Source organism: Carcharhinus amblyrhynchos, chromosome 9 (assembly GCF_965287045.1).
Source record: "Carcharhinus amblyrhynchos chromosome 9, sCarAmb.v2.hapA, whole genome shotgun sequence".
In the NCBI taxonomy this organism is placed as follows: domain Eukaryota; kingdom Metazoa; phylum Chordata; class Chondrichthyes; order Carcharhiniformes; family Carcharhinidae; genus Carcharhinus; species Carcharhinus amblyrhynchos.
In genome coordinates, this window is record NC_137332.1 from 93580183 (window position 1) to 93702078 (window position 121896).

A 121896-nucleotide genomic window follows, 5' to 3' on the forward strand; every position below is an offset into this window, starting at 1 on the left:
ACTTTTTGTGGTAGTGAATTTCACAGATTGACCACACTGGGATGTGACGCTACTATGCCTTTTATGATTATATTTTTAATCACGTTCTCTGTAGTTATAATCAGCTTTGTTTTCTTTTTCATTGTGCACTAGCTGCCTGCTTCGATAATCTTTTATTGCTGCTTAAATGGTTTTTTGCTTATTTTAATTTGGGCCTAATGGAATGTCCTGGAGTTTCATGAGTTTATGACCCTTTTTGAAGTGCTGTGGGAAGATTGATTGACAAGTCAAGGTCAGCTGGTTTCTTCACAGAGGAATGCACAATTCACTTTAAATTTTAGTTAGAAACTGATGGACTCCATTCTGAAAAGGAGCATTTCTGTGCCTTTTTCTGTTGTATTGCGAATTCTGCTGGCTGCTGTTTAGTTTGAAGCTGTTTAGACTGACAACTGGAAGCAGTCTTTCTTATCTCTGGAGGGAAAATTTTGCTGTTGATAATTGCTAGTTAGATGCCAGCAGTGGCATTATCTTTACCTCAAGCTGCTGGAAATTTCCAGAACACAGAAGCCAGAAATTTCAATTCTCTGGGTAATGTGCCGGGTCAGGCGGTTGAGGTTGCAATAGGTGAGCATGTGGCTAACAGTGACCACAACTCTGTCTACTTTAGGATATTAATGGAAAAAGATGAGTGCTGTCCTAAGGGGAAGGTGTTCAACTGGGGGAAGGCTAGATACAGCCGGATTAGGCAGGAACTTAGGGATACAGACTGGGGTAGGCTGTTTGAGGGCAAGTCCATGTTCGGCATGTGGGAGTCTTTCAAGGGAAAACTAAAATGGTTGCAGGAAAGACATGTGCCGCTTAAGAGGAAGGATGGGAAAGGTAGGATTAGAGAGCCGCGGATTACTAGAGATATTGAGGACTTGGTCAGGAAGAAACGAGAGGCATATGTTAGGTCTAAGCAACTGGGAATGGAGAGAGCATTGGAGGAATACAGAGAGTGTAGGAGGGATCTCAAAAGGGGAGTTAGAAGGGCAAAAAGGGGGCATGAAATGGCTTTGGCAGACAGGATTAAGGATAGTCCAAAGGCGTTTTACTCCTATGTTAGGAACAAAAGGGTGGTTAGAGGAAAAATGGAGGATATCGAGTTGGATCATCCACTTCGCACTTCTGGCTGAAGATTGCTGGGAATACTTCAGCCTTATCTTTTGCACTGATGGGCTTCTCCATCATTGAGGATGGAGATATTTGTGGAGCCTCCTTTTCCTCCAGTAAGTTATTTAATTGTCCACCACCATTCACAACTGGATGTGGATGGACTGCAGAGCTTAGATCTGATCCGCTAGTTGTGGTATCGCTTAATTTCATTTTTAGATACACCTGGTGCTGCTTCTAGCATGCCCTCCTGCACTCTCCATTGAACCAGGGTTGATCTCCTGGCTTGAAGGTAATGGTTGAGTGGAGGAAATCCAGGCCATGAGGTTGCAGATTGTGCTGGAGTACAATTCCGCTGCTATTGATTGACCACAACGTCTCATGGATGCCCAGTCTTGAGTTGCTAGATCAGTTCAAAGTCTGTCCCGTTTAGTACGGTGATAGTGCCACACAACATAATGGAGGTTATTCTCAATGTGAAGGGACTTCATCTCCACAGGGACTGTGCGGTGGTCACTCTCACCAATACTATCATGGAGAGTGCAGGAGGGCATGCCAGAAGCAGCACCAAGCGTATCTAAAAATGAAGTGTCAACCTGATGAAGATACAAAACAGGACTACTTGCATGACAAATGGCAAAAACAGCAAGTGATATACAGAGTTAAGCGATACCACAACTAGCGGATCAGATCTAAGCTCTGCAGTCCATCCACATCCAGTTGTGAATGGTGGTGGACAATTAAATAACTTACTGGAGGAAAAGGAGGCTCCACAAATATCTCCATCCTCAATGATGGAGAAGCCCATCTGTGCAAAAGATAAGGCTGAAGTATTCCCAGCAATCTTCAGCCAGAAGTGCGAAGTGGATGATCCAACTCGATATCCTCCAGTGATCCCCAGCATCTCAGATGCCAATCTCTAGCCAATTTGATTCACTCCACGTTGAATCAAATCAAGGCAATGGGCCCTGATAATATTCTGGCAATAGTACTGAAGACTTGTGCTCCAGAACTTGCCACTCCCCTAGCCAAGCTCTTCCAGTTACAACACAGGCATCTACGCAACAATGTGGAAAATGGCCCAGGTATGTCCTGTACACAAAAAGCAGGCCAAATCCACCCCAGTCAATTACCACCCAGTCTACTTTCAATCATCAGTAAAGTGATGGAAGGGGTCATCAAGCAGCACCTGCTCAGCAATAACCTGCTCAGTGATGCCCAGTTTGGGTTTCGTCAGTGTCACTCAGCTCCTGACCTCATTACAGCCTTAGTTCTAACATGGACAAAAGAGGTAAGAGTGACAGCACTTGACATCAAGGCCACACTTGACAGAGTGTGGCATCAAGGAACCCTAGCAAAACTGGACTCAATGGGTATCAGGGGGTAAACACTCTGCTGGTTGGAGTCATACTTGGTACATAGGAAGATGGTTGTAGGGGGTCAGTCACATCAGCTCTAGGACATCTCTGCAGGAGTCCCTCAGGATAATGTCCTGGGCCCAACAATCTTCAGCTGCTTCATCAATGATTCTCATCCATCATAAGGTCAGAAGTGGGGATGTCCGACGATAATTACATCAATGTTCAGTACCATTTGCCATTCCTCAGATACTGAAGCAGTCTATGTTCAAATGCAACAAGATCTGGACGATATCCAGGCTGGGGCTGACAAATGGCAAGTAACATTCATGCCACACAAATGCCAGGCAATGATCATCACCAATAAGAGACACTCTAACTACCACCCGTTGACATTCAACGGTGTTACCATCACTGAATCTCCCATTATCAACATCCTTGAGGTTTCCATTGACCAGAAACTCAACTGGACTCATAATCACATAAACATAGTGGCTACAAAAGCAGGTCAGAGGCTAGGAATACTGCGGTGAGTAATTCCCTCCTGACTCTCCAAAGCCTATCCACCATCTACATGCACAAGTCAGAAGTGTGATGGAATACTCCACACTTGTCTGGATGGGTGCAACTCCAACAATTCTCAAGAAGCTTGACACCATCCAGGACAAAACAGCCTGCTTGATTGGCACCACATTTACAAACATTCAATCCTTCCAACACCATGCTCAGCAACAGCGGTGTATACTATCTACAAGATGCACTGTAGCAATTCACCAAAGATCCTTAGACAGCCCTTCCAAACCTATGATCACTTCCATCTAGGACAAGGGCAGCAGATACATGGGAACACCACCACCTGCAAGTTCCCTGCAAGCCACTTACCTTCCTGACTTGGCAATATATTGCCGTTCCTTCACTGTCGCTTGGTCAAAATCCTGGAATTCCTTCCCTAACAGCATTGTGGGTCAACCTACAGAACATGGACTGCAGCGATTCAAGAAGTTGGCTCACCACCACCTTCTCAAGAGCAACTAGGAATGAGCAATAAATGCTGGCCAGCCAGTGACACCCATGTCCCATGCATGACTAAAAACTGTTTCACCTTTCCTCAAGACAATCCCTACACATTGGTGACCATCCCAGTGAACCTTCTCTGAACTGCCTCCAATGAAATCATATCTTTCCTTAAATAAGGTGACCAAAACTGCTCTAAACACTCCAGATGTGGTCTCACCAATACCTTGTACAGTTACAAGACTCCCAGCTCTTATACTCCAACCCCCTTGAAATATGGGCCAACATTCCATTAGTCTTCCTGACTATCTGCTGTACCTGTATGCTAGATTTCTGTGTTTTGTGCACAAGTATCCCCAAAGACCTTTGTGCTGCAGCCTTCTGCAATTTTTCTCTATTTAAATAATACTGTTCTTTTGTTCTCCCTTCCAAAATAAACTTCGCATTTTCCCACATTATACTCCATTTACCAACTTTTTGCCCACTACCTTAACTTATCAAGATTTCTTTGTAAACTGCTTGCATCCCTCTCAGAAATTGAATTAAGGGTTACACTTTTGGCTCCATTACAAACTTAAAGATGATCCTTTGTTGCTTACTGCTTTCACACTTCTACCTTAACCTTGTAAGATTAGCACAGTTTAGTTTTTTACTGTAATAAACTCCAAGCTTGTTTGAATCACATTTATATCAGAGTTATGACCAGTTTCTCAAACAGGTGACCTGATTTATATACAATGAAAATTTTAATTTCCAAAGCTAAATGTTATAGACAAATTATAAACTAGATTTTCACAAGTGCAGGTTACCACAAACAGCAGTGTGATAATGACTGAATGATCTGCCTTTGAGACATTAATTGTGTAACACACACTGGCCAAAGTATCAGGAATAATACCCTTCTTCTTCTACAACATAGTGTAATGGGATCTTCTAAGACTGACTCCAGACAGAAGAGTAGTCTGGGTGCAGCGTGACATTAGTCACTGGACTGGACAACTTTCCATAAAAGCACATTACTGCGGATGCTGGAATCTGAAACCAAAAGAGAAAATGCTGGAAAAACTCAGCAGGTCTGGCAGCGTCTGGCAGGAGAGAAAAGAGAATCTAGATGACCCTTTGTCAAAGCTAAAAGGCATAGGAAGTGGGAGATATTTATATTGCAGGGTGAGGGAATGAAAGATGAATCATAGCCACAGAAACCAGGTGAAAAGACTGCTAGTAGTTGTCCACAGACAGAATAAAAGGTGTGAATGGCCAAACAGCAGAGAAGCTAAAATGAAGGAGGAAAATGGATGGGACAGAGGTAAGATTTAGAAAAGGAGAAGCAATGGAGGAGAAAAGATAAGGCAAGGGGGATAAATTATGAGTAAAGAGTGGGGAAAAATGAAGAAAGACAATAAAGAAATAAAAGGCAGAGAACAGTAAAAATGAAATAAAATAGAATAAAAACAAAGAGATCAAGATGGGGTACTGTAAACCATCTGAAGTTGTTGAATTCAATGTTGAGACTGGAAGGCTGCAACGTGCCTAGCCGGAAGATGAGATGCTGTTCCTCCAGTTTGCATTGAGCTTCACTGGAACATTGCAGCAAGCCAAGAACAGACACGTGGGCATGGTAGTACTCCACTCTTCCCCCTAATTTATCCCCCTTCCCTTATCTTTCTCGACGGATTCTGCCGTCGGTGGTGGTGGAGGCGAACTCGCTGGGGTCTTTTAAAAGACTTCTGGATGAGTATATGGGATCTAATGGGATTGGGGGTTATAGATAGGTCTATGGCTTAGTAGGTATACAAGTGATTGGCGCAACTAGTGGGCCGAAGGGCCTGTTTGTGCTGTAGTGTTAGAAAAAAAAATTCAATGAGCAGGATTTTCTGGCTGCACCTGCTCCAAAGCCGGATATTCCCACCTAAGAGTCAATGGACGTTTGCATGGTGTACCCCCACCTGCTATGACTCTTTTGGTGGGTAGGATGGGAAAATTCTGCCCAATATCCTTGCTGGGTTGATGATTCCAGAGCATATAGTGCTGTTGCTTCTTGTTGAATCTGGAAGATTTCACACTCTGTCTCAGCATCACTTCTTTCAAAGAGAGTGCAGCTCTCCACAGCGTGTCAGTGATGCAGATCTGCTTCCCTTGCTTGTATTTTATTTTTAAATGATATTTCAACAAATGAAGTCACATCTTTGTAAATTCTTGGGAACAGACAGAAACAGTTTAAGAACAATGCTTTGAAGTGGCTTCTGGTCAGACTAGTAATTCAGACCCAGAGCATGATCTGGGGACCCAGATTCAAATCCCGCCAAGGCAGATGGTGAAATTTGAATTCAATAAAAAATCTGGAATTAAAAATATAACAATGGTCATGAAACCCATCTGATTCACTAACGTCCTTTAGGGACGGAAATCTGCCACCCTTACCTGGTCTGACCTATATATGACTCCAGATCCACAGTAATGTGGTCAACTCTCAAATGCTTATTGAATTGGAGGGCAGTTAGGGACGGGTAATAAGTGCTGTCCAGCCAGCAATGCTCACATCCTGTAAAATTAATTTTAAAAACATTGAGTGTTGATGCACCAGAAGATACAGAAGATGCAACGGTTTTGTCACACACCTCATAGCTGAATGGTTTATCAGTGACATTCTGCTCGCGTTTCAGGCCACTGAATGAGCGGATGAAAGTTATGTCACAAACGTGGTACTTGAAGAATTTGTTTCCTGTCTGAATCCACTGATGCCCCCGGAGTGTTAAAAGATGTCACAAAAGCTTCATCGCAACCTCACACTTGAAGGCTTATTTCACTGTGTGGATCCTCTGATGGAGCAGAAGTTTTGTTGACTGTGAGAATGATTTGTCACACACCTCACATCGGAATGGTTTCTCCCCTGTGTGGATCCTCTGGTGCTGCAGGAGGCTCGATGATTGTGAAAATGATTTTTCACACACTTCACATTTGAATGGTTTCTCTCCTGTGTGAATCCTCTGGTGCAGCAGGAGGCTGGATGATTGCGAGAATGGTTTTTCACACACCTTACACTTGAATGGCTTCTCTCCTGTGTGAATACGTTGGTGTGAGCGAAGGACTGATGATAAATAGAATGATTTGTCACACACCTCACAATGGAATGGTTTCTCCCCTGTGTGAATCTTCTGATGGTGCAGAAGGCTGGATGATTGTGAGAATGATTTGTCACACACCTCACAATGGAATGGTTTCTCTCCAGTGTGGATGCGCTGATGTTCATGGAGGGAGCCTAATCTAGCAAATGATTTGTCACACATGACACACGTGAATGGTTTCTCCCCTGTGTGAATACGTTGGTGTGAGCGAAGTACTGATAGCTGCGAAAATGATTTGTCACACACCTCGCACTTGAATGGTTTCTCTCCTGTGTGGATGCGCTGGTGTCTCAGAAGATGTGAGGACTCCACAAACGATTTGTCACAGAACTCACAACTGAATGGTTTCTCCCCTGTGTGAATCCTGTGATGGAGCAGGAGATGCCTGGGCTGTGTAAAAGATCTGTCACACATCTTACACTTGAATGGTTTCTCCCCTGTGTGGATGCGCTGGTGTGTGCGTAAGTACTGTGATGTGGCAAACGATTTGTCACACACAGTACATGTGAATGGTTTCTCCCCTGTGTGAATGATTTGGTGTCTGTGGAGACTGGACGACTGCGAGAATGATTTGTCACACACCTCACATCTGAATGGTTTCTCCCCTGTGTGAACACGTTGGTGTGAGCGGAGTTCTGATGTCTCCAAGAATGATTTGTCACACACCTCGCACTTAAAAGGTTTCTCTCCTGTGTGAATCCTCTGATGTCTCAGGCGATGTGATGACTCCGAAAATGATTTGTCACACACCTCACATTTGAATGGTTTCTCCCCCGTGTGAATCCTTTGATGCCGCTGGAGGCTGGCTGATGTTGAGAATGATTTGCCACACACAGTACATGTGAATGGTTTCTCTCCTGTGTGAATGCGTTTGTGTATGCGGAGACTGGATGAAGTTGAGAATGATTTATCACACACCATACACGTGAACGATTTCTCCCCTGTGTGGGTGCATTTATGTGAGCTAAATACTGATGATAACGAGAATGATTCGTCACACACGTCACACTTGAATAGTTTCTCTTCCATATTCCTTTGGTTGTTATCTAGGTGGGAGAATTGATGCACTTGTGTGTTCAGAGATCGTATAAGACGGTGCAGTCCTCCTCATACACCACACTTGAACAGCCTCTCACCTGTAGGAATGAGTCAATGGTTTATGAGGCACGATGAATGATTGAAGTTTGCACCACACTTGGAACACACACTTCTTCCTAGCCTCACCCTGACTGATGACCCACAGCTGAACCTTTGGAAAGGTTGGTTCTGATGGAAAGTTTCACAACACTGATGAGTTTCAGATCTGATGATCTGTCAAAGCTCCCCTGATCTGACTGATTTCCAGACAATGGTTTCACTGTCCAATCTTCTCTGTGTTGAGCAATGCTGTGAAGGAAATAGACGTCTTCCCACAGGTATGCAGTTGTTTCTTGGGTGATGGCTAGAATCTGTCTGAAGTGCCTATCCTCTGTGTATTCTCTGGTATAATATGGTGCAATACCTCTGTAAAACAAGAAATGGAAACATGATTTCCTCCAACTCTCTCTCCTCCTTTCCTGAAAGAGATAACACTCCAAATCCGAGTTCAGGCTTCTAGAAAAAGCTGAGGCCTTTTAAATTAGTTGTTTACAGACAGTAATTGCCTCTCTAGGTATTGGAGTTGAATTGCTATGGTGCTGGATTAACAATGCAGAGACTGAGAGTTCAAATCCAACCAGAGAAAGTTACATACATAGAATTACAGGCCATTTGGCCCAGTTGATCCATGCTAGTGCTTATTCTCCACATGAGCCTCCACTCACCCCTCTTCATCTCATCCTACCAGCAAATCCTCCCATAAAAGCAAAACACTGCAGATGCTGGAAATCTGAAACAAAAACAGAAAAACACTGGAAAAGCTCAGCAGGCCTGGAAACATCTGTGGAGACAAAAATACAATTAATGTTCTGAATTTATATGACTCTTATTCAGAGCTAAAGAGAGGAAGGAATGTGATGGATTTTATACTGTCTAAGGTGGAGCTTGTGGAGCAAAGAAAAAGATCAGTGATGGTGGGAGCTAGAAATGATTGCAATAAAGATCTGTAGGGCACAAGACAGAGGCAGTGTGAAGGGCTAGGGGAGTTGCTGATAGCGGCATTAAGATAAACAGCAGAATGTGGTCATGGGAGAAGAAAGATGAAAGCAAAGCTTATGAACAAGTGACAGATGGCCCAGTGAGGAGTGGGGGCTACGCTGAGAGAAAGAAAAAGATGCAATAAAAGGGGGTCAAAATGGCAGAGAAAGGTCACAGTCCAAATTGTTATATATTGAGTCCTCAGGGCTTTGACATGCCTAATTGGAAATTGAGGTGCAGCTTCTCCAGTTTGCGTTGAGCTTCACAGGAATATTGCAGCAGGCCAAGAACTCAAAACGTTAACTCTTTTTCTCTCTCCACAGACCTTGCCAGACCTGCTGAGATTTTCTGGTATTTCTGTGTTTTTATTTTAGCATTCCTTTCTCCTTTATGTGCTTATCTAGTTTCCCCTTAAAGGCATCTATGATATTTGCCTCAACTACTCTATGTTGTGAGAGTGTATTTAATAAAATTTTTAAATTCGTAGACTACTATCAAATTAAAAACCATTATATCTGCACCAGCATCACACCATCCAGTAACATTACTTCACAAGAATGTTCCTTCTCACTCAATATTTGTCCTGAACATTAGTGTGGATATTATGCAATGTAATTATTATAAATTCTGCTGCTTCATTCACCATCTCCTGACTTGGTTTTCAGTCCCTACAGGAAGTGAAACAGATGTGAAAGAGGAAGAGGAGAGAATGACCAGGGTGAAGTTAGGGCCAGTCAAGGATAGTAGTGGGAACTTGTGCATGGAGTCAGAAGAGATAGGTGAGGCATTGAATGAATACTTTTCTTCAGTGTTCACTAAGGAGAGGGGCCATGATTTTGAGGATAAGTGCGTGAGACAGGCTGATAGGATGGAGGAGGTAGATGTTCTCAGGGAAGATGTATTAGCAATTCTGAAAAACCCAAGGGTGGATAAGTCCCCTGGGCCAGATGGGATACATCCTAGGATTCTTTGGGAGGCAAGGGATGAGATTGCAGAGCCTTTAGCTTTGATCTTTAGGTCCTCACTGTCCATGGGGATTGTGCCAGAGGACTGGAGAGTGGCAAATGTTGTTCCTGTTTTCAAGAAAGGAAATAGGAATGACCCTGGTAATTACAAGCCAGTTAGACTTACTTCGGTGGTCGGTAAGTTAATGGAAAGGGTCCTGAGAGATAGGATTTATGACCATTTGGAAAGATTCAGTTTAATTTGGGATAGTTAGCACGGTTTCGTGAGGGGTAAATCCTGCCTCACAAATTTGATTGAATTTTTTGAGGTGGTAACTAAGTGTGTGGACAAAGGTAGAGCAGTTGATGTCGTATACATGGATTTTAGTAAGGCGTTTAATAAGGTTCCCCATGGTAGGCTCATGAAGAAGGTAAAGAGGTGTTGGATAGAAGGAAATTTGGCCGATTGGATAAGTAATTGGCTGTTTCATAGAAGACAGAGGGTTGTGGTGGAAGGAAAATTTTCAGACTGGAGGCCAGTTACCAGTGGTGTACCACAGGGGTCAGTGCTGGGACCTCTGCGATTTGTGATTTTTATCAATGACTTGGAAGGGGGAGCTGAAGGGTGGGTTCATAAATTTGCTGACCACACCACAATTGTTGGAGTAGTGGATGAGGTGGAGGGCTGTTGCAGGCTGCAAAGAGACATTGAAAGGATGCAGCATTGGGCCGAAAAGTGGCAGATGGAGTTTAACCCTGATAAGTGTGAGGTGATTCATTTTGGTAGGAAAAACTTGAATGCAGATTACAGGGTCAACAGCAGGGCTCTAAGGAATGTGGAGGAACAGAGAGATCTTGGGGTTCATACCTACAGATCTTTGAAGGTTGCCACTCAAGTGGATAGAGCCATGAAGGAGGCTCATAGTGTGTTAGCGTTTATTAACAGGGGGTTTGAGTTTAAGACCCGTGGGGTTATGCTGCAACTATACCGGACGTTGGTGAGACCACATTTGGAATATTGCGTTCAGTTCTGGTCACCTTACTATAAGAAGGATGTGGAAGCATTGGAAAGAATGCAGAGGAGATTTACCAGGATGCTGCCTGGTTTGGAGGGTAGGTCTTATGAGAAAAGGTTGAGGGAGCTACGGCTTTTCTCTTTGGAGTGGAGGAGGATGAGAGGCGACTTAATAGAGGTTTATAAGATGATGAGAGGGATTGATAGAGTGGGCATGCAGAAACTATTTCCTCGGGTGGATGTAGCTGTTACTAGGGGGCATAAATATAAGGTTCATGGTGGGAGATACAGGAGGGATGTCCGAGGTAGATTCTTCACCCAGGGAGTGGTTGGGTGTGGAATAGACTGCCTGCTGGGATAGTGGAGTCGGGACACTTTAGGAACTTTCAAGTGGTTATTGGATAGGCACATGGAGTACACCAGAATTATAGGGAGTGGGATAGCTTGATCTTGGGATTAGACATAGCTCGGCACAACATTGAGGGCCGAAGGGCCTGTACTGTGCTGAAGTGTTCTATGTTCTAGAATGCAGAGTGGGTGGGCTCTCTGATGGACAGGAAACAAAAAAAAGGAATAAATGGGTCTTTTTCTAAATGACAAGCAAATGAGGTGGCAAGCTGGCACAGTGGTTAGCACTGCTGCTCACAGCACCAGGGACCTAGGTTCAATTCTGGCCTTGGGTGACTGATTTTGCGGAGTTTGCAGATTCTCCTTATGTGTGCATGGGTTTCCTCTGGGTGCTCCAATTTCCTCCCATACTCAAGATGTACAGGTTAGGTTGATTATCCACGCTAAATTGCCTGTTAGTGTCAAAGGGGTTAGCAGGGTAAATATGTGGGGTACAGGGCTAAGGCATGAGTGGCATTGTTGTTGGCGCAGGCTCTTTGGACCAAATGGCCTCCCTCTGCACTGAGGGAATTCTATGATTCTAGGTAGTGACTAGTGGGGTATTGCAGGATCAATGATGGGACCCAACTATTCCTCAGATACATAAATGATTTAGATGAGGGAACTAAAGATATAATCACCAAATTTACAAATAACACAAAGCTAGGTGGTAGGGTGAACTGTTAGGAGGATGCAGAGATGCTTCAGTATGATTTGGACAGACTGAGTAAGTGAGCAAATGATACATGTGAAATTATCCACTTTGCAAAAATGGGAAGGCAGATTACTACCTGAATGGTTATAAATTAGGAGAGCAGATTGTGCAATGAGATCTGGGTGTCCTTGTGCACCAGTCACTGAAGGTAAGCATGCAGGTACAGCAGGCAGTAAAAAAAGGCAAATGGTATATTGGCTTTCATAGGGAGAGGATGAGAGTACAGGACCAGCGATGTCTTAATGCAATTATACAGGGTTTTGGTGAGGCCAAACCTGAAATACTGGGTGGGATTTTCCAGGTGCGCTTGCCCTGAACCAGAAAATCTCACCTGAGATCAATGGACCTTTCCATAGTCTGCCCATCAACTGCTATGAGTCCTGTGGTGGGCGGAACAAGAAAATTCACAGCACTGTATGCAATCTTGCTCTCCTTATCTGAGGAAGGATGTTCTTGCTCTAGTGGGAATGCAGAGAAGATTGACTGGATTGATTCCTGGGATGGTGGGACTGACATATGAATGGCGATTGAATTAGTTAGGATCGTATTCACTGAAGTGCAGAAGAATGGGGGTGGATCTCATAGAAACCGATAACATTTTAACAGGACTAGACAGGATAGATGCAAGGAGGATGTTCCCAAAGGTGGGGATGTCAAGAACCACGCATCACAGTCGGGGGATCCTGTGTAGACTGTTTAGGACAGTGATGAGGAGAATTTCTTTCACCCAGAGAATGGTCAGCCTATTGGATTCACCAGCACAGAAAGTAATTGAGGTAAAACACTGATTATTTTCAAGAAACAGTTAGATATAGCATTGGGGTGAAGGGGATCAAAGCGTATAGAGGAAGGTGGGATCAGGATATTGAGTTTGACCAGCTATGATCATACTGAATAGCAGAGCAGACTCAATGGGCTGAATGGCCTTCCTCCTGCTCCGTATTTTCTATGCTTCAATCTCTCATAGCCAATCTGGGACAGAAATGCACTGACAGCCAACCAATAGTTACATGGCAATCACTGCTCAGCCAATCATAGGGGTGGGTTTGAGAATTGAGCTTCAGCTTTGAAACTATTGGAAGATTTAATGCAAAGATTGTACCCACGATTAGAAGTAAAAGGAAGGAACAGGAGCTTTCACATACTCAGACCATTCCAAAACACTGACCAAATGGCCTCCGACAGTGCAGCACTCCCTCAGTGCCGACCCTCCGACAGTGCAGCACTCCCTCAGTGCCGACCCTCCGACAGTGCAGCGCTCCCTCAGTGCCGACCCTCCGACAGTGCAGCACTCCCTCAGTGCCGACCCTCCGACAGTGCAGCACTCCCTCAGTGCCGACCCTCCGACAGTGCAGCACTCCCTCAGTGCCGACCCTCCGACAGTGCAGCACTCCCTCAGTGCCGACCCTCTGACAGTGCAGCGCTCCCTCAGTGCCGACCCTCTGACAGTGTTGCACGCCCTCAATATGACTGTCAATCTATTGACAAAGAGCCACTGATAGCTTAAAATCAATGGGTAGTACTGTGCTAACTGGATTTCAAGGTTGGCACTTTGAACGTATCCATGATGTGCAAATGCTGGCATTGGACTAGGGTAAGCACAGTAAGATGTCTCACAACACCAGGTTAAAGTCCAACAGGTTTATTTGGTAGCACAAGCCACAAGCTTTTGGAGCACTGCCCCTTCATCAAGTGAGTGGTCAGATGAGTGATCCGAAAGCTTTGGTAGCTTGTGCTACTAAATAAACCTACTGGAATTTAACCTGGTATTGTGAGACTTCTTACTTTGAATGTACACAGAATAGAACAATGTATTTTATAAATGGTGGTTTAATTTAGAATCATAGACTCCATACAGTGTAGGAAGAGGCCATTTGGCTCATTGAGTCTGCAGTGACAACAATCCTACCCAGGCTCTATCTCTGTAACACCACATATTTACTCCACTAATCTCTCTAACCGATGCATCTCAGGACACTTCGGGGCAATTTAGCGTGGCCAATGCACCTAACCTTCACATCTTTAGACTGTGGGAGGAAACCGGAGCACCTGGAAGAAACCCACACAGACACAGTTTTTGATAAGAGAGGGGATTAAGGGTTATGGGGAGAGGGCGGGAAAGTGGAACTGAGCCACGACAGATCAGCCATGATCTTAGTGAATGGCGGGGCAGGCTCGAAGGGCCAGATGGCCTACTCCTGCTCCTATTTCTTATGTTCTTATGTTCTAACATGCAAACTCCACACAGACTGTGACCCAAGCTGGGAATCAAACCCGGACCCTAGCATTGTGAGGCAACAGTGCTAACCTCTATGCCACCATGCCACCCATAATCTCTGGACAAAAAGAATCCAAACAGGTAGAAAAAATGTTTCAGCCGTGGTTCAACCACACCTAGATTACTGGGAATAGTTCAGGTCCCTTGCAATAAGAAGGATAGATGAGAAGGCAGTGTAGATTAACTGGAATGATACCTGGACTGTAATAGTTAAATGATGAGGAGAGATTAAACAAGTGAGAGTTATATCCCCCAGATCTAGAAAACTAAGTGGGGTGACTCTAATTCATGTTTTCAGGTTATTAAGGGGAAAGAGTTCAGATGAATAGAGAGAAATTATTTTCACTGGTTGGGGGCGGGGTCTCAGACTAGGGAACATAGTCTAACAATTCGAAGAAGAGTTTTCAGGAGAGAAATCAGGAAACACTTTGACACACAAAGACTGGGAGAAGTTTGGAAGTCCACAAAGATAATCGATGATAAATTATTAATATTCAATCTGAGATTGATGGAATTTTGTTTATCAAAGTATTGAGGGATATGAGGAGAGGGCAGGGAAGGCACAGATACACCATGATCGCATTGAATGGTGGAACATGCTTGAGAAATGAAACATTTAAACTCATATGTCTATGGACTATCCCCACTAATGACGCAACACTACCAAACTACCAAACAGGCAACTATTCCTCAGTAACTGAGAGGAGTTATTCTCTCAGAGGAAATGTATAATCAGTCCACAGGATAATAACCAGCTCCCAACAAACACACAACTCAACAATAAGAAATCAGAAAGAATCCTTAGACCTCCCAGATAATTACACCTCACCTTCTCATATTCGGCAATGACCCATCAACAAAACTCAGCCTGTAAATCAGAAGGGAAATGCTTCCAATAAACACACTCAATATCCAACACACAGCTCCAATCAAACAGCTCAGCACAAAGCACCGAGTAAACAGGTCTCTCAGCAGGATCTTCTCACACAGCATAAGGGGCATTTCCACACCTGATTCCCCACAGGATAGTCAGACTGCCTGAACATTAGTGTGGATATGATGCAATGTAATTATTATAAATTCTGCTCCTTCACTCACCATCTCCTGACTTGGTTTTCAGTCCCTACAGGAAGTGAAGCAGCTGTGAAAGAGGAAGAGGAGAGAATGGGCACAGTGGGTGGGCTCTCTGATTGACGTCTCTCACAGCCAATCACAATATTTCTGGAGTAACAGGAGTTTCCTGAAGTTTGGGAAACTGACCAGGGAAACGGAGGAGACTTTGAGCAGCAGATCAGGTGGAGATTTAAACTTGTCATTGTCCCATCTGAATAAAACCTCACTTATTACAGCTGCTGTCTCAGTTCCTGGAATTTCTACAGTGCAGAAGGAGGCCATTTATTCATCGAGTGTGTACCGACTCTATGCCAGAGTATCTTACCTAGGCCAACAACCATGCCCCATGGCTAATCCACCTAACCTACACATCTTAAGAAACCACAGGGCAATTTAGCATGGTCAGTCCACCTAACCTGCACAGGGCAGCATGGTGGCATAGTGTTAGCACTGCTGCCTCACAGTGCCAGGGACTCGGGTTCAATTCCTGATTTGGGTCACTGTCTGTGTGCAGTTTGCACATTCTCCCTGTGTCTGCGTGGGTTTCCTCCAGGTGCTCCGGTTTCCTCCCTCAGTCCAAAGATGTGCAGGTTAGGTGAATTGGCCATACTAAACCCTCCCTTAGTGTACCTGTACAAGTGCTGGAATATGACGTCTGGGGGATTTTCACAATAACTTCATTGCAGTGTGAATGTAAGCCTACTTGTGACTAATAAATAAATTTCATCTTGGATTGTGGGAGGAAATTGGAATATCCAGAGGAAATCCATACAGACAGGGGGAGAATGTGCAAATTCCACACAGTCACCCAAGGCTGGAATTGAACCTGTGTCTCTGGCACTGTGAGGCAGCAGTGGTAATCATTGTGCTACCATGGCATCCTGATAAGTGTTTGACAGAGATTTTAATCCTTGGATGCTTTCAAATGACAACATCAATGTAAGATGTGTAGGCTTGGATGTGTTCGACAGCAGGTCAGAAGAGGAAGATCATAGCATCCAAGGCAACGTGCAGTTCTAGGTTCAGCAGAGAAAGAGAGCAGCACAGTAAGAGAGATTATGTTTGGTGGATCAAAGGAGAGACTCAAAGGAGACCTCTGCCTCCTATCTTCCTTCCTTTCACATATATCTCCCTCGCTCTGTCCTCTTTCTCCTTCCCCAATTCTCTCCTTCCTGATATCCATCTTCCTTTCTCCTCTCCAGCACTCAGTAGGAAACCAACAGGACTTTTACTGTGAATGAGTGTTTCAGTGAATAGGAACGTACCACGCTGACAAATCAGGTAGTTTAGATAAGCAAAAAAAATGCTGATTTGATTGTGAGTTATTAATTTATATAGAAGATTGAAAAAATATCAGGCAAACAAATAATTCCTTTAGCTTTGTGCATTTTACATTGATGGAAACAAGTGACAAAAAAAGGTAAACATCATCAAAACATACAGCTTACACCAACCTTTGAATCAACCAAAATAATAAAATATTTCAAAATGATTTGTAAGGAGAACGTATCACACTTATTACATGCAGGTATGATGAGCTGAGGGAACTCAGGTCTGTGGAGACTCACCCACACTCCCTCACCATAGTCAGGATAGTAGTCCTCCCAGACAGGAGAGTACAAACATTACCCATGGTTTTAATCAAACAACATCATCTGAACAGGATGTCTGTAATTCACATCACCAAATTAATCAGCTTATCATATCCAAAATTGTCCCTTGTTCCCAAAATTATTGTGCATTTGGTCCATAACTGATTCAGCCAAACATTGCCAGATCTGAATTTCCTCTGTCAAAACTGTTCATTACTCCAGGACTGTCCTGTAGAAAAAAAACCTACAAGTTCTCCCTAGAACCAACTGTGTTCTTGTGGAAATTATGTTCCAGCTGTACAGAGTTCTGTTTAGATACTGTCTGGAGAACTGTGTTCTGTTCTGCGCACCACATCTTAGGAAGGATATGTTGGCCTTGGAGGGGATACAGCAAAGACTCACCAGAATGTTACTGGGGCTGAAAGGGTTAAATTATGAGGCCAGGTGGTGTGCTTGCATTACTTTGAATGTAGAAAATCAATAGGTAATTTGATTTTTAAGACGATTAATCAAGATTATAGAGTACTTACAGAGTCACTATTCATCTACATCCCCCTCTGTAACATCACCGATTTACAAAACCCCCACGCACCCCACATTAGTCCATCCGCTATTGAAATCCTCATTCATGTTGTTGTTGCTTCTAGACCGGACTGGACCATTCCAATGTTGTCCTGTCCAGCTTCCCATCTTCCACCCTCCAGAAACTTCAGGTCACCTAAAACTCTGCATCTCTAATCTAACTCACATATCTATCACCCCTCTGCTCATTGACCTACACTGCCTCCCAGTCTCCCAGTGCCTCCAATTTAAAATTCTCATGCTCAAGTGCAGACTGTTCCATTGTCTCACCTCCTCCCTATCTCTGTCACCTCTAATCCCATCTCCCTCTGAGATGTCTGAATTCCTCCAATTCTGGGCTTTAGTACATCCCCCATTTCCTTCACCATTGAATTTTGCCATCCAGGCTCCATGTTCATGAATTCTGTCCTTAAGTCATTCTGCATCTTTATCTCTCTCCCCTCCTTTAGGAACGTCCTGAAATCCCACCACTTTGACCATATTTTTGGTCATTCTCCCCTATTATCTACTTTTTTATCTCGGTGATAATTTTTTTCTGATTCTGTCTCTATGAAACACTTTGGGATGTTTGACTATATAAAAGCTCTCTATAAATACAAGCTGTTGTCCTCTCACATTCCCTCTAATCCTCAAGGCACTTACCTGGAGTACAGACTGTGGACTTTGATTGGTCTCTACTGTTCTGTTCAGGTGGACATTTGGCTTAAGTGGACATTTGGCTTGTGTAGACCCAGACAGTGAATGTTGTGAGACTGTCACAGCCGAGACACATCCTGCCTTCCCCCTGACTTCTCAGCTGGTTCACTGATGAGGAATGGGATTCCTGGCTGAATCTCCCCCTCTATAAGAGGATGAGGAGGTGAAACAATCCTGGTGCCTGTCCCATTGGAATGGTTTGTTTCCCATGTTTAACCCTCCTCTTGGATCCCCTAATGTGTTAGGTGGTTTAGTGAGTCTGTGAAGGCTGTGTCGCACAGCACCTACTTCCATGGTTTCTCCCCTGTGTAAATTGTGGTGTATGTGAAAGTGAGATAAGTGTGAGAATGATTTGTTGTACTTGCATAGTTTCTCCTCAGTGTTCATGCCCATGTTAACATACCATGTGCAGATATAGGTGTTTGGCAAGTGAGGAGTAGGTGATACAATCCTGTTACACGACACACTATAAGGTTTTGTGTGTGCTCACTGATGTTCCAGGAGGTTCAACAACTATGTGAAAGCTTTATGATAGAACTTACACCGATAGGGTTTCACCCTGTGTAAGTGTGTTGATGGACCAGGCAATATGCTGACTATGTGAAAGTGTTGTCGCATCATACCTTTGAATGATCTCTTTCTAGTGTGGGATTTGTTGAGCCTTCAGAAAGTCAGAGGAGTGGGTGAAAGCCTTGTCACAAACATCACACCAATAGGCTTCTCTCCTGTGTGAACCCTCTGCCTTTCCAGGATGGTGCATATGTTATGAAAATTTTATCACAAATCTCATACTTGAAGGGTGAGTCACATGTGGATTCTCTGATAGACCAAGAATTCCAATGACCTTCGGAAATGTTTCACAGCATTGTTAACGTGTGGTGTCCCCAGTGATTCGGTAGAATCACAGTCTGCGGTAGACAGAGGGGAACCAGTGTTTTTAGATTTCCAAAAGGCATTTGATAAGGTGCCTCACAAAAGGTTGCTGCAGAAGGTTAGGGTGCACGGAGTTGGGGGTAAGGTGTTAGCGCGGATAGAGGATTGGCTGTCTAATAGGAAGTAGAGAGTTGGAATCAATGGGTGCTATTCTGCTTGGCAGTTGGTGACTAGTGGAGTGCCACAGGGATCGGTGCTGGGGCCGCAACTGTTTACCATTTACATAGATGATCTGGAGGAGGGGGCTGAGTGTAGGGTGACGAAATTTGCTGATGACACGAAGATGAGTGGGAAAGCAAATTGCGTGGAGGGTGTGGGAAGTCTGCAGAGAGATCTGGATAGGCTGAGCGAGTGGGCGAGGACCTGCCAGATGGAGTATAATGTTAGCAAGTGTGAGGTTATCCACTTTGGTAGAAATAATAGTAGGAGGGATTTTTATTTAAAAGGCAAAAAGCTGCAGCATGCTACGGTGCAGAGGGACCTGGAGGTCCTTGTGCACGAATTGCAAAAACCCAGTTTGCAGGTGATCAAGAAGGCGGATGGAATGTTGGCCTTGATAGCGAGGGGTATAGAATATATAAGTCGGAAGGTCTTGCTGCAACTGTACAGGCTACTGGTGTGGCCGCAGCTGGAGTACTGTGTGCAGTTTTGGTTGCCGCACTTGCGGAAGGATATATTGGCTTTGGAGAGAGTGCAGAGAAGGTTCTCTAGGCTGATACTGGAGATGGGGGGGTTAGCCTATGAAGAGAGACTGAATAGACTGGGTCTGTACTTGTTGGAGTTTAGAAAGCTGAGGGGGGATCTTATAGAGACGTATAAGATAATGAAGGGGATAGATAGGGTAGAGGTAGAGAGATTCTTCCCGCTTAGAAAGGAAAGCAGACCTAGAGGGCACAGCCTCAAGATAAGGGGGGGACACTTTAGATCAGAGTTGAAGAGGAACTTCTTCACTCAAAGGGTGGTGAATCTCTGGAATTCTCTGCCCGTTGAAGTGATGGAGGCTACCTTGCTGAATATATTTAAGTCATGGGTAGATAGGTTTCTGATAGACAAGGGAATTAAGGGTTATGGGGAGAAAGCGGGAAAGTGGAACTGATCCACTTCAGATCAGCCATGATCTTACTGAATGGCGGGGCAGGCTCGAAGGGCTAGATGGCCTACTCCTGCTCCTATTTCTTATGTTCTTATGATTTGATGGCTGAGTGAATGCTCGGTCGCACACCTTACATTTGAAGTGTTTCTGCCCTATGGTGTGTCAGGAGACTCGCGGACTTGGTGGAAGTCATCTCACAAAACTCAGACTTGAAGGGGTTCTCCCTGGTATGAACCCTCTGGTGCATCAAGAGGCTCGAAGATCTCACAAAATCTTTGTTACAAACTTCACACTTGAAGGGTTTCTCCTATGTGGATCCTCTGATGGGCCAAGAGGCTCAATGATCATGTGAAGGCTTTGTCACACACTCACATTTGAATGGTTTCTCCTCTGTGTGCACACATTGTTGTATATGAAGGTAAGATACTTGCAGAAATTATTTAGTACACACCTTGCACGTGAATCGTTTCTTCTAAATGTGACTGTATGACTGAGCACAGACGGTCGATGAGTGACAAAACTTCGATGAGTTACATAACTTACATGTGAATGGTTCTTCCCGGTGTGATTGCCATGGCGTGTGAGATTTGATGACTGCAAGAATGATTTCTTGTATATCTCATAAAGAACACAGGACAAAGAAAATTACAGCACAGGAACAGGCCCTTCGGCACTCCAAGCCTGCACCGACCATGCTGCTTTAATAAAACGCCCTACCCTTCGACGTTACATATCCCTCTATTCCCATCCTATTCTTGTATTTGTCAAGATGCCCCTTAAAAGTCACTACCGTATCCACTTCCACTGCGTCCAGTGGAAGTGGATACGGCAGTTCCAGGCACCCACCACCCTCTGTGTAAAAAATCTGCCCTGTACGTTTCCTTTAAACCTTGCCCCTTGCATCTTAAACCTGTGCCCCCTAGTAATTGACTCTTCCACCCTGGGAAAAAGCTTCTGACTATCCACTCTGTCCATGCCTCTTATAATCTTGTAGACTTCAATCAGGTTGCTCCTCAACCTCTGTCGCTCCAGTGAGAACAAACCAAGCTTCTCCAACCTCTCCTCCATACTAGATAACATCCTGGTAAATCTTTTCTGTACCCTCTCCAAAGCCTCTACATCCTTCTGCTCGTGTAGTGACCAGAATTGAACACTATATTCCAATTGCGGCTTAACTAAGGTTCTATAAAGCTGCAACATGACTTGCCAATTTTTAAACTCAATGTCCCAGCCGATGAAGGCAAGCATGCCATATGCCTCTTGACTACCTTCTCCATCTGCACTGCCACTTTCAGTGACCTGTGTACCTGTACAGCCAAATCCCTTTGCCTATCAATACCCTTAAGGGTTCTGCCACTTAATGTATATTTCCTATCTGTATTAGACCTTCCAAAATGCATTACCTCACATTCGCTTGAAGATTACAAGGTAGCTAGGAATGAGTTAAAGAAAGGGCATGGAAGAGCTAGGAGGGGGCATGAGAAGTCCTTGGCGGGTCAGATAAAGGAAAACCCCAAGCTTTTTTACTTTTATGTGAGAAATAAAAGAATGACCAGGGTGAGGTTAGGGCCAGTCAAGGAAAGTAGTGGAAACTTGTGCATGGAGTCAGGAGAGATAGGTGAGGTGTTGAATGAATACTTTTCTTCAGTGTTCACTAAGGAGAGGGGTCATGTTTTTGAGGATGAGTGTGTGATACAGGCTGATAGGATGGAGGAGGTAGATGTTCTGAGGGAAGACGTATTAGCAATTTTGAAAAACCTGAGTTTTTCAAGTCCCCTGGACCAGATGGGATACATCCATACTTTGGGAGGCAAGGGATGAGATTGCGGAGCCTTTAGCTTTGATCTTTAGGTCCTCACTGTCCACGGGCACTGTGCCAGAGGACTGGAGAGTGGGAAATGTTGTTCCTCTCTTCAAGAAAGGAAATAGGAATAAGCCTGGTAATTATAGGCCAGTTAGTCTTACTTCAGTGATCGGTAAGTTAATGGAAAGGGGGCAGAAAGATAGGATTTATGACCATTTGGAAAGATGCAGTTTAATCTGGGATAGTCAGCATGGTTTCGTGAGGGGTAAATCCTGCCTCACAAATTTGATTGAATTCTTTGAGGAGGTAATTAAGTGTGTAGATGAAGGTAGAGCAGTTGATGTCGTATACATGGATTTTAGTAAGGCGTTTAATAAGGTTCCCCATGGTAGGCTTGTGAAGAAAGTAAGGAGGTGTGGGATAGAAGGAAATTTGTCCGATTGGATAAGTAACTGGCTGTCTCATAGAAGACAGAGGGTGGTGGTGGAGGGAATATTACCAGTTACCAGCAGTGTACCACAGGGACCAGTGCTGGGTCCTCTGCTATTTGTGATTTTTATCAATGACTTGGAAGTCATTGGCTGAAGAGTAGGTTAGTAAATTTGCTGACGACACCAAGATTGGTGGAGTAGTGGATGAGATGGAGGGCTCTTATAGGCTGCGACGAGACATTGATTGGATGCAGAGCTGGGCAGAAAAGTGGCAGATGGAGTTTAACCCTGATAAGTGCGAAGTGATTCATTTTGGTAGGACAAACTTGAATGCAGATTACAGGATCAACGACAGGGTTCTAAGGAATGTGGAGGAACAGAGATCTTGGGGTTCATATCCCCAGATCTCTGAAGGTTGCCACTCAAGTGGATAGAGCCATGAAGAAGGCTTATAGTGTGTTAGCATTAATGAATGGGGGTTTGAGTTTAAGAGTCATGGGGTTATGCTGCAATTATACCGGACCTTGGTGAGGCCACATTTGGAATATTGTGTTCAGTTCTGGTCGCCTCATTATAAGGATGTGGAAGCATTGGCGAGAGTGCAGAGGAGATTTACCAGGTTGCTGCCTGGTTTGGAGGGTAGGACTTATGAGAAAAGGTTGAGGGAACTGGGGCTTTTTTCTTTAGAGCGGAGGAGGATGAGAGGTGATTTGATAGAAGTTTATAAGATGATGAGGGGGATAGATAGAGTGGACGTGCAGAGCTATTTCCTCGGGTGGATGTAGCTGTTACCAGGAGTCATAACTATAAGGTTTATGGTGGGAGTATAAGAGGGATGTCCAAGGTAGATTCTTTACTCAGAGAGTGGTTGGGGTGTGGGATGCACTGCTTGCTGTGATAGTGGAGTCAGAGACTTTAGGAACTTTCAAGCGGTTATTGGATAGGCACATGGAGCACACCAGAATGATAGGGAATGGGATAGCTTGATCTTGAGTTTGGACGTAGCTCGGCACAACATTGAGGACCGAGGGGCCTGTACTGTGCTGTACCATTCTATGTTTCTATTTGTCTGGATTAAACTCCATCTGCCATCTCTCTGCCCAAGTCTCCAACTGCTCCTTGACATCAGATTTTCTGCTTCCCACTTCTTGGTAGATGTTGCTGATTCGACTTCTCCCAGAATGCATCAGTTGAAAGGCTTCTCATCAGCACTTCGCAACTTTGACGACTGTGCAAATGTTCACTCACAAACTTCACACTTGAATGGCTTCTCCCTGAAGTGAATGCGTTGGTGTTCAAGAAGGAACAAAGACCAAGAGAATTTAGAATCATAGAATTCCTACAGTGCAGAAGGAGGCCATTCGGCACATTGAGTCTGCACCAACCACTATTCCTTCCATAACCCCACATATTTACCCTGCTAATCTCGTGGCATTAGGGTCAATTTAGCATGGCTGATCAACTTAACCCGCACATCTTTGGATTGTGGGAGGAAACTGGAGCACCTGGAGAAAACCTACGTAGACACAGGGAAAATATTTTATTCTATCAGGGAAAGAAATATCCACTTTTATTTGCTTAGAATCAAAGTTCATGTAACATATTAATCAGCCTATAAAATAATGCTTGCAGACTGCCTCCATATTGCCTTGTTTAGTTTAATTCCTTTAACCAATGCTCATTGTAACCGCTTCTTGCACTTTTTCAGATCTCAAAATACCAAAATGAGGGCCAAGTTTGTTCTTCTCCTCTGCCTGGCAGGCAAGGCACTGGCTGGTCCTGTAAGTATGTTTTGCATTTGTGAGTGAAATAAAACAAATGTGGGAGCTATTACACTTTGGTGTTTGACATATAGGATAAAGGATTGTGCAGTCTGAACAAAACATATCTATTATGCTTGCCCTAACCAGGTCACACTTACTGTCCAGACTTAGACTATTAACTGACTCTCACAGTTCATGTTAAAATCTTTTCTCTGCCATATGGCTGTTCAATAGATGCACCATGTCTGTTGGGATAACTTGACAGTCTCTGGATCCTTCCTCACACATCAATTTCCAACCTGTATGAATGAGTCATTGTTTCATGAGGCTCAATGAATGATTGAAGCTCTCACTACACTTGAAACCCACTCACACTTCTTCCCAGACTTACTCTGAATGCTCACCCACAGTTGAACCTTCAGAAAGGTTAGTTACGATGGAAAGCTCCATACCACTAACCCGTTTCAGATCTGATATGTCAAAGCTCCCCTGACCTGACTAATTTTCAGATGATGGTCTCACTCTGGCTTGGGTCACTGTCTGTGATCCAATATTTAAAAATGAAAGGAAGCAACTTTACTTTCTAGCTTACTATTTGTTTGAGTTCCAAATAAGAAACATACCCCTTGGACTTAAATGCCACTTTAAATACAGTTAGCAAGCATAAATATATTTGCTATAAATTGTATTAACAGTCTTGAAGCTTTGACAGAGATATTGTGGAGAGACAGTTCTCAGGAACTGCGTCAGGAAGTCCCAAGAGTGTGTACAGAATGCTTTTTCCCTTGCAAACTGGCAGCCTTAAAGTTTGATTTAGTGGTAACTAGTTCAGGTATCAGTGTTGGCTTTGTGGCTGGGTTCCTGAAGTGGTGAAAGGTGGTGAAGACTCTGGTGTTAGAAGTGAAACTGATGGAGAAAAGTGGGTAGAGTCCAGGAGTCAGGAACAACCTACCAAACCAGTACTGATAGAGGATCCCCACATTGAGCAAAAAACCCAAACATCCTGAATCCCACTGATCTAAACTCCAGAACAACAACTGACTGTGTGAAAATCCCTGTTATTCTCAGTGACACTGGTCAGCAGTGCTCCTCCACTAGATATGTTGTGTCTGGAGGACTCTCTCCTCCTTATTTCCCTAGGTCCTTCTCCCAAGCATGGCATCCAATGATATTAAGGACAGTAATACAGGAGTGTCTGAGTGACTTAAGTAGGTGAGTCTTGATCTTGATCCGGGTGTGTGACTGACTCGGGTTAATCCCACACTCCAGGAACAGTTTAGACAGAGTTTGACTCTGTATCTAACCCCTGTTTTACCTTCTCTGCAGTGTTTAATGAGACAATGTCAACATAGAGAAGTTATTTCATCCCCGTTTTAAACGTGGAGAAGTTATTTCTTCGATTTCCTATCCCAATAATTTTTTTAATTTGATGAGGGTTTCTGTCTCATACTTTCAGACAGTGAGTTCCAGATCCTCGCCACCCTCTGGGTGAAAAAAATTACTCAACTCCTCTCTAACCCTTCCATCACTAACTCATGACCTCTCTGCTCAGGAAAATAAGATTGAAACAATCCCATCAACTGCTTCTGCCACTTCCCTCCATTTCACCAGCCCACCTGGACAAACTTCCATTAATATTCCCCTTTGCCTGTGCCCTGAACTCACATCTTCTTTCCTGTCTCCCCTCCTGCCCTCTCTGAGCTCACCTTGTCCATGAGACCCACCTCCCGTTCCCCTAACCCTATTCTCACTGAACTGCTGATCACCCAACTTCCTCTCCTGCTCCCCATGTTTGCTGATATTGTTCACGGTTCTTTCTCTTCAGACATTGTCATCCATCTCCATTAAATCTGTTGCTTACACCCCTTTTCCTTAAAAGCAACATTGGACCTTTCTGTTCTTGCAAACTACTGTCCATTCAAACTCCCTTTCCTCTTTGAACCTTCCAAATCCTGGAAAGGGATATAGGTTTTAGTCCAACCGATTTATTTGATATTACTCACAAGCTTTTGAGGTTTCCCTCTTCGTCAGGTGGATGGAGAGTTCTGGCCTCAGACAGAGCATATAAAGCACAGACAGTTTAGAGATTACTGATTAGAATGCGAATCTTTACACCTAACCTGCTGTTCAAGACCTGAAGTGTACTGTCTGGAGACAATACACATCTCTGTAACCTGTGATCAGTGCTCCTTCCACTTACATTGTCAGCCACTTCAGGTCTTGAACAGCAGGTTAGGTGTAAGGATTTGCATTCTAATCAGTAATCTCTAAACTGTCTGTGCTTTATATGCTCTGTTTGAGGCCAGAACTCTCCATTCACCTGACGAAGAGGGAATCCTCGAAAGCTTGTGAGTAATATCAAATAAATCGGTTGGACTAAAACCTGGTGTTGTCAGACTTTTTACTGTGTTTACGTCAGTCCAACGCCGGCATACCCACATCAAGGGATATAGGGCCAGGTGAGGGACAGAGCGGGGGGTCATGCAAGGAAGGTCTTTTGAAGAGTGACATGTCACTCCCAGTGACACTCCTTCATTCAATGTCTGAGTCAGAGTCAAACTTTTCTCCTCTCCCCTCATTTTGCTTTCCACTGCCCTTCACTGCTCTAGCTCCCCTCCCCCAATCCTCTCCTCTTTCCTGTCCATGTGCTGATCCCACCACAGCACTTAATTGAATGCCTTGGATGCTGTGGGCCGTCCTCTTCTGATCTGCTGTCAAACACGTCTGATGCTACACATCCCATACTGATGATGTCAGTTTGAAAGCCTCTGAAGATGAAGAATGTTATTTCCACGCTAGAAATCTCTGTCAAACATTTACCAGGGGAACTGGGACAGCAGCTGTAATAAGTGAGGTTTTATTCAGATGGGACAATGACAAGTTTAAATCTCCACCTGATCTGCTGCTCAAAGTCGCCTCCGTTTCCCTGGTCAGTTTCCCAAACTTCAGGAAACTCCTGTTACTCCAGAAATATTTGGATTGGCTGTGAGAGACGTCAATCAGAGAGCCCACCCACTCTGCCCATTCTCTCCTCTTCCTCTTTCACAGCTGCTTCACTTCCTGTAGGGACTGAAAACCAAGTCAGGAGATGGTGAGTGAAGGAGCAGAATTTATAATAATTACATTGCATCATATCCACACTAATGTTCAGGCAGTCTGACTATCCTGTGGGGAATCAGGTGTGGAAATGCCCCTTATGCTGTGTGAGAAGATCCAGCTGAGAGACCTGTTTACTCGGTGCTTTGCGCTGAGCTGTTTGATTGGAGCTGTGTGTTGGATATTGAGTGTGTTTATTGGAAGCATTTCCCTTCTGATTTACAGGCTGAGTTTTGATGATGGGTCATTGCTGAATATGAGAAGATGAGGTGTAATTATCTGGGAGGGGCAGAGACACATTCATTGAAACATACTTTAATATCTTTAAAGATTTTACCTGAAGGCCTTGGCCTTTCCCAAAAGCCTGGGTTAGGATTTGATGAGTTTTGCCCAGTGCTGTATTTGATAGCTGAATTTGGGATGTGCAGTCTGAGTGAATGCAGTGTATCTAATTTCCCAGGATAAACCAGAACCCTTCAATCAGCTACACTGAAGCAATATTTTCCTTTAGCTTCTGGCACTTCTTGAAGTATGTTTTCTTCAAATACTTTGGGAAAACAAGGGGAGAAGTTTTTATGAATTACTATGAATTAAAATTGCTCTCAAATTTTGTATATTAAATGCATGTCCTGTGCATAAAACTGGCCTTCACCAGCACAACTTGAGCTCATAATGAATTGACAGCCTATTTTACACTCTGCCTGTTTCATTGCCCTTTTGAGCTCAGTTGACTGGACAGCTGGTTAGCAATACAGAGTGACACCAACAGAGTCAACACCTGTACCGCCAAAGTTTTTCATGAAGCTCCACTTTGTTCCTCGCCTGAGGTGAGATATCCTCAGATTAAATCAGCATTAGACAGCTCCCTGCAGCCTACAGTTATACAGGACTATGGTGACTTTACTTACAGTTCCTTGTTGTTTTAAGTGGTTAGTATTATAGCCTGTCGTGGGAGACTGGGGTTCAATTCTCAAACGGAGAGTTTCAAAGTTGATTGAAGGCATGCTTAGAGGGTGTCTTGTTTTAAATTGGTACATTGACTGCCGATTCACCTGCAGCACATTGTCCAAGCACTGCATTCACTAGGGCACAGAACAGGCATGGTGCCTGGGCAGATGGGGACTGAGTGGGGGAAAGAAAGTAGCCTCATTGTCTGCTGCTGGTTACTTTCCAGTGTCCCTGCTGGAAACAGAGGGTGTGTGAAAGCCAAGTGAGGAAAAAGAAAGGACTTGTATCTGATCCCCTGCAAAGGTGAATAGCAGATTGGCACTTACAATGGATCTGCCTCTAACTGAGGAGTAAGTCCCTTCAGCAAGGAGGATATGCAGTTGGAGAAAATAATATTTTTATTTCCTGTTTTACAGAAGGATTGCACCATATTACACCAGAGAAAACAGAGAGGATAGACATTGCAGATAGATCCTGACCATCACCCAAGAATCAACTGCACAACTGTGGGAAGACATCCAGTCCCTTCACAACATTGCTCAACACAGAGAAAGTTGGGCAGTGAAACCATCATCTGGAAATTGTTCAGGACAGGGCAGCTTTGACATATCATCAGATCAGAAACTGGTCAGTGGTGTGGAACCTTCCATCACAGCCAACCATTCTGAAGGTTCAGCTGTGGGTGATCAGTCACAGTGACGCTGGGAAGAAGTGAGTGGGCTCCAAATGTGGTCTGAGCTTCAATCATTTGTTCAGCCTCATGAACCACTGACTCTTTCTTACAGGCAAGAGGCTGTTCAAGTGTGAATTGTGGGAGGACAGCTCCACAGACTCATAAGATCTGTTAACAGACAAGGTGAATTAGCTGTACAACTGTTAACATTAGGATAGCCAAATGGCAGAGGAACCATTCAAGTATGAGCTATGTGACAAATCACTCTCATGCTTATCTGACTTTTGCCTCCATGAATGTAGTCACACAGGTGATAAACCATTTTCTTGTGAGGTGTGCGACAAATCATTCTTGTGCTTATCAAACCTCCATTCACACCAACGTATTCACACCAGAAAAAAACTATTTACATCTGAGATGTGTGACAAATCGTTCTCTCAGTCATCAATCCTTTGCAAACACCAATGCATTCGTGCAAGGGATAATCTGTATACCTGTGATGTGTGTGATCTAGCCTTCACACAGTCATCAAATTTCTTGATCCATCAGCCAATCCAAGCAGGAGAGAAACCCTTCAAGTGTGATGTTTGTGAGAAAGCTTTCACAACATCAACGAGACTCCTGACACACCAGATGATTCACACCGGGGACAAACCCTTTAGGTGCGAGTTTTGTGAGATGTCTTTCATTCAATCCTCTGATCTTCTGAGGCACCAGAGGATTCATACAGGGGAGAAACCCTTCATGTGTGAGGTTTGCAACCGAGCCTTCACACAGTCATCAACACTTGTACAACACCGACGTATTCACACTGGGGAGAAGCCATTCAAATGTGAGGTGTGCGAGAAGTCATTCTCACGTTCATCCAACTTTCGTGTACACCAACGCATTCACACAGGGCAGAAAACATTCATGTGCAAAGTATGCGACAAATCATTCTCGCGATCATCAGCCCTCCATGAACACCAACACCTTCACGCAGGGGAGAAACCTTGCACGTATTACCAGCCTATTGCATAATTATCAAACATGCTAAATCACTGGCATTCACACAGTGGAGGACCCATTCAAAAATGACGTGTGTGGGCTCATGAAACACTAACATGCCCACACGGAAGAAAAGTTGCTTCAACATGAAGTGTGTTAAAGTCTTCATGAGGTTCATGTCCTTCCTGATACACCAGACACAGGATAATCCACTCAATTGTGAGATATGTGGATGAGCCTTTGTACTGATAGTGACTCATTCACACTGGGAAGCTGTTTGTGTTGTTAGGTGTGTAATGAGGACTTGGCACAATCACCAGACATTGTAAATGTGCCGGTCATTCACAATGAAGACTGTTCATATGCGAGGTATAAGTCAAAGCCTTCACATCAAATTGGAAGAATGTTTCAAATTTCAGACTTAAGATAAAGTTCCCCTGAAGTTGTCAAACTTGGACCAGCAGTGTATATGAGAAACCATTCAGGTGAGAGGTGTGTGACAAGGCTTTCAGACTGTCACTGTATCTCCTGGTCCATTAACACACTCACACAAGGAGAAATTAAATCAGTGTGAGTTCTATAGTAGACAATTGTTGGACCTCTTGAAACAGCTCTCACCTATGTACCTCACAACTGAGTGGACCTCCTGGAACATCAGTGAACTCATGCAGGAGGCAAACCCTTCCAGTGTGACATGTGCCAGGATTGTTTCATCTATTCCTCCTTTCCATTCAAACACCGGCATCCCCACACGGGCTTGGAGCCTGGTCACCTGTTTCCTTTGTCATAAGACCATAAGAGATAGAAGCAGGACTGGCAATTCAGCCCATCAAGTCTGTTTCACCATTTGATCATGTCTCTCAACCCCATTCTCCCATCTTTTCTCTGTAACCTTTGATCCCCTTATCTATCTCTGCCTTAAATACACTCAATGAACTGGCCTCCACAGTCTCTGTGGCAATGAATTCCAAATTCCTCATCTTGGTTCTAAAGAGTTGTCCCTTTACTGTGAGGCTGTGCCCTCAGTTTCTAGTCTGTCCTACTAATGGCAACACCTCCACATCCATTTCTATCCAGGCCTTTCAGTATTCTATAATTTCAATGAGATTCCCTCCGCCCCCCACCCCCCTGTACTTTTAGACTCCACTGAGCACAGACCCAGAGTCCTTTTATGTCAAGCCTTTCATTCCTGGAATCATTCTTGTGAATCTCCTCTGGATCATCTACACAGAGTTGTCTGTGTTGTTTACCTTCCAGTGCTTACACATGGAAGCTGTCCTTCCCAAGCACTGTCTGTCTCAGCAGTGTCTGTCTCCAACCTCTTGCATCATCAATCCAATTATTTCAAAAAGGTCAATTTAACCTTTGACCAGATCACCAGGCATCACCAAAATGGACAGAAGCTGCTGCCTACTTACAGATGTCAGTATTTCTGGGAAGATTTCCTCATTCACAGGAAGTAGATGATTCTAAAAAATGGCAGCATTTTCCTTGTAGACAAGTCAGTAATCAGTCCTTGTTTCCTCATCCATAAACTAAATTTTGGGAACAAGGATACAGAAGGTGAATATGAGGGAATGGGTAAACCAGAAGCATTGTGGTAAATGGAGGGTCAAAGGGCAGGGAATTGAGAATTAGAGAGTGCTGTTTGGCTCACCTGGGGGCAAGAGTGTCTTCCAGGAGTGGAAACTGATTAGTCCATGGATCCATGAGACCACTGGATCTCTGTAACCATTGGTGGATTTGCATGATGGGAACGAACTCTATTCTGGGTCACTGAAGTTGTGTCATTTGATTTGATTTAATTTATTGTTGTCATATGCATTAGCATACAGTGAAAAGTATTGTTTCTTGTGTGCTACACAAAGCATACCATTCATACAGAAGGAAATGAGAGAGTGTGGTATGTATTGTTACACACATAGCTAGGGTGTAGAGAAAGAACATTCAGACATTGGAATTGGAAGACAAACTATAGCACAGGGATTTTTAAAAAACTTCTGTCTGTAGTATTCTGAGAGAGATTCCCCTGATGTGAATGTGTGTGATGGTATCTTGAGTATGATGAGGGAGTAGGGGTGTGTCTTTACAGACCCAAGTTCCCTCAACTGATTGTACCTCAATGAAATAACGGTGTGATATGTTCATCTTCCACTCTTCCAAGATTCATTTCATCTTCTGGGAAACAGCGTGAATCACTTTGAAATGTTTTGTCATTCTGTCTGATTCAAAGTTTTGTGTAAGCTGAATATTGTCCTCATTGTCAGCTCTTTATCAATCTTCTGTGTAGATTTATAACTCATAATAAATTTGTTTTTAACTGAATTCAAACTATCTGATTTGTCAGCCTTATTCACTGAAACATTCAGGAGCTACAGTAAAAGTCCTGTACACAATATATTGGTCAATGTCACTGTAAGTTGGTATACTTTCTCCATCAAAGGTTTTATCATTCCCAGTTCAGAGAAAGAATGTCTCCACAAGAAAGAATTTATATTTTTCTGTTTCGTGTTTTTTTGTAATATATGGCATGAGGGACCATATCAGAAACTCTAAGGTTTATTATGAGGTTAGACTAGATTCCAGCTATTCTTGATTTTGGCATTGATGTGAGCATAAGGTGTTTCATTCCAGGTGTGATTCTGTTGATCCACTAGGAAGCTTTTATTAAAACAGACTTTAACAGCACGGTTAAACTATAACAAAAAGAATTAGCAGAACCAATACCAACTGATTCTCTTAAACATAACAAGGTATAATTCTTAACTGCTAGCTATCTCTTAGTTCCAATTTAAGCAATATCCCCATAGCTATACTGTCCCCTTCAAGGTAAGTTAGCAAGACACCCAGGCTTATGTGAATTGCCAGTTCTCCAGCGTTTCATCATCTCTGGACTGAGATACAGACAGATACCTGCCTTCTGACTCTCAGAGAAAGATCTGTCATCACCAGTAGCAGAACTCAAGATAGAGACCTGAGTTCACACAGCAGAACTCTAGAGAGAGGGAGAAAACATCTCTTGTCATTTGAAGACCTGTGAAGAGAGATACCTCTCTTCTAGCAGGTGCCAGATTTTAACTTCCAGAGAGAGAAAGAGCTATTGAACTTTACGAATTCAAAACAGTAACTGCCTGCTTTTGTTCTCAATCCAGTGAGGTGCTGTCTACACCAAAGTAAAACTGCAACTGCCTTCTGTGCACAAACACCCAGGTAAATTAAACAAAATAAACTCCTACATAACTCTTTGATTCTGTAACCCATCTGAATTGTTAACAATGCTAATGGATGTGATTGCTCTCTCCAGACTCACTTGGTGGATGAAGAAACCTCAATGTTCACTAAATTGCTTTTGGCTGTTGTTAATCTGGAAACTATACACATAATTTAAATAATTTATGAAAGGGTAGTCCTTTTCACTCTATTACAAAATTAAAGTTGGCCTTCTATTATTTATGGCTTTCACACTGCTAGCCTTCACCCTGTAAGATAAGCATACGTTAGATTCTTATGGTAATAAATTCCAAGCTTGTTTGAATTGTATTTACATCAGTTTTTATCAGTTTCTCAAAGAGATGCTCCCATTTACATATAATTTGAAATTTAATTCCTAAAACTATAAGTTATATTCCAAAGCAGATGAATTATGAACTAGAATTTTACAAGAACAACAAGATCTCACAAACAGCAATGTGATAATGATGAATAATCTGTTGTTATGATATTGATTGTTGGATCCATATTGACCAGGACATTGGAAAAAAACTCCTCAATCTTCTCCAACATGGTGTCGTGGGATCTTTAATATCCAACTTCAGGTGGGTTATTCTAGGAATGGGTTAAAGTTGTCAAGGCCACACTAAGAATTATGGAGGTTTTGGGCTTTCTATACAACATCCCACCCACTCCCACCATCACCATTTATTGAAGCAGTTCAAATATTAGAAAATTAGTACAGATATTCTCCATGCTCACACACTGCCTGATCACGAAACCAGTCACAGAATACAGCATAGAAACAGGCCCTTCAGCCCAACCAGTCCATGCCATCCTTCCAGCTCATCTCAATTGCCCGTGTTTGGTCCATATCCTTCTAGTCCTTACCCATGCACGTACTTATCCAAATGCTTTTTAAATGTTGCTAAGTAATCTGCCTCAACCACTTTCTCTGGCAGCTCATTCCATATACAGACCAAGTTACTCCCTTTTAAATATTTAAATTGTCTTAGCAGTATAGAGGATCAGAAGAACCTTGGGGACCGGGTCCATAGGACTCTTAAATCGGCCTCGCAGGTGGAGGATATGTTCAAGAAGACGTATGGTGTACCAGCCTTCATTAATTGAGGGATTGAGTTTAGGAGTCGGGAGATAATGCTGCAACTTTATGAGACCCTTGTCAGACCCCACTTGGGAGTACTGTGCGCAGTTCTGGTCACCTCACTACAAGAAGGATGTGGAAGCTATTGAAAGGGTGCAGAGGAGATTTACAAGGATGTTGCCTGGATTGTGTGGCATGCCTTATGAGGATAGGTTGAGGGAGCTCAGTCTTTTCTCCCTGGAGAGACAAAGGATTGAAGTGAACTGATAGAGGTTTATAAGATGTTGAGAAGTATAGATAGGGTGGATTCTCGGAGGCTATTTCCCAGGGCTGAAATGGTCGCTACGAGAGGACACAGGTTTAAGGTGCTGAGGAGTAGGTACAGAGGAGATGTCAGGGGTAAGTTTTTCACTCAGAGGGTGGTGAGTGAGTTGAATCGGCTGCCGTCGGTGGTGGTGGAGGTGAACTTGTTGGGGTCTTTTAAGGGACTTCTGGATGAGTACATGAGATTTAATGGGATTGAGAGTTATAGATAGGCCTGGTAGGTAGGGATATGATTGGTGCTACTTGTGGGCCGAAGGGCCTGTTGGTGCTGTAGTGTTCTATGTTCTATTTTCCCTCTCACCGTAAACTTGTGTCCTCTAGTTTTCATTTCCCCTACCCTGGGAAAAAGGCCATCTACGGCCCTCATGATTTCATACACCTCAATAAGGTTACCCCTCATTCTCTATGTTTCAAAGAATAAAGCCCTAGCCTGGCCAATCACTCCCTATAACTTAGGCTCACTAGTCCTGGCAATATCCTCGTAAACCTTCTTTGCATTCTTGCCAGTTTATCAACGTCTTTCCTATAACATAGTGACCAAAACTGTGCACAATACTCCAAGTGCGGCCTCACTAATGACTTATACAACTGTAACATAATGTCCCAACTCCAATACTCAAGATCAATCAGATCACAGTCTTGAGATAAAATTGTTTCAATTGGTCACAACTTTTAAAAAAATTCTTTAGTAAAATACCTTGTTGCTTTAATGAGTGTAATCTGTCTTAATTTGACTAACAGGATTTTTAAATGTAAGTGACATTAATTGTGAACTTTTGTGCTGTTTAACACTGATTTATTAAACATCACCTAGGAAGCTGGTACCAACCACAGAAATGACCACGGCCCCAAATGGGAATAATGAGTGGTGAGTTTCTATTGATGTGCCTATTTGAGGCAGCTCTTCAAATTACACTCAGGGATTTTGGGTGTTCAGGCACCAACAGTCAGTCACATTCATGACTCCAGTTTACGTGCTGTGAGTCGCAATTATTTCAGCTAACTACAGGCCCACAGATAATAGATTTTTTCAGCTGAACAGGAGAAATAATGATAGTTGATTACAGTCATGGTTAGACTATCATGTTTCTCCTTTGTTTCATTTATAATAATTGAAAAAGAGAGGGGTAATAGTGACAGATAGGAGGGAGGCAAGAAGAGGAAAGCCAGGAGAAGATGTGAGAATTAAGGAGAGAGGTAGCAGAAAGGAAGTGAAAGGCTTGGACAATAGAAGAGAAGGAAAATTAAGGGATGGGGGAGAGAGAGAGAGAGAGACACAGGAATGAGTAGAAGAGAGGTGGGAAAGAGGATAAGAGGGGTGGTATGGAGCAGTGGAAGAAGAGATAGAATCTGATGGAGTAGGGGAGCGTAATTCATTGCATCCCTCCAGCACTTCTACCCCTGTTCTCTCCCTTCTGTGCCATGCTCTCCTGCCTCATCAGCTGTCTGCTGTGAAGGAGCAGCTTCTCCGGTTACATGTCAATCTCTGCGGCTGTGACAATAGATCTGGTCATTCACTTTCACTGTGCATGATCAACGCACCACACACTAACAGATCCCAAGTTGCCCACTGAGCTGATTTTTGTTGAGCTTGATGAATGTTTGCACACTGACCGAGTCTTCAACTCTCAGCTCTGGCAATGATGTGACAGTTTTGTCAAAGTGAAATTTGTCTCTCTGATGTTTCAGCTTGATCTTGTCACTCATCCCTGTTAAGTTTTCTGGCCATAAGTAGTTTTTCAGCTGTTGTAATAGTCTGGGTGCAGCATGACATTAATCACTGCACTAGACAACTTTCTATGCCTTCATCAGGGTTGTTTCTCCATTCCAACATTGCCTTTGTACACACCTATGCTGGGTCTAGTCAATTTTTGGATGATCCGTTTGACAATTTTCACTACTGCCTTAGCCTTTCCATTTGATTGGTGATAGTTGGGGATGATGTGTAGTGTTGAATCTCCCAATAATTCATCAAATGCCTGAATTCTTCATTCGTGAATCGAAGGCCATTGTAGCTCATCACAACGTCAGGAATACCCTGATGACTGAAGTGTGCTTTCAGGCAATCTACAATCTTATTGGTTAACTGTTGACATCAGCTGTTCTAACTCTCTGTGTTGTGAATTGCAGTCGACTGTGATGAGATAATCAGTTCCAGTGAGAGTGAAGAGGTCTCTTCCACGGTCTGCCTGGGATGTCATGAGTCATGGGCTGCTCTTTATCTTGCTTAACTTGATGTTCTGTACAAGCATTGCACTGGCTGATGTGGTCCTTAATTCATTGCTTATGTTTGAACACTGGAGAACTTCAACATCTCTTTCCTCATCTCTTTCAGGCTGGTTACTTTGTACAAGTTGCCATCTTGGCGATCACTTACTTCACCTTTGATTACCCAATACTTTCTTACAGCAACAGGTGTGTCCTTGATGGTTTCAGACCATCCTTTCATCACATTCCTGTAACATTTGAAGAGTTGTATCTCATTGTGTAGACTGCTTGATCTGAACAAGACACTTGTCGTGTCAGATTCGGTGTCCTTGCTGAGTTGATGATTCCAGTGCATGTTGTGCTGTTGCTTCTTCTTGAATCTGGAAAATTTCACACTCTGGACCAGCATCACTTCCTTCAAACTGAATGCAGTTCTCAACAGCAAGTTGGTGATGTACATCTGCTTCCCTTGCTGGTACTTCACTTCCAAGTGATATCTCTGCAAATAAAGTCATATCCTTTGTAAACACTTTGGAACAGATAGATGCAGTTTGAGATGCTTTGAAGTGTCTTGTGGCCTGACTCTACTATCATTTTCTCTCTCCCAAACAGCAAAGACAATATCCAGAAACTCTTTCTCAATCTAAGCACAGCATCATTCAGTTTGTGTTAATGCTCTGGATACAAACACAACTGGTTGTCCTTGCTGCATGAGGGTTGTTCCAAGTCTGTTTCACTGGCACCTCACTGCAAGGTGACTTCATCATTAACATCATAGTACCTCAGCACTGGCGCTGTCAGCACTTGTTTGATGCAAGTGAAAGCTTCTTGTTATGTGTCTCAATACCACTGAACATCCTTTGCTTGTAGAAATTCAGAATCTGATGAAAGGTCGGCAAGAACTTTGTTAGGTAGTCCCCAATTGGTTCAGTGATATTCCATAACGTCCAACAACTACATGAGCGTTTTATTATAGAACTCACACCAGTCGAGTTTCTCCTGTTTGAGTACATTGAAGAACCAATGAGATATAGTGTGTGAAAGCCTTGTCACACACCTCACACCTGAATAGTTACTTTCTTTTGTGAATCCACTGATGCTTCAGAAGAGTCAAAGTGTGAGTGAAAGATTGTCACAAACATTGCATCTGAAAATCTTCTCCTGTTTTAATTCCTCTGGTGTCACAGGAGGATCAAAAATGTCACAAAGACTTTATCGCAAACCTCCTCAGACTTGCAATTTTACTCCACGTATGGCTCCACTGCACTGCAGGAGACCCGATGACCTTGAGAATGATTTGATGTACACAATGCATGTGAATGGTTTCTACCCAATTTAAATGCATTAGTAGCCACAGGGATTTAATGAATTGGAGAATGATTTGTCACAAACCTTGCATGTGAATGGTTACTGCCTTGTGTGAATGCGTTGGTGTCTGCGGAGATTTCCTGACAATGAGAATGATCTGTCACACACCTCACATGTGAATGATTTCTCCCCTGTATGAATGCGTTGGTGTCTGCGCAGATTCCCTGACTGTAAAAATGATTTCTCACAAACTTCACATGTGAATGGTTTCTCTCCTGTATGAATTCGTTCATGTTTACGGAGATCAGAATGTGACGAGAATGATTTGTCACATACCTCGCACGGGAATGGTTTCTCCCCTGTGTGAATGCGCTGGTGTATGAGCAGAGTTGATGACTGCAAGAAGGATTTGTCGCACACATCGCAAGCGAATGGCTTGTCTCCTGTGTGAATTCGTTGGTGTCTACGAAAGGTCGTTAAATCCGAGAATGATTTATTGCACACGTTACAAGTGAATGGTTTCTCTCCTGTGTGAGTGCGTTGGTGTCTGCGGAGCTGTGATGAATCCGAAAATGATTTGTTACACATTTTGCACGTGAAAGGTTTCTCCCCGGTGTGAATACGTTGGTGCATGAGGAGAGCTGATGAGGATGAAAATGATTTGTCACACATGTCACATCTGAATGGTTTCTCACCTGTGTGAATGTTTTTGTGTCTGTAGAGGTTTGCTGACAGTGCAAATGATTTGTCACAAATCTCACACTTGAACGGTTTCTCTCCTGTATGTGTGCGTTGGTGTCTGCGGAGATTTGCTGACAGCGAAAAGGATTTATTGCACACCTCACAGGTGAACGGTTTCTGCTCTCTGTGAAGGCGCTGGTGTCTGTGGAAAATCAATAAATCTGAAAATGATTTGATGCACACCTTGCACATGAATGGTTTACCTGTATGAATACGTTGGTGCCTGCGGAGGGTTGATAAATCCGAGAATGATTTGACACACACCTTACATGTGAATGGCTTCTCCCCGGTATGAGTGCGTTGGTGCAGGAGGAGAGTCGATGATTGTAGAAATGATTTGTCACATGCATCACACTTAAATGGTTTCTCCCCAGTGTGAATGCGTCTGTGTCTGCGAAGGGATAGTGAGTTTGAGAATGATTTATCACACACCTCGCACGTGAAAGGTTTCTCTCCTGTGTGACTTGACTGGTGTGACAGGAGATGGGAGGATTGGGAAAAAGCTTTCTCACAAACCTCACACCTGAAAGGTTTCTCACCTGTGTGAATCCTCTGGTGTATGAGCAGCCTTGTAGACGTCACAAAACCTTTATTACAAACCTCACATTTAAAACGTTTCCCCTCCATGTTGCTGCCCTTTAGTAAACTGCACAACAAATGCACCTTCCTTGACTGGAGAGCTTTGAACTTGACAAGTCCTCCTCCTCCTCAGACTGCAGAACCACTTCTCATCTATAGGGATGAGCCAGTGGTTCATGAAGTTCGAAAAATCACAGAAGGTTCAACACCACTGACCAGTTTCAGATCTGATGATACGTCAAAGCTCCCCTGACCTGACCGATTTCCAGTTGATGATTTCACTACCCCAACCTTCTCTGTGTTGAGTAATGCTGTGAAGGGACTGGCTGTCTTCCCACAGTTGAGCAGTTATTTCTTGGGTGATGGTCAGGATCTATCTGCGGTGTCTATTCTCTTTGTATTCTCTGGTGTAGTATGGTGCAATCTTTCTGTAAAACAGGAAAAGGAAACATGATTTCCTCCAACTCCCTCTCTTGCAATGCTGAAGGTGTTGACTCCTCAGTTACAGACTGTTCCACAGTTATTAGATGGTTTGTCATACCCCTGGGAAATTAGGTACACAGAACTCACTCAGACTGCACATCCCAAATTCAGTGATCAGGCACAGCACTTGGTAAAACTATCCAATCCAAGCTCAGGCTTTTGGGAAAGGCCGGCACCTTCAGGTAAAATCTTTAATGAAGATATTAAAAGACGTTTCAATGAATGTGTCTCTGCCTGATAATTACACCTCATATTCAGTAATGACCCATCAACAAAACTCAGGCTGTAAATCAGAAGGGAAATGCTTCCAATAAACACACTCAATATCCAACACACAGCTCCAATCAAACAGCTCAGCACAAAGCACCGAGTAAACAGGTCTCTCAGCTGGATCTTCTCACACAGCATAAGGGGCATTTCCACACCTGATTCCCCACAGGATAGTCAGACTGCCTGAACATTAGTGTGGATATGATGCAATGTAATTATTATAAATTCTGCTCCTTCACTCACCATCTCCTGACTTGGTTTTCAGTCCCGACAGGAAGTGAAGCAGCTGTGAAAGAGGAAGAGGAGAGAATGGGCAGAGTGGGTGGGCTCTCTGATTGACGTCTCTCACAGCCAATCACAATATTTCTGGAGTAACAGGAGTTATTCTTCATTCTCAGAGACTTTCACACTGACAACATCAGCGTGGGGTGTGTAGCTTCAGCACATCAGAAAAGAAAGACCCACAGCATCCAAGGCAATGATGATGTGCAGTTGTGGGATCAGCACATGTATAGGAGAGAGAGACACAGGAGGGACAGAATAAAAGATCGATTTTGTTTGTAATTTCATCCGTCACTTCTCAGCAGACCTCACCTTTTGTCCCTCCCCTGACATTACACCCCTCTCCTAATCCCTCGCTTTGTCTCTCAACTCTTGCCTGACCCCACGTCCGTTCCCAAGATTTGGGAGGTTGAGATGGTAAGGTTTTTAAGGACAGGGTGAAAAGGGGCAATAGCAGCACATTTATAGGCGAGAAGGACAGCGTTTGGAGAGAGAAAACTATGAATAATATCAGTTAACATGGGGGACAGGCAGCTGGATGATCAGCAGTTCAGTGAGAACAGGGTCGAGGAAACACCAGATGTGTCTCATGGACGAGATGAGGTCAGAAAGGGCATGAAAGGAGATAGGAGAGAAACTAGAGAAAGATGAGAGTTCGGGGCTGGGGCTGGGGCTGGGGCTGGCTGGGGGGGGGGGGGGGGGGCGGGGCGGTAGCATTAATGGAAATTTGTCCAGGCGGGCCAGTGAATGAGGGAAGTGGCAGAAACAGCTGATGGGATTGTTTCAGTCTTCTTGAACAGAGGGTCAATAACCAGAGAGCAGAGTTTGAAAGTCATTGATGGAAGGATTAGTTGAAAAGTAAATCTTTCATTCAGAAAATGGTAAGGGCCTAGAACTCACTGAAAGGGTGATAGAGGCAGAAACCCTCATCACATTTAAAAAACACTGGGATATGAAAGTTGAAGGAATAACTTCTCCACATTTAAAATAGGGATGGAATAATTTCTTCACATTGACACTGTTCCATCAAACACTCTCAGTGAAGGTACAGCATGGGTCAGATACAGAATCAAGCTCCATCTAAACTGTCCCGAGGTGTCTACTGGTATGGTAAACCAGATGGATGGTAAACCAGTTGTCCAGAAGAACCTTTCAAAGCTGCATCTCTTGGTCTTAAAGGAGTGGATATGATGTTTGTACCTAGACAAAGGGCCAGGGTGAGAGAGGGGAATGGAGACTCAGACATCTCAGGTGGAGGTGAAGTTGAGGGTGATTAAATCAGTAGCTGCAGAAACGTTATAGTGAATGGAGACCCAAAGGATTTGGAGAGTGCAGTTGTTAGTGAATTAGAGCATAGTTTATTCCAGGGACAGATACAGAAGGAGGTGCAGCTGGAATGTTGGAGGGGGTGTGGGTGCTGAGTAATTCATGGAAGTGATCAGAGATGGTCTCCTCTACGGTTGATATGATGAGAATAGAGACAGGTAAGGCAGTGAGTTCAAGAAAGTGGCCGGAAATCTGTGCTGGGAAATCACTGAAATTTCAAGTCAGGACAGCAAGGAAACCTCTGGAAACTCAATTGCTTCTCATATGCAATCTATACTTTTCCAGCATTAATTACTGACAGACAGAAACCAAATCCTAACCCCATCAGTTCATTACTGGAATGTTCGGAATTGAACCAATCTGGTTGTTGATGGAAAGGGCTGGCCACAAAAATGGCATCAAATTTGGCAGCGATTACACTGAGACAAAGAGGCAAAGTTCCAATCACCAAACCATCTTGTATAGCCCAGATGGTTTGGTGATTGGATAAGACACTGGCCTCCTAAACCAGGACTGTGGGTTTAAGTCCATCTGAGATGGAGTAAAGTTTGATCCAGAAACAAATTTAAAAATATATATTTTCAATTATGGCTAGACCGACATTTATTGTCCATCCCTAACTCCCCTTGAGAAGGTGGTGATGAGCCGCCTTCCTGAATCGCTGAAGTCCCTGAGGTATAGGTACTCCCAGAATGCTGTTAGAGGGGAGATTCTGGATTTTGATCCAGTGACAGTGAATGAACTGCAATATATTAGAACATAAGAAATAGGAGCAGGAGTAGGCCATCTAGCCCTTCGAGCCTGCCCCACCATTCAATAAGATCATGGCTGATCTGAAGTGGCTCAGTTCCACTTTCCCACTTTCTCCCCATAACCCTTAATTCCCTTGCCTACCAAAAACCTATCTACCCGTGTCTTAAATATATTTAGCGAGGTAGCCACCACCACTTCAACGGGCAGAGAATTCCAGAGACTCAACACCCTTTGAGTGAAGAAGTTCCTCCTCAACTCCGTTCTAAACTGCTCCCCCCTTATCTTGGGGCTGTGCCCTCTAGTCCTGCTATCCTTTCTGAGCGGGAAGAATCTCTACCTCTACCCTATCCATCCCCTTCCTTATCTTATACGTCTCTATAAGATCCCCCCTCATCCTTCTAAACTCCAACGAGTACAGACCCAGTCTATTCAGCCTCTCTTCATAGTCCAACCCCCTCATCTCCGGTATCAGCCTAGTGAACCTCCTCTGCACTCCCTCCAAGGCCAAAATATCCTTGCGCAAGTGCGGCGACCAAAACTGCACACAGTACTCCAGCTGCGGCCTCACCAGTGTCTTGTACAGTTGCAGCAAGACCTCCCTGCTTTTATATTCTATGCCCCTCGCTATAAAGGCCAGCATCCCATTCGCCTACTTGATCACCTGCTGCACCTGCAGACTGGGTTTTTGCGACTCATGCACAAGGACCCCGAGGTCACTCTGCACCGTAGCATGCTGCAGCTTTTCTCCCTTTAAATAGTAATCCCTCCTACTATTATTCCTGCCAAAGTGGATAACCTCACACTTGCTAACTAACTATTTTCAAATCAAGATGGTGACTTAGAGATTAATCTCTAGTTTGTGATGGTCCCAAGTATTTGCTGTGCCTGCCCTTTCAAATGGTAGTGATCTTGGGTTTGGAAGGTGTGGCCTAAGCAACTTTGGAGAGTTCCTGCAGTATATCTTATAGATGGTACACACAGCAGCCATTGCTCTTCAGTGGTGCAGGGATTGAACGTTTGTGGAAGGGGTAGCAATGAAGCGGATTTATTTTTCCAGTGTTATGCTTCACGAGTGTTTGTTGCTGGATCTGCACTCATCCAGGCATGTGGTTAGCACTGCTGCCTCACAACCAGGGACTCAGGTTTGACTCTGGGTTTGGGTGACTGTGTCTGTGGAGTTTGCACGTTCTCCTCGTGTCTCCCTGAGTTTCCTCCAGGTGCTGCCTGGGCCTAGGTAAAGTGCTCTTTTGAGAGTTGGTGCAGACTTGATGGGCTGAATAGCCTCCTTTTGCACACTCCTGAATTGTGCCTTGTAGATAGTGGACAGTCATTGGAGAGTCAGGAGGTGGATTGCTTGCTGCAGGATTCCTAGCCTCTGGTAGTCACATATTTAAATGGCTAATCCAGTTCAGCTTCTGGTCAATGGTAACCCCCGGGAAGTTGGTTGATAGTGGAGGATTCAGTGATGGTACTGCCATGAATGTCAAAGGCGATAGTTAGATCTTCTCTTGTGGCCGTTGCTTGGCACTTGTGTGGTACGAACGTTACTTGCCCTTGGCATCCCAAGCCTGGATATTGGCTGGATCTTGCTGTATTTGAAAATGGACTGCTTCAGGAGTTGTGAATGATGATCAGTGAACATCCTCATTTCGGACTTAATGATGAACGAGCTGAAGATGGTTGGGCCCAGTGAATTCCTGAAGCTGAGATGATTAATCGTTAATCACCACAACCATCTTCCTTTGTGCGAATATGACTCCAATTAGAACAGGATTTCCCCTGAATCCCAATGACACCAGTTAGCTCGGGTTTCTTGATGCCATACTCAATCAAATGCTGCCTTGATGCCAGTGGCAGTCACCCTCACACCTAGTACTGGCTCTTTAATTTAATCTCATTATAAGCAATGAGGAAGTTTGACACAGAATGGAAACCGTAAGAGGGAAGTCAGACTAGTGCATTAAAATGTATTCCTTCATTCACACTCACCCACCACCCCCATCGTCTTCATCCAGTGACTGGTTGCTGACATTGAATTAAACTCAGAGCCTGGATTGACTGGAAGTCGGACTCCCAACATTTTCTGCACATCAAAGGTCCTTTATGGAAGGAAATCTGCCATCCTTACCGGGTCTCGACTACATGTGATTGCAGAGCCACAGCAACTGACTCTCAACTGCCCTCAGGCAACGAGGAATGGGCAATAAATGCTGTAGTAATAAGTCTTACAGCACCAGGTTAAAGTCCAATAGGCTTATTTGGTAGCATAAGCCACAAGCTTTCGGAGCACTGCCCTTTCATCACCTGATGAAGGGGCAGTGCTCTGAAAGCTTGTGCTACCAAATAAACTGTTGGACTCTAACCTGGCGTTGCTATGCTTATCCCAGTCCAACGCTGGCATCTCCACATCACAATAAATGCTGGCCAGCCAGTGACGCCATGTCCCACAAATGAATAAAGAAAAACTTTTTATTTAACCAAGAAAACTCACAAACAACGACAGTCAATAAAACTCGTTTACAGACAGACACTCCTAAAACAGAAACAGTTTACAGAAAAATCTCAGGGGAACAATAAAAACTGGAATTCTCCCACACATTTCTTCACCCTCTACCCCAGACATCTCTAAATGTCATTCATAATTTATTAAACAAATATTAAAGGGGAAGAAAGCCACTGGAAAGGATTTATGTTTTTTACTATTTGTTGTTAACTGGAAATCCAGGCCCAGGAGGAGAGATTTAGAAGAAAAACTAAAGGGTTTTTAATATAAAGAGAGTTTGGAAATCACATACATAAACTGTAATTGTGAAAGTGAGCACGACTGTTTGTTTGTCAGATCCTCTCTCCGTCTTGCTCTCTCGCCCTGAAGCCTCCTTTTCCACCCAATCACTCCACTTCTTCTCAGTCTCCTTCTCTCTCTACTTCTATTCCCTTCCTCCTACATTCCCTCTCTGAACCTTTGATGCCTCCCCGACCTTGCAAACTTTTGTGCCATCTTTAACCTCCCTTTCCTCCCCAAAATCCTGGTAATGTTGTTGCTTCCAAATCCTGGAAAGGGACACAGTTTCAGGCAAGTGGAGTGAAATCAGGTGGTGTGTGACCAACCAGCAATGAGATTTGCCAATGAATGTGAAGAAATCAATTTGCGAGTCACAGTGTCACATTCCAAGTCATAAAAAGAAAAACAAAATCCATGCACTGTCATTTACACATCAGTCCATAGTCATGCTCGATAAAGAAAATCACCACACCAATAACAAACTGTTTGTTCTTTCTAGTCTGTTCCAATTTCCCCACTCCCTACACATTGCAAAATAATTTTTAAAGCTCCTGCAATGACATGGCAGCTTTGACAAAGTGAAATTTGTCTTTCTGTCATTTCACTTTGGTCTCACTACTCACTCCTGTTACTACTTCTGGCCTCAGTAATTTTAGCTGTTGAATGAGTGGTCTGGGTGCAGACATTTGGACTTGAAAACTTCCCATGTCTTCAGTAACTGTGTTTCTCCACTTCAATATTACCTTGTACACATCTGTGCTGGATCTAGCTGATTTTTTGATAATATTTTTGACAATTTTCACTACTGCCTCAGTCTTTCCATTTGACTGGGCATAGTGTTGAGATGGTGCATGGCACTGATTTTCCCAATCACTCGTCAAGTGCCTGAATTCTTCACTCTGAATTGAGGCCCGTTGTCACTTGTCATAATGTTAAAAACGTCATGATGACTGAAGTATGCTTCCAGATGTTCTACAATCTCACTAGTCATCATTGACACCAGCTGCTTAACTCCCAGTAGTCTGTGACAAGAAAATCAATTCCAGTGAAAGTGAAGAGGTCTACTCCAATCTTCATCCAACACCTTTCTGGGATGTCATGAGTCATGAGCAACTCTTTCTCTTGCTTAGTTTGATGTTCATTACAAATGCTGCACTGGTTGATATGATCTTTCATCTCATTGCTCATGTTTGGCCACCAGAAGATGCACCGATGTCTGTGGAGTTCCAATATCTCCAATAATGATTTTCACACACCTCATAGTCCAGTAGTCTTGATTCCTTGATGTTTTATGTGGATCTGCTTCAGCATTTCCTTTTTCGTCTCTAGGGATAATAACCACAGTCCCTTGCACATGGTGCCACTGATTACTTTATGTTATGCTCTGGACACAAACACAACTGGTTGTCCTTGCTGCATGAGGGTTGCTCCAAGTCCTGTTTCACTGGCATCTCACAGCAGGGTGGCTTCATCATTGACATCATAGTACCTCAGCACTGGCGTTGTCGGCACTAATTGTTTGATGAGAGTGAAAGCTGCTTCTTGTTCTGTGTGCCAATAACACTGGACATCCTTTGCAGTCAGCTTGTGTGAAGATTCACACTCTGAATCTAACAAATTGACAGAAACTTGTGGGTTCAACAATTACATGAAAACTTATTACAGAATTCACATCTGACTAATTTCTCACCAGTGATTAAAAAATCAGAGGACTTGGTGACAACTGTAACATGAACAATGCACCTGAAGAGTATTTTTCCTGCGTATCTCTGATGTACCAAGAGAGTTGACAACATTATAGATGTGTTATCACAAATCTCACATTTAAATGGTTATTCTGCTGTGTGTAGCCTCTGATGACGAAGGAGGTTGGATGACATCGAGAATGATTTATTACATACCTCACATCTGAATGGTTTCTCTCCTGTGTGAATGCGTTGGTGTTTGCAGAATGTCGATGAAGCTGAGAATGTTTCATTGCACAACTCACATGTGAATGGTTTATCCCCTGTGTGGATCCTCTGATGCTGCCGGAGGTGTGCTGACTGCGAGAATGATTTGTAGCATGTCTCACACTTGAATGGTTTCTCTCCTGTGTGAATGTGTTCATGTTTGTGGAGATCTGAATGTGATGAGAATGATTTGTCGCACACCTCGCACGTGAATGGTTTCTCTCCTGTATGAATGCGTTGGTGTCTGAGGAGAGTTGATGACCGTGAGAATGATTTGTCACACATCTCACACGTGAATGGTTTCTCCCCAGTGTGAATGCGTTGATGTCTACGGAGAGTTGATGATGATGGGAATGAATTCTTGCACACCTCACATGTGAATGGTTTCTCCCCAGTGTGGCTGCGTCGGTGGACATCAATGGCCGATGATTGAGAGAAGGATTTGTTGCACATGTCACACTTGAACGGCTTCTCCCCAGTGTGAACTCGTCGGTGATTCACCAGGCCTGACAACTGTGAAAAGCCCTTATTGCACACTGCACATTCGAATGGCTTCTCACCAGTATGGCTGCGTTGATGATTCTCAAATGTTGATGGATGTGCGAAAGCTCGATCACACACCTCACACTTGAACGGTTTATCTTCCATGTAGGTGTCCTTGTGTTAAAGAACAAGTGATGCACTTTCTGTGTTATGACATCTTATGAGCCTTTGGAACCCTCCCTCACACACCTGACACTTGAACAGCCTCTCACCGTAGGAATGAGTTAGTGATTCATGAAGCTCAATTAACGATTGAAGCTCTCACTACACTTAGAGCTCACTCACATTTCTTCCCAGCCTCACCCTGACCAATAATCCAGTGTTGGAAAGGTTGGCTCTGATGGAAGGTTCCACACCACTGGCCAGTTTCAGGTCTGATGATATGTCAATGCACTCTTGACCCAACCTATTTCCAGATGATGATTCTACTGCCCAACCTTCTCTGTGTTGAGCGATGCTGTGAAGGAACTGGATGTCTTCCCACAGTTGTACAGTTGTTCCTTGGGTGATGATCAAAATCTAACTGTGGTGTCTATCCTCTCTGTATTCTCTGGTGTGGCAGAGTGCAATTCTTCTGTAAAACAAGAAAAGGAAACATGATTTCCTCTAACGTCCTCTCCTCCGTTGATGAAGGGATTGACTCCTCACTTTTTAAATTTATATTTTCACAGGATGAGGGTGTATCTGAATCTAAACCCATTTATTGCCCATCCTCAAATGCCCTCGAGAAGAAGATGGTAAGCTGTATTTTGGAAATGGTGCAGTGTGGGGAATAAGTTTTATGATGTTGGCCCAGTGACAGTGAGGAAGCACTGGTTATAGTTCCAGTTCAGGAAGGGGAGTGACATGGAGGGGAATTTCCAGGTGATGGTGTTGTGCCTACCCTTTCAGATGGTAGAGGTTGCGGGTTTGAACAGCGCTGTAGAAATAGCCTTGGTGAGTTCCTGTAGTGCATTTTGTACACAACACACACACTGCTATCACTGTGTAGGTGACGAGGGAATCAACAAGAGAGAGAAACATACATGATCTCGTCCTCACCAATCTACCTGTCGCAAATGTATTATCCACTTCAGTATTGGTAGTAATCACCATACAGTCTTTGTGGAAACAAATTCCTATTTTTACACTGAAGATACTCCCATTCTGTGCTAAATGGGATAGATTTCAAACAGATTCAACAACTCAAAACTGAAATTTTGGAAAACATTTCTGCAGCACACATCTTCATTTCTATTACTTGAATTTTGTCAGAGTTCACAGTCTTTGCAGTATCCAGTACCTTCAGCCATCTCTTGATATCATGGGTGTAAATCAAATTAACTGAAGACTGGCATTTGCGATGTTAGGGATCTCTGGAGGAGATCAAGAAGGATCATCCACTCAGCACTTCTGGCTCCAGATATTTGCAAATGATGAAGCCGTGCCTTTCGCAATGACGTGCTGGTCTCCTCCACTGAGAATGGGGATATTTATGGAGTCTCCGCCTTTTGCAGTTAGTTGTTTAATTGCCATCCACCATTCACAGTGGATGTGGCAAGACTATGATCTGATTCGTTGGTGATGGGATTGCTGAAAATTCCCAACTATCAATATCCTGGCACTTACCATTGACCAGAAACGGAACTGGACTTGCCAGATAAATACTGCAACTACAAGAACTAGCCATAGGCTGGGAATTCTATCGAGAGTAGCTTGCCTCCTGATTCTCCAAAATCTGTCTACTATTCACAGGGCACAAGCCTTGTGATAGAATTTTCTCCCTACGCCTGGATGAATTGAGCTCAAACAACACTCAAGAAGCTTTACAGCATCCAGGACAGAGATACCTGCTTGATTGGCATTCCCTCAGCTCCTTAAATATTCACTCCTTTCATTCACCCTGAGTCCTTTGGGACTCAGCCAGCTCAGTCAGTAATGGTGCTACCAAGCTCCCTCTTGCTGATGGGCACTGAAGCCCCAACCTAGATTACATTCTATGCCCTTGTCATCATCAGTGCATCCTTCAATAGGTCAATTGATGTTCACAGTGGCACAGTGGTTAGCACAGCTGCCTCACAGCACCAGAGACCTGGGTTCAATTCCAACCTTGGATGACTGCGTGGAGTTTGCACATTCTCCCCGTTTCTGTGTGTTTTCCTCCAGGTGCTTTGGTTTCCTCCTACAGTCCAAAAGACATGCAGATTAGGTGCACTAGCCATGCTAAATTCTCCCACAGTATACCCGAACAGACGCCAGAATGTGATGAGTAGGGGATTTTCACAGCAACTTCATTACAGTGTTAATGTAAGCCGATTTGTGATACTAATAAATAAATTTTAAACTTTAAAAAAAACAGTCCAAACATGTGCAGGCCAGATGGATTGGCCTTGTCAAATTTCCCCTTTGTGTCCAAATAAATGTGTGGGTTAGGTGGAGAAGCCATTGTAAATGTGTGGCGTAATGAGGATAGGGCAGGTGGGTGGACCCAGGTAAGATGCTCTTTCAGAGAGTTGTGCAAACTCAATAGGCCGAATGTCTTCTTGCACTGTAAGAATTCTATGGATTTTATGGATAAGCTGAGAAGTGGGGGGAGGGGCGGGGGGCAGAATGGTCATTGCAGCAGGCAGTGGCCAACAGATTTCCTTACCCATGATTTATTTGATGCCATGAAACTTAAGTGCAGAGACTGGGAGCTGAATGTCCAGGGATATCAAGTGTTTAGGAAAGATAGGCAGGAGGGAAAAGGGGGGGCGTAGTCCTGCTGATTAAGGATAGCATCAGGGTGGTAGCAAGGGATGATATTGGAGCCAAAGAGCAGAAAGTGGAATCGTTGTGGGTGGAGATTAGGAACAGCAAAGGGAGGAAGACGCTGGTGGGTGTTGTCTATAGGTCCCCGAATAATGATCTGGAGGTGGGGCGGGCTGTTAACGCGCAAATAAGTGTGGCGTGCAGGAATGGGACGGCCGTAATTATGGGGGATTTCAATCTGCATATTGATTGGACGACCCATGTTGGACGCGGTGGGCTCGAGGAGGAGTTCTTGGAATGCTGCCGGGATAGTTTCCTGGAACAGTGTGTGTTGGAGCCGATGAGGGAGCGAGCTACCTTGGATCTGGTGCTATGTAATGAGGCGGGTAGAATCAGGGACCTTGCGGTGAAGGATCCTCTTGGGGAGAGTGATCATTGTATGGTGGAGTTTCTGGTGCAGATGGAGGACGACAAAGTGGGTTCCCGGACACGCGTCCTTTGTTTGAACAGAGGGGAGTATGGTAGGATGAGAGAGGAATTGGCGAATGTGGACTGGGGGAGCGCGTTGGAAGGTAGGTCTGCTGAGGAGCAGTGGAGGATTTTTAAGGAGATCTTTCTTGGTGCTCAGCAGAAATTTATTTCGATGGTCAAAAAGGACTGTAGGAGGAGAGGTAATCAGCCGTGGATAACGAAGGAGGTGAAGGAAAGTGTTAAATTAAAAGCGGAGGCGTTTAGAGTAGCTAAGAGTAGTGGGCGAGAAGAGGATTGGGAGAGGTTTAAATGTCAACAGAGATTGACAAAGAAATTGAAAAAGAAGGGTAGGAGAAACTATGAAGCTGGGCTAGCGCTTAATATAAAAAAGGATAGCAAGAGTTTTTAGAAGTATATAAAAAGGAAGAGGCTGGCTAGGGTGAACGTTGGACCCTCAGAGGATGAGAAGGAGGACTTAGTGGTAGGGGATGGGGAAGTGGCTGAGGTCTTGAACAACTTTTTTGTTTCGGTCTTCACGGAGGAGGACGTGAATAATTTGCCAGGTGTTAGAGATGGAAAGGTGGTGGGACTGGAGGGTCTCGATAACATTACTGTTACTAGAGAGGTGGTGCTCGAGAGACTGGAGGGGCTGATTGTGGACAAGTCCCCAGGACCGGATGGAATGCATCCGAGGGTTCTGAAAGAAATGGCGGAGGTGATAGTGGATGCCTTGGTGGTTATTTTCCAGACGTCGCTGGATTCCGGGGAAGTGCCGGAAGATTGGAAAGCAGCTAATGTTACGCTGTTGTTTAAGAAGGGTGCAGGCAAAAGGCAGGGAATTATAGGCCGGTCAGTTTAACGTCTGTTGTTGGTAAAATGTTAGAATCCGTCATCAAGGAGGAAATAGCGAGGCATCTTGAGGGGAATTGCTTGATAGAGCAGACGCAGCACGGTTTCATTAAGGGGAAGTCGTGTCTGACAAATTTACTGGAGTTCTATGAGGATGTGTCTAGGGCGGTGGATAGAGGAGAGCCGGTGGATGTGGTCTTTCTGGATTTTCAGAAGGCGTTTGACAAGGTACCTCACAAGAGGTTACTGCAGAAGGTCAGGGGACATGGAGTTGGGGGTAGGGTGTTAGCGTGGATAGAGGACTGGTTGTCAAATAGGAGGCAGAGAGTGGGGGTCAATGGGTGCTATTCGGATTGGTGGTTGGTGACTAGTGGAGTGCCCCAGGGGTCGGTGCTGGGGCCTCAGCTATTTACCATTTATATAGACGATCTGGAGGAGGGAACCGAGTGTATGGTGTCGAAATTTGCTGATGACACCAAGATTGGTGGAAAGGCAAATTGCGTGGAGGGTGTGGAGAGTCTGCAGAAGGATCTAGATAGGCTGGGCGAATGGGCCAGGAACTGGCAAATGGAATTTAACGTTGGCAAGTGTGAGGTGGTCCGCTTTGGTAGGAATAATGGAAGGAAGGATTATTACTTACGTGGAGAAAAACTGCAGCAGGCGACGGTGCAGAGGGACCTCGGGGTCCTTGTGCATGAGTCGCAAAAACCCAGCCTGCAGGTGCAGCAGGTGGTCAGGAAGGCGAATGGGATGCTGGCCTTCATAGCGAAGGGGATTGAATATAAAAGTAGTGAGGTCTTGCTGCAACTGTACAGGGCACTGGTGAGGCCGCAACTGGAGTACTGTGTGCAGTTTTGGGCTCCGTACTTACGCAAGGATATTTTGGCCTTGGAGGGAGTGCAGAGGAGGTTTACTAGGCTGATGCCGGAGTTGAGGGGGTTGAGCTATGAGGAGAGGCTGAATAAACTAGGCTTGTACTCGTTGGAGTTTAGAAGAATGAGGGGAGATCTCATTGAGACGTATAAGATGATGAATGGGATGGATAGGATAGAGGTGGAGAGACTCTTCCCGCTCAGAAAGGACAGTAGGACTAGGGGGCACAGCCTCAAGATAAAGGGGGGACAGTTTCGAACAGAGTTGAGGAAGAACTTCTTCACTCAAAGGGTGGTGAATCTCTGGAATTCTCTGCCCGTTGAAGTGGTGGAAGCTACCTCGCTAAATATTTTTAAGACGCGGGTTGATGGGTTTTTGATAAGAGAGGGGATTAAGGGTTATGGGGAGAGGGCGGGAATGTGGAACTGAGCCACGACAGATCAGCCATGATCTTATTGAATGGCGGGGCAGGCTCGAAGGGCCAGATGGCCTACTCCTGCTCCTATTTCTTATGTTCTTAATGTTGAGGACTCCTCGAGTAATGGTTTACCACTGTTGCCATGAAATCTGGTGGGTCTGTCCTGCTGGTGGGACAGGACGTATGTAATAAGGATGAAGGCAGTGTGTGGGACATTGTCTGTAAAGGAAGATTCCACGTGTATGATTATGTTACGTCGTTGCTTGACTCGTCTGTCAGACAGCTCTTCCAATTTTGGCACAAGTTCTCAGATCTTAGCAAGGAGAAGTCTGCAGAGTCAACAGAACTGGGTTTGCCATTATTGTTTCCAGTGCCTAGGTTGATGCCAAGTGCTCCATCTGGTTTCATTGCTTTGTGACTCTGTCATTGTTGGATATAACCAAAGTAGCTTGCTAGGCCAAGAGTTAGTAACATTGCTGTGGATCTGAAGTCACATGAAGGCCAGACCAGGTATGGGCAACAGATTTCTTCACTGAAGGGCATTAACGAACCAGATGGGCTTTCAACGACAATCAACAATGGTTTCATGGTCACTATTACTGACACTAGCTTTTAAATATACAATATTAATTGAACTTAAATTCTATGAACTGCTGTCAGGTTATTTGAACGCAGGTTGCCAAAGAATTAGTCTAGATCCATTGTCTTACTGGTCCAGTGACTGCTACCTCCCAGTTAGCGACTGTTCCACAGTAAGTGCCGGTCTGCTATTCCCTTTCCTCACTTGATTGTCACATACCTTTTATTTCCAGCAGGGGCACTGGACAGTGACCAGGAGCACACAACATGCTTACTTTCTTTCCTCCACCCAGGCACCATGACGGCATCATTTAAATTGGGCTACCAATTTCCCAAAAACTTGTTTGTGCTGGGAAATACAAATTTTATCCTTCAAATATGCGTATAATATAACAACACTCAGAAAAAATATAATTCAATGGAGATATTGAAATTTCTCCCCTTGCTTTGCCAAATTATTTGAAGAAAATACACAGGGCAAGAACTGCTCGAAGGTGAAGAAAATACTGCTCCAGTGTAGCTGATTGAAGGGTTCAGGTTTATCCTGGGAAATTAGATACACTGCACTCACTGAGACTGCACATCCCAAATTGACCTATCAGACACAGCACTGGGCAAAATGATCAAATCCAAGCCCAGGCTTTTGGGAAAAATAAATTCTTTGACGACATTAAAATATGTTTCAATAAATGTGTCTCTGTCCCTCCCTGATAATTATACTTCATTTTCTCATATTCAGCAATGACCCATCAACAAAATTCAGCCTGTAAATCAGAAGGGAAATGCTTCCAATGAACACACTCAATATCCAACACACAGCTCCAATCAAACAGCTCAGCACAAAGCACCGAGTAAACAGGTCTCTCAGCTGGATCTTCTCACACAGCATAAGGGGCATTTCCACACCTGATTCCCCACAGGATAGTCAGACTGCCTGAACATTAGTGTGGATGTTATGCAATGTAATTATTATAAATTCTGCTCCTTCACTCACCATCTCCTCACTTTGTTTTCAGTCCCTACAGGAAGTAAAACAGCTGTGAAAGAGGAAGGGGAGAGAATGGGCAGAGTGGGCAGAGTGGGTGGGCTCTCTGATTGACGTCTCTCACAGCCAATCCAAATATTTCTGGAATAACATGAGTTTCTGGAAGCTTGGGGAACTGACGGGTGAAACAGAGGCGACTTTGAGCAGCAGATCAGGTGGGAGTTAAATTTGTCATTTGTCCCATCTGAATAAAACCTCACTTATTGCAGCTGCTGTCTCAGTTCCCCTGGTAAACGTTTGACAGAGATTTCTAGTGTGGGAATAGCCTCATCCTCATAGGCTTTCAAAATGATAACATCAGTGTTGGATGTGTAGCCTGGGATGTGTTTGACAGCAGATCAGAAGAGGAAGACCCATAGCATCCAAGGCAGCAATGTGGGATCAGCACGTGGACAGGAGAGTGGGAGGTCCAGAGAGGAAAGATTGACCCACCAGTGATCGGAGAGTATCTCTATTCTTCGGAGAGCGACTTGGTGAATCAGGGAATGTGCTGGGGATCATTGTGCGAGTAGATGGCTCATGGTTTGATACCTTACAGCCCAGCCTTTTCAGGGGTCGCCTGCTGTGGAGATTCATTTTCTCTCAGCTCCAGTTTCTGAGACGTATTCAACCCTTCTTGTTATTCTCCTGTGATGTCTGGATTCATAAACAACACTGACACCTGCAGCTCATACTAGTCATTACTTCAAATCAAATCAACCTTTCAGGCTGCCAGTTTACAGGAGGAAAAAAAGCATTCTGTACACAGCCCTAGACTTAACCCTTTAGAAACTGAATCTAATACAACAGAAATATTATACATCGACAAGAGTTTTAACGAAGCCATGACTGACATTGAGTCAGAAAGTCACACTGTGGAGACTTGACCACTGACACTCCAGTGAGTGCTGAGGGTGTGCTGCACTGTCGGAGATATAAAGTTCAGATCAGTTAAACAAAGGCTCTCTCAGATGAATATAAAAGGTCTGATGACACTACATTGTAGAAGAGCAGGGGAGTTGGTTACTGATGTCCCAGTCAGTATGGATCCCACAAACAATGTCACAAAAACAGATTAATTGATCATTATCCTATTTCTGTGGGAGCCTGCTGTGCAGAAATTGATTGCCATGTTTCCTGCATGACAACAATGACTGCAATTGAAAACACAATTCTTAGGCTTCAAAGTGCTTTTGGATGTTCTGAATTCATTAAAGTTGACATGAAAATGCAAGGCTTTCTTTCTCAGGGCATTGTTACGCTTCCTGTGAACTGGAAATTCTAAACCCATTGATGGAGAAAGTTTACCAATCCACAGTGACATTTATCAATATATTGTGTACTGGACTCTTCCTGTATGCTCCTGATGACTTCAGTGAACAGGAACACACCATACTGATAAATCAGGGATTTTGGGGTAAGTTAAAAAAGTAAATTTATTTTGAATTATGAATCTATACTGTTCTGCTTGCCGCGCAGTCTGTTTTTAACCATTATACGGTGAACAAAGAACTATGAGTTGACTTCTTGTTAGTACAGTAATATATATTCACATACACAATTGATATTAATCACCCATACAACCAATCTAAGTTACTTATGGGTTCATGAAGGGCACTAATTTGGTGGAACCTTTTGAGAACATTATCTGCACGGTGGACAATAGGCAACCTGTGGATGTGGTGTATCTGGATTTCCAGAAGCCATTTGACAAGGTGCTGCACCAAATGCTGCTGCATAAGATAAAGGTGCATGGTGTTATGGGTAATGTACTAGCATAGATAGAGGATTGGTTAACTAACAGAAAGCAAAGAGTGGGGGAAAATGGGTGTTTTTCTGGTTGGTGATCAGAGACTAATGGTGTGTCTCAGGGATCAGTGTTGCGACCACAATTGTTTATGATTTAAATAGATGATTTGGAGTTGGGGACCAAGTGCAATGTGTCACAATTCACAGAGACACTAAGATGAGTGGCAGAGCAAAGTGTACATAGGACGCTGAAAAGGGATATAGATAGTATAAGTGAGTGGGCAAGGGTCAATGTTGGTAAATGTGAGGTCATCCATTTTGATAGGAATGACAGCAAAATGGACTATTATTTAAATGGTAAAAAATTGCAGCGTGCTGCTGTGCAGAGAGACCTCGGTGTCCTGAACCACAAAAAGTTGGTATGCAGGTGCAGCAGGTCATTAAGAAGGCAAATGGAACTTTGTCCTTCATTGCAAGAGGGACGGAGTTTAAAAACAGCGAAGTTATGTTGCAACTGTATAAGGTGCTGGTGAGGTCACACCTGGAGTACTGTACAATAGGGAATGAGTTAATGAACTTTGTAATACTTGGAGATTGGTAAAAAGTATTGTAAGATTTGTATACGACTTGTTTTCATGTATCCCAGATAGATGCAAGCTCTGTTTTCATGTTCTGCAGACAAGGAGACTGCAGCCATCCTGCTGTTGTACACAAGTTTATGATAGTCCGTTCAGAAATGTAGCTGACCCAGCTCGTATCTATGTTTATGTCTTTAATATTATGGACTTCTGCCTAACATAGTGAAGCTTGCATGCCATACATATATTCATATATATTCGTTATATACTGCTTATGTGTCATGCACCAACATACTATATGCTATACAACTTATGAGCATAAAATTGTTTTGCCAGCCTTTATGTTAGCTAAAGGCTAATCATATCACCGACAATTGCGGCCTTGAGATAACCATGAAGAAACACCGAGGCAGCCATGTTCCCACGATGGAGGACAGCCCGCAGCCTGGGAATCTGCTGAGAATGAGAAGACACATACGTGGCTTGGGGGGGGGGGGGGGGGGCGGCGGCGGCGGGGGCGGGGAGTTGGTATAAATATGTGCTGTTAACTTGTGTTCGGAGAGAAGCCTGGGGAACCGCTGTTAGGTACCAGGTGTGTCTCCCAAAAGCTTTTGAAGAAACTTGCTCTACTTTGACTCACAACTGGTCTCAGAGGTATCTTTTACCTACAACAACTGTGTACAGTTTTGGACTCCTTCCTTGAGAAAGGATATCCTGGCACTGGAAGGGGTACAGACGGGATTCACTAAGTTGATTCTGGATTTGTGTGGGTTGGCTTATGAGGGGAGACTGAGTAGACTGGGGCTATACTCATTGGAATTCAGAAGAATGAGGGGCGATCACATAGAAACATATAAGATAGAAGCAGATAAGTTGTTTCCATTGGCAGGTGAAACTAGAACTAGGGGCATGGCCTCAAAGGGGGAGCAGATTTAGGACTGCGTTGAGGAGGAGCTTCTTCATCCAAAGGATTGCAAATCTGTGGAATTCCTTGCCCAGTGAAGTAGTTGAGGTTACCTCATTGAATCTTTTTAAGGCAACAATAGGTAAATTTTTGAAAAGTAAAGCAATTAAGAGTTATAGTGAGCGGGCAGGTAAGTGGAGCTGAGTCCACAAAAAGATCAGCCATGATGTTATTGAATGGCGGAGCAGGCTCAAAGGGCCAGATGGCCTACTCCTATCCTGCTCCTTATGTTTTTCTTTAAGGAATACTAAAGTTCAAGTTCAATATTGGACCTTAAGTTAATTTTTGTGTGACTGGAACTACCCAGGATATTGGCCTTTATCTGTGAGTTGTTCTCTGCAGACCTGTGAAGTCTGGTGAGAGAGAGAGAGAGAGAGACCAATCAGGTGCTGCCACACTGATTGGATTCAATCAATACCCAACAGCCATGCCTGTGGATGCTAGAACTGCATCGGTAACATATCTCCCTCCCAAATAAGGGGTTAAGGCACCTGTGTGTCTGGTAAACAAGTCTGTTTGATCAGAAAGTGTCCACTGTTTTGGAGATTGCCTATATCCTGTGTATTCAATAATCTGGAGCTGCACTCTGTTTATCTGTCATATAAGGCTGCAGTCTGTCTGTTTCTGTACTTGGCAAATTATCCTAGCGTGCTTTGTAAATCGCCATCTTAGGTGGCCCATTTGGCCACAATACAGAAAATTAATATAACAATAGACAAACAACAACACAATATTCGGCTTACACCAAACTTTGAATCAATCCTAATAACAAAACAGTTGAAAATGACTCAATATCTTTCCCAGAACTTGAAATGAATTTTGTGTCGGGAAATAGATAGCTAAATATTTAAGCTTAATTTGTTTTTCTGCAATTGCATGTTAAGACAGCTTCCATTTTAGTTTCACTTAAAAAAATGTCTGGACTTTAACAGGTTTTACTACTCTAAAATAAACATAACCTCCAGCATGTTGGTAGTAGGAGATTGAGCTATGATAACAGTATTAAATGTCAGGAGGAGATAGAGTATTGCTTGTTGGAGACGGTCATTGCCTGGCACTTTGTGGCACAAATGCTTCTTGCCATTTATCAGCCCAAGCCAGTCTTGCTGCATATGGACACAGATTGCTGTAGTATCTGAGCAGTTGCAAGTGATACTGAACAAATGAACATCCCCACTTCTGACCTTACGATAAGGGGAAGATGCAGATAAAGATGTTTGGGCCTAGGACACTGGATCTATGAAAGGGAAATCACGTTTGACAAATCTACTGGAATTCTTCAAGGATATAACGAGTAGAATTGATGAGGGGAAGATAGTCGATGTGGTTTATTTGGACTTTCAGAAGGCCTTCGACAAAGTTCTACATAAGTGATTAGCATGTAAAATTAAAGCACATGGGATTGGGGGTAGTGTATTGAGAAGGATAAAAAAAAGCTTGTGAGGTGAAACAAAGAGTACGAATGAATGGGTCTTTTTCAAATGGTAGGCAGTGACTACTGCGCTACTGCAGTGCTCAGTGCTGGGACCCCAGCTATTCACTATTACAGTAATGACTTAGAGGGAATTAAATGTAATATCTCCAAATTTGCAGATGACATAAAGCTGGGTGAGCTGTGAGGAGGATGCAGGGACACTTCACTGGACAAGTTGAGTGAGTGGGAAAATGATGGCAGATGCAGTATAATTTGGTAAAGGTGAGGTTATCCATTTTAGTAGCAAAAACAGGAAAGCAGATTACTATCTGAATAGCCATAAATTAGAAGATGGGAATGTGCAGTGAGACCTAGGTGTCCTTGTACACCAATCACTGAAGGTTAGCATCCAGGTGCAGCAGGCAGTAAAAAATGCAAATTATATGTTGGCCTTCATAGCGAGAGGATTCGAATACAGGAGCAGACATGTCTTGATGCAATTATACAGAGCCTAGGTGTGGCCATGCTTGGAATATTGTACGCAGTTTGAGTCTCCTTATCTGAGAAAGGATGTTCTTCCCCTAGAGGGAGTGCAGAGAAGGTTTAGAAACAGAAAACAGATGCAGGAATAGGCTATTCAGCCCTTTGAGATTGTTTTGCCATTCGATATGATTATGCCCTTCCAGTATCCATCCTGCTTTCCCTTCATAACCCCTTGATCCCTTAAACTGCAAGGGCCACGTTCAGTTCCCTCTTGTTCAAGATTTCCTTAAAGTCTACACTGTTGTACCTGTAATTCTCAGATACTTTCAACCAGTTTGCTTCCTCCAAGGTTTTACCCCGGTGCTTTTATTTGCAAGATGGACAAAGGACAAACACAAGTAAAGATTCAATAAGTTTATTAATAATATCACTATTAACCCTTAAATTACCCACATAAAACAAGAGGATACCCCAGATTCAAGTATGCTACCCACAAAGATGGTTTGGTTAAACAGCAGGCCCGATTATCTGAGTCCCTCTGGTCCATTGTCACGAATGAGAGTCTCAATGGCAACTTCTTCCTTCCTTCCTTCTCTGGTCAGTCTTCTGGATGGTCAAGGTTGCCTCCCTCTTCGAATCTTCGTTCCTGATGTGCCTGAGACGTGTATCTTTATCCGCCTGCCTGCCTTTCAGAAACTTCTCTGGTTTCGGGCCAATGAGGGGGTTACGATACCCAGTGGGTTTCTTGGTGTCTGCCTGACAGGACACTGGGGTCCACCCCGAGGTGTCCATCTCCATGGTGTTACTGACATGTAACCTGTTGCCAGATAAGGTCACTGCAGGAACTCTAGGTAACAGAAAGTCTGGCCCAATCTGGACTTCTAACAATAGGCCAGTACATTTCAATGGGGTGCGATGATCTCCTGCTGGGTCTCAGTAGTGTGCAATGATCTTTGATGGGCCAGGCCCAGACATGCTTGTGTATTTGTATAATTGGCCTGTCGGAGGTTTGACTGTTTGATTTTAATATGCCCAATTTTTTAATTTAGGATATCCAATTTAATCAGCCTTAAAACTAGGCCCTGATTATATTACCACATTCCCTTCTCTTGATCCAGTGAGTGTCAGCAAACCGGATCACACAATCTTTACCTAACCATCTCAACAAGCATGTACCCGAAATCTGTGGTTGATAGTATCATCCCTAACCCACAGAAGTACCAACAAATTTAAATAAAATAAAATAATTTAAAAAAAAAGAAACAATACATCACTAGGGTAAATACAAAACAAAGCAATAAACAGTACAAAATGACGAATGACTATACGTATTACAATATAGATGGGGGTATCAAGGTTCTTGATTGTAGAGCCTTTCTCCATGTCAGATGGCCATTGCTGAATCCAAGTAGCTGCATGCCAACCTTCAGCGACTGTTCCATCACGACACCTAATCACATTACACTTCTCCTTTTTCTAAGCTGCCATCATTCAGATAATAATCTTCTTTCCTTTTTTACGACCAAAATGGATAACTTCACATTTATCCACATTATATTGAATGTCCCAAGTATTTGCCCATTCAGCCAGCCTGTCCAAGTCACCCTGCAGTTTCTTAGCAATCCCCTCACAGCACACACTGGCAACCTGCTTAGTGCTGTCTGCAAATTTGGAGAATCACATTCAGTTCCAAATCATTAACATATATTGTGAACAGTTGGAGTCCCAACACTGTGGTACCCAATTAGTCACTGCCTGCCACTCTGAAAAGGACCCATTATTCCCACTCTCTGCCAACCAGTTCTCTATCCATGTCAATACATTACCCTGCAGTACCATGAGCTTTAATTTTGCTCTTGTGTGGGGCCTTGTCAAAAACCTTCTGAAATCCAGATACACAACATCCACAGGCTCACCTTTGTCTACTCTATTGATTACATCCTCAAAAAAAAAACAGCAGATTTGTCCTTCCGTGAATCCATGCTGACTTGGACCAATCCTACCATCGCTTTCCAAATGCTCAGTTATTTTCTCCAACAGCAACGTCAGGCTAACTGGTCTATAATTTCCTGTTTTCTCTCTCCCTTTTTTAAAAAATGGGGTTACGTTAGCTATCCTCCAATCCATTGGAACTCTATAGAATGCTGGAACATGATCACCAGTGTGTCCACTATTTCTAGGGCCAGTTCCTTAAGTATTCTGGGATGCAGAGCATCTGACCCTTGGACTTTTCAGGTTTTAATCACAGCAATTTCCCCAATACAATTTCCTGACAAATCGGGATTTCCTTCAGTTCCTCCTTCATGCTAGACCCTCTGCCCCCTAGTATTTCTGGAAGGTTATTTGTGTCCTTCCTAGGAAAACAGATCCAAAATATTTGTTCAGCTGTTCTTCTATCTCTTTGTTGCTCATTATGAATTCACTTATTCTAACTGTAAGCGACCTACATTTGTTGTCGCTAGTCTTTTTCTCTTTGCACATCCATAGAAGCTTTTGCAGTAAGTTCTTAGGTTTTCTACAAGCTTACTCTCATATTCTATTTTCCCCTTCTAAACTAAACCCTTTGTCCTTCTCGATTGAATTTTAAATTTCACCCAGCTTTCCAGTTTGTTGCTTTTTCTGGCCAATTTATATGCCTCCTCTTTGGCTTGAACACTATCCCTGATTTCCCTTATGAGCCATGACTGAGTCACCTACCCGCTTTACTCTTATGCCAGACAGGGGTGTATAGTTGTCGAAGTTCATCCATTTGTTCTTTAAACGTCTGCCATTGCTTATCCACTATCAAACCGTTAAGTATCCTTTGCAAGCTTATCCTAGCCAATGTATGTCTCATACCATCAAAGTTAGCTTCCCTTTAGTTCAGGACCCTAGTCTCAGACATAACTGTGTCACTTTCCATCTTAATGGAGAATTCTACAATGTTATGGTCACTTTTCCCCAAAGGATCTCTCACCACAAGGTTGCTAATTAATCCTCTCTCATTACCCAATACCCAGATTAGGATGGCCTGCTCTCTAATTGGTTCCTCAACGTATTGGTCGAGAAAACCATCCCTTATACATTCCAGGAAATCCTCTCAATTGCATTGATACCATTTTGGTGAGCCCAATCAATACGCAGAATGAAGTCACCCATAATGACTGCTGTATCCTTACTGCACACATCTTTAATTTTCTGCTTGATGGCAGGACTGACATATAAGGCAAGATTGAGTCAGTTAGGCTTATATTCGCTGGAGCTCTGAAGAATGAGGAGAAAATCTCAAAAACCTATAAAATTGTAACAGGACTAGGCAGGGTAGATGCAAGGAGGATGTTCCCAAAGGTGGGGGTGTCCAGAAACAAGGGTCACAGTCTGTGGATACAGGGTAAACCATTTAAGACAGGGATGAGGAGAAATTTCTTCACCCAGACAATAGTCGGCTTGTGGAATTCACTACCACCGAAAACAGCAATTAGATATAGCACTTGAGGCGAAGAGTATCAAAGGATATGGGAGGACGGCAGAATCAGGATATTGAGTTGGATGATCAGCTATGATCATCATGAATAGCAGAGCAGGCTCAAAGGGCTGAATGCCTCTTCATGCTCTTATTTTCTATGTTTCTACATCACTACCCCGAGAAACTCCTGCAGCTGAGATGAGAGACCTCCAACTACTACAACCAATTTTATTTGTGCTTGATATGACTCCAACCAATGGACAGCTCCCCCCCCCCTCCCATTCTCTTTAAATTACTTTTATTTTACTTGGGCTTCTTTATGCTATGCTCAGCTTGATTTGATTTTCTTTGCTTTGAAAAATTAAATGTTGACTTTCCTTAATTAAATCCATATTTGCCATAAATGTTTCTCCAGATTATTGGGTCCCAATGTTTTCCTAACCCCTGAGGTTAAACTCATTGAACTTATCCTTGCATTTTTTTTCAACAAGGCTGTTGCAATTCTCCAATTTTCAATTCTCTAGCACCATCTAAGGAAGTTTATGGCTAGCACCTCTGAGATTCCCACTCTATTCTTCCCTCGTGCTCAGGATGCACACAAGAAACCATTTGGTTCTTGTTGTTTAATGATTTTAAATACACCAGTGTTTCTAATATCGGCTCTTTATCCATTTTGACCACATCCAGTGTTTCAATTACCTCCTCCTTGACTATGATTTCAGCAGTATCTTCTCCCTGGGCAAGGACAAAGTTCTCTTGCCTCGCTAAATATTTTTAAGACGCGGGTTGATGGGTTTTTGATGAGAGAGGGGATTAAGGGTTATGGGGAGAGGGCGGGAATGTGGAACTGAGCCATGACAGATCAGCCATGATCTTATTGAATGGCGGGGCAGGCTCGAAGGGCTAGTTGGCCTACTCCTGCTCCTATTTCTTATGTTCTTATCTCTGAGTCTTCATCACCTTTCTGGTCTCTAATTCACCCACCCATAATCTTACTAATTTTGACTATTTATTCGTCTACCAAACATTTCCATAATTTAGTAGCCAGTCTCCATTCATCTCTCTTTACATCTTGACTATTATTTTAATTATTAAGGTGACATCCTGCTTTATCCTATAGTCTACCTGTTTTATCATCCAGGGAGTTCTGCCTTTTCCGGTCCTTCCTTTCCCGCTTGTTCAGATTCTCCATCACAATCCAGTCTCCTCTGGAAAGGCAGCAGCTGCTGCTGGGGTTTCCCACTCTCCCACACAGGGCAGGTACGGATCAGACAGACTCTCACCCGGTGGGAACTACATTACCTATGCTGCATTGTGGCCTCCGAGCCTGCGCAGTGAGGAGCTGCAGTATGGAATCAGGCGGCGAGTCGGCTCGCGGTGCCTGATGGGAGTTGTAGTTCTGCCGCACACAGCGGCGCTTAACTCCCAGCATTCGGGAGTTGGAATGTGAGGAAGCGCGAGCCCCGAGCGGCTGTTACGTGGGAAGGGCTGGAATTGGAGGTGCGCATCTGTAACTGCCAGCCGGTTAAAGCCCCTCACGCTATTCCCTGAACCTCACAGCCCCATCTTCACTTCCTTACTCCCCATGTCCCCGCTCAAACCCACCAAAACATTTACCAGGAGAACTGAGACAGCAGCTGTAATAATTGAGGTTTTATTCAGATGGGACAATGACAAGTTTAAATCTCCACCTGATCTGCTGCTCAAAGTCTCCTCCGTTTCCCTGGTCAGTTTCCCAAACTTCAGGAAACTCCTGTTACTCCAGAAATATTTGGATTGGCTGTGAGAGACGTCAATCAGAGAGCCCACCCACTCTGCCCATTCTCTCCTCTTCCTCTTTCACAGCTGCTTCACTTCCTGTAGGGACTGAAAACCAAGTCAGGAGATGGTGAGTGAAGGAGCAGAATTTATAATAATTACATTGCATCATATCCCCACTAATGTTCAGGCAGTCTGACTATCCTGTGGGGAATCAGGTGTGGAAATGCCCCTTATGCTGTGTGAGAAGATCCAGCTGAGAGACCTGTTTACTCGGTGCTTTGTGCTGAGCTGTTTGATTGGAGCTGTGTGTTGGATATTGAGTGTGTTTATTGGAAGCATTTCCCTTCTGATTTACAGGCTGAGTTTTGTTGATGGGTCATTGCTGAATATGAGAAGGTGAGGTGTAATTATCTGGGAGGGGCAGAGACACATTTATTAAAATGTCTTTTAAAGATTTTACCTGAAGGCCTTGGCCTTTCCCAAAAGTCTGGGCTTGGGTTTGATAGTTTTGCCCAGTGTAGTGTCTGATTAGCTGAATTCGGGATGTGCAGTCTGAGTGAGTTCTGTATATCTAATTTCCCAGGATAAACCAGAAACTTTCAATCAGCTACACTGAAGGAATATTTTCCTTAGCTTCTCACACTTCATATCCAGTGTGTTTTTTTTTTCAAATAATTTCAGAAAAATAAGGGGAGAAATTTCAAAATCCCATTGAATTAATATTTCTTAGTGTTTTTATATTAAACACATTCTAAGGGTGAAACTGGTCTTTGGCAGCATGACTCAAGCTCATAGTGAATTGATAGTTCATTTTACGCACCACCTGACTGTCTTTTCCATTGCTCTCATGGTGCCTGGGAAGATGGAGTTTGAGCAGAGGAAAGAAAGTAGCCATGTTCTCTGCTCCCATTCTGCATCCCTACTGGAAACAGGGTGTGTATCAGTGAAGTAGGAAAAACAAAGGACTTGTATCTGATCCCCACACAAGTGAAATCACAATGTTGGGAATGTACTGCAGACTTCCCAAAGCCTGCAGGAGACAGAGGAGCAGTTGTGTAGTCAGATACTAGAAAGAGGTGAAAAAAAAAAGGATAGTTTTAACTTCCCCCATATTGACTGGGACTCCCTTAGAGCCAGTGGTTCAGATGGAGAGCAATTTGTTAGATGTGTCCAGGAGAGCTTTTTGGTACAGTATGCTGAGAATCCATCCGGGGAGGGGGGGACTGTACTAAACTCTGTATTGGGAAATGAGCCAGGCCAAGTGATCGATGTTTCAGTGGGCAAGCATTTTGGGCTTAGCGACCATAATTCCATAGGATTTCGGGTGGTCATGGATCAGCATAAAAATGGCCCTCGGGTAATGTTGCTTAATTGGTTGCAAGCCAATTACATCTGAATTAAACAGGAACTGGGGAATGTCGATTGGAAGCTGCTATTTGAGGCAACTTAAAGGTCAGTTGATTGAAGTGCAGGATTTGTGCGTTCCCGCAAAAATGGAAGGATAAAAATGCAGGATTCGGAAACCATGGATGACGAGGGAAATTGTGAGCTTAATCAAAATGAAGGTCTAGGCAATTAGAAACTGACAAAGCCCTTGAGGAATATAGCAAAAATAGGAAGGAACTTAAATGTGGAATTAGGAGGGCTAAAAAAGGCCATGAAATGTTTTTAGCAAACAGAGTCAAGGAGAATCCCAAGGCTTTTTATGCGTATATTAGGAGCAAGAGGGTAACAAGAGAAAGAATAGGCCCACTCAAGGACAATGGAGGGAAGTTGTGTGTGGAGCCACAGGAAGTTGGTGAGATCCAAATGAGTACTTTGTATCGGTGTTCACCAAGCAGAAGAATATGTTAAGATGTCGAGGTCAGAGATAGGTATGTGAAGCTCTTAAGAGAATGTCAGTAAATCAAAGGAGGAAATGTTAGGTATCCTATATTCTATTAAGATAGACAAGTCCCAGGGGCTGGATAGTATCTATCCCAGGTTACTGTGGAAGGCAAAGGAAGAAATAGCTGGGGCTTTAAAAGATGTCTTCACATCCTCTTTGACCACAAGTGAGGTTCGAGATGACTGGAGAATAGCCAATGTTTGTTTGAGAAAGGAAGCAGGAATAACCCAGGAAATTCTAGACAGGCAAGCCTGACGTTAGTGGTGGGGAAGCTTTTGGTGAAGATACTCAGGGACAGAATATATGCACATTTGGAAGAAAATTGACTAGTTGGTGACAGGTTGCATGGTACAGAGAAGGTTATGTCTCATCAAATCGAATGAGTTCTTTGAAGAGGCGACAAAGATAATTGATGAAGGAAGGACTGTGGATGTAGTTTATATGGACTTTAGTAAGGTGTTTGACAAGGTCCCACATTGGCAGATTGGTACAAAAACTAAAATCATTTGGGATTTGGGGTGGGCTGGCTAGGTGGACACAGAATTGCCTTGGTTATAGAAAACCAAGAGTTGCGGTGGAAGGGTGTTTTTCAGATTGGAGATTTACGGTGTCCACAGTGATCAGTGCTGGAAGTCTGTTGTTTGCAGTATGTATAAATGATCTGGAGGAAAATGTGGGTAGTCTGATTAGTAAATTTGCAGATGACACAAAGATTGGTGGAGTTGTTGATAGTGCCAGGATTGTCAGAGGATACAACAGGATGTAGATAGATTGGAGACTTCAGCACAGCAATGGCAGATGAGATTAATTCAGACAAATACAAGTGATGCATTTTGGAGGATCAAATTTAGATGTGAGTTACATTGTAAATGGCAGAGCACTTAGAACATTAACATAGAGGGGTCTGAACATGCAGGTCCACAGTTCCCTAAAAGTGGCAACACAGGTGGCCAAGGTGATTAAGAAGGCTTGCCTTCATTGGCTGGAGCTTTTAGTACAAGAGTTGGGAAATCATGTTGCAGCTACTTAAAATCTTGGTTAGGCCGCATTTGGAGTATTTCATGCAGTTCTGGTTGCCACACGACCAGAATGACATGGAAGCTTTGGATAGAGTACAAAGAAAATTCATTAGGTCTTGAGGATATTGACTGTGAGAAGAGGTCGAAAAAAATTAGGATTGCTTTCACTGGGAAGACAGAGGCTGAGGGGAGACCTGATAGAGGTCTGCAAAATTATGATGCATAGAAAGGGTGGAAAGTCAGAGGCTTTTTCCCAGAATGAAAGTGTCAATTACAAGGGGCACAGGTTCAAGGTGAGAGGAGGAAAGTTTAAGGGAGACATTGAGGGAAGTTTTTCATGCAGAGAGTGATGGGTGCCTGAATGTGTTGCTAGAGGAGGTGGTGAAAACAGGCACATTAGCAACTTTTAAAAGGCGTCTGGGTATGTAAATAGGGAAGGAATAGAGGGATGTGGTCTGAGTAAAGGTAGATGTATTTTTTTTTTAGTTTAATTGCGGCATCACCATTGGAATGTGCTTGAAGGGCCAAAGGGTTGTTTCCTGTGCTGTACTTTTCTTTGTTCTTTGTTGTTCTCACTGTGGGACAGTCTCTGAGGAATCAGCCCCTTCAGCAAAGGAGGAGAGGGTGTTGGAGGAAATGATGTTTCCTTTTCCTGTTTTACAGAAGGATTGCACTGTATTGTGCCAGAAAATACAGAGAGGATAGACACCGCAGATAGACCCTGAACCTCATTCAAGCACAACTGTGGAAAGATGTCCAGTCCTTTCACAGCATTGGTCCATGCAGAGAAGGTTGGGCAATGAAACCATTGTCTTGAAATCGATCCGGTTAAGGACTTTTTGATATATCATCAGATCTCAAACTGGTCAGTGGTGCGGAACCTTCATTCAGAACGAGTGTTTCCAAAGGTTCTGCTGTGGGTGATTGGTCATGTTGAAGCTAGGAAGAAGTGCTAGTGGACTGCTAAGTGTGATGAGAGCTTCAATCATTCATCGAGTCTCATGAACCACTAACTCGTTCCTAAAGGGAAGAAGCTGTCCAAGTGGGAGGTGAGTGAGGAAGGCCCCACAGACACCATTGTACCAGTTGTAACCACAGGGACTGCTACATGGAAAAGAAACTGTTGCAGTGTGAGTTGTGTGACAAATCATTCTCACGCTCGACCCACTTTCGTAACCACCAACGCACTCACACTGGAGAGAAACCATTTACATGTGAGGTTTGCAACAAATCATTCTCAAAGTTGTGGCATCTCCACAGACACAAACGCATTCACACAGGGGAGAAGCCATTCCGCTGTGATGTGTGTGAGAAAGCTTTCAGACACTTATCGACTCTCCAGGTCCATCAGACAATCCACACAGGTGAGAAACCCTTCAAGTGTGAGTTTTGTGATAAAGCTTTCCCAACATCGACAGAATTCCTGATACACCAGAGCATTCACACAGGGGAGAATCCGTTCAGGTGTGAGATTTGTGAGCGAGCCTTTACACGTTCATCAGCGCTCGCACAACACCGACACATTCACACTGGGGAGAAACCATTTACCTGTGAAGTTTGTGACAAATCGTTCTCCCAGTCATCGAACCTCCGCGAACATCAACGCACTCACACTGGGGAGAAACCATTCTCCTGTGAAGTGTGTAAGAAATCATTCTCCCGACCATCACGCCTCCGTCAACACCAACGCATTCACACTGGGGATAAACCATTCAAGTGTGAGGTGTGTAATAAGGGCTTTGCACTGTTAACAGGCTTGGTGAAGCACCGGCGCATTCATGCAGGGAAGAAGAAAACATTCAGATGTGATGTGTGTAATAAGGAGTTTGGACAATTATGGGTGATGTTGGATCACCGTCGCATTCACACAGCGGGGAAGCCAAGTGAGGCCTGTGACTGAGTCTCATACAGTCAGCAATGCTCAAGAAACTGAGACATCCACACTGAGAAAAAGATGCCTGATGAGGACTTCACGCAGTCAACACAGATGAGAATTTCAACAGCAGAGACCAATGTGGATGTAGGTCGGGGTGTTGGAAATGGGAAATGGGTGATGTTACAGAGGGAGAAGTAGGTGATTTTTGTGGTGGAGAAGGTATGGGGTTGGAAGCTAACCTGGAGGTTGAAGAGGATAACACTCACTAATTGTTGGAGATGAGTGGAGAGAACAATTGAAGGAATGTAGGAACTGGTGGTGTCCCTTGAGTCTGTGACACCATTCAATTAGATCATGATTGATCCGTATCTTAACTCTACCTACCTGCCTTGGCTCTAACCTTTAATCCCCTTGTCTAACAATAAACTTATCAACCTCAGTATTCAAATTTTCAATTAACCCCCAGACTTGACAGATTTTTGTGAGGAGCGAGTTCCAGATTCCCAATCCCCTTTTTGTGAAGAAGTGTTTGCTGACATAACTCCTGAACAGTCTCACTCTAACTTTAATGCTCTGTCCCCATGTTCTGGACTCTCCCACCAGAGGAATAATTTCTCTCTAACTATCAATTCATTTAATTATCATAAACACCAGAATTAAATTACCCCTTAATTTTTTATCTTCAAGGAAATGCAAGCTCAGTCTGTTCAACCTGTCCTCATAATTTGACCCTTTTAGCCCCGGGAACATTCTGGTGAATCTATGCTGCACTCCCCCCAAGGGCAATATCTCCTTCCTGAGGTGCGGGGCCCAGAACTGAACACAGTTCTCCAAATTGGATCTAAACATAGCTCTGTAAAGCTGGTGTTATAACTTCCACAAAGACATAGTTGTTTTTAGGAAGGGAAGTTGTGTGTTTTCTCTTCAGGATGGTCCTGGAGTAACCCTCGTCCAACACTGACATCTCCACATCCTGGAGTAATGAGCAGTTTTGACAGAGGAAAGCAGGACCACTAGGGTGTGATCCAGTCAGATTTGGCAATGGATGGCTGAACCAGTTGTGTACCAGATACAGGCAAGTCTTCATCCCTTGGACCTGAGAAGCAGAGAGATTGACCAGGAAGGAAGAGAGTAAAGGTAATTTTGGGAACAAGGGTGTAGAAGATGATATGAGTGAATGTTTAAACCAGATTGATGGCTACAGAAGCATTGTGGTGAATGGAGGGTCAAAGGGCAGAGTTGGGAATTAGAAAGCACTGTCTAACTCACCTGGGGGAAGAGTGTCTTCCAGGAGTAGAAACTGGTCCATGGACCCACGTATTGTATGATGGAAACGAGCTCCATCCTGTGTCACTAAAGTTCAGTGCCATTTCTGACCATTGGAATTGAGAGCTAGACTAAGACACAGATTTTAAAGAAACATCTGTCAGTAGGATTCTGAGAGACTTTCTCCTGGGGTGTGTGTGTGTGTGTGTGTGTTAGTAAAATTAGCCAGTTCTCAGGAGTGGGTATGGGGTAGAATCAGACTCTGCTTTAGATGATGATGTGAATTATAAACAGATCTTCTTCAGGTGATGGGTGTTTGACTAACATCATGGGTAATGTTTGTACTCTCCTGTCTGGGAGGACTACAATCCTGAATATGGTGAGGGAGTGGGGGTGAGTCTCCATAGACTGAATTCCCTCAGCTCATCATACCTTGATGTAATGACAGTGTGGTATGTTCACCTTACACTCTTCTAAGATTTATTTCATCTTCTGGGAAAGATCTTGAGTTATTTAAAAATGTTTTGTTACTTTGGTTGATTAAACCTGTGTAAGCTGAAAATTGTGTCTCTTTGTCTGCTCTTTAATCAATCTGCTGTATAGGTTTATAAGTCTCATTTTTTTGTTTAACTCTAATTACCTGATTTATCAGCATGGCGTGTTCCTATTCACTGAAACTCTCAGAAGCCTACAGTTAGAGTCCTGTACACAATGTAATGGTCAGTGTCACGTTCTTCATCAATGAGTTTAAAATTTGCAGTTCACAGTAAATAGAATGTTTCCCTGAGAAAGAAAGCTTGCATTTATACATCAACTGCTCCTGTAAAAAGCAACATGACAGCTTCAGTGCTCAAGTCTGTGGAATGAAACTTCAACCCACAACCTTCTGACTCAGAGACGAGAGCACTAACTAAGTATTGGCTCACAATAATGTAAAATATTTCTGTTTGTAAGGAGTTAAGTCCCAAGGTTGTGTACAAAATGCATTTTCCCCCTGTAAACTGGTAGCTTGAAAGTTTGATTTCGTTTAAAGTGGCAACTAGTTGCAGCCGCAGGTGTCAGTGTTGTCTTCGTGTCTGGTTTCCTGAAGTTGTGAAAGTGGTCAAGTCCCTGATGTCAGGAGAAGTGAAATTGATGGCGAAAAGCAGGTAGCCTCCCAGAGTCAGGAAAAACTTGCAGGCTCAGTGTTGATAGAGGATCCCCATATCGAGCAAAAAAACCAAACATCCTAGATCCCATTAACTCAAATAGAACCATACTCCAGAACAACTATCGACTGTCTGAAAATGCTGGTATTCCTCAGTGATGCTAGTCTGTACCAGTTCATTAAGGAATACTAGATGTGCTGTTTCTGGAGAACACTCCTGTTGTGTCCAGCTCCAGCTCCTGCTCCCAAACATGGCATCCACTGACATTAAGAATGGTAATGTAGGAGTGGTTGAGTGATCCAGGTGTGTGAATGACCGGGGTTGATGCTACACTTCAGAAACCGTTTAGACAGAGCTTGACTTGATAGCTCATTTTACACTCCACCTGACTGTCTTCTCCATTGGCCTCACAGTACTTAGGAAGGTGGGGTCTGGGTGGAGGAAAGTAGCCATGGTGTCTGCTCTTGGTCATTAACCAGTGTCCCTGCCAGAAACAGAAGGTGTGTGACAGTCATCGTATAATCCCTACAGTGCAGAAGGAGGCCATTCAGCTCTGAGTCTGCACCAACTCTCTGAAAGAGCATCTTACCCAGGCCCTCCGTCCTATGCCCGTATCCCCCTGTCCAACATACCTTTGTGACACTCAGAAGTAATTTAGTATGGCCAATCCATGTAAGCTGCACATCTTTGGATTATGAGTGAAAATGGGGCACCTGGAAGAAACCAATGCAGACACAGGAAGAATGTACAAACTCCATGCAATCACCCAAAGCCGGAATCAGACCTAGGCTCCTGGTGCTGTGAAGCAGTCATGCTAAGCATGTGCCACTGAGCTGTGTCAAGTGAGGAATCTGATCCTCCATATGGGAATAGCAGACAAGCACTCAATGTGAACAATCCTTTGATTTATTATCACATGTATTAGTATGCAGTGAAAAGTATTGTTTCTTACGTGCTATACAGACAAAACGTACCATACATCAGGAAGGAGAGTGCAGAATGTAATGTTATAGCTAGGGTACAGAAAAAGATCAACTTAATACAAGATAGGTCCACTGAAAAGTCTGGCAGCAGAGAAGAAGCTGTTCTTGAGTTGGTTGAAATGTGACATTGATTTTTGTATCTTTATCCTGATGGAAGAAGGTGGAAGATTGTATGTCTAGGGTGCGTGGGGTCCTGATTGTGCTGGCTGTTTTCTGAGCCGGCGGGAAGTACAAACAGAGTCAATGGGTGGGAGGCTGGTTTGCATGATGGACTAGGCTTCATTCACATCCCTTTGTAGTTTTTTGCGGTTTTGGAAAGAGCAGAACCCCTACTAAACTATGATACTAGCAGAAAGAATGCTTTCTATGGTGCATCTGTAAAAGTTGGTGAAGCTTGTCACAGTCAAATTTCTTTCACCTCCTGAGAAAGTGGAGGCATTGGTGAGCTTTGTTAACTATAATGTCAGTGGGGACATTATAGGTTGTTGGTGATCTGGACACTAAGAAATTTGAAGGTCTCAACCACTTGCATTTCATGTAGATGGGCTTCCTGAAGTTGATGACTATTTCCTTCATTTCACTGACATTGAGGGAGCGATTATTGTTGTCGCACTTGTACACCAGATTCTCTATCTTTCCTGTACTCCGTCTTATCATTGTTTGAGATCTGAACCATTATGGTGGTGTCACCAGCAAATTTGAAAGTGGAGGTGGAGCGGAATTTGGCCACACAGTCATAGGTATGAAAGGAGTATAGTAAGGGGCTGAGGAAACAGCCTTGAGGGGCACCAGTGTTGAGGATTAACATGGAGATGTTATTGCCTATCATTACTGATTGTGATCTGTGGGTCAGGAAGTCCAGGACCCAGTCGCAGAGAGGAGCAGAGTTTGGGAATGAGTTTTGTCGGAATAATGGTGTTGAAGGCTGAGTTGTAGTCATTAATAGGGGTCTGACATAGGTGTCTTTGTTATCTAGGTGTTCCAGGGTTAAGTGTAAAGTCAGGCAGATTACATCTGATGTGGGCCTGTTGCAGTGATAGATGAACTGTACTGGAGCCAGGCAATCTGGTAATTGGAATTGATCCATGCCATGACTAACCTTTCGAAGCACTTCATGATGGTGGGGAGTCAGAGCCATTTAGATAATTATTTGCCTTCCTACTTTTGTTACTGAGGTGAATAACCTCACATGTATTCACATTATACAGCATCTGCCATGCAAATGCCCACTCACTCAGTATGTCTAAATCTCACAAACATTTCTGCAGCCTACATTATTCATGCCTTTCTTTGTGAAGTTAGCAAAGTATGGAATTAGTTCCTCAGCCATAAAGTACTGAAAGTTCTGAGAAATACAAGTTTTAGTGAGGAGCTTAAGGAAATCAGTAAAGAAATGGTTTTGGGGAAATTAATGAGATTGAAGGCAGATAAATCTCCAGGGCCTGATAATCTTCATTCCTGAGGCCTTAAGGAAGGAAGTGGTCCTAGAAATAGTAGATCTATTGGTGGTAATATAAAATTCTTTGGATTCTGGAATGGTTTCTACAGATTGGAGGGTAGCTAATGTAAGCTCGCTATTCAAATAGGGAGGTAGAGAGAAACAAGGATATATAGATCAGTGAGCCCAATTTTGACAGAGAAGTTGGTAAAGTTCAATATCAGCAATTTCACAGCACAACATTTGGAAAGCAGTGGTATAATCAGACAAATTCAGCATGGATTTATGAATGGGAAATCATGCTTGACTTAATGTATTAGAATTCTTTGAGGATGTAACGAGTAGCCTTGATAAAGAATTCTATTATGCCCAGCCATCTCCAAGGGTTTTCTCACAACTACATTGCCAACTACTCCTTTCTCATTGCATAATATCTTTCTGAAAATTCGGCTGTGGGTGATCAGTCAGGGTGAGGCTGTGAAGAAGTGAGAGTGGATTCCAAGTGTGGTGAGAGCTTCCTTCATTGAGCCTCATGAAGCACTGACTCATTCCTATAGATCAGACTCTTAAGATGGGAGCTGTATGAAGAGGGCACCACAGGTTCACATGATCAGACAGACGTGTATTTGTCTTCGACAGCCATAGGGAAGAGAAAGTATTCAAGTGTGAAGTGTGCAACCAAACCTTCACAAATGTATTGACATTTGTGCAACATTCACAATGGGGAAAAACACTTTGTGTGACAAATCAGTTGTCTTCATCTCATTTACATGTGCGTCAATACCTTCGAATGGGAGAAACCATTTGTGTGCAATGTATGCAAATAATCATTTCAGTCAGTGCACATGGGAGAAACCTTTTCTGTGTGAAGTATGAGACAAATAATTCTTGCATTTAACAAACATCTATGCACATTAACACATTCACACCAGAGAGAATCTGTTCACATGTGAGATGTGCAAAAAGCCTTTGTGCAATTATCAAACCTTCAGACAATCCACACAGGTAATAAAGAATTCAAGTGTGAGGTTTGCAATAAATCTTTTGCAAAATCGACAAAACTCCTGAGACCTCAGAGCATCCACACATCAAGGAGAAACCCTTTAGGTGTGAAATTTGTGAGATGTCTTTCATCCAATCTCTGATCTTCTGACACACCAGAGGATTCACATGGGAGAAACCCTTCAAATGTTAGGTGTGTGGCCAAACCTTCACACAGTCATCAACGCTTGTGTGTCACTGATGCATTCACACTGGGGAGAAACCATTCACATGCGAAGAGTGCAACAAAATCATTCTCTCAAACATTAACACACCAGGAACACCTCTGCCTTCACACAGGGGAGAAACCTTTTATGTGTGTAATAAGGGATTAAGGGGAATTAAGGGTTAGAGGGAGAAAGCAGGAAAGTGGAACTGACCCACTTCAGATCAGCCATGATCTTATTGAATGGAGAGGCAGGCTCAAGGGGCTAGATGGCCTACTCCTGCTCCTATTTCTTGTTATGTTCTTATTAGCACAGTTATCGGGCCTGTTAAATCACTGACACATTCACACAGTGGATCAGCCACTGAGACGTGAGGTATGTGACTGAGTCTCACACAGCAACACTCAAGAAATACACATATCCACACTGAGGAAAAACTGTTTAAGTGTGAAGCATGTGACAAAGACTCCACAAGGTTTACGTCCTGGAACAGAGAAAACATTCAAATGTGAGGTGTGTGACTGACCATTTGTCAGTGACATTCGTGAAATAGTGAACTGTTCACAGAGTTGGAGAACCTGTTCAAAACATGGGGTATATGATGTGTGTTTTGCATATTCATCAGGCCTGACGACCAGAACATTCACATCAATGATAAACACTTCACAAACTCATCAAATCTCCTGGATAATCAGCAGATTCACACAAGGGAATGACTCCACATATGAGATTTATGAATAAGATTCTCTTGAACTCTTTATACTTCGTGGAATACAAGCAGACTCACTCAGGTGCAGAAACTCATCTTGTGTGAGATGTGTGACAAGGCTTTCACAAAGTGAGCATATCTCCTGATCCATCCACAGACAGACACACAGACACTGATAGGGCTTCTCCCTCTGTGTAAGATCTGTAATAAAGCCTTCACACAGTTGTTGTAACTCCTGGAACATCAGTGAATCCACACAGAAGTCAAGCTCTTCCAGTGTGACATGTGTCAGGATTGTTTCACCTCCTCCTCCTCGCTTACCAAACACCAACATCTCCATACAGACTTGGAGCTGGCTCACCTGCTTCCCTTACACTGAGTTATCTGTGTTGTTTACCCTCCAGTACTCTCACAGGGGAGCTGTCCTTCCAAAGCACTGTCTCAACAGTGTATGTTTCCAACCTCTCTCACATCAGTTCTATCATTTCAAGAAGGTCAATTTAACTTTGACCAGGTCTCCAAATAGCAACAAAAGACATCGATATGTATAGAAGCTGCTGTATAAACTCAGCATCCTTTCAGTACAGCATCAGATACAAATCACCCACTCACTCTCTGACCAAGATGACAAATACTCAGTTGTTAAAAAGGCTTCAGCTTTGGATCTAATGTCCGTTAGGGAAGGAAATCTGCTTTCCTTACATAGACTGATCTCATGTGATTCTAGAGCCTCAGCAATCTGGTTGACTCAACTGCCCTCAGTCAACTTGGATGGGCAATAAATGCTAGCCAGCCAGTGATGCCCATGTCCCATGAATCAATATTTTAAAAAAACAATGCAACGGTGGGGGGGAGCCATTCCTGGGGTAGTAATGGAGCTACTTCAATTAGCCTCAGCATCTCCCATCAATGGAGGGCAGAATCAGCCAGGAATCCCGTTCCTCATCAATGAGCCTTGCTGGGAAGTCAGGGGGAGGGCAGGATGTGTCTCAGCTGTGACAATCTCCATCGTCTCACAACATTCACTGTGTGGGTCTACACATGCTAAATGACACTTGAACAGAACACTAGAGGCCAATCAATGTCCACAGTCTGTATTCCACGTCAGTACCTTGAGGCTTGGAGAGAATGTGAGAGGACAACGACTTGTATTTATAGAGCAATTTAACATAATCAAAAATCCTAAAGTGCTTCATAAAGACACAGAGAAAAATTAACACAAACAAATGTAGCTATTAGGCGGGGATGACCAAAAATATGGTCAAAGAGATGGGACTGAAGGAGTGTCCTAATGGAGGGGAAAGAGATAAAGATGCAGAGTGGTTTAAGGAGGAAATTCAGGAGCATGGAGCCTGGATTGCTGAAGACACAGCCGTCAATGGTGAAGTGAAAGAAGTGGGGGATATACTAAAGGCCTGAATTGGAGGAATGCAAAGATCTGAGAGAGAGAGATGGTGTTAGGAGGTGACAGAGATAGGGAGGAGGTGAGTCCATGGAACAATTTGTTCTGGCGCATGAGAATTTTTAAATTGGAAGCACCATGGGACTGAGAAGCAGTGTAGGTCAGTGAGCACAGGGCTGAAATATGTGAGAGTTAGGGTAGAGATTGCAGAGTTTTAGCTGACCTGATTGTTTCTGGAGGGTAGAAGATTGAAAGTTGAACAGGAGAGCATTGGAATAATCCAGGCTAGTCTAGAAGCAAATAGCATGGATGAGGATTTCATCAGCAGATAAATTAATGCAGAGGTGTTGGAAATGGGTGATGTTACAGAGGGGGGAGGGGGTATCTTTGTGAAGGGGAGGGTATGGGTACGGAATCTCAGCTGGAGGTTGAAGATGATGAAACTGAATGACTGTTCTTGCTGAGGGCAACTGAGAGGAATTTAGTGAAAGTAGAAAACTGGAACAATCCCATGACCTATTAACCTTAAGATACAGCAGGAACAGACAGTTCGGCCCCTTCAACCTGCTCCGCCATTCAATAGGATTATGACTGATTTGACATTCCTCACATTTATTTTCCTGCCCTTTACTTGTAACACTTGATCCCCTTAATGATCAAAAATCTATCTCAGCCTTAAATATACACAAGAGCTCTGCCCCACTGCTCTCTGTGGAAAGGAGTTCCAAAAACACAACTCTCTGTGAGAAGAAATTCCTTCTCATCTCAGTCTTAAATTGGCACCTCTTTATTCTGAGACTTTTCTGGTCCTAGACTTTCTCATGAGGGGAAAAATCCTCTCAGCATTTACCCTGTTAAGCCCATTAAGAATCCTTATGTTTCAATGAGATCACCTCTCTAAATTCCAACCAGTAAGCTCTCAACCTGTTTAACCTTTCTTCATCAGGCAATCCCTCCATACCACAGATCATCTGAGTGAACCTTCATCATCTAAACTGCTTCCAATCAAATACCTTTCCTTAAATAATAGGACCAAAACTGCTCACATTACTCCAGATGTGGTCTCACCAGTACCCAGTACAGTTGCAGCAAGACTTCCTATTCTAATCCCCTTGAAATAAGGGCCAACATGCTGTACTTGTGTGCCAGTTTTCTATGCCTTGTACTGTGCACAGTGCACAAGTACCCCAAATCTCTTTGTGAAATATGAACATCCCATGATCAACCACACCGTAAGATTATGTTTTTAAAAAAAACAAATGTTATTGCATATAAAAATTAAAACAAAGCAAGCACCATTCATTTAACATTACATTATTACTTCATCGTTCGTGCTACAAACTCAGTTCTACTTCTTACTCTCCCTCCACCCCCGCCCCCGCGACAACCCCTCCGAAAGTTCCTTGATACATCGTGAGATACATCAAAGGACCAGCCCACTGTGATCCTGCTATTTTCCATTAGCTTTGTAGCTGACTGACACTTTCATCTTTCCTTTAAAATCTCACAAATTTGGATGCCTCAGATTTTTGTTTATTTTGTTGACAGATAGCCTACTTGCCTGTGACAGCTGCCAAGGTAACTGATAAAAAGCACTATGAGGTCCACTGTAGATTTCTTCCACTAGCTTCAATCTAGGCAAATCTTCCAGCTGATTTTCCCTCACACTATCCAAACTGAGCTTGATCTACAGCCACATTCCTTGCAGTGCACAATAAAGTTAATATTTTCTCTGGTTAATGTGCATGCCTGATGAACAATCATCTCCTGTTGTTTCTCGTAATCAAGCAAGACGCAGTCTACATCAAGACCAAACTGCAGTTGTCTTCTGTGAGCAAGCAGCCAGCTAAACTGAACAAAATAACCTTCTACCCAAACCTATGCTTACTTAACATTACTGCATGTGATAGTCTTCTCTCTGGGCTCACTGGGCCGATGAACAAACCCCCATGTTCACTCAAATTCTTTTCACGTGGAAACCATACCCATAATTTCAATTTTTTATTAAATTAAGTGTCAAACTTTTGGCTCCATTACAAACTTAAAGATGATCCTCTGTTGCTTAATGTTTTCACACCTCTACCCCTGACCTTGGAAGATAAACACAGACTAGCTTTTTACTGTAATAAACTCCAAGTTTGTTTTCAATTACATTTATATCAGAGTTATTAACAGTTTCTCAAACAGGTGACCTGATTTATATACACTGAACATTTTAATTGCTAAAAATATAAGTTACAGAGAAATTATAAACTAGATTTTCACAACAAGAGCAAGTTTCCACGAACAGCAGATAATTACTGCTTTTGACAAGTAGATTGTGTAACACATACTGACCAAAACGTCAGGAATAACTTCCTTCCTCTTCTACAATGTAGTATGGGATCTTTTAAGACTAACTCCAGTTTATTCAATGAACATGGATCGAAGTTGTTTACAAGACCACGTTAAAAATTCCTGAGATTCTGTGCTGCCTGTACAAAAGCCCCCCCACCATCACCATTTATTGAAACAAAAATGTGTTGTACAATGAATGAAGAAATTATCCTGTCTACACACTATACCGATCATGAAATCAATCACATCACAATCCTTAAATACAACTGCTTCAATTAGTTGCCACAATTTTAAAAATATTTGTTTTAGTAATATTCCTTGTTGGTTTTATCAAGGTAATCTGACAATAATTCAAAGGATCAGAAATTTCAAATGGAAGTTTTGTAAAAAGTAAATTAAACTTTCGAAATATTAAACATCGATTTATTCAACATAAGAATTGGCAGCAGGAGTCAGCCCCTCAAGCCTGCTCCACCATTCAAGAGGAGGAGAGGCAGGAGGAAAGCAGGAGAGAATTGAGAAAAGGAAGAGAGAGGTAGCAAAAAAGGAAGATATGAAAAGATGGTGGAGATAAGCTAGAAGAGGGAGATAGAGGAATAGGGCAGTGAACGACACAGGAGAGAGGAGAACAAAGAGCCATGTTGTGGGGAAATTTCAAGGTGGCCAATTTTGTCTTAACTTGGACCATTCAAAACTCACAAGGCAAATATTTCTGTACGAAGATGTAACAAAATTTATTTAACATAGAACAGACATACAGCTGACCGGAGACTTCCAAAAGGGTTAATTAGCTTTGGGAACAGAGCTCTACAATCTCTCTGAAAGATCTGATGTACACAGTCAAATACAGATCAATTATAGTTTTTCCTAATTAATAACTCCACCTTTCATTAGCTTAAATCAATTTCATTTAACAGTCATGCATTAATACAAATCTCTGTCAAGTACTCAGCCAACCATATGATACTTAATAGCATGATATTTTATTTGTCCTTCCAAGTCTGGACATGGCCTCCCTATTTGACACTAACTACATCCCTGTTGCCTAGTAATGGCAGATGCTACCACAGGTCAAACTGAACGTTCCCACTGGCTCACTGCCAAGTTGTGTAGTCATGTTATTCCCAGAACCAGGGGCATTTCTATCCTTGTGTCTGGGCAGCGAATGCATCTATTCATTAATGTTGCAAAATACATATCCTCAGCAATCCACCTGATAAGACGACTGCTGACTAACCAGTTCCCCAACTTTTGGCTTTAAACTGTTGAAATTTAGCACCAAGCCTTTCAATACCTTTGCTTGACTAAGTGAACAATTACATTTAAAGTAGCAGCATATATGTTTTAAAATCATAATTACTTGTTTTGACTCTCTTATTGCATTCACATACGTGTAAAATTGTTTGTTCGCTTGTCTTAAAATCATTTACCTCCTACTGATCCCATGTTGTCTGAAAAACTTCATTCTGCCTATCAATTTTATCAGCAAGTAAGGAATCCCCTTCATGAGCCAGAGGACTGGAAGGAATGATAAAAACTGGAAAGGGAAGTGGGGAAAGAGAGTAATTTATATCCTCCTTCTTTGTAGAACTGTTTAAAGCATTTATTTATTGTATTTACTGCTTTAAGAATTCTGAGGGTGTGGTGAAAAGGCATTTGTGGACCAGCCTGCTTAATTATCAAGGGGCCACACGGTGAAGCCTTCCATTGTTTGCTGGAGCTGAGAGAGAGAGAGACAGAGCTAAGATTTTACCTGTTAAAAACCTGTTTAAAATAAGTTTAAAGCACTTTACTCTTTGTAGAACTGTTTAAAGCATTTATTTATTGTATTTACTGCTTTAAGAATTCTGAGGGTGTGGTGAAAAGGCATTTGTGGACCAGCCTGCTTTAAATCAGCGCCAGGTTTAAAAGGAGGCCTGGTGTAGACAGCGGGCAGCATCTGAGCGGGCAGCGGAGTGAGGGGAAGCAGAGTGAGTTAATAGGGCTTAATATCAAAAAGGGCTTGAGGGAAAAAAGGCCAGGTGAGTTTGTTTGAAAAAAAACAAGGAAAAAAAATTTTTTCAAAACTACTACAGCAAGAAACAAGGAAAAAAAATTTTTTCCCATAAAAAATTACAGTGAATAATGGAGGGGCATGTGATGTGTGGTTTCTGTATGATGTGGGAACTGGCAGACCCCAGGGTCCTTCCCAGTGACCATGTCTGCAGTAAGTGCAGGTTGCTGGAGGAGCTCCAGCTCAAGGTGGATGAGCTGGCCTCTGAGCTACAGACACTGAGGCTCATCAGGGGGAGAGAGGGTGCCCCTAGACTGGCTAAATCTAAGGGTCAGGGACAAAAGGGGGCTGCTGGGAGGAGGAGGAAGGGGGGTGAGGAGCGGAGGCCTCAGCCTCTTAATCTGCATAACAGGTTTGAGGTTCTTGCTTCCAGTCTGGAAGAGGACAAGGCAGGTGAGGTTGGTGAGCAAACTGCACACGGTACAGTGATGCAGCAGGACATAGGCAAAGAGAAGGGGAAAAGGAACGTAGTAGTGATTGGAGATAGTGGGGTGAAGAGTATTGACACTGTCCTTTGTCACAATGACAAAGTGCACAGAAGGGTGTGTTGTCTGCCTGGTGCTCGGGTACAGGATGTCACAGCTGGGCTGCAGAGGAACCTGGAGTGGGAGGGTGAGAACCCGGTCGTTGTAGTACATGTGGGTGCTGGCGACGTAGGCAAAGTGCGGACTGAGGATCTGCGGAGGGAGTATGAGAAGCTGGGAATGGAATTAAAAAGTAGAACCGACAAGGTGGTCGTCTCTGGGCTACTGCCTGAACTGAGTGCAGACGGGCGTAGGGTTGACAGGATAAAGGAAGTGAATGGGTGGCTCAGGGATTGGTGTGGGAGGAATGGGTTCGAATTTATGGGGCATTGGCACCAGTATTGGGGTAGGTGGGACTTGTTCGGGCAGGATGGGGTTGGTCTGAATCGTGCTGGGACCAGAGTGTTGGCGAATCGAGTAAAGAGGACTGTAGACAGGGCTTTAAACTAATTAGGGGGGGGGAGGGTGCGAGGGTAGGTGACGCTACGAGGTCTAAAGTTAAGGATAGGGTACAGGTAAGGGAAGAGGCCGAGGATGTCCCAATTGGTGGCGTTACGGCAAATAGGGTCCAGGTGAAGGCTGGGATGAAAGCGCTTTATCTGAATGCACGAAGCATTCGGAATAAAGTGGATGAGCTGGTGGCGCAGATCGACACAAATGGATACGATCTGGTGGCCATTACAGAGACGTGGCTGCAAGGTGACAGGGACTGGGAGATGAATGTACAGGGCTATCAAGTGTTTAGGAAGGATAGGCAGGAGGAAAGAGGGGGTGGCGTAGCTCTGCTGATTAAGGATAGTATCAAGGTGGTAGCAAGGGATGATATCGGAGCCAAAGAGCAGAAAGTGGAATCGTTGTGGGTGGAGATTAGGAACAGCAAAGGGAGGAAGACGCTGGTGGGTGTCGTCTATAGGCCCCCGAATAATGATCTGGAGGTGGGGCGGGCTGTTAACACGCAAATAAGTGCGGCGTGCAGAAATGGGACGGCAGTAGTTATGGGAGATTTCAATCTGCATATTGATTGGTCGACCCATGTTGGACGAGGTGGGCTCGAGGAGGAGTTCTTGGAATGCTGCCGGGATAATTTCCTTGAACAGTGTGTGTTGGAGCCGACGAGGGAGCAAGCTATCTTGGATCTGGTGCTATGTAATGAGGCGGGTAGAATTAGGGACCTTGCGGTGAAGGATCCTCTTGGAGAGAGTGATCATTGTATGGTGGAGTTTCTGGTGCAGATGGAGGAGGAGAAAGTGGGTTCCCGGACACGCGTCCTTTGTTTGAATAGAGGGGAGTATGGTAGGATGAGAGAAGAATTGGCGAATGTGGACTGGGGGAATGTGTTGGAAGGTAGGTCTGCTGAGGAGCAGTGGAGGATCTTTAAGGAGATCTTTCTTGGTGCTCAGCAGAAATTTATTCCGATGGTTAAAAAGGACAGTAGGAAGAGAGGTAATAAGCCGTGGATAACGAAGGAGGTGAAGGAAAGTGTTAAATTAAAAGCGGAGGAATTTAGAGTAGCTAAGAGCAGTGGGCGAGAAGAGGATTGGGAAAGGTTTAAATGTCAACAAAGATTGACAAAGAAGTTGATAAAGGAGGGTAGGAGAAGCTATGAGGCTGGGCTAGCACTTAATATAAAAAAGGATAGCAAGAGTTTTTATAAATATATAAAAAGGAAGAGGCTGGCTAGGGTGAACGTTGGTCCTTTAGAGGATGAGAAAGGGGAGCTAGTGGTAGGGGATGGGGATATGGCGAAGGTCTTGAATAACTTTTTTGTTTCTGTCTTCACGGAGGAGGACGTGAATAATTTGCCGGGTGTTAGCGATGGAAAGGTGGTAGGAATGGAGGGTCTTAATGACATTACTGTTACTAGAGAGGTGGTGCTCGACAGACTGGAGGGGCTGATTGTGGACAAGTCCCCAGGACCGGATGGAATGCATCCGAGGGTTCTGAAAGAAATGGCGGAGGTGATAGTGGATGCCTTGGTGGTTATTTTCCAGACGTCGCTGGATTCCGGGGAAGTGCCGGAAGATTGGAAAACGGCTAATGTTACGCCGTTGTTTAAGAAGGGTGCCAGGCAAAAGGCGGGGAATTATAGGCCGGTTAGTTTAACGTCTGTGGTAGGTAAAATGTTAGAATCCATCATTAAGCAGGAAATTGCGAGGCATCTTGAAGGGAATTGCTTGATAGGGCGGACGCAACACGGTTTCATTAAAGGGAAGTCGTGTCTGACAAATTTACTGGAGTTCTATGAGGATGTGTCTAGGGCAGTGGATAGAGGAGAGCAGGTGGATGTGGTCTTTCTGGATTTTCAGAAGGCGTTTGACAAGGTACCTCACAAGAGGTTATTGCAGAAGGTCAGGGGACATGGAGTTGGGGGTAGGGTGTTAGCGTGGATAGAGGATTGGTTGTCAAATAGGAGGCAGAGAGTGGGGGTCAATGGGTGCTATTCGGATTGGCGGATGGTGACTAGTGGGGTGCCCCAGGGGTCGGTGCTGGGGCCTCAGCTATTTACCATTTATATAGATGATCTGGAGGAGGGAACCGAGTGCAGGGTGTCGAAATTTGCTGATGACACCAAGATTGGGGGAACGGCAAATTGTGCGGAGGGTGTGGAGAGTCTGCAGAAGGATCTAGATAGGCTGGGCGAATGGGCCAGGAAATGGCAAATGGAATTTAATGTTGGCAAGTGTGAGGTGGTCCACTTTGGTAGGAAGAATGGTAGGAAGGACTATTACTTACGTGGCGAAAACCTGCAGCAGGCGACGGTGCAGAGGGACCTCGGGGTCCTTGTGCATGAATCGCAAAAACCCAGCTTGCAGGTGCAGCAGGTGGTCAGGAAGGCGAATGGGATGCTGGCCTTCATAGCGAGGGGGATTGAATATAAAAGTAGGGAGGTCTTGCTGCAGCTGTATAGGGCATTGGTGAGGCCGCAGCTGGAGTACTGTGTGCAGTTTTGGGCGCCGCACCTGCACAAGGATATTTTGGCCCTGGAGGGAGTGCAGAGGAGGTTTACTAGGCTGATACCGGAGTTGAGGGGATTGAGCTATGAGGAGAGGCTGAATAAACTAGGCTTGTACTCGTTAGAGTTTAGAAGAATGAGGGGAGATCTCATTGAGACGTATAAGATGATGAATGGGATGGATAGGATAGAGGTGGAGAGACTCTTCCCGCTCAAAAAAGACAGTAGGACTAGGGGGCACAGCCTCAAGATAAAGGGGAGGCGGTTTAGAACGGAGTTGAGGAGGAACTTCTTCACTCAAAGGGTGGTGAATCTCTGGAATTCTCTGCCCGTTGAAGTGGTGGAGGCTGCCTCGCTAGATATTTTTAAGAAGCGGGTTGATGGGTTTTTGATAAGAGAAGGGATTAAGGGTTATGGGGAGAGGGCGGGAAAGTGGAACTGAGCCACGACAGATCAGCCATGATCTTATTGAATGGCGGGGCAGGCTCGAAGGGCTAGATGGCCTACTCCTGCTCCTATTTCTTATGTTCTTATGTTCTTGTGTTTCTACTCTTGTTAGTCTCTGTCCTGTACTGCTCCTTTCTGTCCATCAGAATATATCTGCAGTTGTGGCAATAGATCTGATCTTTAAAGTGAGCTGATAATTGTAGAGTGTGTTGAATATTTGCACTCTGACCAACTCTCCAGTTCTCAGCTCTGGCAACCAATTAGCACTTTTATCAAAGTGAAATTTGTCTTCCTGACATTTCACTTTAGTCTTATTACTCACTCCTGTCACTACCAGCCTCAGTAGTGTTTTTAGCTGTTGGAAGGGTAGTCACTGTTTACCTTGTACACATCTGTACTGGATTGAATCAATATTTTGATGACTCTTTTAGAATTTTCACCGTTGCCTCAGCCTTTCCATTTGACTGGGGATAGCACGAAGATGATGATTGGTGCTGAATTTCCAAATCATTCATCAAGTGTCAGACTTTTTCACTCATGAATTAAAAGCCATTGTCGTTCATCATAACGTCAGGGATGCCAGAACATCTGAAGTGTGTTTTAAGGTGTTTTATGATCTCATGTGTCGTCACTGACATCAGCTGGTCTAACTCGCAATTGTCTGAATAATAGTCAACTGTGAAGAGATGATCAGTTCCACTAAGAGTAAAGAGGTCTACTCCAAGCTTCACCCATGGTTTGTCTTGGATGTCAAGAGTCATGAGCAGGTCTTTAGATCACTTAGCTTGGTGTTTATTACAAGCACTGCACCGGCTAATGTGTTTCTTAATCTCACTGTTCATGCTTAACCAGTGGAGCATTTCTCTTTCCTTCCTCAGACTAGACTTGATTCCTCGATGGTTTCTGTGTATATGCTTCAGCGTCTCTTCTTTCATCTTTTCAGGGATAATGATTCCAGTCCCTTTGTACAAGTTGCCATCTTGGGCAATCATGTCATCCCCGATTGTCCAATACTCTCTGACAGCAACAGGTGTGTCCTTGATGGTGTCAGACCATCCTTTCATCACAATTCCCTGTTACTTTTGAAGAGTTGTATCTCTTTATGGAGTTTGCTTGATTTGAGCAAGAAGCTTGTCTGACAGATTCAATGGGCGGGATTTTCCAGCTGCACCTGCCCCAAGGCCAGACATTCCCACCTAAGGTCAATGAACACTTACATCCCCATCCGCTATAATTCCTGTGGTGGGGGGGACGGGAAAATTCTGCCCAATGTCCCTGCTGGTTGATGATTCCAGAGCATGTTGTGCTGTTGGTTCTTGCTAAATCTGGAAGATTTCACACTCTGTACCAGCATCATCACTTCCTTCAAACAGAGTGCACAGCATGTCAGTGATGTATATCTGCTTTCCTTGCTTGTATTTCACGTTCAAATGATATCTCTGTAAATGAAGTCACATCTTTTGTAAACCTTTTAGAACAGACAGAAGCAGTTTGAGAAAGATGATTTGAAGTGGCTTCTGGTCAGACTAGTAATTCAGATGTGGATATGCCAGCGTTGGACTGGGGTGAACACAGTAAAAAGTCTGACAACACCAGGTTTAAGTCCAACCGATTTATTTGATAGTAAACTCACAAGCTTTCGGGGTTTGTCCCTTCGTCAGGTGAATGGTCCATTCACCTGACGAAGGGACAAACCCCGAAAGCTTGTGAGTTTACTATCAAATAAATCGGTTGGACTTAAACCTGGTGTTGTCAGACTTTTTACCGTAGTAATTCAGACCCAGAGCATAATCTGGGGACCCAGATTCAAATCCCATCACAGCAGATGGTGAAATTTGAATTCAATAAAAATCTGGAATTAAAAGTCTAATGATAGTCATGAAACCATTATCGATTGTCAGAAGAGCTCATCTCATTCACTAATATCCTTTAAGGAAAGAAATTTACCATCCTTACCTGGTCTGATCTACATGTGACTCCAGATCCAGGGTATAGATGCTTTAGGAAAGATAGAACAGGAGATAAGAGAGGAGGGGGAGTAGCACTTTTGATTAAGGAAACATCACAGCAGTACTGAAAGGGGATACATCTGAGGGTTCATCCATTGAGTCTGTATGGGTTGACCTGAGAAATAAGAAGGGGGAAATCACTTTAATAGGGTTGTACTATAGGCCCCCAAATAAATCGGCAGGAAATTGAGGAGCAAATATATAAGGAGATTACAGATAGCTCCAAGGAAAATAGGGTGGTAATGGTAGGAGATTTTAACTTCCCAACATTGACTAGAACAGCCATGATATTAGAGGCTTGGATGGAGAGAAATTTGTTGAGTGTATTCAGGAGGAATTTATCATTCAGTATGTGGATGGCCCGAATAGAGAGGGGACAAAACTTGACCTCCTCTTCGGACTAAGAAAGGGCAGGTTACAGAAACGTTAGCGAGGAAATCACGTTGGGACCAGTGACCATAATTCCAGTTGTTTAAGATAGCTATGGAGAATGAATCTTGGCCCAAAAGTTAAAATTCTAAATTGGGCAAGGTCAATTTTGATGGTCTCAGGCAGGAACTTTCAACAGTTAATTGGGGGAGTCTGTGGGGAGGCAAAGGGACGTCAGGTAAGTGAGAGGCTTTCAAAAGTATGTTAATCAGGGTTCAGGGGAAGCACATTCCTCTCAGAGTGAAGGACTGATAGAAATAGGGAACCTTGGATGACTCAGGATATTGAGGCCCTGGTCAAGAAGATGAAGGAGGCACATGGCATGCAGCTGGGATCAAGTGGATCCCTTGAAGATTATATTGAGAGTGTGGGAGTAAAGTTGAGAGAGAAATCAGGAGGGCATAAAGGGGACAAGATTGTTTTGGCAGGTAAGGCAAAGGAGAATCCAAAGAGCTTCTACAAATACAAAAAGGGCAAAAAAGGCAGAGGGTACAGGCAGAGGGTAGGACCTCTTAAGGATCAACAAGGTCATCTGTGTGCAGATCCACAAGAGATGGACGAGATCCTTAATGAATATTTCTCATCAGTATTCACTATTGAGAATAGCATGAATGTTAGGGAACTTGGTGAAATAAATAGTGATGTCTTGATGACTGTTCATATAACAGTGCCAGAAGTCTTAAAGTGCATCAAGGCAGATAAATCCCCAGGACTCGATGAAGTGTATCCCAGGACACTGTGGGAGACTAGGGAGGATATTGCAGGTCCCTTAGCAGAGATATTTAAATCATCAATCGTCACAGGTGAGGTGCCTGAAGATTGGAGGGTGGTATGTTGTGCCTTTGTTTAAGAAAGGCTGCAGAGAAAAGTCTGGGAACTATAGGCCGGTGAGCCTCACATCTGTAGTGGATAAGTTGTTAGAAGGTATTTTGAGAGACAGGATCTACAGGCATTTAGAGACACAAGGACTGATTAGGAACAGTCAGCATAGCTTTGAGTGTGGAAAATCATGACTCACAAATTTGATTAAGGTTTTTGAAGGAGTAACGAAGATGATAAATGGGGGCAGTGCAGTTGATATTGTCTACATGGACTTTAGCAAGGCCTTTGACAAATATTACATGGTAGGTTGTTGCATAAGGTTAAATCTCACAGGATCCAGGGTGAGGTAGCCAAATGGATGCAAAAGTGACCTGATGACAGAAGAAATAGGGTGGTTGTAGAGGGTTGTTTTTCAAACTGGAGGTCTGTGACCAACAGTGTGCCTCAAGGTCGGTCCACTGTTATTTGTCATTTATATTAATAATTTGGATGAAATTTTAGTAGGCATGGTTAGGAAGTTTGCAGATGACACAAAGATTGTTGGCATTGTGGATGGTGAAGAAGGTTATTTAGGATTGCAACAGAATCTTGATCAATTGGGCCAGTGAGCTGACGAATGGCAGATATGAGTTTAATTTAGATCGAGGCAAGGTGATGCATTTTGGTAGACCGAATCAGGGCAGGACTTACGCAGTTAATAATACGGTGTTGGGAAAATGATAGAACAAAAGATCAGGAGTCCAGGTTCATAGCTCCTTGAAAGTGAAGTCACAGGTGGACAGAGAGGTGAAGAAGGCATTTGGCATTGGTCAGAACACTGAATACAGGAGTTGGGATGTCTTGTTGAAGTTTCCAGACATTGATAAGGCCACACTTGGAATATTGTGTACAGTTCTGGTCACCCTATTATAGAAAGAATATTAAATTGGAAAGAGTGCATAAAGATTTATTTGGATGCTACCAGGACTTGATGGTTTGAGTTATAAGGAGTGGCTGGATAGACTGGGACTTCTTTCTCTGGAGTGTGGGAGGCTTAGGGGTGAACTTATAGAAGTCTATAAAATAATGAGGAGCAGAGATCAGCTAAATAGTCAATGTCTTTTCCCAAAGGAGAGTCTAAAACTAGAGGGCATAGGTTTAAGGTGAGAGTAAAGAGATGCAAAAGGGTGCAGAGGGGCAATTTTTCCAGTAAGTGGAGTGTGTCAGGAACAAGCTACCAGAAATAGTTGTAGAAGCAGATACAATTTTGTTTTTTAAAAAACATTTAGACAGTTACAGGGTAAGATAGATATAGAGTGATGTGGACCAAACACGGGCAATAAGGACTAGCTTAGGGGTTACAAAAAAGGGGTGGCATGGACAAGTTGGGCCTGTTTCCATACTGTAAGCCTCTATGACTCTAACAACAGGAATGTGGTCAACTCTCAAATGCCATCTGAATTGGAGGGCAGTTAAGGTTGGGCAATAAATGCTGCCCAGCCAGCGATGCTCACATCCTGTAAAATTATTTTTAAAAAAGAATCGACAAGAGATGATGCACCAGAAGATACAATGAGTGTGCGAAGATTTTGTCACACACCTCACAACTGAATGGCTTCTTATCAGTGACGTTCTTCCACTTCATGCCACTGAATGAATGGATGAAAGTTTTGTCACAAACATCGTACTTGAAGAATTTCTCTCCTGTCTGAATCCAATGATGCCCCCGGAGTGTTAAAGAATGTAACGAAAGCTTCATCGCAACCTCACACTTGAAGGCTTATTCCACTATGTGGATCCTGTGATGCAGCAGGAGTTTTGTTGATTGCGAGAATGATTTGCCACACACCTCACACTTGAATGGTTTCTCCCCTGTGTGAATGTGTCGGTGTGTGCGGAGATTGGCTGATGCTGAAAATGCTTTGTTGCAGACTTCACATGTAAATGGTTTCTCCCCCGTGTGGATCCTCTGGTGCTGCAGGAGGCTCGATGATTGTGAGAATGATTTTTCACACACCTTACACTTGAACGGTTTCTCTCCTGTGTGGATGCGCTGATGTTCGCGGAGGATCCATGATCTAGCAAATGATTTGTCACACACGACACATGTGAATGGTTTCTCCCCTGTGTGAATACGTTGGTGTGAACGAAGATCTGATGACGAACAGAATGATTTGTCACACACCTCACATCGGAATGGTTTCTCTCCTGTATGAATCCGCTGGTGCTGCAGGAGGCTGGATGATTGTGAGAACGATTTGTCACACACCTCACAATGGAATGGTTTTTCTCCAGTGTGGACACGTCGGTGTTCACGGAGGTTCTCTGATCTAGCAAATGATTTGTCACATACGACACACGTGAATGGTTTCTCCCCTGTGTGAATACGTTGGTGTGAGCGAAGTTCTGATGGTTGCAAGAATGATTTCTCACACATCTCACACTTAAATGGTTTCTCTCCTGTGTGAATGCACTGATGTCTCAGGAGGCGTGACGACATCGAGAATGATTTATCACAGAACTCACATCTGAATGGTTTCTCCCCTGTGTGAATCCTCTGATGGTGCAGGAGATGTGTGGGCTGTGTGAAAGATCTATCACACACCTCACATTTGAATGGTTTCTCTCCTGTGTGGATGCGCTGGTGTGTGCGGAAGTACTGTGATGTGGCAAATGATTTATCACACACAGTACATGTGAATGGTTTCTCCCCTGTGTGAATGCGCTTGTGTCTGTGGAGACTGGATGACTGCGAGAATGATTTGTCACACACCTCACATATGAATGGTTTCTCCCCTGTGTGAATACGTTGGTGTGAGCGGAGTTCTGATGGCTCCAAGAATGATTTGTCACACACCTCACACGTGAAAGGTTTCTCTCCTGTGTGAATCCGCTGATGTCTCAGGAGATGTGATGACTGTGAGAATGATTTTTCACACACCTCACATCTGAATGCTTTCTCTCCTGTGTGAATCCTCTGATGCCGCTGGAAGCTCAAGGATTGTGAGAATGATTTGTCACACACATCACACTTGAATAATTTCTCTTCCATGTTCCTTTTCTGGTTGTCTAGCTGTGAGAAATGATGCAGTTTTGTGTTCAGAGGTCGTACGAGCCTGTGCAGTCCTCCTCACACACCACACTTGAACAGCTTCTCACCTGTGGGAATGAATCAGAGGTTCATGAGACGCGATGAATGATTGAAGCTTTTCACCACACTTGGAGCCACTCACACTTCTTCCCAGCCTCATCCTGAACGATCACCCATAGTTGAACCTTCAGAAAGGTTGGTTCTTATGGAAGGTTCTATAGCACTGACCAGTTTCAGATCTTTTGTTATGTCAAAGCTCCCCCAACCCAACCAATTTCTAGATGATTTCACTGTCCAACTTTCCCTGTGTTGAGCAATGCTGTGAAGGAACTGGATGTCTTCCCACAGTTGTGCAGTTGTTTCTTGGGTGATGGTTAGGATCTATCTGTGGTGTCTATCCTCTTTGTATTCTCTGGTGTAGTACGGTGCAATCCTTCTGTAAAACAGGAAAATGATTATCTCCACCAGCATCACACCATCCAGTAATATTACTTCACAAGAATGTTCTTTCTCACTCAATACTCATCCTGAATATTGGTGTGGATATTATGTAATTATTATAAATTCTGCTCCTTCACTCACCATTTCCTCAGTCCCTACAGGAAGTAAAGTAGCTGTGAAAGAGGACGAGGAGAGAATGGACAGAGCGAGCGGGCTCCCTGACGGACAGGATACAAAGAGTAGGAATAAATGGATCATTTTCCAAATAGTAGGCAAATGAGATGGCAAATGTTAGCACTGCTGCCTCACAGTGCCAGGGACCCTGGCTCAATTCTGGCCTTGGGTGACTGTGCGAAGGTTGCACATTCTCCGTGACTGCATGGGTTTTCTCTGGGTGCTCCAGTTTCTTCCCACACTGCCAAAATATATGGGTTAGGTTGACTGGCCATGCTAAATTGCCCGTTACTGTCAAGACGATTAGTAGGATAAATACGTGGGGTTATGTGAATAGAGCACGAGTGGCATTGTCGGTGCAGGCCCTATGGGACCCCAGTTACTCATGATATACATTATTGAATTAGAAGAGGAATTAAAGATACTATCTCCAAATGTGCAGATGACACAAAGCTGGATGGTAAGGTGAACTGTTAGGAGGATGCAGAGATGCTTTTCTATGATTTGGACAGGCTGAGTGAGTGGGCAAATGATAAATGTGAAATTATCTACTCTGGTAGCAAAAACAGGAAGACAGATTTTTTGAAAGGCTATAAGTTAGTAAAGGAGATTGTGCAATGAGAGCTGGGTGTCACTGTGCACCAGTTGCTGAAAGTAAGCATGCAGGTACAGCAGGCAGTAAAAAAAAAAGGCAAATGGTATGTTGGCTTTCATAGGGAGAGGATTCGAGTACAGGACCAGTGATGTCTTAATGCAATTATACAGGGCTTTGGTGAGGCCAAACCTGAAATACTGGGCGGGATTTTCCAGCTGCGCTTGCCCTGAACCAGAAAATCCCACCTGAGATCAATGGACCTTTCCATAGTCTGCCCCTCACCCGCTATGAGTCCTGTGGAGGGCAGAACAGGAAAATTCACAGCACTGTGTGCAATCTTGCTCTCCTTATCTGAGGAAGGATGTTCTTGTTCTAGTGGGAATGCAGAGAAGATTGACTGGATTGATTCCTGGGATGATGGGACTGACATATGAATGGCGATTGAATTAGTTAGGATTGTATTCACTGGAGTGCAGAAGAATGGGGGTGGATCTCATAGAAACCGATAAGATTTTAACAGGACTAGACAGGATAGACGCAAGGAGGATGTTTCCAAAGGTGGGGACACCAAGAACCAAGCATCACAGTCGGGGGATCCTGGGTAGACTGTTTAGGACAGTGATGAGGAGAATTTCTTCAACCAGAGAATGGTCAGCCTATTGGATTCACCAGCACAGAAAGCAGTTGAGGCAAAACACTGATTATTTTCAAGAAACAGTTAGATATAGCATTGGGGTGAAGGGGATCAAAGCATAAAGAGGAAGGTGGGATCGGGATATTGAGTTTGACCAGCCAGGATCATATTGAATAGCAAAGTAGACTCAATGGGCTGAATGGCCTTCCTCCTGCTCCATATTTTCTATGCTTCAATCTCTCATAGCCAATCTGGGACAGAAATGCACTGACAGCCAACCAATAGTTACATGGCAATCACTGCTCAGCCAATCATAGGGGTGGGTTTGAGAATTGTGCTTCAGCTGTGAAACTATCTGAAGATTTACTGCAAAGATTGTACCCACGATTAGAAATAAAAGGAAGGAACAGGAGCTTTCACATACTCAGGCCATTCCAAAACACTGACCAAATGGCCATTCCTCAAAATCAGAACTCTGACAGTGCAGCACTCCCTCAGTACTGATCCTATGACAGTGCAACACTCCCTAAGGGATGATGTGATGAGTGGTGACCTGCAAGTATTTGTTTTGTAGGTCAATCTCTCCCTGTATTTATTAATAATTTAGACAATGGAATAGAAATCTGCATCTACGAATTCACTGATAACACAAGATAGATGGCCGTTAAACAACGTACTGGAAACATCAAATGACAAATAGCCACTGATACTTTAAAATCAATGGATATTGCTGTGTTAACTGGAATTCAAGATTGGCACTTTGACCCCAAACAGGGTATTTTATAAATGGTGAAAAACTAGAAAGAGTGGAGTTTCAAAGAGTCTTGGAGATTCTGTACAGAGATCATTAAAATGTCATGAATTGTTGGAGAAAATAATCAGAAAGGTGAATGGAAAGGTGGTTTAATTTCTGGAAGAAAAGAATCCAAAAGGGGTCAAAGAAATATTTCAGCCATAGTTTGACCACACCTTGCAACAGGAAGGAAAGATTGACTGGAATGACACCTGGACTGCAATGGTTAAATGATGAGGAGAGTGAGAGTTAAACAAGTGAGAGTTATATTCCCCAAATCTAGAAAGCTAAGTGGGGTGAATCTCATTGATGTTTTCAGGTTATTAAGGGGAAGAGATTGGATGAATAGACAGAAATTGTTTTCACTGCTTGGGGGTCTCAGACTAGGTAGCATGGAAGAGTTTTCAAGGAGGGAAATCAGGAAATACTTTGACACACAAAGACTGGGAGAAGTCTGGAAGTCCACAAAGAGAATTGACAATACATTATTAATATTCAATCTGAGATTAATAGAATTTTGTTTATCAAAGTACTGAGGGATATGAGGAGAGGGCAGGAGAGGCACAGATACATAATGATCACACTCAATGGTGGAACATACTCGAGAAATGAAATTTTTAAACTCATATTGCTAATGGACTATCACCACTAACAACACAACATGTACTCAGTATCAAACCTCCAAAAAAGAGGCAACTCTCCCTCAGTAATGCACTTCCAAGGAGTTATTCTCTCAGAGGAACTATATAATCAGTCCACAAGATAATAACCAGCTCCCAACAAACACATAACTCAACAACAGGAAATCAGAAAGAATCCTTAGACCTCCCAGATAATTACACCTCCCCTTCTCATATTCAGCAATGACCCATCAACAAAACTCAGCCTGTAAATCAGAAGGGAAATGCTTCCAATAAACACACTCAATATCCAACACACAGCTCCAATCAAACAGCTCAGCACAAAGCACCGAGTAAACAGGTCTCTCAGCTGGATCTTCTCACACAGCATAAGGGGCATTTCCACACCTGATTCCCCACAGGATAGTCAGACTGCCTGAACATTAGTGTGGATATGATGCAATGTAATTATTATAAATTCTGCTCCTTCACTCACCATCTCCTGACTTGGTTTTCAGTCCCTACAGGAAGTGAAGCAGCTGTGAAAGAGGAAGAGCAGAGAATGGGCAGAGTGGGTGGGCTCTCTGATTGACGTCTCTCACAGCCAATCACAATATTTCTGGAGTAACAGGAGTTTCCTGAAGTTTGGGAAACTGACCAGGGAAACGGAGGTGACTTTGAGCAGCAGATCAGGTGGGATTTAAACTTGTCATTGTCCCATCGGAGATGCCAGTTATAAATCCAAAGGCACTGATAAGGTGAAAGGGATTGCTAAAAACATCCTGCATAGAAACAGGACCCAAATACATTTCTTAAAGGCACAGGAACACATCTTTGCAGTGGTGAGATCAGCACATACACAGAATGGAAAGAGACACAGGCGAGAGGTGCACAGGAGTGAGACTGAGGGGCACAGATAGGAGGGTTACAGAAGATAGGCAAATATAGACAGTGCTCAAGGTGTGACTTCTGTCCAAGTGAGATGCAACTCCCCTCAGCTTTAATTTATGAGAGACAGCAATCCCCAATTTCATTCACCTCTCTTGGGATGTCCCAACTCATTCACCTCTCTTGGGATATCCCAGTTCATTTCCCTCTCTGAGAACGTCCCGGTTTTTGTCCTCTCCTGGTTCCTTGCCTTCTCTGTTCCACTCTTGACCTTGTTCAGACTGCCTGGATCCACTACAGTTTGCCTACTGCTGCAGCAGGTCCACAACAAACACCTTCCCCCTCGCCCAGCACTTGACCCTGGAACACCTAGATAACAAAGACGCTTATGTCACTCTCCTCTTTACTAACTACTTCTCAACCTTCTATACCATTATTCCTACAAAACTCATCTCCAAACTCTGTGGCCTGGACCTTGGCTCCTTCATCTGTGACTGGATCCTAAACTTCCTAACTCACAGACCCGAACTGGTAAGGATAGGTAACAACAGCGGTGACCCACAAGGCTGTGTTCTCAGCCCCCTGCTATACTCCTTATATACATATGACTGTGGCCTAATTCTCCTCTAACTTGATTTTCAAGTTTGCTTACAACACCACCATAGTGGGTCAGATCTCAAACAATGACGAGACAGAGTACAGGAATGAAATAGCGAACCTGGTGAACTGCTGCGACAACAATAATCTCTTCCTCAAATGTTAACAAAATGAAGATTGTTATCAATTTCAGGAAGCGTAAAGGAGAACATGCCCCTGTCTACGTCAACGGGGATGAAGTAGAAAGGGTCGCGAGCTTCAAGTTTTTAGATGTCCAGATCACCAACAACCTGTCCTGGCTCCCACATACCGACAGTATAGTTAAGAAAGCCCACTAACGCCTCTACTTTCTCAGAAGACTAAGGAAATTTGTCACGTTAGCTATGACTCTCACCAACTTTTACAAATGCACCATAGAAAGCATTCTTTCTGGTTGTATCACAGCGTGGTATGCCTCCTGCTCTGCCCAAGACCGCAATTACAAAGGATTATGAATGTGGCCCAATCCATCACGCAAACCAGCCTCCCATCCATTGACTCTGTCTACACTTCCTGCTGTCTTAGCAAAGCAGCAGCATAATTAAGGACCCCCATGCACCCTGGACATTCTCTCTTTCACCTTATTCCATCAGGAAAAAGATACAAAAGTCTGAGGTCACAAACCAACCGACTCAAGAACAGCTTCTTCCCTGATGCTGTCAGACTTTTGAAGGGACCTAACTCACATTAAGTTGATCTTTCTCTACACCCTAGCTATGACTGCAACACTGCATTCTGCATTCTCTCATTTCCTTCTCTATGAACGGTATGCTCTGTTGTAGCACGCAAGAAACAATACTTTACATTGTGTACGAATAGACGTGACAGTAGTAAATCAGATCAAAATCAAAATTGTTTGAGAGTGATATGCAGTTCATGAGGATCATTATGACCATTCTCTCGCTTACTGTGATCCAACCAAGTGAAAACAGTACCTTCAATAGTTCTTCAACATTCCATTAACTTCTCTCTGTGAGCTTCCTCAGAGAGATATGGGCATTAATAAAAAGCACCTTCTACTCAGTGTATATCATTTGGCTCCAGGAATTTGCATTCACAAAATAAAACAGGAAACCAGACACAAAGACATTACTGGCTCCTGCAGCTCAAACTAGTTACCACTTTAAATCAACAAACTTTCATGTTTTCATTTTACAGGGGGGAAAGGATTCTGTACATAGCCTTGGGATTTAACCTCTTATAAACTGAATCTAGTACAACAGAAATATTATATGTTGTCAGCCATGGCTTAGTTAGCACTCTCGTCTCTGAGTCAGAATGTTGTGGGTTCAAGTCTCACTCCAGAGACTTGAGAACTGCAGTATTGAGGGAGGCCTGCACTGTCAGAGATACCATCTTTGGTGGGTTAAACCAAGGCTTGTGCTTGCGTGAATGTAAAAGGTTCCATAACATTATGCTGTAGAAAAGCAGAGGCGTTATCCCTGATGTTCTGACCTATAGGAATCCCACAAACAATATCACAAAAACTGATATCTGGTGATGATCACATTGCTCCTTGTGGGATCTTGCTGTGCTCAAATTGGATTTCACTTTTGCTAAATTACCATTCAGGACTTCATTGGCTGTAACGTTTTCAGATACTGAGTTTGTGAAAGTTGATACATAAATGCAAGCCTTTTTTTGACGGAAACTTCCTACTTCCTGTGAAATGGAAATGATAAGCCCATTGGTGGAGAAAGTATACCAGTCCACAGTGACATTACACAATATATTGTGTACAGGACTCTTACTGTAGGCTCCTGAGTGTTTCAGTGAACAGGAATATACCATGCTGACAAATCAGGTAATTGGGGTTAAGTAAAAAAAGTGAATTTATTGTGAGTTGTAAACAGAAGATTGATAAAAACATGAGACAAACACAATATACAGCTTACTCAGAATTTTGAATCAATTAAAATATCAATGCATTTTAAATTAATCAACCAAAGCAGAGTCTGATTCTACCCCAAAACTCCTCAGAACAGGCTTATTTTACTGGTACATGGGGATTAGCATTAAAATTTGAGCTCATGTTTTTCAGGGGTGACATCAGAAAGGCAGGTAGAGCAGGGACTCTCTGAGTGTATCGCACTCTCCAACCAGTATTCAGCTGTAAATAATGACGAAAGTGATGGCTGATCTGGGGAATGCTGCCAGAGCCAAGTCCATGGCACCACAGCTGGCTCAGCTGTATAGGGGACATAAAGAGATGTGATAGTTAGAGGAACAGACAGGTAATTTCTCCAGCTTCAGCCATGAATCCAGGATAGTTTGTTACCTCTCTCAGCCAGGGTGAAGGATGTCACTGAATAGCTGCAAAGCACCTTGAAGGGAGGGAGGGGCCTTAGTCCACATCAGTACCAAACAGATAGAAAGAGGGATGTAATGCTGCTGTCAGAATTTAGACAGCAGGGCAGGAAATCAGCAAGCACGATCTCCAAAGTAGTAATCTTTGGATTTCTGCTGGTACCAGGCACAAGTGAGAAATAGGATGAAGCAGATGAATGTATGACTGGAGAGATGGAGCAGGATGGAGGGATTTAGATTATTGGGACATTGAAATCAGGTCTGGAGGAGATGGGATGTGTGTAGGCTGATGGACTACACCTGAATAGGGCTGGGACCCAGTTTCTTGCAGGATGATTTGCTGGTCCTGTTGGAGGGGGTTTAAACTTGCTTGACAGAAGTGTAGGATGCAGGTCACAGTAGAGAGAAACACCAAGGGTCACAGAACATTGGCAGAGACAGATAGCAGCTGAATCAGAAATAGAATGATATTAATTGGGTTCCGAGTAAGAGGGAAAATAATCAAACCCTAAAGATCATGGTGGATGTTCGTGAATGCAGAGTGTGGTAAAGGGGTGGTGACGTAGTGGCATTATCACTGGGCTAGTAACTCAGAGCGCTAGGGTAATGTTCGGATATCTGGGGTTCGGATCAGATGAAGAAATTAGAATTCAATGAAACTCTGGAATTAAAAGTCTAATGATGACAATTAAACTATTGTCGATTGTCATACAAACCCATCTAGTTCACTAATATCCTTTAGGGAAGGAAATCTGCCATCCTTACCTGTTCTAGCCTACATGTGACTCCAACCAGTAATGTGGTTGACTTTTAAGTGCCCTCAGAAGTGGCCTTGCAAACTACCGAGTTCAAGGGTAATTAGGGATTGACAATAAATGTTGACCCAGCCAGTGAAGCCCACATTCCATGAATGAATAATAATACAAATGGTGAGTTGCTAGAAAAATACTGCCATGGAAAATATGATGTTTCTGCTGAAAGGAAGGTGGGACTGGATATTAAACAATCTTTTATACAATCAAGTGTTCAGGAAGGAGAGAAAAGAAGTGGTGGGGTGGGGTGGGGTGGGGGTAGGGTTGGTGGGATGGTGGGCAGTGCTGATTAAGGAGAACATTACAGAGCTGGAATGAGAGGATGTCCCAGAGGGGTAAAGGACAGAATCTAATTGGCTGAAGGTTAGGAACAATAAAGGTGCAATTTCATTGCTCAGAGTGCTCTATGGGTCACTAACTAGTGTTAAAATTCAAAAGAGCAAAATTGGAAGAAAATTACAGACAGGTGCAAGAATTATGAAGTAGCTAATGGGAGATTTTAATTATCCAAATATAGAGCAGCGTAGTAATGGTGTCAAGACTTCCCAGAATACTTTAAAGAGAGAGTATTCTATCACAGTGTGATCCCATTCCAATGAGAAAGGAGGCATTGCAGGACCTGGTTCTTCAAACTGAAGGGTCCAAGTGGATCACATATCCACAAGAGAATATTTAGGGAATGGTGATCATTATATCGTAAGCTTGTAGATAGTTTGGAGGGATGTCAGAGGTTGCAGCATGACATAGATAGGATGCAAGGCTGGGCGGAGAAGTGGCAGATGGACTTCAACCTGGATAAATGTGCAGTGGTCCATTCTGGCAGGTCAAATGGGATGAAGGAGTATAATATCAAGGGCAAGGCTCTTAGCATTGTAGAGGATCATAAGGACCTTGGGGTCGGGGTTCATAGGACTCTTAAATTGGCCTCGCAGTTAGAGGATGTGGTTAAGAAGGCATATGGTGTACTGGCCTTCATCAATCGAAGGATTGAGTTTAGGATAATGTTGCAGCTTTATAAGACCCTTGTCAGACCTCTCATGGAATACTGTGGTCAGTTCTGGTCGCCTCATTACACGAAGGATGTGGAAGTATTGAAAGGGTGCAGAGGAGATTTACAAGGATGTTGCCTGGATTGGGTGGCATGCCTCATGAGGATAGGTTGAAGGAGCTCGGTCTTTTCTCCTTAGAGAGACGAAGGATGAGAGGTGACCTGATAGAAGTGTATGAGATGTTGAGAGGTATAGATCGTGTGGATTCTCAGAGGCTTTTTCCTAGGGCTGGAATGGTTGCTTCGAGAGGACACAGGTTTAAGGTGCTGGGGGTTAGGTACAGAGGAGATATCGGGGTAAGTTTTTCACTCAGAGATGGGTGGGTGAGTGGAATCAGCTGCCATCAGTGGTGGTGGAGACAAATTCAATAGGGTCTTTCAAGAGACTTCTGGATGAGTACATGTCACTTAATAGAATTGAGAGTTATAGATAAGCCTAGTAGGTATGGATATCATTGGCGCAACTTGTGGGCCGAAGGGCCTGGTTGTGCTGTAGTTTTTCTATGTTCTGTGTTCTTTAGGTTGGCAATGGAAAAGGACAATAAGGTTTAAGGAAAAAGAATAACGAACTGGGGGAAAACCAAAATTCAATGGAGTCAGAATGGATCTGAGCCAGGTAAATCAGGAGTAAATCAACAGTAACTGAACAATGGACTGCCTTTAAAGAGCCAACAGATTAGGCAGAGTCAAGGTATACTCCCACAAAGGGAAAGGCAGGATAAAGAAACGCAGAGCTTCTTGGATGACAAAAGAGACAGGTTAAGATGAAGAACAAAGAGTGTGCTTATGACTGGTGTCAGATGGAGAGGATAGGGTCTGGTGGAACTGTTGTCAGCGCAGGCTCGATGGGTCAAATGGGTTTTTTCTGCACTGTAGGCGTTCTATGATTCTAGAGAATACAACAGAGAACCAGGCTGAATATTGAAGGTTTACAGGGGAATTGGGAAAGCAAATAGCAGAAGGAAATAGACAGTATGAGAAGATTCTAGAAGGTAACATAAAAGGGAATCCAAAAGTCTTCTATAGGTATATAAATAGGAAAAGGGAGGTAAAGGGAAGAGTGAGGCCAATTAGGGACCGAACAGTGATTTCTGCATGAAGTTAGAGGGCTTAGGTACTAAATAAATACTTTACATCTGTCTTTACCAAGAAAGAAGATACTGGCTAGGTCGTGGTGAAAGGGGGCCTTGTTCAGTCTTTGTATCTGATGCATCTTGGGTGTTAAGAGATCCTTAGGATTCCCCTTAAACCTCTTTGCATCTCTATCTCTGTCACCTCCTTTACAGCCCTCCTGAAATTCCACCTCTTTGACCATATTTAAGATCATCCTGCGTAATATCTCCTTCTTTGCCTCAATGTTAATTTTTATCTGATTATATCTCTATGTAACACCGGGGTTTTGACTATATTAAATTGCTCTATAAATACAAGTTGTTGTCCTCTCACATTTCCTCCAATCCTCAAGGTACTGACCAGGAGTACAGACTGTGGACATCGATTGGCCTTTAGTATTCAGTTTGAGTGGCCATTCAGCATGCATAGACCGAGACAGTGAATGTTGTGAGACAACGGAGACTGTCACAGCTGAGACACATCCTACTCCACCACCCCCCTCTCGCCCTCACCAACTTCCCAGCTGGCCTCACTGATGAGGAACAGGATTCCAGGCTGATCTGCCCTCCATTGACCAGAGATGCTGAGGCTAATTGAAGTCCCTACATTATTACCCCAGAAATGGCTCCTCCTCCGGATGCTTGTACTGGTAGATCAGGAGCTGAAGCCTTTCTAACCACAGAAGATTGTCTTCTTGGTCAGACTGTGAATTGTACCTGACACTGCATTGAAAGAATGCTGAGTTTACACAGCAGCTTCTATACATATTGATGTCTCCTTTGGGTGATGTTTGGAGATGTGGTCTAAGATTAAATTAGCCTTCTTGAAATGATTGGACCGATGGTGGGAGAGGTTGGAAACAGACACTGCTGAGACAGACAGTGCTTTGGAAGGACAGCTCCCCTGTGCGAGCACTGGAGAGTAAACAACACAGACAACTCAGTGTAAGGGAAGCTGGTGAGCCAGCTCGAGGTCCGTGTGGAGATGTTGGTGTTTGGCTATAGAGGAGGAGAAAGTGAAACAATCCTGACAAATCTCACACTGGAAAGATTTGTCTCCCTTGTGGGTTCACTGATGTTCCAGGAGGTTCAGCAACTGTGTGAAGGCTTTATTGCAGAATTCACACTGATAGGGCTTCTCCCCTGTGTGAGCGCAGTAATGAACTAGGAGATACACTGACTGTGTAAAGCCCTGTCACACACCTAAATATTTTCTCCTCGTGTGCATCTGCTGGTGCCCAAGGAAATCAGAGGTGTAGATGAAAGCCTCATCACACATCACACCTGAATGATTTTCTCCTGCGTGAATCCTCTGATGTCTCAGGAGTGAAGTTGTTACAAAAATTTTATCATAAGCCTTACATTTGGAGGGTTAACTCTGCCGAGTGGGCTCTCTGGTAAAGCAGGATAATCAATGATCTCAAGAAGGATTTGTGCAACTGCTAAATACAAACATCTATTCCCTTGTATGAGTGCGTTGGTGTGTGCGGAACGTTGATGAGTGAGTGAAAGCTTTATCACACACCTCACACCTGAATGGTCTCTGTCCAGTGTGGATCCGCTGGTGTTTTGGGAGATCAGATGAGTGGGTGAAAGCCTTGTCACAAACATCACATCTGAATGGTTTCTCCCCTTTGTGAATGCGTTGGTGTATATGGAGGTCAGTTGATTTCAAGAATGATTTGTCACACACCTCACAGTTGAATGGCTTCTCCCCAGTGTGAATACGTTGGTGATTCGCAAGCGTTGATGACAGTGTGAAAGCCTTGTCACACACCTCACACTTGAACAGTTTCTCTCCTGTGTGAATCCTCTGATGCAGCAGGAGCTGTGATGACCTGGAGAAGGATTTGTTGCACACCTCACATTTGAATGGTTTCTCCCCAGTGTGAATGCGTTGGTGTGCACGGAGAGTTGATGATCTTGCGAATGTTCTGTTGCATACCTCACAAGTGAATGGTTTCTCCCCAGTGTGAATACGGGAGTGACCCACCAGAGCTGATGACTGGGCAAATCCCCTGTTACACACATCACACTTGAACGGTTTCTCCCCAGTATGCATACGTTGGTGTACACGCAGGTTTCCTGACTTCAAGAAGGTTTGGTCACACACTTCACACTTGAAGGCTTTCTCACCTGTGTGAATCATCTGGTGCATCAGGAGATCAGAGGAGCGGGTAAAAGCTTTCTCACACACTTTACAGTTGAAGGGTCTCTCCCCTGTGTGGATTCTCTGGTGTATCTGGAGATTGGAAGACTTGACAAAAGCTTTTTTGCAAACCTCACACTTGAATGGTTTCTCCCCTGTGTGAATTCGTTGATGTGCAAGAAAGTTCGATGATGTTGAGAATGATTTCTCACACACCTCACACGTGAATGGCTTCTCCCCTGTGTGAATACGTCGGTGATTCATAAGACTCGATAGTTCTGAAAAGCCTCTGTTACACACCTCACAGTGGAATGGCTTCTCCCCTGTGTGAGTGCGTTGGTGTGCACGGAGATTTGATGACACCGAGAATGATTTGTCACACACCTCACAAGTGAATGGTTTTTCTCCTGTGTGAATGCGTCGGTGATATAGCAGACCAGAGAATTCTGTAAAGGCCTTGTTACACACCTCACATTTGAATGGCTTCTCTCCAGTATGAACACGTTGGTGTCTGCGAAGGTAAGATGACTGCACAAATGACTTGTCACACACCTCACATGTGAATGGTTTCTCCCCTGTGTGAATACGCTGGTGTACACGGAAGTAAGATGAGTGTGAGAATGATTTGTCACACACCCCACATTTGAATAGTTTCTCTTCCATGTAGTTTTTCTTCTGTTAACAGTTCTACAACAGATGCACTTTCTGCGTTACGAGTTCTTATCAACGTAAAGTCTTTTTCACAAACCTCACATTTGAATAGCCCCACACAACAGGAATGAGTCAGTGGTTTATGAGGTTCAATGAATGATTGAAGCTGTCACCAGACTTGGAGCTCACTCACAATTTTTCCCAGTCTCACATACCAATCACCCACAGATGAACCTTTAGAAAGTTTCAGATCTGATGATATGTCAAAGCTCCCCTGACTTGACCGATTTCCAGACGATGGTTTCACTGTCCAACTTTCTCTGTGGTTGAGCAATGCTGTGAAGGGACTGGATGTCTTCCCACAGTTGTGCAGTTGTTCCTTAGGTCAGGATCAATCTGTGGTGTCTCTGTATTCTCAGGTGTAGTATGGTGCAATCCTTCTGTAAAACAGGAAATGGAAACATGATTTCCTCCACCGCCCTCTCCTCCTTTGCTGAAGGGGCTGACTCCTCAATTAGAGACTGTGCCATATGGTAACTGAATGATAATTTTAAAATTTCTCCCTAGTTTTGAAAACGATTTCAAAGAAAACACTCCATATCCCAAATTCAATTATCAGACACAGCACTGGGCAAAATGATCAAATCCAAGCCCAGGCATTTACGAACGGTCGAGGCCTTCAGGTAAACTCTTTAAAGAAACATCCATTCCTACTGTGTAACATCACATGGCACATGTTATATGTATATGTTACAGTCCACAGGATAATAACAAGCTCCCTACACACACACCTCAACAATAAGAAATCACTAAGAATCCTCAGACACTCTGCACCTCCCAGAGTTTAAGCCGAGAGTTTAACCTCACAGGACACAATGTTAGCAGAAGCAGCAGACTGTAAAATTCAGTGAATTCGCCCGGAGACAAATTAAGGCATAGAAGTTTTTGGGAGGTCTTCGAGGGAATGAAAAAGACAGGAAACATCTCCCAACAGACAAAACTGACCATTCACAGTCCACAGAATAATAACCAGCTCCCAATACACTCACACAACTCAACAATACGAAATCAGAAAGAATCCTCAGACACTCTGCCCTCACCTTTTCATATCCAGTAATGACCCATCAACAAAACTCAGCCTGTGAATCAGAAGGGAAATGCTTCCAATAAACACACTCAATATCCAACACACAGCTCCAATCAAACAGCTCAGCACAAAGCACCGAGTAAACAGGTCTCTCAGCTGGATCTTCTCACACAGCATAAGGGGCATTTCCACACCTGATTCCCCACAGGATAGTCAGACTGGCTGAACATTAGTGTGGATATGATGCAATGTAATTATTATAAATTCTGCTCCTTCACTCACCATCTCCTGACTTGGTTTTCAGTCCCTACAGGAAGTGAAGCAGCTGTGAAAGAGGAAGAGGAGAGAATGGGCAGAGTGGGTGGGCTCTCTGATTGACGTCTCTCACAGCCAATCCAAATATTTCTGGAGTAACAGGAGTTTCCTGAAGTTTGGGAAACTGACCAGGGAAACGGAGGTGACTTTGAGCAGCAGATCAGGAGGGGATTTATACTTGTCATTGTGCCGTCTAATTAAATCTAACTTATTGCAGATGCTGGCCTATAACCTCTGGCCTGATCCCAAATTAAGTGGACTGTACGCTTGGCATGCCTGTCCGGACAATATTGAAAGTCTCAACAGACATGCTCACTAAAAGCGCATCAAGTTTTGATTTCATTTGATTTGTCACATGTATTAACATACAGTGAAAAATATTGTTTCTTGTGTGCTATACAGACAAAGCACAGATAAGGAAACGAGAGTGCAGAATGTAGTGTTACAGTCTTAGCTACGGGGTAGAGAAAGATCAACTTAATGCAAGGTGAGTCCATTCAAAAGTCTGACAGCAGGGAAGAAAATGTTCTTGAGTTGGACATGACCTCAGATTTCTGTATCTTTTTCCCGATGGAAGGAAGTGGAAGAGAGAATGTCTGGAATGCGTGGGTCCTTAATTATGCTGGCTGCTTTGCCAAGGTAATGGATGGGGGTGGGGGGGCTGTTGTTTGCATGATGGATGGGCTACATTCACAATCTTTGTAGTTCCTTGCAGTCTTGGGCAGATTAGGAGCCATACCAAGCTGTGATACAACCAGAAAGAATGCTTTCTATAGTGCATCTGTAAAAGTTGGTGAGAGTCGTAGCTGATATGCCAAATTTCCTTAGTCTTCTGAGAAAGTAGAGGCATTGGTGGGCTTTATTAATTATAGTGTTGGCATGGGAGGGACCAGGACAGGTTGTTGGTAATTTGGATACCTAAAAACTTGAAGCTTTCGACCCTTTCTACTTCATCCCTGTTGATGCAGATAAGTAAAAAGTCTGACAACACCAGGTTTTAGTCCAACCTATTTATTTGATAATATACTCACAAGCTTTTGGGGTTAGCCCCTTCGTCAGGTGAATGGAGAGTTCTGGATGTAGGTAAGGGCATGTTCTCCTTTACGCTTCCTGAAGTCGATGGCAATCTCCTTCGTTTTGTTGACGTTGAAGGAGAGATTATTGTTGCCATACCAGTTCACCAGATTCTCTATCTCATTTATGCCTCCAATTCTGCTTTTTAAGCTGCCAGCAGTGAAGCACTGTTCTGCATTCTGAACCTAACTTCCTTTACTTGCCCTGATGATAGGTGATTATTTACACTTATTTATTTGCATGCTTTTTTTCCTCTGGTATAGCTGCAGAGAGTAAGAGGAGCAAATATTCTTTGCATGGGTTAACATTTTTGTGTGTTTAAAAGATGTTTAAACTATATGAAATGCACAAAAAGTGAAAGATTTTTAAAAATGTTTTCCCAACTTTGTCATGACATACCAATTCCAGTAAAAAAAAATTCATAACAAAGTGGATGTGTTTCTGTACTAAGTTTCAGCTAAAGTCTACTTGCATTTTGCTATGTATTTTAAGTAGTGTTGTTTATCACAATTTTAACAGTCTCCTTAATGCAATTTTGCATCTTAGAAGCCTCTTGGTGAAATGAGTTCTATATTTACAGTGGGAAGTTTGCAACTTGGCTATTTCAAATGCTTTAGGAAAGCATATTCCTTGAGATGATACATGCAAGTCTCCTATAAGTTTATGTGAACTATCTTTATAGATAATGCAGATTGAAAATCTGGAGTCATGTTCCACCATTGTTGTTAAATCACACTTTAGATTTGTTTCTTGAAATCTCTGGAATTCTCTGCCCGTTGAAGTGGTGGAGGCTACCTTGCTAAATATTTTTAAGACGAGGGTTGATGGGTTTTTGATAAGAGAGGGGATTAAGGGTTATGGGGAGAGGGCGGGAATGTGGAACTGAGCCACGACAGATCAGCCATGATCTTATTGAATGGCGGGGCAGGCTCGAAGGGCTAGTTGGCCTACTCCTGCTCTTACTTCTTATGTTCTTATCACTGAAGTTCTTTGGTGGCTTCGATGTACGTTCAGAAGAGTCAGGCTACGTGTAAAACGTACAATTTTATGTCCAAATACTCCTCTCCCTCCCCCTCCATAACTCGTCCCTCCTTCCCTACCTGCTTGTTACAAAGACAACAGAACTGTTGTGTTAAGTTAAAAATATATTATTGGAGAAAAAATAGTTATTGCAAGAAATTTGAAAAGATGGAACATTTACTCAAAATGTCACATTGCAGCTTCTAAAGTAAAATGTTTAGTTAAATGTTAACGTGGTACCAAGTTTTTTATTTATATCATTTTTGTTAATAAATGTTTTCCATTAAACTTCACAAAATTCTACTAATGCTTTAGTGAAACATTAAAACAGAACTGTTAAATGAGGTAATATGAGGCAGAAGAATACTAATGATAAACAATTTAGATTTTCCACAGCTCAAAATAAGAATTCTCCTTTGCTCAACCTCATGCAATAAGATAGCCAAATCATGGTCTGAGAAGTTCTAACCTCTTCTTCCCAAGTTGTCAGTTTCCATATTCTAAATTAAAAATGAAACACTTATAAGTATTGCCACATGTAAAGTCATATAATATAATGCAGATTTAAAACTAATAACAAAACCATGTTCATTTATGCATATTAAGTTCTTATTTTCAATCAAAAATAAAAATTACATTTTAAATGAACCAATAACAATAGATTTAACTAGTTAAAAGAAATAGCAAATTGAATGATTTTTAAAAAAAACTTCAACATAGCTTTTTAGTAGCAGGGAATGGTTCTGCTCTCTTTTGAATTAAATTGCTATTTCCAAACAAGATCTTAATGGGTGTTCCCAAGTGAGCCATTTCATAAGAGGGCATGATTAGAGTCCTCCTGCACCATGAGGAAATTGTATCACTGAAGGACAAAGGCTGCAGCTACCATTAGGAGTTCTCTTGCAATTTTTGAATGCAGGTAAGAGAGCAAAAAAAAATCAACTATATTTGGCCTCTTTCAAGGTTAAACCAAATAAACAAACTCAAGTTAAATCAGGACAAAATAAAAAGGGGAAGCTCCCCAAAAAGAAGGGGAACAGCCCGACCAAAAACAAAGTACAAAGGAAACTTTTAAAAAATCAAATTAAAATGTTCAACTATATGTGGAGGCCCATGGCTTTCCACTGCTGCATGGAAGTTATAGACTGCTGTTTCAGTTCCCCTGGTGAATGTTTGAGAGAGATTTCTAATGTGGGAATAGCATTCTTCATCCTCAGAGGCTTTCAAACATCAGTGTGGGATATGCAGCCTCAGATGTGTTCAAGGCTGCAATAATGTGCAGAGGTGGGATCAGCACACAAACACGGGAGAAAGGGTGATGAAGGGAGAAGAGATTGGAGAGAATGAGCTAGTTCTTGGGAAGTGACTCTATTCCTTAGGGAATGTAACTCTGACTATGGAACATGTGGAGTTTATGACTCACTGAGCAAGACTGTACTGAGAGCAGAAACTGTGCTCAGAGTTCTTCTTGCTTGGGAAATGACAGTAACTTAAAGATTGACTCCAAAGTGACCAATGCTGAGGAAACAAAATGAAAGACTTTTGATCGTGGGATCTCAACAGGGTTGGGGGGGAAAGAGGCAGGTGATAGGGTTAGAAATAGCAGCAGGGTGCCATTAACTGGTGAGGGAGGACATGGCTATTACCGAACCTGATGAATATTTTTTGTTTTGATTCTAGTTATTAAAAAAGCACAGAAACAGGCCATTCAGCCCATCTGCCATCTACTTTGTTTATGCTCCACACGAGCTTTCTCCCTATCTATTTTCTGTGTCTCTTGCCAATATAAGAATGTCATTGATACCAGTCTACATATGGACACGGGTCTTCAATTGCACTAAAATCCAATTATGTCACTCCACAGCGCCCAGCCTGCTGGTACCCTCTGCATATATATCAATGACATCAACGTTCACATACCCCATCTTCCTAATCCTGTGTTGTAAATACTCTATAATGTTTCTTTAGTATCATTAGTTTTGAGCAGTGTTTTCCTGCTTCTAAAATCTGACATTAATAAACATTCATTTTACTTTGTCTGTAATAATTTCACTGACATTTACTGTTTTTAAAGTGAGATAGCTAATGTACATGTTCTCAAAGCCAAAAGCCCTGGGCTCAAGTCCCATCCCAAGACTTGATGGCAGATGCAAGTGCATTGATAACGTGGCCATACAGGTTGAGTATCAACCTGGAAAATCCTTTCAAAATGCCAATAGCTGGCGTCTGCCTTCAGCACCACTAGGTGCAGGAAGAGAAATAACTAAGCACTTAGAGTTGGCAAGTTCCATTTCACAAGAAGCATCCTCTGCTTCTGCAAACTACTGTTTTGCCACTCAGTCAAAACAAAATGACAAAAGGAAAGTCTGAATTACAGCATCTGGGGTAGGATTGATTGTAAATGATAGGAAGGAAGAGGTGAAAATTTTACAGGACTATTCTGAGTAACTGATGCTGAACTGCTGGAGATAGTCAAGCTGAGTGGAATGAGAGCTGTTGTACAACACATCAAACTGAAAGAAGTGGCAATGAAAGGTCAATATGTCACTGATTCTGCCACAATTCTTGTCACATTGAAGTTGTAGCCAGGTGTTCAGGATCAGATCAGATCAGAAGCTCCAAGGGATATTATGAAGTGAGACTAGATCCCAACTATTTTTGATTTTGGTATTGAGAATAAGGTGTTTCACTCCAGGTGTGATTCTATTGACCCACTAAGTATTTATTGTAATAAGCTTTATTTAACAATACAGTTTAACTAGAGCAAAAATTAGCACAACTTTTACCAATTGAATATTTAAACATGACCAGATACAATTATTAACTGATACCCCATCTTTATTAGTTCCAATTTAAGTAACATTCATCTCAAAATAACAGCAGGCTTATGTGCAGGTACGTGGGCAGAACACTTCTGGAGAGAGATACACATTTTCTAGCAGGTCTCAGACTTCAACCTCCAGAGAGAGGAGCAGTTGCTCCTTGTAAATGCAAACAAAACCGGCCTGTTTTCCCCTCTATAAGCCTAGCTCTTCCCATTAGCATAGGTTGATAGAAAAAGAGTACATCCTAATTGAACCATATTCTGAAATCCCAGGGGAAAACCCAAAAACAAAACGACATTAGCATAAAATTAAAGCAAAGACCACAACATCAATTGTGCTTCTAAATTTGCAGCAGGTGGGATGCCTGGAGCAGACAAATTGGCACCATAATTAGAGCTGAAAACATTATCTTCATAATAAATATTTTTTAAAGGCACAGTATCATCACAGGTTAGACATTTGGGAGTTTAAGAGGCATTTTCACAGTTTGAAACATGAATCAATATATATCTCTTGTACTGAACAAGCTCTCTCTCACATCCATAAAATCCCATCTCTGATAAACAAATACCTGACTCCCTCTCAGACCAAACTCACTGCCTGATACAGACTGTGGCCCCAGCGCGGGAGACAGACCCCCCTCTCCATCAGTAACAGGCCCTCTTTTAAGGTCAAACTAAATAAACAAACTCAAATTAAATTAGGACAAAGTAATAAGGGCAGCTCCCCAAAAGGAAGGGGAGCAGCCCGAACAAAAACAAAGTACAAAGGAAACTTAAAAACATCAAATTAAGATGTGATAATTCGGGTCAATATTGCACCCCATCCCCTGCGGTATCCAACGAGCGCGAAAGGCATCAACTGCGCCCGCGGACACCCATCACTCACAGGCGCTCCAGACAATCTACTTCTGAATAATGGCGCCTAAAACATTGCAGTGATTATTTGAGCAGGGCCATCTTTGATCCTAGCTGCTTCTAATCCGTCACTGGCATAAAGCATTAAACAGTGTCGCCATAACATTGATCTTCGCCCCATCAGCACAGACTCGCGCTTTCTCACATTCCAACTCCCGAACGCTGGACGCCAACCGCCGCTGCGCGCGGCCGAACTACAACTCCCATCAGGGACCGCGGGCTGGCGCGCGCTCTCTCTCCCTCTCTCTCTCTCCTCCCGCCCCGCAGTAATTCCACACTGTCGCTCCTCACTGCGCAGACTCCAAGGACACATGCAGCATGGATAATATAGTTCCCACCAGGTGAGAGTCTCTCGAAAGCGGCTGCGCAGAACTGGGCGGAGCACTGACACAGTGAAATCCCATCCCCTGCAAGGTGCAATTCGCTGACAGCATGATTGATGTCGGTCAGACTCCAGGTCCCTCTGTCTCTGAATGGTTCTGAGAGTCGTCAATCAGAGCGCTGAGCTGTTTGATTGGAGCTGTGTGTTGGATATTGAGTGTGTTTATTGGAAGCATTTCCCTTCTGATTTACAGGCTGAGTTTTGTTGATGGGTCATTACTGAATATGAGAAGGTGAGATGTAATTATCTGGGAGGGGCAGGGACACATTTATTGAAATGTCTTTGAATATCTCCTTTAAAGATTTTACCTGAAGGCCTTGCCTTTCCCAAAAGCCTGGGCTTGGATTTGATAATTTTGCCCAGTGCTGTGTCTGATAGTTGAATTTGGGACGTGCAGCCTGATGTGTGCAAATTTCCCAGCTTAAATCAGAACCCTTCAATCAACTACACTGAAGCAATATTCCCCTTGCCTTCCAGCACTTCATGCCCAATGTGTTTTCTTCAAATAACTTGGGAAAACAAAGGGAGAAGTCTCTTAAAATCTCCATTGAATTAACATTTCTCCTGAGTGTTTTTAATATTAAACACATAATCAAACAGTAAAACTGGTCTTTGCCAAAAAGACTCAAGCGCACAGTCATTTAAATTCTGCCTGACTTTTGATTGCCCTCATGGTGCCTGGGTAGATGGGGCTCTGGATGGAGGAAAGAAAGTAGACACGTTGCCTGCTCCTGGTTACTATCCAGAGTCTCTGGTGGAAACAGAGGGCATGTGACAATCAAGTAGTCAAGTGAGGAAATAGAAAGGACTTGCACCTTATTTTCTCACATGGAGAACAGCAGACTGGCATTCACAATGGAACAGTCTCTAACTGAGGAGTCAGCCCCTTCAGCAATGGGAGGAGAGGGAGTTGCAGAAAACAATGTTTCCTTTTCATGTTTTACAGAAGGATTGCACTATACTACACCAGGGAATACAGACAAGATAGTCACCTAATCTAAGTCTGATATTCAAAAGGGGAGATTATAGACCAGTGAGCCTAATGTCAGTCCTGAGGAAGTTGCTAGAGTCCATTATCAACAATTTCATAATTCAGTATTTAGAAAGCAGTGGTATATTCAGACAAGGTCAGCATGGATATACAATGGAGGAATCATGCGTGATGAATCTATTGGCATTCTTTGAGAATGTAACTTGTAGAGTTGACCAGGAATGGATGTGGTTTATTTAGACTTTCAGAAGACTTTTGGCAAAGTCTCATATAGCAGACTACTATGTAAAGTTAAATTGCAAGGGGTTGGAGGTAATGTCTTGACATGGAATGAAAGCTGATTAGCAGACTGGAAGCAAAGAGTTGGCATAAATTGGTCTTTCTGATAGGCAGGCAATGACTAGTGGGCTGCCAAGGAATTTGTGTTCGGACCCAAACTGTTCACATTATATATAAATGATTTGAAAGAGGGAAATAAATGTATTATCTCCAAATTTGCAGATGATACAAAACTGGATGGGAGAGTAAGCTGTGAGGACGATGTAGAGATGCTTCAGCATGATTTGAACAAGCTGCGTGTGGGGGTATATGCATGGCAGATTCGGTATAATGTAGATAAATGTGAGGTTATAACATTGGTAGCAATAATAAGAAGACATTATTACTTGAATTGAGAGTGGTGGATACTCAGTGAGACATTGCTGTCCTCGTGCATCAGTCGCTGAAAGTAAGTATGCAGGTTCAGCCTTCACAGCGAGAGGATTTAAGTATAGGAATTAGAGATGTTTGACTGCGATTGTATAGGGTGTTGGTGAGGCCACCTGGGAGTATTGTGTAGTTTTGGTGTCCTTAATTGAGGAAGGATGTCCTTGCTTTGGAGGGAGCAAAGGTTTACCAAGCTGATTCCTGGGATGGCAGGTCTGTCATATGAGGAGAGACTAAGTCGGTGGGATTGTATTCATTGTAGTTTAGTGAGAGGGATCTCATAGAAACTTATAACATTTAACAGAGTTAGACAGGGTAGATTCGGAACAAATATTCCGAATAAGTGGAGGAATCCAGAACTAGGGGATCATAGTTTGAGTATAAGGGATAAACCTTTTAGAACTGAGGTAAGGAGAAATTTCCTCACCGAAGATGGTGAAAGAATGGAATTCACTACCACAGGAAGCAGTTGACACCAAAACATTGTGTGATTTCAAGTAGAAATTAGATATAGCTCTTGGGGGCAAAAGAATCAAGGGATGTTGGGGTGGGGGGGGAAATCAGGATATTGAATTGGTGATCATAATGAATGGCAGAGCTAGCTTAAAGAGCTGAATAGCCTACCACTGTTTCTCGTTTCTATATTTCTATGATGCCGCATGTAGAAGCTGATCCAAGAAACAACTACACAACTGTGGGAAGACATCCAGTCCCTTCACAGCATTGCTCAACACAGAGAAGGTCGGGCAGTGAAATCATCACCTGGAAATCGGTCGGGTCAGGGGAGCCTTGAAATTAGATCTGAAACTGGTCAATGGTGTGGAACCTCCCATCAGAAGCAACCTTTCCAAAGGTTCAGCTGTGGGTGATTGGTCAGGGTGAGGCTGGGAAGAAATGTGAGTGGGCTCCAAGTGTGGGGAGAGCTTCAATCGTTCATCAAGCCTCATGAATCACTGACTCATTTCTACAGGTGAGAGGCTGTACAAGTGTGTCTGCGTCCGTGGCTCCACATGCTCGTAAGATATCCTAACGTACAAGGTGCATCTTCTACAACCATTGTCAGTACAAGGGCAATCAAATGGAGGGAAAACGATTCAAGTGTGAAGTTTGCAACAAAGGTTTTGTAACATTTACATCACTCCTGAAACACCAGCGTGTTCACACAGGAGAGAAACCCTTCACGTGCAAGGAGTGTGACAAATCATTTTCAGATTCATCAAACCTTCGTAGACACCAACGCATTCACACAGGGGAAAAACCCTTCAGGTGTGAGGTGTGTGACAAATCATTTACGGATTCGTCAAACCTCCGTCAACACAAAGGCATTCACACAAAGGAGAAACCATTCACCTACGAGGTATGTGATAAATCATTCTCGGTATCATCTACCCTATATATATATATATATATACCAACGTATTCACACAGGAGCAAGGGAAACCCTGTAAGTGTGATTTTTGTAAGAAAGCTTTTATCCAATCTTCCCATCTTCTATACACCAGACGATTCACATAGGGGAAAAGCCATTTATATGCAAGATATACAATGAATTGCTGTTTGACTCATTGGCTTCTACGTGCACCAACATATTCACACAAATCATTCAACAAAACATTCTCTGAGCCCTATGCGCACAGCAACACATTCACAAAGGAGGCAAACCATTCACGTGTACATTGTGTAACAAATCATTCCTGAGTCATTGACCGTGGTAAGAAGTCTCACAACACCAGGTTAAAGTCCAACAGATTTATTTGGCAGCACTAGCTTTCGGAGCCCCAAGCCCCTTCTTAAGGTGAGTGAGGACTCGTGTTCACAAATAGGGCATACACCAGCATCCCCCATGACAACAGCATTGCTGCAACTGCCTCAGTACTCAATACCGACAACTGCCAATCTCCAGATGCAATTCTACAACTCATCCGCTTCATCCTGGACCAAAATGTCTTCACCTTCAACAACCAGTTCTTCATCCAGATATATGGAACACCATGGGGACCAAATTCACACATCAATATCTTCACGAAAAGGTTCAAATAAGACCTCTTCACCGCACAGGACATTCAACCGATGCTATATGCTAGATACATCGATGACGTTTTCTTCCTTTGGACTCGTGGTGAATAATCACTGAAACAACTATATGATGACATCAACAAGTTCCATCCCACCATCAGACTCACCATGGACCACTCTCCGGAATCAGTTGCATCCTTGGACACATGCTTCTCCATCAAGGATGGTCACCTCAGCATTTCACTTTACCGCAAGCCCACGGATAACCTCACGAAGCTCCACTTCTCCAGTTTCCACCCTAAACACAGAAGCTATCCCCTATAGACAAGCCCTCCGTATACACAGGGTCGGCTCAGATGAGGAGGATCGCAACAGACACCTACAGATGCTGAAAGATGCCCTCATAAGAACAGGATATGGCATTCGACTCATCGATCGACAGTTCCGACGTGCCACAGTGAAAAACTGCACCAACCTCCTCAGAAGACAAACATGGGACACGGCGGACAGAATACCCTTTGTTGTCCAGTGCTTCCCTGGAGTGAAGAAACTATGACATCTTCTCCAGAGCCTTCAACATGTCATCGATGAAGACGAACATCTTGCCACGGCCATCCCCACACCCCCACTTCTTGCCTTCAAATAACCGCACAACCTCAAACAGACCATCGTTCGCAGCAAACTACCCAGCTTGCAGGAGAACAGTGATCACGACACCACACAACCCTGCCACAGCAACCTCTGCAAGACAAGTTGGATCATCAACATGGATGCCATCATCTCACGTGAGAACACCATCTGCCAGTTCACGGTACATACTCTTGCAACTATGCCAACGTTGTCTACGTGATATGCTGCAGGAAAGGATGTCCCGAGGCATGGTATGTTGGTGAGACCATGCAGATGCTACGACAACGAATGAATGAACACCGTTCAATAATCACCAGGCAGGAGTGCTCTCTTCCAATCGGGGAATATTTCAACAGTCGGGGCATTCAGCCTCTGATCTTCAGGTAAGCGTTCTCCAAGGCAGCCTTCACGACACATGACAACGCAAAATCACTGAGCAGAGACTGATAGCCAAGTTCCACACGCATGAGGACGGCCTGAACCGGGATCTTGGGTTCATGTCACTCTGTCTATAACCCATGGGTTTGCAAAATCTCAGTAACTGTCCTGGCTGGAGACAATACACATCTCTTTTACCAGTGCTTAACCCTCTCTCCACTCACATTGTCTGTACCTTTTAAGACTTGATTACCTGTAGAGACTCGCATTCCATCCATTATGTTGTAAATTGAATTTGTGTCTTTATATGCCCTGTTTGTGAACACGAGTCCTTACTCACCTGAGGAAGGGGTTTGAGGCTCAGAAAGCTAGTGCTGCCAAATAAACCTGTTGGACTGTAACCTGGTGTTGTGAGACTTCTTACTGTGCTTACCCCAGTCCAACGCCGGCACCTCCACATCATTTACCATCTACACACATTGCATTCACACTGGTGAGAAACCATTCATATGTGAAACAAATCATTCACATTATTATCAGACCTCCAAAACATCTGCACATTCACAGTGTGGCTCACCTGCTTCCCTTATACTGAGAGTTGTGTGTGTTGTTCACTCTCCAGTGCTCTCACAGGGGTGCTGTTCTTCTAAAGCGCTGTCTGTCTTAGTCCAATCTCTCCTACCATCAGTCCCAATTGTTTCAAGGTCAATTTAACTTTGACCAGATCACCAAAAGAAGACATCAGTATATACAGAAGCTGCTGCTCATGCACAAGTTTCCCTGCAATGGACAAGAGGGCAATATCTGAATATTAAATATTTTTGTGTGTTAATTTGTGAAATGTTTTGAGTTGCAAAGACAGAAAGATCACGATTTTTAAAACTAATTTTGAAGTGTTGTAAAATGCAGTTGTCTTGGCGTTGGCTCTGCCTTTGTCCTAAGATTGATCTCTAATCAGAAGTCCCTCTGGGTACAGGCTGAAAGCTGTCTCCAGCAGTCAGAAAATGTGTCACAAGACAGCACAGCAAAGTCTGAATCATGATTTAGTTTTTATTTTCATTTCTTCCTTTAGGTAAAGCTGGCCCATAACACTCAGGAGCACTCATTGACTGGAGACCAGGTTCCATATGTTGAGCAGACAAAACAGCAGGAGTTCATGAGGAAGCTGTTAGGCCTCTCCAACCCCATGATAATCAATGGTGGATCAGATGTGGGGATGAGCGAAGGTGATGTCAGCAGCTGAGTGTTTAAATTATCAGGAGGAGAGTTAATTTATGTGATAAAAGACAATAATTGTGATTTTCTTCCTCCTGAAAGATATACAAGTGTCCACAGACACATCAGAGGATGGTGGAGGAATGTTGACAACAGCGTCCGAGATTCCTGAAAGGACTGATGAGGAAGGAACGGAGGTGAATACCTCACAGAAATATGGCATGACAGCTGCAGTGGAGGAGGGCGAGGATTGTCAGGAGGGTCATGTTGATGAATTCAATTTCAATATTGTGGCTTGTGTGAAAGAGGAGCCTTGTGATGCTCCGGCTGCTGTGGTGGAGGGAGGATGCTCAGAATCTTCTGGAGTTGAAGAACTTGTAGCTGTGGGAGCAGAAGCTCCGCTGTCTTCACGAGTGCACGGACAACATCAGAGCCATGCTGCTGATGAAGATGATCTGAAACCTTTTGCATGTTTACATCAGGAACCAGTTCGAAGTATGGACAGTCATCAGGCCACTTCTAACCTGCTTCTACAAACTTTGACTGAATTTAAAATGGATGTTACCCAAAATCTGCAAAGAAACAACGAGATTCTTCAGCAGCAGAATGAGATTCTTTGTCAGCTTCTACAAAGAAGCAATGAAACTTTGAATGAAATGAGGCAGATTCTGACTCAGATTGTAGCGCCTGCACCTTCTGGCCAGCAGCAGTCAAGTGCAGGGACATTTGCTGCTGGATATGCCTCTTGTGCAGGGACGGTCCCATCACAGGGACAAGTAAAATGCAAAAGAAATTAGGGTCTCTGCCTCTGACAGTGCCTCCTGAGCTTCTTTCTCATGAGGACAATGGTGAGGAGGCCAAATCTGGATGGTCTGTCTCCCAGTTACAGCCTCTCATTTTCCTGGGGTCAGAAATGGGCCAGATTGGGATTTGCACGTTTCACAGAGGCAACCGTCCATAGAAATCATTATCTGCCTCCACTTGTCTAGTTTTGGGTTAGAGGTGTCTGAGACCTGACTTGTGCAGATTACACCTGGTAAGGGCATGTCTGAATCCTATGAATTTGTTTGGATTGATAAGGTAACCTTTTGGAGAGGGTGTGGTCCCCAGACATCTTCTGTGGGAGGTAAAATGCCCTTTAAGTTACTAAACGTCAGCATGAATGTACATGAAAAGTACATTAACACATTCAAACTGAGAACACAAGGAACTGTCAAGCTATCCATAGATTTACACAGCACAGAAATGGGCTTAGGCCCATTGAGTCTGCACTGACAATAACTACCACTAAAGGCGTGCTAATCACATTTTCCTACACTTGTCCCATATCCTTGAATATTATAGTTCAAGTGCTCATCCAAATTTTTTTTTAAGGTTGTAAGGTTTAAGACTTTCACTACCTTCCCAGGCAGTGTATTTCCACATTCCCACCACCCTCTAAGTGAAAATTGTTTTCTCAAATCCCCTCTGAATCTCATGTCACTTACCTTAAAACTGTGCCCTTCGTGATTGAATCCTCAACCAAGGGGAACAGCTACTCCTTACTCACCTTGTCCATATCCCTCATAATTTTATGCACCTTAATCATGTTTCCCTCCCTCTCCCCCCCCCCCCCCCCCCCCCTCCCTCCAGCCTGCTCTGCTGTAAAGAAAACAATCCAAGCCCATCTAGTCTTTCGTAGCACAAATGCTCCATTCGAGGCAATCTTCTGGTGAACCTCCATTGAATCCCTCTAGTGCTATCACATCCGTCCTGAACTTCCAGAACTGCACACAGTACTCCAGCTATAACCTAACCTGACCTATCCAGGCAAATTTACATCTGCTTTTAACTCTGGAGAAAATTATTGCCTTTCACTGTCAACATAAGCCTCGGGCTAACTGGATTAATGTTGCAGGACAGATTTTACATTATCATAGTGGGAGGTTTGCCATTTCATATTTTTCTGGACAATGCCAAGTGGTATGGACAGTTTGAAGAGAAGTGTAAATTTCAGTGCTTGTTTTTCAGACAGGATTATGAAATTTAATGGAACGTTTGTTGTTAAAAGGAATATAAATGTAGTAGTTGTGTGTTTCTTTTATAAATGTGTGGTTTAAATAAACAAAGTTTGTAACAGACACTTGAAATTTCATTTTGTTTCACTTTATGTGGTCCTGTAGTCTTCTCATTGTGGATATTGGGTGAGCTGGTATGGGTGGTGAGTGGAGGTTGTGGGTTAGTTTATAAGGGGGTAATACCTATACCTAATAATTAGGAGGGAGGATTGTAACCACACCATATTAGTAACTGGCCAGTGAAAGCGTTAAAATCAAAAAGATTATACACAGTAATTAGCAGAGACAGGCATAACGGGATATTAAGCTACTTTACAAAGAACAAACCTATCCTTTCAGCTAAGAAAAGATAAGGAGTCATAAGTATGGGGAAAGGCCATTTAATGCAGACATCAGGATTTGTGTTCTAATATTCAGACACAACTGGGGTTTCTAAAGATAACTAGAACAATACACGATGCAATTAAAACGCTGATTGGATATTATAATCAAAGGTGATTGTGATTGGTTTTAATACCTGTACTTATGAATGATGTAACCTTAATCAATAACTGTGAGTGGATAGAGATAACTTCTATACTTTCATAAATGCTAATCATTTGTAATCGAATTTGAAACTATAATTGCTTATGTATTTCTGAATTCTGCACTCTGATCAATCCTAATGGTTTGATCAGAGTCCTGTAGCTGCACTAAATCATCTTAATCCACTCTATGACTTTGTCTGGCTACTTGAGGGGAATGATTCTTTTAACTATAAAAAGAAGATAAACATTGAGAGCCCTGCAACAGTTTGAATTAGCACAAAATTGGCATAGACGCTATAAAGGGGTAAGTGGCTGCATG

The 121896-nt window shown here is 43.3% G+C and overlaps 7 protein-coding genes across 13 annotated transcripts; 2 read left to right on the forward strand and 5 right to left on the reverse strand.

Moving 5' to 3' along the window:
• Positions 1 to 5188: 5188 nt before the first annotated feature.
• Positions 5189 to 8614, reverse strand: LOC145348021 (uncharacterized). The gene is made up of 2 exons (XM_080196132.1): positions 8361 to 8614; positions 5189 to 8131 (listed from the first exon to the last, which is right to left on the reverse strand). The coding sequence occupies exon 2, from the start codon at positions 7655 to 7657 to the stop codon at positions 6302 to 6304; it is 1356 nt and encodes a 451-aa protein (XP_080052258.1). The 5' UTR covers positions 7658 to 8131; positions 8361 to 8614; the 3' UTR covers positions 5189 to 6301.
• A 6698-nt stretch (positions 8615 to 15312) lies between these two features.
• Positions 15313 to 71588, forward strand: LOC145348079 (uncharacterized). Its single transcript, XM_080196220.1, has 6 exons — positions 15313 to 15377; positions 24035 to 24107; positions 27138 to 27180; positions 28550 to 29800; positions 45536 to 45540; positions 69034 to 71588. Exons 4-6 carry the CDS (start codon positions 29029 to 29031, stop codon positions 69802 to 69804), a joined length of 1548 nt encoding a protein of 515 aa, XP_080052346.1. The 5' UTR covers positions 15313 to 15377; positions 24035 to 24107; positions 27138 to 27180; positions 28550 to 29028; the 3' UTR covers positions 69805 to 71588.
• LOC145348027 (uncharacterized) lies at positions 32945 to 49821 on the reverse strand. Its single transcript, XM_080196137.1, has 2 exons — positions 49748 to 49821; positions 32945 to 39696 (listed from the first exon to the last, which is right to left on the reverse strand). Exon 2 carries the CDS (start codon positions 39314 to 39316, stop codon positions 38048 to 38050), a length of 1269 nt encoding a protein of 422 aa, XP_080052263.1. The 5' UTR covers positions 39317 to 39696; positions 49748 to 49821; the 3' UTR covers positions 32945 to 38047.
• On the reverse strand, positions 44868 to 49716 carry LOC145348066 (uncharacterized). The gene has a single exon (XM_080196206.1). The coding sequence runs from the start codon at positions 47762 to 47764 to the stop codon at positions 46997 to 46999; it is 768 nt and encodes a 255-aa protein (XP_080052332.1). The 5' UTR covers positions 47765 to 49716; the 3' UTR covers positions 44868 to 46996.
• Positions 54757 to 120586, forward strand: LOC145348030 (uncharacterized). Of its 5 annotated transcripts, none has more exons than XM_080196148.1 (4): positions 54757 to 54779; positions 115725 to 116111; positions 118851 to 119004; positions 119096 to 120586. In XM_080196148.1, the coding sequence occupies exons 2-4, from the start codon at positions 115833 to 115835 to the stop codon at positions 119788 to 119790; spliced, it is 1128 nt and encodes a 375-aa protein (XP_080052274.1). In that variant the 5' UTR covers positions 54757 to 54779; positions 115725 to 115832; the 3' UTR covers positions 119791 to 120586. The 5 variants fall into 5 exon arrangements, with proteins under 5 accessions (XP_080052274.1, XP_080052271.1, XP_080052269.1 ...); XM_080196145.1 differs by lacking the exon at positions 54757 to 54779 and adding an exon at positions 112981 to 113017 and having other exon boundaries at positions 115420 to 116111; XM_080196143.1 differs by lacking the exon at positions 54757 to 54779 and adding an exon at positions 113144 to 113290 and having other exon boundaries at positions 115420 to 116111.
• On the reverse strand, positions 91170 to 92539 carry LOC145348026 (uncharacterized). The gene has a single exon (XM_080196135.1). The coding sequence runs from the start codon at positions 92537 to 92539 to the stop codon at positions 91268 to 91270; it is 1272 nt and encodes a 423-aa protein (XP_080052261.1). The 3' UTR covers positions 91170 to 91267.
• On the reverse strand, positions 92934 to 112849 carry LOC145348020 (uncharacterized). Of its 3 annotated transcripts, XM_080196129.1 has the most exons (3): positions 112648 to 112849; positions 104164 to 105878; positions 92934 to 93014 (listed from the first exon to the last, which is right to left on the reverse strand). In XM_080196129.1, the coding sequence occupies exons 2-3, from the start codon at positions 105448 to 105450 to the stop codon at positions 92973 to 92975; spliced, it is 1329 nt and encodes a 442-aa protein (XP_080052255.1). In that variant the 5' UTR covers positions 105451 to 105878; positions 112648 to 112849; the 3' UTR covers positions 92934 to 92972. The 3 variants fall into 3 exon arrangements, 2 of the variants coding, with proteins under 2 accessions (XP_080052255.1, XP_080052254.1); XM_080196128.1 differs by lacking the exon at positions 92934 to 93014 and having other exon boundaries at positions 100731 to 105878; XR_013887896.1 differs by lacking the exons at positions 92934 to 93014; positions 104164 to 105878 and adding an exon at positions 109131 to 109434.
• Positions 120587 to 121896: the final 1310 nt, after the last annotated feature.

Bases quoted from the DNA above. Each gene is read 5' to 3' on its own strand.
- LOC145348021 (XM_080196132.1), bottom strand. From the start codon at position 7,657: ATGGAAGAGAAACTATTCAAGTGTGACGTGTGTGACGAATCATTCTCG.
- LOC145348066 (XM_080196206.1), bottom strand. From the start codon at position 47,764: ATGGAAGATAAACCGTTCAAGTGTGAGGTGTGTGATCGAGCTTTCGCA.
- LOC145348026 (XM_080196135.1), bottom strand. From the start codon at position 92,539: ATGGAAGAGAAATTATTCAAGTGTGATGTGTGTGACAAATCATTCTCA.
- LOC145348079 (XM_080196220.1), top strand. From the start codon at position 29,029: ATGGCAGAGGAACCATTCAAGTATGAGCTATGTGACAAATCACTCTCA.
- LOC145348027 (XM_080196137.1), bottom strand. From the start codon at position 39,316: ATGGAGGGGAAACGTTTTAAATGTGAGGTTTGTAATAAAGGTTTTGTG.
- LOC145348020 (XM_080196128.1), bottom strand. From the start codon at position 105,450: ATGGAAGAGAAACTATTCAAATGTGGGGTGTGTGACAAATCATTCTCA.
- LOC145348030 (XM_080196148.1), top strand. From the start codon at position 115,833: ATGGAGGGAAAACGATTCAAGTGTGAAGTTTGCAACAAAGGTTTTGTA. The intron at 116,112-118,850 runs GTATGTGATAAA...TTCTTCCTTTAG, and splicing joins AGAAACCATTCACCTACGAG to GTAAAGCTGGCCCATAACAC. The intron at 119,005-119,095 runs GTGATGTCAGCA...TCCTCCTGAAAG, and splicing joins AGATGTGGGGATGAGCGAAG to ATATACAAGTGTCCACAGAC.